At 43.3% G+C, this 144,179-nt stretch overlaps 1 protein-coding gene and 1 long non-coding RNA gene across 2 annotated transcripts in view; both read right to left on the bottom strand.

The window, feature by feature from the left end:
- Positions 1-1,926: 1,926 nt before the first annotated feature.
- On the bottom strand, positions 1,927-47,980 carry LOC115619063 (sphingomyelin phosphodiesterase 3-like). Its single transcript, XM_030511076.1, has 7 exons — positions 46,643-47,980; positions 23,381-23,456; positions 16,865-17,020; positions 9,859-9,948; positions 8,920-8,983; positions 3,440-3,602; positions 1,927-2,028 (listed from the first exon to the last, which is right to left on the bottom strand). Exons 1-7 carry the CDS (start codon positions 47,978-47,980, stop codon positions 1,927-1,929), a joined length of 1,989 nt encoding a protein of 662 aa, XP_030366936.1.
- An 81,145-nt stretch (positions 47,981-129,125) lies between these two features.
- Positions 129,126-144,179, bottom strand: part of LOC115619197 — a 19,080-nt gene continuing 4,026 nt past the window's right edge. The window contains exons 2-3 of the long non-coding RNA XR_003994949.1: positions 143,909-143,913; positions 129,126-129,140 (exon numbers count right to left, since the gene is read on the bottom strand). This is a non-coding gene — a long non-coding RNA (uncharacterized LOC115619197). The remainder of the gene's footprint in view (positions 129,141-143,908; positions 143,914-144,179) is intronic.

Below are 144,179 nucleotides of genomic sequence, written 5' to 3' on the forward strand. Positions count from 1 at the left end.
TGGCCTACTATCTACTTGGGATTAGGCAGTACTGTCAGTCCAGTACTCTCATGACTGTTAAAAAGTTTCTCTACTTGCAAAATCAGACTGACCTAAGTGAAAGTTCCACTGTTTACTGCAGCTAATTAAGCCAGTACCAGAGGCTGCACAGACTGTGATTTCTAATTTAAATCTGTTCTGATTTAGCTCAAGCTGATTCCTAGCAGGTGTAATCAAAACCAAAACAAGAGCATCTTCATGAGTTTGTGGCCAGCATAACTAGAACAGTTTATTTAATGGAGTAAGTCTAACTATTAGATTAACTCTTCTCTTTTTAACTCAGGGTATTTATAATGTAAGAGAAAATAACACTAAAACTGAACAGGAAGTAGGCAGAAGAAACTAAGTATCGGTGGAAACACAAGGGGTCTCCTTGTTCTCCCAGCAACACAAACCTTTCTGAATTTAAATCCCTAAAGAAACACCAAGTCTCGCCATGGACCTGATCCTCAGCTTTTCATTATTTTTGTTAAGGTTACAGAGGCTGGGTAGGCCAGATCATAGGGATAAGATGGCAGAGGGGAGCCCCACATTCAAAGAGCTGCAGGGGAAAGAACATACAAATTAGCTGGCAAAGACCCCTATTAAAGCCTGTGAGTGCATAACATACTGAAGAACTCCGTCTCACAGACAGAAACAAACCCTCTGCTCCTAGGCAGTAGTTACCTAAGGCTGAGAGTCACAGTTCTATTTACTCTCTAGTTAGTCATACTACATTTTCCTTTTAAGTGTCCTGATTGATTCCTTTTAAAAAACTGTTAGGTTATCCTGCCTTATCAGTCATACACTCTTCTACATTTTTCCAAAGAAATTTTTATTTTAACTCTATATCTAGCATGCATTTTACAAGCTATTTCCCACTTACTCTTTCTAGCTAAGGCAGAAGGTTGGCTCTGGTGTTACCAATGGTATTACAGGAATTTATTCACTCTACTGTAACATACATATCATCCCATACCATAATTCAAAACTGTCCCATGTATGGGAAAGAAAGAAAAGACATTACAAAGGAACTGTATCCCTTCTTAAGGGAATAACTTGCACTTAGAAGGCTAAAGGCCCAATTCTGGAGTCATTTTCCAGACAAAACACTTCAGAATTTCAGTGGGAACACAGCTGGAGTAAGGGTAGAACTGTGTTCTTAACGTCTTAATTGCAAATCTTTTAAGTATCCTTAAATAGGACAGGAAGATACTGGTCTGCAAACTGAATACAGGTTCTGTTTGCTTTAAGGTCTATCTGTAAGGACAGAAGGGTTTGCCGGTCCCAGAATGCCTTGCTTTGGCTGGTATCTGATTTTTGAACTCACTTCCATTCTGATATTCCCCATGGTATCTTACTGACTATTTTATCTCGGAGCAGCATGCAGCATGGGCGCATGCTACTGATGCAAGCACGCTACTGATGCAAGCACGCTACTGATGCAAGCACGCTACTACAACTTTTAACAGGCTAAAAAAAGAAAAAAAGCTTTAGCTTATTAGTTATACAAGGAAATGATGCAAAAAAACATTGAGCGGCACTAACTCACAGACTAATTATAAACTAAATTGTGCTATATATTAGTATAAAAACACGTTTTAGTAAGAATGGCACTGTTTCAGAAGGAATTAGGACTTCCATCTTGGTTCTGTTCGATCCACAGTGAAAGCATTGTAGTACAGGCCTGCCCTGTTGCCTGAGCAACTTGTGACAGTGGCTTTTGGCCACAACCCCTTCCATTTCTTCTCTTTTTATATCCGCCTTTGTTGGTACATTCTGGGAGTAGCCCAGGTCAGGTCTGCTCATCTTTCCTAACATGGCACCAGAACAGTTTGTTCTTATCCTCTGATATTTTCTTAATATCGTTAACATTTCCCTCTTCTGATCTCTCAAAGCTGGTCAGTTTTAAGGGTCATCATCTCCTGTAGAAACCATGAGACGCATTGCTACTGGTAGGTGGTCTGTCAAGCTTGCTAACTGGGTAATAAAGCTGAACTCTTCCACTTCCTGCAGAGGAAAAACAAAAGAAAGAAGGAATTGGAAAACTGATCTAGTATAGCACACACTGTACTTGGGGTTTATGCCTCTCTCTAGTTTACTTTGAACTTCCTTTCTGCATTAGTAGATGTATGGGACCAGCCTAGACTGGCTGGGCTCATGGTAAACTATCTGCCACACAGGGCATGTCAGTGTGGTGCAGTTGATGAGGTGAACCATTTATATGATACCAGTTAAGCTAGTCTGGATGGAATCTGTTGCACCTTTTCTTTCTGTTACAGCTGTGCTGTTGCAGACACTGATCTACAGTGCTGCAGTAGGTGATCCATGTGCATAAGGAGGGGCTAGCTGTACCGTACTAGCCATGGCATGCAGCTAAAAAGGAAGCTTGTCTTCTAGACTGAGGTGTTGAACTTCCTGGGGACTCAAGGCAATGAGGAACCCTGCTCCTCATGTCTCCAAATTCCAGACTTTGTTCTGGCAACATTGCATAGGACCAAATTGAAGTTCTGTAGGAAATACTGTGTGCTTCCCAGCTTCTGACAGCTGGATGGAGCCATCCTAATGCTCACCTGATGCAATGCAGCTGACCCCTTCCACCAGCCAGGTACTTACTTCGCCAGTACTTTGGGAATTGCTTGCAGGAAGCACATATATTTGTTATGCTGCCAGCATGAGCCTTATCAATGACTTAATCTGGGTCAAAACTATTCAAATACTGGCTTTATTGCTGTTTGTGCAAAATGTAAGATGGGTTTACCATACGGATGTACCATGGGCATTTTGTGCGTCTGAAAAGAATTTAACTGCTAAGCTGTCATGTCTACAGAGTGCACACAGAGCACAGGCAGATCGAGGTACTGTGCACTAAGCTATGCTGAACTGCTCTATTGCCTGCTCTTCTGCAGCAGCTACAGCAGGGTATGGTAGATAAATGTGAACTAGTGTCTCTTTTTCATCATGGAATTCTGTATAAGCTAAGGTCCTACACCAGGAAGCAGACAATGCACTGCAAGGTCTTGCTCTAGTTAGCTCATGTCAATGTCTGCCTGCATATCACGGGCTTGTAACTTAGGTAGGTTTTAATAAGCATAATAAAAGAACATCCAAATGCCTGAAAAGATGAAAAAACATTCAGATTGCTGGCATTACCAAAACACCTAGTCTGGCAAGACTTTGAAACAAGGTGTTTTGTTTGTTTGTTTTTGAGGAGCAGCATATCTACCAGTGCTACTACTCCTCTCGAATTTGTTTACATAATAGGTTTACAAACTCCATACTTGCTTGCAGAAGTAGAAAATAGCAAAGCAGTAGGTTCCCCTTGGAGTATGAATTTGAACCCAAGCAGAACAGGCTGCAATACCACCCAGACAAGTTTGTTGTGTGAGTTACAGCTCTTTTTGTCAGCTCTGAAACTCACCACTTTCCATTCCAGGTAGAGACCTTCTTCTGTATAGAGCATGTAGTCAATCCTCCTCCCGTTTCCTTTCAAGGATGCCTTCCTCCCCTTCTGACTGGAACTGTAGTTCTTGCTGGTGGGGTAGACCAAGTATCCTTTCCTTCCTTCTTCACTTTCCAGCACCCTATTTCATTAAAAAACAAAACAAGTGCATTAAATGGTTGCTTGTTCTATCCCTTCGTGTATTGCACTAGATTCTCTCCAAATCCCCAGTAAGGGTAATGCCTGTCCAAAAGGACTGTTAAACTTGTAGGGCACATCTTCCACATGTGTTTTCCAGTATGAGGCTGTGCTAACTGCTGATAGTGCTCTTAAAGCTTCATGGTGTGTTTGGCATCGGTGGTGGACCTATCCTTGTAGCCAGAAACACAGACACCTGTGAGGAGGACCCTGCCTGCCTGCCTGCTATCTGTAGTATATTGCAGTCCACAGCCCCTCTGTTGATTTCCAGCATTGCTGAGTCTAGGAGAGGAGGAAACTGTTTCATGGGTTACTTCAGAACAAACCTGAGTACTTCAATGCAAACCTCTCTATTCTGATCAGAGCAACTCTTTCTGAGATTTAGGCAACCAGCTTTACAGACAGGATGTGGATGAGGAATGGCTTTCTGGAGCATGCACCTGGGCAGGTGCTAGCTGGTTTTGAGCAAGCCTCAGCATCAGATTATTGTGTCTTGGACCCCAAGCTCTTACTTCACTAGTAATGGCAGCCTAATCTACTTGATTTCTGTATGTGACACTCTCCAAACTCCTCTACAGAGATGGACTTACTCAGTGGGTGTGTTAGTCCTGCCCCCATCTTGCAAGGAGATTGCCCAGCCCAAAACCGCATGCAGAAGCACTCAAAATTAAGAATCAGTTGTCTAGGTACCAGTTCTGTGTTCAGGCAAAGCTGCAGCTCTCCCATTAAAACTTTTATTTTGGGTGCTTAAACCTTAACAGTGGGTTTTATACAGAAGACTATTGAGGCCCTGAGCAACTTGATCTGACTTTTGAAGTTAGCCCTGCTTTGAACGTGCTACCACAACGGTCCCTGTCACTCTATTTTACGGTAAATTTATGTTGCTGTGCTGTTCTGTATTGTTTTGATGTTGTCTTGGATTTAAAAGGAAACTTGGTTTCCCTTCTTGTGTTCTGTTTAAAAGATCTGCCAACAACAGACACAACCGTGCGTGCAAAAGCAGGAGCTCCACACAATAACTGCCTGTGTAGGGTATTATGCAGACAATTGATATCAAGTACAGTTGCAGCTGGTTTGAGTGATAACTGTGCATGCAGAGAGGGACAGGTTAGGCTGTGGTTTTGCTCTCTGGCTCAAAACACAAACAAACTACTTTCCAAACCACCTCCTTGAAAATAATTTTCTTTTACTTACCTGCCAAAACCTGAGCTTAAGGTTCTGTGGTTTCCCTTGTAAGAGTTGATTACACCATTAAGCTACATCAACTATCACAGGAGAAACACTGAGCCATGAACTTGGGTCCTAGCAGGTACAAAGCCTTTAATTTCACCTTGGGGGAAAAATAAGATATTTTTGATCACCTGTTTTTTAAGACTTGACTTTGGGTGGGTTTTATGGGGTTGGGTTTAGGAGTTTTTTAATGCATGCATGTGAGAGTACAGAATGAAGGAAAAACAAGAGACAAACACCAGACTCTCATGATGTGTTTTAATGGTTGAGATTTAAATGGTTTCTTTGTCAAATTTTGTCTCTTTGGAGAAATCTGAATGGTGGCGCAGGGGGGACAGCACTTGCTGCAGTTGATTAGGTCTCAGTAGTGTTATAATCTGTACATTTGGGTCAGTTGAGACATACAAGAAATACTACATGTGTCCTCAAATATAACAATGACAAAATTCTGGTCATATACTTATTTAATCACAACTTTTAACCCCCTTTGGACTTGGTGAGGTATTGAAGGTTCTTGGAGTTTATTGTAACCAGTTTATGAAAGTAAGCTTCCTTTTATGTATTATTCTGTTTTAGCCTGTCATCTAATAACTCACATTAAATTAGCTTGCTGTCTGCACCCCATTTGCAAGCTGATCCTACAGAGAGCTACTGCAAATGATTCACTTACTGTAATTCTTTTTTCTAGGTTCAAGAAAGCAAGCTCTTTGATGGGACTGACCTCTTTCAAAAATTGTGCTTATATTTGGCAAAGCTAATTAAGTAACAAAGTAGAAGAAACTGCTGATTAGCGCTGCAGTGCTACTGCCAAAAATCTTATTTGCATTAATTTAAAAGATGAATTTGTTTTAGCTTCAATTATGTCCTTTCAAAAGTCTGTAAACGCTGGGTATTCACTCAACCTGCACAACTGCTCACAGAAGGGAAATGTTAATTTTAAATACATGACGAAACCAAACTGTAAATGTGCATGCATCTGCTTCTGCCTAAATTTCATAGCACTTCATACACAGTGGTTTGCTGTTTGTCTCTGCAGGAAGCAGACACCAGTACTGGACATCTGGCATGTGCTGTGAAACAGTTACATGCTAACAATTTAAGTGAACATAACTAATTATGACCGAGTTGCACAACTAAACCTGAATTTTGTCAGAGTAATTGGCTTAATTCATTGACACAAAGAAAGGGAGGATAGAAAGTAATTAGAACTTCATATTTTTTCTTGAAAGACTTTCAGTCTCAAATAAGCTTAAAGTTTAAGTATGAACATTCTATCGGGCAGCTTTCTGGCTGCTGGCTGGTTGGTAGTGCTGACTGTAGCTGCAGCGAACACAGGAGGAGCGTGAAGAGCAGTGTATGCAAGGGAGCCATAAAGCAAAACTCCCTCATCATAAAGCTTGAGGGACCATCCCTCATTCAGGCGAGAAGCACCTGAGTTAAGGAGGACTTTTCTTACTGGTGCTGCAGCCTGTCACCCAGAACTGTGAGCCACCGTCCAGCAGTGGAGACTGGAAAAATTATCATTTAAATCTTGTTTCTTAGCTGTGCTCTCCTGTACCAGACTCCCATCAGAGTTTGGAGATGAAAATGGCCTTACTCCAGTGCTTTGCTCAAAGGCCACAATCATCTATGATGTGAGATGAGATTGTGTGCCTTTTGTGAAGCCTTGCTGAGCAGAAGCTTGTGCAGCTTCCAGCACTGGGGCAGGGCCCAGACTGTGACAGCTAGCTTATTAATTGTAATAATTACAGCCACATACAATTATTGTTCCACAATTGTGACTGGCTTATTATTGTACCAAGTATGTTCTTCTAGTCTGATGTTGTACACATGCTGTACTTAACGTGAAAGCGATACTTAAGAACTAGTTGTTCTGCTGATTTTATGGCCTAATTAGTTTAGTAATGTGAAGTACTTAATTTTATTTATAAACTAGAGAAGAGTGCCAATGAAGAACTAATTCTCTAGATAGCTTATGCTGCCAATTTAAATGTCTGTTTGAACAGTCTGTAAAGCTTGATTAAGGCTTTTTATTGAAAAATTTGAGAACAGATCAATTTTAGGCTGTGCCCTGTTTTGCTGTGTAGATGAACGATGCTTGTTAGATGCACAGTGCTCCACAGCTTCTGTGCTATTTAGCATTTAAACATCTTTAAAGCTCAGATTCCATTAGTAGCTTTAAATTTTACTGAATTTATTGGCAATTTTTATGTTTACCAGTCCCTTGCAGAGATGGGAGGACAGGCTTGCCTGGCCTCTTGTGGAAGTGGTTTCTCTAATATTAAAGTACATCTACATAAGGTACACATGCAGATCCCTGCTTCCCTGCACATCTGCATAAGAAAAATAGTGGAAACTGAGGTCTAAGAGAGGGGGTTTTCATCTGATTAAGAGAATTATAACATATTGCAGAAAACAAAACCACACTGAGTAGGCAAAAGGTGTCATGTATATTCTGTTGCCAGTACTCAGGAATATTTTCCAGTTATCTCAAACTGAGGTGCTGTATGTACGCATAGCTAGTGAAGTAATACTCTTAAATCTTTGTTGATCATTTGATGGCTTTTATCTATCAGTCATGTATTTGTCAGTGGAACTTTATTGCTGAATACAAGGAACTCTTCAGGGAATAAAACAAAATATCCTAAAAGTAATTTGGTGACAGGTTGCCTGCTCCTGGAACCATAAAATAGATTGTTACACCCACATACAGATTTGCATTTGCAAACTTGATTGTGGGGCCAAATTACCTTACTTTTGCTTTCCAGAAATCTCTTTCACATGTACCAAATTCCTGTCTTCAACATGTGAATAGAAATGCCTGGAAATTTTGCAGGCTCTTGAATGTGCAAAGCATGACTTGCTGTAACAAATCCTTATTTTGAATATCAACTAAATCCAGACCTTATGTCTAGAATTCAATTTCTTTGTTCAAAACTGATACAAAGATGACTTCAAGGGGTAGCCTCACCTAAATACATTCAACTAAGTGTCCATCTATACCATGCCATGTTCTGTACTTGGTGAGTAAAAATGCCAACAGAAACTGTGCCTATGTAATGTACCGTTTCCCTTATGTGTGTTAACTGAAGCATCTGCACAGATGCATTAATTCAAATAACTTTACCTCTTCAGGATATTTTGGTAATGAACAGCTACAGCATCTTTACAGTTAAAATAATAATGTAGTTAGTCCATTAATCTAGCCTTCAAGATAGAGAAGGTGCAAAAAGGATCATCACATGTACAAAGCTTATTAATGTCTCTCCACTAGCATATTATTTGACAAGCAGCACAGGTATTCAAGAAATTTATCTGAAGACTTCTGCAAATTAAGGGGTTTTTGCATTTCTCATAAGTCTACTAGCTCAAACCAAAGATATCTGTTTCTCAATATCAAACACTCCTTAAAAGTAGTAATGCTGCACTAGTATCACCGATAGATATTAAGCTGTGGCTGATGTGCTATTTAATTCCTCTCTATTTGTGAGCTTGCTTTGTTAGATGTATCGAATTCTGCAAGCTTTCTAGAATAGGTAATTAGTTGTTGGGTTGGGGTGGTGTTTTAAACTTTACAGGGTTTTTTATTTGAGGAAAATGACATTTCCTTCTGTTGCTGCCCTTTACAGGGCCATGACCACAGAGCTGGCTGCCTGCAGAAGCACTTCCAGACAAGCTGTTCATGTACCCTTTTTGGTAGTGCTTGGAGTTTCTTGTCCTATGGGGCTGTCCAGGTAGGACCAACTTTAGAGACATAAAAACACTAACTGCAGTTGCTCTCATCTTCCCACCCACTGAAGCCAATTCTGTTAAGACTTAGAGAAGTAGCCCTTTTCCCTTTTCTCCCTCTTCCCCAAGTATCACTGAGTAAAAGTGATTGGTTTGTTGGATTTTGGTAGTAGGTGTTTATATTATTTTTTATTTTGCAGTCCATAAAACACCCCTCAATTTGTGAAATGTTAAATAGCAAGCAATGAACTGGCTTTTGAAGGAATTGTCTAAAGCATGTGGGAGAATTAGGAATTGCATACTTCTGTAGGTTATCTGGAGTGCACACTTCTTCATCATACAGTCCTTCAGGATCCAACAAGGTACCTGTGAAGAGAAAGGGAGATGTGACTGTCCCAGCACACCTCCTGTGACCTACCTCAGGAAGCTTCTGGGGGCAGAGGTGTGTGAAGACAGCATCTGTGGGGGGAGAGGGGACTGCGCTGAGAGCACGTTGTGTTCACCGTTCCTCTATCCAGACCTCCCTGCTGCCTGCTACCTTCCAAAACATTGCCTCTACCCTTCCAGCATTGGGGCAGTTTCTCAGCCCGTGTCTGATTTTTTTGTTTGTTTGTTTGTTTGCTTGTTTTTCTGCTACAACAGAGTAAAGCCATGTTATCAAACAGTTCCACATTCTTACCTTTAGTATCTTCACAGTTATAATTGCTCCTCTAGAGAAAGTCTAATTCCTGAACTAAAGATTCACCAAGTTCAACTGAGTTTCACCAGGTATGAATAGCTCACAGTTCCATGAAACATTTTATAAGATGAATCCTACAAGTTCGTAGTGTTGTTGAACTTTGTTCCATCCTTGCTTACAGTATTTATAGAACACCAAACGGAACATTCTGATCAAAAGCTGCAGGCTTTCACTGCATGCAGAAAGTACAGAAACAATAATTTGGCTCCTCCCCACGTAATCTAGAGATTATTTTTAAGTAGAATAGGTGTGGGAAGGCATTCAACGAGTTTGATGCTTAAGTTCTAGAATGTGGACTGAAGTTTGTGATCTCTGGTTCTTAATTATAATTCAACAAGACACTGTTAAGGCTTATAAAATACATGTTACAGAAAAACCCCTTGTAAATATTTGGTCTCCACCAAATTCTTACTCGCAGTTAGCTGAACTATCTGCTGCTTATAGATGTTGTGTGAGTGAGACAAAGAAATGTTCATACACTTATGGTTAGAGAAGGTCTTACCGATTGCCCATGGTTTATCCTCCCCAGGACCAATTCGGCATGGGTCTTTGTAGTGTATGAACAGAGAATGTTGTTGCTCCAGCTTGTCCTCTGCAGGGAAAGCACAAGCCCAAGAAAAGGCACATCAGCTATGTGTGGTGAACCTTGGACAACCATGTGTCCTGCCACAACGAAGGCAAGTCCTCCTTCCTGCTCGATACACATACACACGGTTGATTTGAACCAGTTCAGTAGCAGCTGTACTGCACAGCACTATCTTGTCTTGATCAGAAATCCCAGCAAATGCTTGATAGTAACAGTGCTTTCCTACAAAGTCTTTCATAGAAAGACATTTTCAGTAGTGTCTAGCAGTAAACTGAAGTGAGTTTTCCAGTGCATTTCCTCTCCCTGCCATTGACACTGCATGGCTTACACTGGGACAAAACTTTAGTTGAGATGGATCATCCCATGGAGGATTGGACTGACTCCACAGTGGCAATGTGAATGGCTGTTGTGGGTGTATATACACATCTTGGTAAGTTCGAAGATAAAAGTTTGTGCTTTACTCACTTCAGAAAAATTCACTGAATGTTTTCCAAGCTATAACAGATAAGAGAAAGGGCAGACAATTGATAATTCACTCGGGATATTATCTATAGCATTAAAGTCATTCTAAACATAATCAGCATGACCTATCAACTTTAAATGAATTTCTTCCTAATTGCTGCTATACTCCTTGCATTTAGCACATCAAGCTCCTAGGATTATTTAGTAAGAGATCCTACAAAAATGTATATAGCAGAATTTCAGACACTGAACAAATAAGCAAGTTCTAGTTCTATGCATGCTGTTTGACATACTTGGGAAACAAGCACAACCAGAACTGGAACACACCAGCTGCTACAATTCCATTTGTGTTAAATGGCAAAGAAACTGGCAACAGCTCCTGTTAACTTTCTTGCAGCACTTTTACACCTTTTACAAGGTTAAAACTTCTTAGCAACACTTGAAGGTTTTCTCTTGGGCCCAACAGAATATTCACCTGTGTTTGGAGCTGCTGCTGTAACATACTTGTTGCTGTCTATTGCCAAGACAACATGTAAGTACACATGAAAATGGACTCCTCTGAAGTGGGAAACAAAACTTTAAACTGTGGGCTGTGTATCTTAGCCAGAATGCAGCTCACACACTGCAGGAATCGCATTAGATCTCCTTGTGTGAAATGCTGTTCTTGACAAGGGAAGAAGCTCTTGACCTCTCCCTGTTAAGAAGGAAGCAGAGCACAAATGTGGAGTGCAGTAGTACTGCATCCATAGCTGTAGGCATGTTTGCCATTTTCTTACTAGTAGTTATTAATAGAGCTGACTGTCCTTCAGCTACTGCATCCACACCAGCCGATCTATCTCACTACATGCTTCTAGCCTCCCCCCACCTCCCCTAATTATCTCGTGACCTTGAGAACATCCTCATAATTGCAGGCAGATTGAAAAATTAACTTGGCAGGGTACCCTGGAGTTGTGGCAGTGGATGGGAGGACTGACCTCTCTAAGATTTGACAGGGATGCAATGCAGAGAATTGCTTGTTCTGCCTGAACAGCCAAGTGGTTTGTTTAATATTTATGGAAAAGTAGATGATGAAACCTGGGCAATTGTTCATTTCTCCAGGTTTTCCCTTGTTATATGTCTACAAAATTTTCCTCAAAACCAAGATGATAGATTAAAATTTTGTTATGACTGATTTGCAACTGTGGCACTGACAGCAACAAGTCACAGCTGATGAGACAAACTTAACCCATCTGACTGGAAGGCTTTTTATCTTATGCTAAAAGGTTTAAAAACATTAATAGATTTCTACATATGATGTCAGTCAAAATCAACCTGACCTTTCCAATAACGTTCCCACTAAGTGTATGAGTGTTTTCATAATGTTCTGTAAAGCTGGAGGGGAAAAGTGAGTTGCAGAAAATTTGTCATAAGCAAAAAAAAGCTGTTCTGTCAATACAGCTAAGAATAGAAACTTGATATTCACTGGAACATTAATTACTTGCCATGTCAGTCTGTGGAGTGGGAAAGAATACAGAAAATCATACACAGAACCACAGAAAGCTGACAATTGCTTAAAAAAAATAAATGTTCAGTTCCCTGTAATGCTAACAAATGTCCTTAAAACAATGAGTAATGTAAAAATGGAGGAGAAAAAAACATTGCGTTACTCTTGCTTAGAGCATAAGGAAAGAAAGCAATCTAGAAATAAAAGATAAAGTAGCCAGCTTAATTTCAGTTTCCAGGCTGAGTGAATTTTAAAGGGGAGGGGGGTAAATAAGCAGCAGAGATAGCAAAGATAAAATGGATTTTTATAACCTACTTTTCAGTCCTTAGTAGTAGTAGTTGCAATGTTTACAACTATTATTTGCAAAAGCAAATAGTTGCAGGTCACAACAGCATTAATTATACCCTGTGCTTCTTGTGCAAGATCTAGGTTAGAGGGCCAGAACTTCCTGGGTGGAGAACACTGACCATACGTTCTGCCTCTCTGCTTCACTCCCATCTCTCTCCTCATGCTGCACAGCCCTATTCATTTTCCATTTGCCATCTGGCTAGGTAGTCTCCCGTTGCTATGCAGCAGGCTGTTTATTTCCTTGATGGACACCTTTGCCTCCAGGCCACTCCATCCACCCAACAGTACTGCAAGCGAAACAGCCGCATCACAGATTTGACAGCAGATATGGCCATTTGTATCCATCCCCCGGCTTCTGTCTCCCTTCACCAGCACTGCTCCAGTTGCCTCCTCAGCCTGTCTGTATAGCAGCTTGGCTAGCTGAAGGCCTCTTACTGAGCACATTTCTTCCCTCCTTCCCTAAAAAAACTCACTATCACAGTGTAGGAGAGGATGGAAACTATTTGATTGTTGCCAAAGAGAAGTAACTGCTTGGCTGGAGAAGAAAGAGTTAAAGAAGAAGCAAAGTACACTGTGTGATTAAGCAGAGCAACCCAGGTGGACAGGAGCAGGAGAACAGAAAGATAAGGAACTGGTTATTTTGGGACTGTTTGTGAAACAACGAAGAATGTTGGAAAAAACAAAACTGTAAACCAGGAACTAAACATGATGTGCTAAAACTCGCTTGGTATAAAAGGTAGAGCAATAGGCTAAAAATATCTTTTGCTAGAATGGTATAAAAGCTAGAGCAATAGGCAATAAAGTGATTTGCTGCATGAAGATGCTCTGAGTCCGTGCCTTTCATACGCCACAAATGGCTGCCTGAACTGGGACATGAATAGGAGGCTCACGGAGCCCAAACCGGTGGCATAGCCTGACTGAACCAGGAGCCGCGGGAACTTTGATATTGTGCACCCATCACCGTTAAGCAGGTGAGTGGTCGGGAACCGAGGGAGGGAAGTTATCCCGAGATCAGCAGCGCAGTCTGGAAGTAATGCACTGTCTGCTTGAAGCTCAGCATCGGCCCATATCGGGTCCGTAACTTGTGACTTTGTTAGAATGGATCCATGATAAAGTGCCTGACTTTCTAGCTGGCGGCACTTTCCAAATCCCCACTTGGCAAATTGTTGGTAAACGGCTGCATGATGCTGCTTCAAACAGGGACCCCACAGCAGGGAAGCATTTGGCAACCTGGTGGCAGATCGTGGCCACTCTTCACCAGGTACAGACCAGCGCTGCCGCTGATGCTGTCACGTCTAAGGAAGCTACTGATGCTTGTGAGGGGGTAAAATCTCCTGAAGCCTCATCACCAGCTGCCCTCCCGTACCCCCTTCTGTCTCCCCGTCTGCGCCTCCTTTGTCGTCGCAGTCCTCACCGCTGATCACGACGATCCTCGCGGCGCAAGCGCCTCTGTCAGGAGCGGCTGAGTCGGGTGATGACCCTGATAACCCTGATAATCCTAACGACCCTACAGACCCCTTTGATTCTGGTTTTGTTGATCCGGAGAAGGAGCCGGACTTGTTTCCTCCTCCTGCTGAGGTGCAGACATTTACAGGGAAGCAGGGGTGGGGTCCGGAGGACCGATGGCAGGACTGCAGGCGGGAAGCTCTTAACCGAGGGGACATGGGAGTAGTGGTGGTGTGCCCAGTTGTCTATCGGCCACACCAGGCTCCCTCAAAGACACGTTAACAAAAAAAAAAAAAAAAATAAAGGGGAACTGGGATCGAGACTCCCCACAAGATAGACTATGGAAAGCCACATTCGTCTCGAACTTTTTAAATCATAATGGCTAGCTCAGTCGGTAGAGCAGTTGGGGGGCCTTGCACATTTGGTAGGCTCTTTCTTTCACCCCAAAAACTCAGCCATAACAGCATGGAAGTTACGCCACATCTTTATATGCACCTTTGTGTTAAAATAATTAAAAACTTATTAAAATTAATTGTTCCATATGCTATATGGAAATACAATTATTAAATTGCTATATGAATAGACACAGAGTAAGGGCTGTGCACACGTGTGCGTGTGTGTGAGCACTTGCACATGCATCTGTGTGGTGTAACAAACATACATTGTGCATAATGCATAATGGATATTAACCACAGACCTTTATAACAGTAAAATATGTAATTATAGACACATGAATATAAACCGAGATTATTAAAGCCTGTATGAATATATATTTATATTATTTATAGCTGTATATGCAACAGTATATAGACATCTAGATACACAGAGTGTGCAGGCATATGGATGTATTATGACAAATTGTGTGCATAATACACAGCATTTATCGTAAAAAACTCCTTTAAAACAATAAAAGCTTTAAAAAATATATGTTTTAAAGCCATATTCAATTAGTAAATTCTAATGATATGGGGTGTGGTGTGTATTATAGCAAATATAGTGTGTGTGTATAAAAAAAAATAGTCATAGTAAATGCTGCTAAATACATGCTATGACAGTGTAATTACCCAATTTAAACCAATATGGATCTACAGCTATGTAGAGAGCTCTATGTTCATCTTTGTGTCTGTGTGCATCTGTTAGAACAAATACGCTTTGTGTCTCACTAAAGCTGGCATTTATATTGATAAAATCTACTATATGTATTGATAAATATAAAGCTAACCTTTAACAATAAATACTGCTAAATATGGTTTATGAAAATAGAATTTTAAAATGTTTTTCAATAGCCACTTTTTTTTAATGTTGGCACATAAGTAAGTGTGTTAAAATATATCAATTCACTTTTACATATTATATAGACAAAACTAATGAGCAGGTGCACACATGCTGAGCAAGAGCGTGATTGTGTCTGTGTTATTTAAACATGGGTGTGAGGATTTTAATGGAATGTGTTACATGAATCTAAGCGACCACTCAGAATCAATTCATAAGAGTATCCAGAAATTGAAAGATTCAAACAAAGACTTGCAGCTAAATCAGGGGTGGGATGCTTTTGGTCTGTTTTCACAGCTCGGGAATTTTGGACCATGGGTCAAAAATATCGCAGGGTTTATTTTAATAGCTCTAATTGCAGTATTAATGATTGCCTTATGTCTTCCTTGTCTTTTTTCTTGTGTTCAATGATCAATCGAACGAAGTATGAATCGGGTTATGGTCACGCAGTTATATGCGAACCTTGCCCTTTCGCAGATAAATAAAGAAGGGGGAGATGTAGGAGAGGATGGAAACTATTTGATTGTTGCCAAAGAGAAGTAACTGCTTGGCTGGAGAAGAAAGAGTTAAAGAAGAAGCAAAGTACACTGTGTGATTAAGCAGAGCAACCCAGATGGACAGGAGCAGGAGAACAGAAAGATAAGGAACTGGTTATTTTGGGACTGTTTGTGAAACAACGAAGAATGTTGGAAAAAACAAAACTGTAAACCAGGAACTAAACATGATGTGCTAAAACTCGCTTGGTATAAAAGGTAGAGCAATAGGCTAAAAATATCTTTTGCTAGAATGGTATAAAAGCTAGAGCAATAGGCAATAAAGTGATTTGCTGCATGAAGATGCTCTGAGTCCGTGCCTTTCATACGCCACATCACAGCTGCCTTCCTATTTTGTCCTAATACATGTTAGTTTAACTACAGTATTCTGTAGCCATTACCACTTACTGTTCACCTCCACAGTGCATAATGGGTTCTTCTACCCGTCAGAGCACTTGCCAGCACCTTCTCAGACCATTCTGAGTTTACTTTGGATCATACAGTTGTGACCCATTTAATTTTTGGTACATTGTCCTGGGTTCAGCTATAGCAGTCATTTTTCTCCTTCTTAGTAGCTGGTGCAGTGCTGTGTTTTTTAACTTTCAGCCTGGGAACAACGCTGATAATACTGGTGTTTTTAGTTGTTGCTAAGTAATGTTTACTCCGACCAAGGACTTTCTCAGTCTCATGCTTTGCTAGAAATGAACACCAGAAGGGCTGTGTTTTGGGTTGATGATATTTTCTACCCTCTTAAATGTTTCTCCAACTTTGCTAAAGTCTTCTGTTACAAGTGTCCAACAGCTCCAAGCCATTGTGCAAGGCCAGCAAGGAGCTCTGCTGGCTGCCTGAGCTGTACTGAGCAGGAAGGCAGAAGGGATACACAAACACAATGATCTGCACCCTATGTTGGCAATTCAACTGTTAGCAAAATGTAACATCTATGTTTGGAAAAGGCTACCATCTCTGTGAACTCACCAGCCATTAATTATGGCTTTGTGGAGTTCTTTTTTTCTAGTACCCTCAGTATCCAAATATAGAAGAAAAAAATATTAAAAACTCCCAGAAGTACACAGCATAAGTTAATTTTTTCCAAGACTGATTCAGCAATGTTTAGTTCTCTCTGCAGCATTAATCTCCTGTCTGTGTATTTGCACTATCAAATTATTTTTAACTGCATGAATTTACTTTTTTCTTCACAAAAATCCCATAACATCCATGTCTCAGACTCAAGGCTAGTACCTATTTTAGAAGCATATGTAGCAATTAAGTCTTTCCTTGCAAAAGCCAGTCACAAGTTCAGATACTGCTATAGCCCACAGGAACTTTCCTGTTTCTTTTTGGAATAGGCAGACACCAGGAAAACAAAACCTTGTCTTACCAGAGGAGCAGTTATCGAAGTTGAGATCTCCACAGATGACATCAAAAGCCACCAGCTCCTCTGGATTGCCTGTACTGGAGGAGGAGGTAGATTTTCTGAATTCAGACAGCCAATCTTGAAGCATATCCAGTTGCTCACATTGAACAGTAGTATCTCCTGTAGCAAACAAATAAACAACCAAATAACTAAACGAAGAAGCAAGACCTCCTGTTAGCAGGTTACTCAGCCACATGTTAGTTGCTAAGCTATTGCTAGACATCTTGAGAGAAATGGTGCAAGATAAAAATTGGCGTGGTTAATAGTATACTTAGCACATGGTGCATAGCCCGTTACAGAGTTCATTAGGAACTATTGGGAATCCGAGGAGGAGATTGACTGGTGGACCTGCACTCTACCATCCCTGAGAGTAGCAAGTCAGCCACCCAAAAGAAAAGAACTTCAGGATCCCCTACCTTCTTGCCATCGGGCAGATGGAAGGAACCTAGGAGACAAGGGAGGTTGGAAATGGGTTACTCCTCAGACTAGACGGTCTGTGGGTGAAGATCAGGGGGAAGGCCGAACAAACTGATATCCTGGTAAGAGTCTGTTCTAGACCACCCATCCTGGCTGGATGAAGCTACAGACAAAGTGTTCTTCAAACAACTGGTAGAAGTTTCACGATCACTTGCCCTTGTTCTCGTGGGGGGCTTCAACCTACCAGATGTCTGCTGGAAGTACAACACAGCAGAGAAGAAACAGTCCAGGAGGTTCTTGGAGGGTGTGGAAGATAACTTCCTAACCCAGCTGGTTAGTGAGCCAACTAGGGGAGATGCCTGGCTAGATGATAGAATTTTCAGTCCTTGGAGAAGTCAGGAAGAAAGTCAGCAACACCTCTACCTTAGACTTCTGGAGGGCTGACTTTGGCCTGTTTAGGAGACTGGTTGGCAGAATTCCTTGGGAAACATTACGGAAGGACAAAGGAGTCCAGGAAGGCTGGACATTCTTCAAGAATAAAAACCTTAAGGCACAGGAGGAGGCAGTCCCCATGTGCCAAAAATCAAACCGGTTGCGAACAGACCAGCCTGGCTGAAAAGGGAGATAGTGCTAGAACTCAGGAAAAAAAAAAAGAGAATTTATTGCCTGTGGAAGAAGGGAGTTACCCCATAAAAAGTACAAGGATGTTGTTAGGTTATGTAGAGAGAAAGTTGGAAAGGCGAAGGCACAGATGGAACCAGAATCGTAGAATCCTAGAATAGTTAGGGTTGGAAAGGACCTTAAGATCATCTAGTTCCAACCCCCGTCATGAGCAGGGACACCTCGCACTAGATCATGTCACCCAAGACTCCATCGACCTGGCCTTGAACACTGCCAGGGATGGAGCATTCACAATTTCCTTGGGCAACCCATTCCAGTGCCTCACCACCCTCACTGTAAAGAACTTCTTATATTTAACCTAAACTTCCCCTGTTTAAGTTTGAACCCGTTACTCCTTGTCCTACCACTACAGTCCCTAAGGAAGAGTCCCTCCCCAGCATCCTTACAGGCCCCCTTCAGATACTGGAAGGCTGCTAGGAGGTCTCCACGCAGCCATCTCTTCTCCAGGCTGAACAGCCCCAACTTTCTCAGCCTGTCTTCATACGGGAGGTGCTACAGCCCCCTTATCATCCTCATGGCCCTCCTCTGGACTTGCTCCAACAGCTCCATGTCCTTCTTATGTTGAGGACACCAGAACTGTACACAATACTCCAAGTGAGGTCTCACGAGGACCTTACACTTGGCTTGGTTGAACTTCATGAGGTTGGCATCAGCCCACCTCACAAGCGTGTCCAGGTCCCTCTGGATGGCATCCCTTCCGTCCAGCATATCAACCCAAACACACAGCTTGGTGTTGCCAGCAAACTTGCTGAGGGTGCACTCAATCCCACTGTCCATGTTGCCAACAAAGATGTTGAACAAGATCAGTCCCAACACCGATCCCTGAGGGACACCACTCATTACTGGTTTCCAACTGGACATTGAGCCGTTGACCACAACTCTTTGCGTGCAGCCATCCAGCCAATTCTTCATCTACCGAGTGGTCTATCCAACAAATAGATGTCTCTCCAGTTTAGAGACAAGGATGTCATGCGAGACAGTGTTGAAGGCTTAGCACAAGTCCAGGTAGATGATGTCAACTGCTATGCCCCTGTCCATCAGTTCTGTAACCCCATCATAGAAGGCTGCCAAATTGGTCAGGCAGGATTTCCCCTTAGTGAAGCCATGCTGGCTGTCACCAAGCACCTGATAGTTTTTCATGTGCCTTAGTAGGCTTTCCAGGAGAAACTGCTCCAAGATTTTGCCAGGCACAGAGGTGAGGCTGACTGGTCTGTAGTTCCCTGGGTCTTCCACCTTCCCCTTCTTGAAAATGGGGGTTATATTGCCCTTCTTCCAGTCATCGGGAACTTCACCTGACTGCCAGGATTTTTCAAATATGATGGACAGTGGTTTAGCAACTTCATCCGCCAGCTCCTTCAGGACCCAGGGATGGATTTCATCAGGTCCCATGGACTTGTGCTCGTTCAGGTTCTTAAGATGGTCTCGAACCTGATCCTCTCCTACAGTGGGCCTAAGGTCTTCATTTTCACAGTCCATGCATCTGCCTTCCAAGACTTGGGTGGTATGGTCAGAGCATTTGCTAGTGAAGACTGAGGCAAAGAAGTCATTGAGAACCTCAGCCTTCTCCAAACCCAGGGTAGCCAGTTCTCCTGATAGCTTCTGGAGAGGGCCCACGTTGTCCCTAGTCTGTCTTTTATTTCCTATGTACCTATAGAATCCCTTCCTGTTATCTTTCACATCCCTTGCCAGATTTTATTCTATCTATCTGGGCCTTAGCTTTCCTAACCTGGTCCCTAGCTTCCCGGACTATATCCCTGTATTCTTCTCAGGCTGCCTGTCCTTGCTTCCACCTTTTATAAGCTTAATTTTATAAGCTTAATTATTACGAAATCTGGCCACTGCCATAAAAGATAATAAAAAGCACTTTTCCAAATATATTAGCAATAAAAGGAGGGCCAGGGAGAACCTCCATCCTCTGCTGGATGCTATCATCTATCAGCAGTCCTGGTCTGGTGGTCAGGTCCCAGAGGATTGGAGGTTGGCCAATGTGATGCCTCTCTACGAAAAGGACAGGAAGGAAGACCCTGGGAACTACAGGCCTGTCAGCCTGTTCTCAGTGCCAGGGAAGGTCGTGGAGCAGATGATCCTATGTGAGATCATAAAGCACGTGCGGGAAAACGGAGGGATCAGGCCCAGTCAGCATGGGTTCATGAAGGGCAGGTCCTTCTTGACCAACCTGATCTCCTTCTATGATAAGGTGACTCACCTGGTTGATGAGGAAAGGCTGTGGACATTGTCTATTTGGACTTAAGTAAAGCATTTGACACTGTCTCCCACAGCGTTCTCATGGACAAATTGGCTGCTCGTGGCCTGGATAGGTGGATTCTTCGCTGGGTTGGAAACTGGCTGGATGGCCGAGCTCAAAGAGTGGTGGTAAATGGCATCACATCTAGTTGGCGACCAGTCACTAGTGGTGTCCCTCAAGGGTCAGTGTTAGGGCCAGCGTTGTTTAATATCTACATTGATTTGGATGAGGGGATTGAGTGCATCCTCAGTAAATGTGCAGACGACACCAAGTCGTCAATTTGATGGATGAACCACTGGGTGGATAAAAAATTGGCTGGATGGCTGCACGCAGAGAATTGCAGTCAATGGCTCAATGTCCAACTGGAGATGGGTAACAAGTGGTGTCCCTCAGGGTTTGGTGTTGGGACTGATCCTGTTCAATATCTTCGTTGGCGACATGAAGAGTGGGATTGAGTTGTTGCTAAGTAATGCTTACTCTGATCAAGGACTTTTCAGTCTCTCATGCTCTGCCAGTGAGGATGGGCATAAGAAGCTGGGAGGAAGCAGAGACAGGATGCCAGACCCAAACTAGCCAAAGGGGTATTCCATACCACAGCACGTCATGCCCAGTATATAAACTGGGGCGAGTCTCCCAGAAGGGGAAAATCTCTGCTTGGGTCGGGCTGGGTATCAGTCGGTGGGTAGTGAGCAATTGTATTGTGCATCACTTGTGTTTATTTTTTTCCTTTTCCCCTTTGTTGTGGTTTGAGCCCAGGTGGTAACTTGGAACCACGCAGCCGCTCACTCACTCCCCCCCTTCTTCCTCCCCCTGCTCCTGGAGGGATGGCGAGGAGAATCAAAAAAATGTAAGTCCCACGGGTTGAGATAAGAGCAGTCCCGTAACTAAGGTATGATACAAAACCACTACTGCTACCACCAATGATAATAATGATTAGTGAAATAACAAGGGGAGAGGACACAATTGCTCACCACCCGCCGACCGATACCCAGCCCGACCCGAGCAGTGATCAGGGTCTTCCGGGTAACTCCCCCCAGTTTATATACTGGGCATGACGTGCCGTGGTATGGAATACCCCTTTGGCTAGTTTGGGTCAGGTGTCCTGTCTCTGCTTCCTCCCGGCTTCCCCTCCTCCCTGGCAGAGCATGAGACTGAGAAAGTCCTTGGTCGGAGTAAACGTTGCTTAGCAGGTCAAAGGAGGTGATCCTGCCCCTCTACTCTGCTCTCGTGAGACCTCACTTGGAATACTGTGTACAGTTCTGGTGTCCTCAACACAAGAAGGACATGGAGCTGTTGGAGCGAGTCCAGAGGAGGGCCATGAGGATGATAAGAGGGCTGGAGCACCTCCCGTATGAAGACAGGCTGAGGAAGTTGGGGCTGTTCAGCCTGGAGAAGAGATGGCTGCGTGGAGACCTCATAGCAGCCTTCTGGTATCTGAAGGGGGCCTATAAGGATGCTGGGGAGGGACTCTTCCTTAGGGTCTGTAGTGATAGGACAAGGGGTAATGGCTTCAAACTTAAACAGGGGAAGTTTAGATTAGATATAAGGAAGAAGTTCTTTACAGTGAGGGTGGTGAGGTACTGGAATGGGTTGCCCAAGGAAGTTGTGAATGCTCCATCCCTGGCGGTGTTCAAGGCCAGGTTGGACAGATCCTTGGGCGTCATGGTTTAGTGTGAGGTGTCCCTGCCCATGGCAGGGGGGTTGGAACTAGATGATCTTAAGGTCTTTTCCAACCCTAACTTTTCTATGATTCTATGTTACATTGTTAAAATGTAGCTGAAAAATTCATGAATCTTCTTTACCACTACCCAGTACTTCAGGGACTGGTGGGTTTGTTCCTAAGTCTGTCTGCAGCTGAAGCACTGATGAAGTGGAAAGGATGCTGGCTGCCTGACCGGGTTAACCTTGACATGCTGTGGCACATCGGTTCAACCTTATGCCACGTGTAACAGGTTGCTGATTGGCCTCGGCCTGCAGCATACCTGCTGTCTAGGCAGTCCAGGAGGGCTGTGTTGTGCTCTCCAGCATTCAGGAACACAAGAATCACAGTTGCATCAAGGAAAACTTCAGGATATTCACCACCCCTCTGGCTAAATTAAATTGTAGTCTTACACAAAGTAAAGGTTTGGAGATCTGGCTTTTATTTTACTCCTATACCTACTCAGTATAGAACTGATAGTTTTGATGCAAAAGATAGGAGTGATACATGGAAAATTTTCCATAGGCATCTCCAAGATATTCAAGTATTTGTCAGTTTTAATTGGTGAGTGTCCAGGTGAACAGCTAAAATGAGTAAGAATATTTCGAAATGTATACATCAGAACACTAAAAATGGAATAAAACAACCCTAAGTATCTTTAAACATTATTAACTTTTCTTCCCCTTGCTTTCTGGGCTGGGGTTGTAAAATGGAGATGAGGCCGCCCATCTACCTCAGCCCTGCTCTGAATATTTAGATTAAAAGGAGAGCTGAGTGTTGAGGTACTATCATAAAAAAAGGTTGTGAAAGGTCATAAAAGATGGTTGATGAGGAACGGTCTCCACCACAACCTTATTTTATGACCTTAGAAGATACTGTTTCATGAAACAAAGGGGATACAGCATGCTGTGGCGTGCTGTAGTAAATATTACAGTGGGATTGCTTTTAAACATGACCAGGAGAATTTTTCAATGAGTGTATTAACTTGCTCACCATTTATGTATGAAATTTACAGGTCAAAACCCAGAGAATGTGGGCTTATTCCAGCTCCTGATTTCTGCTGTCCCAACTTGTATTTTCTGATAATTCCCTAGTTACATACAAATAAATGTTTATATATTGATACTCACAGTATGGGCTGTTAAATGCTATTGAGTAAGGATGATAGTAGTGTATATGCTAAAATAACAGTATTTGGTTAAGAGGGAGCAAAGAGAAGGAAACCTCTCAAGGGATATTTTTTGTTTGTGTCCTATAATACTTAACTACTCCAGGAGTGGAAAGGGGAAGGTTTGGGGATGTACTTGTCTACCCTTCTTCACTATTTCACTGCTATTTGCAATGCAGACTGCACTGTGTCAGAAATACTGGAGGAGCAAGAACACCACCACAGACCTCGGAATAGTGAACAAGTAGGATATGCAATTTAGGACAGTACCTGCAATAGCTTGCAAGTGAGTGCAGGAAATGTATCCCACAATTCTTTGGTCCTGAGGTGTACTTCCCACTTGCACCTGGGAGGGAAGGAAGAAATAAAAAGGTGATTAATGGAAGAGCTCATACAACTCCACTTCCACCCCAGCTGTGCAGCCTCTGTACATGGTATTGTCCTTTTTCCCCCAGTCTTTCCATCTTGGCTCCATTTTGAAAACACACACACATGAAATCCACTGGAGACACACACTGGGGCTTCCTGGGGTCCCACTGTGGCTAGCACACTGCCTCCCTCCTGATCACCACTACATCAACCTTTCCATTTTGATCTGTGACACATACAAAATGTGACAACTCTTTGCAATCCCACTGGTTCTCTGTCCCAGTTGCACTGCCACCCTTTTGCATCCCAGCTCTTGTTCACATGCAGGATTCAGGCCCACCACTGAAGTGTCATGCAATACTGATATTATCAGCAGTCTAATTCTTGCTCACTGTGTAAGATGAGAATGCAGAAGGAAAAAATGCCAGGGGAGGCTGGGGAAAAGGATGAAACATGAAATAAATACTGGTTTTGACCATGTTTTCTCCATTCTACAGCAAGATTTGGATTTTGATGGATTTTTTTCCATTCTTCGACAAAGGTGTTAGGGATTTTTGCTATGTCTCAGCAAAGTGTTTACATTCTTCAGCACCCAGCAGCAGCCCCCATGTCTGTCAACCAGATGAAAAAAAAGTGTGCTGCTGCTCTTACTCACAGAAGAGGCAGGGCTTCGACAGAAGCTGGAACATAGTATTATTAGAATCATAGAATAGAATCATAGAATAGTAAGGGTTGGAAAGGACATTAAGATCATCTAGTTCCAACCCCCCTGCCATGGGCAGGGACACCTCGCACTAATCCATGTGGCTCAAGGCTCTGTCCAACCTGGCCTTGAACACCGCCAGGGATGGAGCATCCACAACCTCCCTGGGCAACCCATTCCAGTGCTTCACCACCCTCACTGTAAAGAACTTCTTCCTTATATCTAATCTAAACTTCCCCTGTTTAAGTTTGAAGCCATTACCCCTTGTCCTACCACTACAGTCCCTAAGGAAGAGTCCCTCCCCAGCATCCCTATAGACCCCCTTCAGATACTGGAAGGCTGCTAGGAGGTCTCCACACAGCCTTCTCTTCTCCAGGCTGAACAGCCCCAACTTCCTCAGCCTGTCTTCAAACGGGAGGTGCTCCAGCCCCCTTATCATCCTCGTGGCCCTCCTCTGGACTTGCTCCAACAGCTCCATGTCCTTTTTATGTTGAGGACACCAGAACTGTACACAGTACTCCAAGTGAGGTCTCACGAGAGCAGAGTAGAGGGGCAGGATCACCTCCTTCGACCTGCTGGTCACGCTTCTTTTGATGCAGCCCAGGATACGGTTCTCTGAATCTCTTCTCTGCCCAACCTGTAGCAGTGCCTGGGATTGCCCTGACCCAGGGGTAGGACCTTGCACTTGGCTTGGTTAATCTTCATAAGTTTGGCATTGGCCCACCTCTCAAGCGTGTCAAGGTCCCTCTGGATGGCATCCCTTCCCTCCAGCATATCAACCGAACCACACAGCTTGGTGTCGTCAGCAAACTTGCTGAGGGCGCACTCAATCCCACTGCCCATGTCGCCGACAAAGATGTTGAACAGGACCGGTCCCAACACCGATCCCTGAGGGACACCACTCATTACACTTTTCCAACTGGACATAGAGCCATTTACCACAACTCTTTGCGTGCGGCCATCGAGCCAGTTCTTTATCCACCAAGTGGTCCATCTATCAAATTGATGTCTCTCCAATTTAGAGACAAGGATGTCATGCGGGACAGTGTCGAATGCTTTGCACAAGTCCAGGTAGATGACATCAACTGCTCTGCCCCTGTCCATCAGTTCTGTGGCTCCATCATAGAAGGCCACCAAATTGGTCAGGCAGGATTTCCCCTTAGTGAAGCCATGTTGGCTGTCACCAACCACCTCGTCGTTTTTCATGTGCCTTAGCATGCTTTCCAGGAGAATCTGCTCCAAGATTTTGCCAGGCACAGAGGTGAGGCTGACTGGTCTGTAGTTCCCCGGGTCTTCCACCTTCCCCTTCTTGAAAATGGGGGTTATATTGCCCTTCTTCCAGTCATCGGGAACTTCACCTGACTGCCAGGATTTTTCAAATATGATGGACAGTGGTTTAGCAACTTCATCCGCCAGCTCCTTCAGGACCCGTGGATGGATTTCATCAGGTCCCATGGACTTGTGCACGTTCAGGTTCTTAAGATGGTCTCGAACCCAATCTTCTCCTACAGTGGGCCTAAGGTCTTCATTCTCACAGTCCCTGCATCTGCTTTCCAAAACTTTCGTGGTGTGGTTAGAGCATTTTCTAGTGAAGACTGAGGCAAAGAAGTCATTAAGAACCTCAGCCTTCTCCAAATCCATGGTAGCCAGTTCTCCCGATATCTTCTGGAGAGGGCCCATGTTGTCCCTAGTAGAGGGCCTATGTTGTCCCTAGTAGAGGGCCCACCTTGTCCCTATTGGGCCTAATTCCTCATCTATATCATGTGCTACAGTCTTTTAAAAATGTATTTGCTGGTGGACACACAACCAAATCAGAATGAAGTTCTGGTTTAGGTTTTTAACTCTATTGAAGGGTTTGGCAGTTCAGGACTTGACTTACGCAGTTGCAAATCAGAATTCCCGGTGATTTGAGGATCAAGATTTGGTTTGCGGCAAGAAACTAGTTTGAGCATATGGTTTTCCTGCTGACAGTTAACATGGCAACACTGCATGGACTACTAAAGGAAATGCCCATGGAGGAAAGTTGTACCCAGGGCTCAGAAAACAAAACCACAGATGATTCTCCTTCACAAGGCTTGGTACAGATTTCATCTGACACCTTTAAATAACAAGCAGAGCTCCATTTCCTACAGACACAGTTTTGTCATCTTCGTTGGTTTTCTTGTTTTTCAGCTATCCAAGAACCATGCAATTCATTTTATAACTGGAAAGTCAGCTCTGCAGTGAGTGAATTTGGAAGTCATTTGTACTCAACAATACCTTGTTAACTTTCAGATTTTTTTCCAGCTAGGAGAGTATGTAATAAACAACTTGCAGTATTCTGTCCTCAGCCTGTTCAGTCCTTGTTTAGACAGCTTTCCAAATGGATATTGATGGTGTTCTTATTTGCTGTGCCCATACAGTTCACCTGCTTTGGGGAGGGTGAAGGCAGAGGAAGACAAGGAAAATACATGCAGTCGCTAGTGGATCTACCCCTAAGCCAGAGGATTCTCCTGAACCCACAAGACTGTAGCAGAGTTGCAGAGGACATCCTGATCTGCTGGATGGCTGCTAATGACTACTGCAGATGCTTCACTATGCAGACCTCTTTCTTCCGCCCTCGGGCTGCCTCGGTCTGAATATATCACTGTCACAGGTGAATTGAAAGAGGTGTTCTCTCCAACTTTTTCTGCACCATATGCCATTCCAATATAAAAGTGGGAAACCACTAGTTTATATCCTCTACTATCTAGGGGAGGCAGGTGTATCAATTATATTTTCCAAACTTAATAACTCAGAATCAGATTTTCTCTTCAACACTGAAAACTACATATTGTAATGTCTCTGCTAGTTTACAAATGTGCAGTGTCTCCTGCTGCAGAGAAAAGTGTGCATTGTACGTCTTTCCATGCCACCTACTGTAACCACACTGAAAAGAAAATACTGCACATAGTTTCCTGCCTTATAGCAAGAATGTGCTGCTTGTAATCCTCTTATTAACCACAGCAGATGGAATAATTTTCAGTGTCTCTATCCAAAAAGCATAAAATATTTAAGTCTAAAAGCTGAATATCCGAACATAGGTTATAGTCAGTTGAGAAAAGGAAGTTAACTCAAATTGGCTTTAGAATTTCCTGTGCAGCCTTAATGGAGTGCCTGACAAGGCCTCATATTCATCAACTAATTAATGCATAGGATCATTCTCATTTGCATTAAGCATAAATAAATACATAGCGTGCGGTGTCCCTGTGTGCACAGATCTATACTGAAATGGTCTTGGGATCTTTCACTCTCAAAGAATGACAAGAAATGGCCTAGAAGAAAAGACTGAATGCAGCTACAGGCAGCTGGGTGACTGCAACAAATGCCCCTTGGGGTTACCACCACCAAGGAACAGTGCCCCAGGTCTCTGCACTTGCTGAGAACGAGGGCTGCTTCACACGCCCCCTGTGGGGGAAAAGGAGAGGGCCTTTCCTAAGGACTCTGCTAATTAAAAAAACCCTAGACAACTCAAAAGCAAGAGCTGAAGACATTAACATAATTAGAATTTCCTTGGAAATGACAATATGGAAGTACATCCAAAGCAGCTTGACTCCCAGATTTCACATTTCCTCCAATGTTTTTGACTTTTGGTTTGAGGTTGGTTTTTATTGTTTATTTTGAGTGGCACTATTGATGTAAACCACCAAGCAGAGTCCGAGTATAATCACAATGGAGGCAAATATTTGTGACAACTACTAGGAGAGAAAAAAAAATATCCTCGCAGCCTCTTAGTCAATTCCCACCTACAGCAGAAGTACTAGTGTATTAAATATAGTCTGAAATAAAATAGTAAGGAAAATGTGATTATTCAGCCTAATTTGGTATTTCACAGATGGACTACTCTTCATTAGGGTCTGGAGTGATAGGACAAGGGGTAATGGGTTCAAACTTAAACAGGGGAAGTTCAGGTTAGATATAAGGAAGAAGTTCTTTACTGTGAGGGTGGTGAGGCACTGGAATGGGTTGCCCAAGGAAGTTGTGAATGCTCCATCCCTGGCAGTGTTCAAGGCCAGGTTGGATGGAGTCTTGGGTGACATGGATTAGTGCGAGGTGTCCCTGCCCATGGCATGGGGGTTGGAACTAGATGATCTTAAGGTCCTTTCCAACCCTAACTATTCTATGATTCTATGACAAGGACTATGGGATGTGCAGTCAGGAAAATCACTTGACCTCTGGAATATTACAAGCCCTGTAATTCTGCATAAAACCATTCCTTTGTGTGGCCAAAGAGTGTAGCTACTTTTAGACTGTTCCATTTTCTAGGGTATATTATATTGTGGCAGCTACATGGCAGTCTTGCAGGAAGGCAACACTGAGCGTTCACTTCAGCCTGCAATGGAGATTTGGCAGAAAGGGTCCACTTCCATCAACCCAGGTCAGCACTTCACAAATATAATTTTTGCTGCTTAATACAGAAAAAACTTCTAAATTCACATCTGCAAAGAAAATATATGTAAGCAAATAAGCCAGAGTGGCTCCTTCCCCATAAGCTTGACTTAAGTTCACCTCAACTGTTTGACATGTAGCAGCAATGTGTCAATAATACATTCACTGAATTACCCTTCTGCAGGGAACTACTTCAGATACAACTTTCTAAAAATCATTGTATAATCTTAGTTGTGTCATGAAGCACTCTTCTATTCCTATGGAAATTTACAGAAAGGTAATATCTAAATATATTTATAACTTGCCTATGTTTTAAACCAGGATAATTACTATAAGAGGAAAAAGTTGTATGTGATATCCTGTTAAACTCTGATGTTACCAAGAGGTAAAATTAAATCAGAGAGAACATATTTGTGGTTTAACAAAGTGTCTAATTATATAACTTTGACAGAAACAAATGAACATTTATCCATATTATGCTGAAATATGGAAAATCTACATTTTCAAAAGTTAAGTAATAAAACTAGTCAAACATTTGGAAGCTAGGAGTGGATTTGGATCCCTGGTACACCACTGAACATTACATTTTGTTCACTGTTGGGGGGGGAATAAAAAGCTCCTTACAGAAAGAAGCTATTTTCTGTAAAGGGGAAAGCCTGCTAAGGTTGTGTTTGGAATTCAAAACACCAGTTTCTACTGCTACATATTTACATTTGACCCCTGCCTTTTATATATGATATCAAGTACTTTTTATTAAAAGATTTCATCTTTGTGCTATAGCACCTTAGTACAAGCTTTTGGGAGAGACCATGATGATACTGTGCTGTACTATACAAAATGGTGTATATTCCTATAGTTGTGTATCAAAAACTTGTCCTGTGTGGACTAAGGAGGAGACTGGTATCAAGTAATACGCCATGCTCACGAAAGACAGCAAGCCCTCAGGGCTACAGCACGAAGAATCTTGTTGACATGGAAAAAAAGTGCAATGAGTAGCAACAGTTGAAATTTTAGAGCTACAGTGAAAGAAATAAATAACTTGAAATTCAATCACATTACTTGCTATCATGGGAATTTTCTGAGTTAAAAGGAAAATCATGCACATCTCATGTTTACCATGCTCTAGTATAATAAGTATACAAAGCTGCAAACATAACAGATATCTTGTCTTTAACAGGTTATATTTACACACATCTGTCCCAGCACTGCAAAACAGTAGTATTGCACCTGTATGTCAAGAAAAGCATCAAGAAAGAAATGGAGAACATAGTTTCTCTTTCTTTCCAGTACACCTTTTCTGTAATCTCCCAAATTGTATCAACCCCTCCTGGATATTTGTTTCTATTTCAGCAATTTTCCAAGACAAACAGGAGAGTCAGCACCAAGCAACTGACTAGAAGAGCCAGGCCAACTGCAGGACAAAATTCCTTGCTCCTGTTAGTGTTAAGATGCCAATGAAAAATTGCAAGTGCTCACAGTCACAATTCAAACCTTCCTGTCCCACAGGGATGAATAAGACTAGTGGTAGCATCCAAGAAAAAGATATTTTATTCCTGTAATTTGTGTTCTTTGTAATAGTTCTGGTTAGCTTAGACATAGAGTAAAAGATCAATCTTATTTTTGGTACTTTGACAGCTCTGCCTTTTCCCTTCAGGGATATGTAGCAGCTTCTAAAGTAGATGCATTAGTTAGATTACTAATTAGTTATTATACCTATGCATCATGGTTTAAGCCCAGCTGGTAACTCGGAACCACGCAGCCGCTCGCTCACTCCCCCCCTTCTTCCTCCCCCCACTCCCGGAGGGATGGGGAGGAGAAACAAAGGAATGTAACTCCCATGGGTTGAGAAAAGAACAGTCCAGTAACTAAGGTATAATACAAAACCACTACTGCTACCACCAATGATAATAATGATAAGGGAAATAACAAGGGGAGAGGATACAATTGATCACCACCCGCCGACCGATACCCAGCCCGACCAGAGCAGCGATATGGGCCTTCCGGGTAACTCCCCCAGGTTTATATACTGGGCATGACGTGCTGTGGTATGGAATACCCCTTTGGCTAGTTTGGGTCAGGTGTCCTGTCTCATACTCCTCCCGGCTTCCCCTCCTCCCTGGCAGAGCATGAGACTGAGAAAGTCCTTGGTCGGAATAAACATTACTTAGCAACAACTGAAAACATCGGTGTTATCAGCATTGTTCCCAGGCTGAAAGTCAAAAAAACAGCACTGCACCAGCTACTAGGAAGGAGAAAATATGACTGCTACAGCTGAACCCAGGACAGTATCCACCCCTTATTCCATACCATTCATGTCATGCTCAGACTTTTCAATATACCATCGCTTTTGTCTTTTTTATATATATATACACCCACGCCCACACGCAAAGAGAGAGATATCATTCCCTAGTCCATGGGACAATCCCTATAAAGTTGCTGAATTCATCCAGTCCATGATGTCAGGCTCCATCTCTTCTAATAGTCTTTCAGGGCAGGAGGGACGGTGTGTAGTGTTGGGTTGTTGCCTGCTGATGATACCGCCAAACTCATCTGGTCACTGCTGAGCTCGTCTGGCTCGTCAAAACTCATTTTCGTTGGGGTGATGATTGGACGGAAGTCAGGGTCAGTTGCTGGTGACCTGAAGATATCTAGCTGGAGGGCTATAAAAGTGTTATAGAGCAGGCAACAGCATACAATTGAGTTCATTGGCTGTTTTCCCCCAAAATTAAATCCCCTTGAGGTACACATCGGACTTCCCCATCTTCCCGCGTTACCCACCAAGTATATCCAGGTCCCTGAGCAAAAGCAACCCCACGAGTGGGTTTGCCTTTACCTGAAGCAGGAATAACCCAGACTGTCTTCCCCAACAAATTCTTTATGTGCACCACAGGAACTTTCTCCCCTCTACAGTACGTAAAATTTCTGATGGGCTGGGCCAGCCCTGTTGGCAGATCCCCTACTGTTGACCAACCAGGTGGCTTTTGGTAAATGTGTATCCCAGTGTTTGAAAGTCCCACCACTCATTGCTCTCAGGGTAGTTTTTACCAGCCCATTGTACTGTTCGGTTTTCCCAGAGGCTGGTGCACGTTAGGGGATGTGATATACCCACTCAATGCCATGCTCTTTGGCCCAAGTGTCTATAAGGTTGTTCCGGAAATGAGTCCCATTATCTGACTCAATTCTCTCTGGGGTGCCGCGTCGCCACAAGACTTGTTTCTCAAGGCCCAGGATAGCGTTTGGGGCAGTGGCGTGGGGCACAGCGTATGTTTATAGCCATCCAGTGGTTGCTTCCACCATGGTAAGCACATGGCACTTGCCTTGGTGGGTCGGTGGGAGTGTGGTATGGTCAATCTGCCAGGCCTCCCCATACTTGTACTTCAGCCATCGTCCTCCATACCAGAGAGGCTTTAACTGCTTGGCTCGCTTAATTGCAATACATTTCACATTCATGAATAAGCTGGTCAATAGTGTCCATTGTTAAGTCCACTCCTCGATCACGAGCCCATCTATAAGTTGCATCTCCGCCTTGATGGTCTGAGGTGTCATGGGCCCACCAGGCTAAAAATAATTCACCCTTATGTTGCCAATCTAAGTCCATCTGAGCCACTTCAACCTTGGCAGCTTGATCCACTTGCTGGTTGTTCTGGTGTTCCTCAGTGGCCCAACTCTTGGGTACATAGAATCATAGAATAGTAAGGGTTGGAAAGGACATTAAGATCATCTAGTTCCAACCCCCCTGCCATGGGCAGGGACACCTCACACTAAACCATGACGCCCAAGGATCTGTCCAACTTGGCCTTGAACACCGCAGGGATGGAGCACCCACAACCTCCCTGGGCAACCCATTCCAATGCCTCACCACCCTCACTGTAAAGAACTTCTTCCTTATATCTAGTCTAAACTTCCCCTGTTTAAGTTTGAAGCCATTACCCCTTGTCCTACCACTACAGTCCCTAAGGAAGAGTCCCTCCCCAGCATCCCTATAGACCCCCTTCAGATATTGAAGGCTGCTAGGAGGTGTCCACGCAGCCTTCTCTTCTCCAGGCTGAACAGCCCCAACTTTCTCAGCCTGTCTTCATACGGGAGGTGCTCCAGCCCTCTTATCATCCTCGTGGCCCTCCTCTGGACTTGCTCCAACAGCTCCATGTCCTTTTTATGTTGAGGACACCAGAACTGTACGCAGTACTCCAAGTGAGGTCTCACAAGAGCAGAGTAGAGGGGCAGGATGACCTCCTTCGACCTGCTGGTCACGCTTCTTTTGATGCAGCCCAGGATACGGTTGGCTTTCTGGGCTGCAAGTGCACACTGCCAGCTCATGTTAAGCTTCTCATCAACCAACGCCCCCAAGTCCTTCTCTGCAGGGCTGCTCTGAATCTCTTTACCCAACCTGTAGCAGTGCCTGGGATTGCCCTGACCCAGGTGTAGGACCTTACACTTGGCTTGGTTAAACTTCATAAGGTTGGCATTAGCCCACCTCACAGGCATGTCAAGGTCCCTCTGGATGGCATCCCTTCCTTGCAGCGTATCAACCGAACCACAAACAAAATTGCTGAGGGCGCACTCAATCCCACTGTCCATGTCGCCGACAAAGATGTTGAACAGGACCGGTCCCAACACCGATCCCTGAGGGACACCACTCGTTACAGGTTTCCAACTAGACATCGAGCCATTTACCACAACTCTTTGCATGTGGCCATCGAGCAACTTTTTTATCCACTGAGTGGTCCATCTATCAAATTGTTGTCTCTCCAATTTAGAGACAAGGATGTCATGCGGGACAGTGTTGAAGGCTTTGCACAAGTCCAGGTAGATGACGTCAACTGCTCTGCCCCTGTCCATCAGTTCCGTGGCTCCATCATAGAAGGCCACCAAATCGGTCAGGCAGGATTTCCCCTTAGTGAAGCCATGTTGGCTGTCACCAACCACCTCGTTATTTTTCATGTGCCTTAGCATGCTTTCCAGGAGAATCTGCTCCAAGATTTTGCCAGGCACAGAGGTGAGGCTGACTGGTCTGTAGTTCCCCGGGTCTTCCACCTTCCCCTTTTTGAAAATGGGGGTTATATTGCCCTTTTTCCAGTCATCGGGAACTTCACCTGACTGCCAGGATTTTTCAAATATGATGGACAGTGGTTTAGCAACTTCATTCGCCAGCTCCTTCAGGACCCGTGGATGGATTTCATCAGGTCCCATGGACTTGTGCACGTTCAGGTTCTTAAGATGGTCTCGAACCTGATCCTCTCCTACAGTGGGCCTAAGGTCTTCATTCTCACAGTCCCTGCATCTGCTTTCCAAGACTTGGGTGGTGTGGTTAGAGCATTTGCTAGTGAAGACTGAGGCAAAGAAGTCATTAAGAAACTCAGCCTCCTTCAAACCCAGGGTAGCCAGTTCTCCCGATAGGTAGGCAGTTCTCCCGATAAACATGAGCATCTCTGTGGCGTACCTTCACCACCAGGTTCTGCACCCGGGCAACGATATCTTGCCACAATGCAGCAGCCCAGATGGGTTTACTTCTGCGTTGCCGGTTGCTCTGCTTCCATTGCTGCAATCACCCCCACAGGGCATTTGCCACCCTCCGTGAGTCACTATAAAGTGCTGGCCATTTTTCTCTTTCAGCAGTGTCCAAGGCCAGCTAGATGGCTTTCACCTCTGCGAAGTGACTCAATTCACCCTTGATTCACTCAGTTTCTGCAGCTTGTCACAGGGGACTCCACACGGCTGCCTTCCATCTCCAATGCTTTCACACAATATGGCAGGACCCATCAGTAAACAAGGCATATTGCTTTTCACTCTCTGCCAGTTCATTATATGGTGGGGCATCTTCAGCACGCATCACCTCCTCTTCTGGTCATATCCAAAAATCTTTGCCCTCTGGCCAGTCCATGATGACTTCCAGAATTCCTGGATGACTGGGATTTCCTATTCGAGCTCGTTGTGCAATTAGTGCGGCCCACTTACTCCATGTAGCATCGGTTGCATGATGTGTAGAGGAGACCCTGCCTTTGAACATCCAGCCCAGCACAGGCAACCGGGGTGCCAGGAGGAGGTGTGCTTCAATTCCAATCACTTCTGAGGCAGCTCGAACCCCTTCATAGGCTGCCAGTAACACTTTTTCAGTTGGAGAGTAGCTGGCTTCCGACCCCCTGTACCCCTGACTCCAAAAGCCGAGGGGTCGACCTCGGGTCTCCCCTGGAGCTTTCTGCCAGAGGCTCCAGGTAGGACCATTCTCCCCAGCTGCAGTGTAAAGCACATTTATCACATCTGGCCTGGCCCACACTGGTCCAAGGGCTGCTGCATGAACTATTTCTCGTTTAATTTGTTCAAAGGCTTGTTGTTGCTCAGGGCCCCATTTGAAATCATTCTTCTTCCGGGTCACGTGGTAGAGAGGGCTTACAATCAGACTGTAATTTGGGATGTGCATTCTCCAGAACCCCACAACACCTAAGAAAGCTTGTGTTTCTTTCTTGTTACTTGGTGGAGACATTGCTGTTATCTTGTTGATCACGTCTGTGGGGATCTGGCGACGTCCATCTTGCCATTTTATTCCCAAAAATTGAATCTCCTGTGCAGGTCCCTTGACCTTACTCCGTTTTATGGCAAAACTGGCCTTCAGCAGGATTTGGATTACTTTCCTCCCTTTCTCAGAAACTTCTTCTGCTGTCTGGCCCCACACAATAATGTCATCAATGTATTGCAGGTGTTCTGGAGCTTGCCCCTGTTCCAGTGCAGTCTGGATCAATCCATGGCAGATGGTAGGGCTGTGTTTCCACCCCTGGGGCAGTCGGTTCCAAGTGTACTGGATGCCCCTCCAAGTGAAAGCAAACTGTGGCCTTCATTCTGCTGCCAAACTGATTGAAAAAATGCATTGGCAATATTACTTGTGGCATACCACTTGGCTGCCTTTGACTCCAGTTCATATTGAAGTTCTAGCATGTCCGGTATGGCAGCACTCAATGGTGGTATGACTTCATTCAGGCCACGATAGTCTACTGTTAGTCTCCTCTCTCCATTAGACTTTTGCACTGGCCATATGGGGCTATTAAAGGGTGAGCGGGTCCTGCTGATCACTCCTTGGCTCTCCAGTCTATGGATCAGCTTATGGATGGGAATCAGGGAGTCTCGGTTGTTGCGATATTGCTGCCAGTGCACTGTTATGGTTGCGATTGGCGCTTGTTCTTCGACTTTCAGCAACCCCACCACAGAAGGATCCTCTGAGAGACCGGGCAAGGTGGACAGCTGCTTCATTCCCTTTGTCTCCAAGGCAGCGATACCAAAAGCCCATCTATACCCTTTTGGGTCTTTGAAGTACCCTCTCCTGAGATAGTCTATGCCAAGGATGCATGGAGCCCCTGGACCAGTCACAATGGGGTGCTTTTGCCACTTCCTCCCAGTCAGGCTGATTTCAGCCTCCAGTACAGTCAACTCTTGGGATCCTCCTGTCACTCCAGAAATATAAATGGGTTCCACCCCTTGATACCTTGATGGCATCAGGGTACACTGTACACCAGTATTTACTAGAGCCTTATACTTCTGTGGGACTGATGTGCCAGGCCATCTGATCCACACAGTATAGTAAACCTGATTGTGCCTGTCCTCCACCTGGCTGGAGGCAGGGCCCCTCTAATAGTGATCATAGCATTCTCCACTTCTGTCTTGTAGAAAGGGATTAGTATTCCTTATCACAGGAGCTGGAGTAAAATCAGCTCTTTCACTCCATCTGGGAAACTGCTCACCAGAGACTGGAGCAGCAGCTTTCCTGGAAGGATCGTCCTTGACCATTGTTCTCCTCTTCAGTTCATGCACCTGTTGCTCCAGAACTGAGGTAGGTTTTCCATCCCACTTTCTCATGTCTTCTCCGTGATCTTGCAGATAAAACCATAGGGTGGCCCGTGGCATGTACTTCCTATATTTTCTCTCTTGAGCAGTAGAGCGCCTTTTGTTAATAGTTGAGACATGGGTTGGTACATGTGGGGAGCTGGATAGATCGGATAAATCGTCTCTCAATTGCTTGAACTCTTGGGACAATTTTTCCACAGCTGAAATGATGGAAGGGGTGAGATTGTCTTCGAACTCTCGGAGTTGACGACTTACTTCATCCACTGTTTGTGGTGCTGCCTCACTCCAGGTCATTGATGCCAATGTGCGGGCATATAATGATGGCGCACCCCGTGTAAGTTTCCGCCACATGGGTCGTGTACATTCAGCTTCATCTGGATCTACAGATGCATTCCCAGCATCCGGCCTATGATAGATCATCTCTAGAATGGCTGATTCCCTCAGGGACTGGATGCCTCTCTCTATCGTGGTCCAGTTGGCTGAGCGACTCGTAATATCGTCTTTGTAGGGAAACCTTTCCTTCGCAGCTGCCAAGAGCCGCCTCCAAAGGCTGAGGGCTCTCTTCTCTTTTGCAATCGCTTTGTCAATTCCTCCTTCCCTAGCAAGTGATCCCATCTGCTTGGCTTCCTTACCTTCTAGTTCATGACTGTCAGCCCCATTGTCCCAGCATCGGAGCAACCAGGTGACGATGTGCTCCCCTGGAAGACAGGTGAAATCTTTTTGCATATTCCACAGTTCGGTCGAGGTCCGCGGTCGAGAAGTCACCTCTTCTTCTTCTTCCTCTTCCTCTGATTCACAGCACGTATTGGCCATTTGGTTTAACTACAGTGTCTATCATCACTGTGGTTGCACTGGCTGCAGTGTCTGTTGCTGGGGTTGGTGCAGCTGCTATGCTTGGGGGTTGAGTAACTCCAATAGCTGCATTGTCTGTTGCTGTCGGGGTTTGAGTAGCTGCTGTGCTTGTCACTGGGGTTGGTGTAGCTGCTGTGCTTGGAGTTGGAGTAGCTGCGTTGTCTGTTGCTTTGACATCAGATCCAGAGACATTTTTTTCCCTTTGAAGGTGCTGGATAGTGTTGAGCAGGGCTCTGTAGGCATAGGCGAAGCCACAGCACATTGCCATGATTTGTCCCTCTCTGGTATAACCAGGACGACAGCACACCTCGTTTAAGTGTTTTACTAGTTTTTCCAGATGTTGCCCTTGTTCAGGGGTGAAGTTCCAAAGCACTGGAGGGGCCCACTGGCCTAGATACTTGCCCATACTATCCCACACAGCCTGCCACTCATGACTGTCCAGCCTTGGGGAAAATCTCTTGGTGGTCCTCCTATATCGTTGTCTAACCCTAGACCAGACTTGAACCTGATACTGCTTAACTTTTGAGATCAGACGAAATAGGGTGTTGTCATGGTTTAAGCCCAGCCAGTAACTCGGAATCACGCAGCCATTTGCTCACTCCCCCCCTTCTTCCTCCCCCCGCTCCCGGAGGGATGGGGAGGAGAATCGGAAGAATCTAACTCCCACGGGCTGAGATAAGAGCAGTACAGTAACTAAGCCTAAGGTGTAATACAAAACCACTACTACTACCACTAATAATAATAATGATAAGGGAAATAACAAGGAGAGAGGATACAATTGCTCACCACCCAGCCCAATCCGAGCAGTGATCTGAGCCTTGCGGGCAACTCCCCCCAGTTTATATAGTGGGCATGATGTGCCATGGTTTGGAATACCCCTTTGGCTAGTTTGGGTCAGGTGTCCTGTCTCTGCTTCCTCCCGGCTTCCCCTCCTGACCGGCCGAGCATGAGACTGAGAAAGTCCTTGGTCAGAGTAAACATTACTTAGCAACAACTAAAAACATTGGTGTTATCAGCATTGTTCCCAGGCTGAAAGTCAAAAACACAGCACTGCACCAGCTACTAAGAAGGAGAAAAAATGACTGCTGTAGCTGAACCCAGGTCACTATGTTATTTAAGCATGTTAAATAAATTAAAGAACTTTAAAATGTTATAGAGGTCAGCTTAAAATTTGGTTTGGTGCTCTGAAATGCTTTCTAGCCACATTTGCATTTGATTATTTCAGAATCCTGTTTTTCCCCATCTTCCACATGACAAAAATCACTGTTCCGTGAACTCAGAGAATCACTTATTTGGCTAAGCTTCATTAAGCTTATATGTGAGGAAAAGTGGCTGGAAATTTGTGCCATGAATTAAGGGCTCTTCCTTTTCTGAAGAGGATGAAGCCCACAGCTCATATTCTCTTAAACCTGTATTTCATTCTGCATAGCAGTTTTAATTTGTCCCCGTTAATGAAGGAGAAAAAGACTGTGATTAATAACATTAACCACATTGAGTGAAGGAACATGGTACAGTGCCATGGTAGGGTCTTTTTCCTTTTTTATAAAGAGTCTCAGGCAGTTCATTGGACTCTATCCAATTCCTGCATTAACATTTTATAGCATAAACTGAAGATGTGGAAAATGTTTAGGTTACCCTCCTGACTTAAATGGCACAGCTTTAAAGTTATCTAAACAAATTCATGAACAGCACTAAACATTTCTTTTATGCATCTTGGGATAACTGTAGATACTGGACAACTGATCAAGGACAAGAAAATCTAACCACCGGAATCTCTGAATGATCTTATACTGAGGTCAGGAAACAGCCATTCCCCTCTTCTGTGTAATCCTTAGGTAAAACATCTTCCCCTTGTCGTAGTTTAAGCCTAGCCGGTAACTCAGAACCATTCAGCCGCTCACTCACTCCCCCACTTCTTCCTTCCCCCGCTCCCGGAGGGATGGGGAGGAGAATCAAAAGAATGTAAATCCCATGGGTTGAGATAAGAACTGTCCATTAACTAAGGTACAATACAAAACCACTACTACTACCACCAATAATAATAATAATAAGGGAGATAACAAGGGGAAAGAATATAAAACTAAAAGGGGAAAAGGAAAATAAAACAATAAACACAAGTGATGCACATTACAATTGCTCACCACCTGCCGACCGATACCCAGCCCGACCCGAGCAGCAATCAGGCCCTTCCAGGTAACTCTCCCCAGTTTATATAGTGGGCATGACGTGCTGTGGTATGGAATACCCCTTTGGCTAGTTTGGGTCTGGCATCCTGTCTCTGCTTCCTCCCGGCTTCCCATGCCCCTCCTCCCTGGCAGAGCATGAGACTGAAAAGTCCTTGATCAGGGTAAACATTACTTAGCAACAACTAAAAACATCAGTGTGTGAGACAAAGAAGTACAAAATGAAATATAATCCTTCGTAATTAAGAAAATTCAGTTTTAAGTAACTTTAAGCTTGGTGGCTTTGTACATAACAACAAAACTTTCCAAACCTAAAATGCCCAACCAAAAGAACATAATAAGGATCCTTGTATAAGATAAATCGTTGTAGCTGACATAGTTTTAGAACCTTATGAGCTTCGCACAAAATTTATTGTAAGCAAAACAGGACTGTAGATAAAGAGTGTCTGAAACTAGCAGATGTTCAGGATGTGCTGTAGCTAAGTTAACTGATAAGTAGAAGGACGAGAAGAAATCACTCACTTATGTCAGCACTGTTACCGAACTAATTAAACTGGCGTAAGCACTTATCTACTGCGCAGACCTCAAAGACTACCAGAACAAGAATTCAAGGAAAAGATAAGGTGATGAAGAGGAAGATGATGAAGAAATGACCACTAAAGGTCCCAAAGACCACTACCATAATAAAGTGAGCATGCAGGAAGAATGTTCTAGGAATGTGATGTCATGTATAAACAACTTCATGAATATGTATACAATATAATGAATATGTATGACTAACGACAATATAATCATGGTTTGATTGATGCTCGGACAGAACATGCTAGGAGGAGCTATCTCCCATGTTCTCCGGCACCGCAATAAAGAATACCTGCTTGTCAACTTAAAACTTTGTTGGCGAGTTCTTAACAAGTTCTATGAATCAGTGTGTTATCACCATTGTTCTCAGGCTAAAGTTGAAAACACAGCACTGCACCAGCTACTAAGAAGGAGAAAAATGACTGCTACAGCTGAACCCGGGACACCCTCCATATCTTGTGCAACTGCAGAGCAGATGTTGCCCTTTCACTTGCAGCCACAATACACACAAGCTGGCATGGGACAGTAAAGGCAGCTTAATTACCCAAGCAACCTGCATCTGCATCAGTAACATCAAAAAGGAGAATCACAGAGGGTGGTTCAGAGAACCCTCACTTTACCTTTCAGAGCAGGTGCCTCAAGAGCAGCAAACAGTAAAACCAGTGCTTCAAAGCAGCTTTCCAGTCAGAGCTCCTGCTCCTTCTCCCATCTGCTACCACCAGACCAGCTCTTTTGAAAACAAAGTTGAGTTTTGCACATAAAGCAAAGCATTAATTTTCAGAGAATTTGAAAAGTAAATCTGTTAATAAAATTAAGAATTAATATCAAACACAAGCTCTTTCAGAAATTTAGCAAACCCACAAGACATTTTTTCCTTTTGATTCCTTTTGATTTTGTTAGAATACTACTAGCTGTTCAAACGACCCACATCAGACTGTGGTTTTGGTCTATGTTCACATAACTGTTTTAAGCAAGAGTTTTTATTTTTGCTAAAATTCTCTCTTGGCATATGCCAAAACCCAGAATAATTTCCTACTAAGAATGGTAGGAAGAACAGCCTTCTATGCAACATATTTCCATATCTCCCAGTCTCATTCCAAAACCATTTTGGGAATGATACCTCTTTCATTCACCTCCCCACCCCAAGGACACATTTACATGTTGTATAGCTCAGGTTTACATTACAGCTACAGCTATTTCAATTTAAGCATAAGAGAGAAGCAGAATTTGTCAGCACAAGTGACAGTTTTTATTCATAGAATTACAGAATCCCAGGTTGGAAGGGACCTTGAGGATCATCTGGTCCAAGCTTTCTAGGCAAAGCATGACCTAGACTAGATGTCCCAGCACCCTGTGCAGCTGAATCTTTAAAGTATCATTAGATGTATCAATCTCTTATTAGCTCTCCAGTAACTCACCAGGTCAAGTTAAGGATGTTTTCTAGTTTTATTGCACTACTGCTCAAAACTTATACAGCATCCCTGAAAGTGTAACTAAGGCTCCATACTAATCCCTCTATCTAAAGATGAATATTGACATTTTGAAACCTTCTAGTAAATTACAAACAGGTGGTGCATCACATAATTTCTGCTCAGCACTCATTGATACCTTTTAAACTTGATTTGACTGCAAAATCATCATCCAGTTTCTGAAAGGGACATGTATTTTAAAACTCCCTTTAAATTCATCAAACCACTGTGTATTAAAATCATGAGCGTGTCAAAGCAACAGCTGCAGAGTAACCAAGAACACTGCAATCTGCATTGTGTTACGTACAGACACATACAAGCCGTCTTTTTAGTTAGCATCACCAGCACAGGATAGCACGTCAGTCCCACTTCCCTCCTCTCTCTTACTGTAGCAGAGCAGCAGTAAGAGACAGTTGGAGTTGGAGTTATAAAACCTACAAAGCAGAGTCAAGGGTTCTTTTTGTAGGCATTTTAAATTAACGTGACATGCAGTGCTAGAATAGAGTCACACCAGAGCCTCCCAAGGGCCCTGGCTGTCAAAGTATGAAAACGGATTGGCTGATTTATGTATTTGCTAACTCCTCTGAGTCTTCAACAGCAACTGGGAACAGTGGTTTAAAACTTCAGACATGTAACTGTCACTTAGGTGCAAGTGACATTTCCCACCTTCTTACAAGCTATTTTTTCTGTGACTGTGTCCCTCTAAGTCTGAATGAGACCCTCAGATTGGTGACAGAAACATTGCTGGAGTCTGAAGAGATCAAAATGCTGAACGTAGCTTAGTCCTCCAGTTATGCAGAAAATGGCCTTTACACAATAGCTACTCACAACTATGTCATCCTCGTGCCTTCATCCTGACCTGGAAAGCGTCAGTCTATACAGATGGAAAAACCCATCTCTGACTGTGATCTCTGTCAGGAATTGCCAGCATCAGTACCTTTTGTGGCAGACATCTTTAGGAAGAGAACAGACCAAGGCTAGCAGAATCCCTTTGCACGGGTATCATGAAACAATGTTAAAAGCCTCTGTAATTTACTTCCAACTTCTTTCCTTGGTTGTCACACTCCAGGTGTTAAGCCACAATCAAATCACTTTACCTTCTTGTGCTTTAGTTTCTCCTATTAAGCAGATACTGACCTTTATTATGCACTCTGAGACATGCAGAAGAAAAGCAGTACATAAGAGCTTATTGTTATTACAGCTACTAATCGTAACCCTTGAGCTCTGGAAGTCTCTTGGGTAAAATAACTCTGTATGACTAAGCAAATCTCTCAAATACTTCCAAATCTCCACCTGAACTTTACAATCTAGATGATGAAGGCAGGGCAGGGAAGAGGGTGGGTAATGGAAAATCATTTCTTCTTCACTGGAAACAGAACCTATTCTGAAAGGAAAACATGTGAAACCCTTGTACCTTGGCAGTAGGGATCTGTTCTGTGACACAACTCCCTCAAAATAGTTTTGCCTTTTTCTTCAAAATAATTCAATTTTCATTAGATGTTTAGTTCTGAGACCTTCAATTTATCTCCTTTTCAGTTACATTTGTAGTAAGGAGACAAGCTGTACTCTTTAATGAGTACCAGTTTCTTTCTCTGAACAATTCTTCTGAATCTGGATGTTGGGTCTTTCCTGATGTCCTGGGTTCAGCTATAAAAGTTATTTTTCTCCTTCTTAGTAGCTGGTGCAGTGCTGTGTTTTGGCTTTAGTCTGAGAACAATGCTGATAACTCACCAATGTTTTAGTTGTCGCTAAGTAATGCTTACTCTGATCAAGGACTTTTCAATCTCTCATGCTCTGCCAGTGAGGAGGGGCACAGGAAGCCGGGAGGAAGCAGAGACAGGACACCTGACCCAAACTAACCAAAGGGGTATTCCATACCACAGCACGTCATGTCCAGTATATAAACTGGGGCGAGTCACCCAGAAGGGCTTGATCGCTGCTCGGGTCAGGCTGGGTATTGGTCTTCGGGTGGTGAGCAATTGTATTGTGCGTCGCTTGTGTTTATTTTTTTCCTTTCCCCTTTTAATTTTATATTCTCTCCCCTTGTTATTTCCTTTATCATTATTATTATTGCTGGTAGTAGTAGTAGTTTTGCATTATACTTTAGTTATTGGACTGTTCTTATCTCAACTCGTGGGATTTACATTCTTTTGATTCTCCTCCCCATCCCTCCAGGAGCAGGGGGAGGAAGAAGGGGGGGAGTGAGCAAGCAGCTGTGTGGTTCTGAGTTACCAGCTGGGCTTAAACCACGACACCTGAGGTTCAGAAAGATTTGAATACAGGCTTCATCCTCCCAATGAGTGGAAACATTAAGTGATTTTATCCATATTTTCAAAATATGCAAGTCTTCTTCCCTCACTCTTATTTTTTTAAACAACATAAAGAGCAATTGATCCTTTACCCAGAGATGGAACCTGTGCAAGGAGAGCAGCTTTGTAAGCACACTTCCAAAACAAAGCTCAACTGATGTCTTTGCTACTTCAGGAAAGGGAACACTCTGCTTTCCACAGGAGTCAGGAACTTACACAGAGTTTGCACAGGACAGAGGCCTAACTCCACACCACTACTGCATGGAAAACAATTAGGAAACTCCTGCTCTGCAAGTCTGTCTTACTATCTTTGAAACCACACTGAGATGAACTCAGACGTAGGACTGGATTGCATGAAATACATAACAAAATCTTGTAAGAGCCAGTAAAAGAAGTGTCTAAAAGCAGTGATAGAAGCTGTCCATTTGGAAGGGTGGAGGAATGGCTAGAATAACACCTTCAGCCACAGTTAGGATACGCTTTGCTGGCTCGCTGTTATCCCAGTGTAAGACCTGGAGACTTCTGAAGTTAATGGATTGATTCTCACTGACTTAAAAAACAAACCTGGCTTTTACTTATTGTAGCATTTGTCTCTGGAGTCCACACATCCTCAGTTGCTCATTAAGCACTACATCAAGAAAACCTTCAAACCTACTTTGTTTCAAAGCTAAAATTTAATAGGTAATTCCTACTTTGTGTGTGTGTGAAAGAAATGACCAATGATCACTTACTGTACAATCAAGACAGAAAGAAAGTCATTTCATATCAGGACAGACTTAACTCAGAAAGAAAAATATTTTAGGTATAAAGTACAGAATGCCAGAATGACACAGACATGTGGAAAAATGGACTTTCAGCAGGGCCAAAATTCTGTCATATTTAAAAGAATGTAGTGATCTTCAAATCTTCATAATAATTGGTCCCTATTCCCTGATCAACGGTAACATTATTTAACTACTTGAATCCCTAATTAAGTTCATCATCCCAGTAGAATTTTGAAAAGAGGCTTAATTTTCTACAAGACAAATGGAGACACTGCAGTCTGCCTGGCAGGGTAGCAAAACAGTGACTCAGTAACGGGCATCTGAAAGCAGATTGGTTTTAATCTCTTAATCCCTAATATATGTTGAAGGGCAGTCCATGTGACCCTGGTAATATTTAGAGTGCACAACATGTATGCTCAGATTTTGCATGCAGTACTTTAATGATGGAAACAATAAACTTTAGCTGTTTATAAACAACATGTAAGAATACAGTATAGAAAGCTTAGACCCAATTTTTGGAAACCTGTATTCAGATATGGATAGGCTTTTGTTTATGTCAAATGTATATGAAATACTAAACTATCATCAGACTGCTGATTCTAATATTTGCTTTCTTTATGCAAGCCACAATACCAACAGTTTTTGTTTTCTTTACACATTGAAAACAGTAGGTACAACCCCTGTCCTGATCCCTATTAATAATCCATATTCTCAGTAGCTGTTGATGGCTTTTGTTGAGGATTCATCGGCATATACACTAGAAAGTATGCATAATGTGAGCACCTGATGTATTTTGCTAGCAGTAGGAAAAAAGTTCAGGTTTTACTTAGTGAAACCCATTCCAAACTGTGACAAAATCACAAAATCCAAAATCCAGTATTCTAGGAGATTGTCACATCTTTTTTCTTATTTACTCTTCTTTGTATGTCTCCTTAACAATTCTTTTGCAACCAAGAGAGAGGGATAGCCATACATTTCATTGCAATTCTTCCAGTTTTATCCTATTGGCATTTAGACTTTTGATTGTCTGTCCCGGGTTCAGCTGTAACAGTTATTTTTTTCCTTCCTAGTAGCTGGTGCAGTGCTGTGTTTCATCTTCAGTCTGGGAACAATGCTGATAACACGCTGATGTTTTTAGTTGTTGCTAAGTAATGCTTACCCCAATCAAAGACTTTTCAGTCTCTCATGCTCTGCCACTGAGGAGGGGCATGAGAAGCCAGGAAGAAGCAGAGACAGGACACCTGACCCAAACTAGCCAAACGGGTATTTCATACCACAGCACGTCATGCCCAGCATGTAAACTGGGGGGAGTCACCCAGAAGGGGCAAATCTCTGCTTGGGTTGGGCTGGGTATCGGTCGGCAGGTGATGAGTAATTGTATTGTGCATCGCTTGTGTTTATTGGGGTTTTTTTCCCTTCCCTTTTTAGCTTTATATTCTCTCCCCTTGTTTTTATATTATACTTTAGTTATTGGACTGTTCTTATCTCAACCTGTGGGGTTTACATTCTTTTGATTCTCCTTATCCTGCCCGGAGGGGGGGGAAAGGGGGGACATATTGTCTTTTAATTCACACATAAACACACAACATAGGATCATAGAATCATAGAACAGTTAGGGTTGGAAAGGACCTTAAGATCATCTAGTTCTAACCCCCCTGCCATAGGCAGGGACACCTCACACTAAATCATGTCACCCATGCATAAGCTGGTTTCCAACAGTAATACCCATTGTACTATACTGGTGTTACAAGGCTTAGAATTTGTGCAATTATGAAAGAGGTTTCTGTAGAAAAAGAAACTAAAATTACATGAAAACTGCTTCAATATTTTGACACCTGAAATGATACTCAATTTCTATCTCCAAAAGTCACTCATTATTTCATGCACGTCCATCACTTTAGCACAGTATCTAGGCCACAAAACCTATATATAGGTTATATCAGGTAATCTAGATCTGATAGCACCTCTTTGAACTCTAACAGAAATGACTGAGAGAAAACAATGTAACTTTATAACTTGTCCAATACACATAGTCAATATTTATGGCTTCAAAAAGGCTCTTACCTTGAGAAACAAGGCTCCCTTGGAAGCCAAGGAGTCTGTCCCTCTTCCATTGGGGTAACAGTGATAGGCAGCATCCATAACAGGATAGCGGCTGGCAAAAAGTAGACCACTGTTCACAAACTTAAAGCTACAGCAGCTGTGGCAACTGTAGACCCCGACATCATAGACAATGTATTCAAAATAGTGATGAAGCTGCTCTTTCAATTTCTCTGCAGCTCTTTTGTCAAACACTTCCTGCAAACACAGAAAGTCCAAGTTGGCAGGGAAGAAAGCAGAGATCTCATGATCAAAGGTCTCATCTGTATGTTTATTTTTCCGCACTGAAGTTTTCTTCATGATTGAAGCTTTGTAGAGGAGCTTGTTTTTGACAGTGCTTTGGTCCACTGTACCATCTCCAACATGAACTTTAACTAAGGATTCTTGTGACGCAGAGCAGCTGTCTAAACTCCCAGAATCTCCTTCCTTCTGTTTGTGGTTAGGTGTTTTTGAGATCTCTGCATCACCTTCCAGTGAGGGCTCTGCTGGGCTGCTGGCATGAGCCTGGCTATTGATGGCATCTGTTTCTGTATCTGACATGTGGCCATTATCCTCTCCGTTTATGCGGACAATGCAAGAGTTTTCTTCTCCCTCATTTGGCTCTCTGGTTCTACCCTTATCTTCTCTACTATCTTCACCTTTGTTTGAGCCAGAATTGTCTCCTTTATACTCCATCAATGTTGTCCTTTTGATGCCAGAATTAACAGTATGATTAGTGCTATCTCCACCCTGGGGGGAGACCAAGCTGCTAAAACTTGCTGCACTGATGGAAGTGTTGGTAGGAGAATCTATGTATATTTTGATCTGTGGTCTGCTCGCCCCATTTCGGATCCTCCGGCCAATCTCTTTAGCCCTAGCCTGTGTATTGAAAACATTATTAAATCTTGCCAGAGAATCTGGCAGCAGGCAAACATTGGCACTGCCGAAGCAGAAGCTCTTCCCATTCCCTGCAGCCTTCCATTCAGTGAGCAGTGTGGCTCCATTGGCATGGTTCTTGTCTTCTAGTCTGGAGTAGATATATGGCCTTCTGGCTGACTGGAGCGGGGACCATAACAAGAAGCCAATCAGAGCAAAAGGAAGAGAGGCTACCAACAGTGCCAAGTAGATGGGAGTGGTAATAATGATGCAGAGGGCATGAAAATAGCATGGATCATCCGCTCTTTGACGTTTTTCATAGGTGGTTGGAACAAAAGAGGCCACAAGCCTATCTGCTAACCAGTAACATGGGAAAATCAGGCCCCAGGAAAAAGAATGCAGAACTGACAGAAAGCTGTTGGGAAATGGGGAAGTGTATAAAACCATTGCAACTTTATTATGACAACACTTCAGGGCCTACTACATGATGTCACTGAGTCAAGCATCCATAAGAACACTGGGAGAGCGCTGGGGGAAAAAGGTCCAGTCAGGAGTTTGTTTTTTTCCAGTGAGTCAGTAACAAAACTTTAAGAGCACCATTTCACTGTGTTGAAGTAAAAATGAAACAAAGCCACTGTTTCTGTCTGGCTTTTTGGCATCTAGATTTGTCAGAGGATGTCATTGTTCACTGGAGGCTGCCATAACGGAACACTCCAGAGGCAAAAAGGAAATCTGTAAGAATAAAAGAGGCAAAATATATGTAACAGTTATTGGAAGCTTAAAGCAGTTTTTCTCACATTGATTTTGCTTTACAGTCCAAATTATAATCCTTTTTTTTTTTTTATTTTAGCGTTTTTGATAGTCTGTTAAAGACTATGGATCTAGGGCAAGTCTAATGACAGGGGACTGGTATTTCTGCAAAAAGTGATGTGATGGAGATGCAAGGGCACCTTGTATTTAAGAACAAAAAACATTTGCTTACTATAAAATATTATTTGCTTTGCTGTGCTTTAAAACAAAATGGGCTGATCGAAATCACTTAAAATAGTCTTTGTATGATTGAATATGGTTTCAAATTTTTAATTTTCAGTTAAAACCAGTAAGTCAAACTGCTTTGTGTTAATATTTAGGTATTTAATACTCATTATTTATTTCAAGCTGCAGTTCAATTTCATTCAGCTACAGTCCACAAAACCTCCTGATATGATCTCCTATTACAGGCTTCTTACGTATAGTGAATACTTAAGCAAAATATAAATTAATCATAATTAACATTGTTGGTTTTAAATTCCATTTTTCAGCTTTGGAGGAAACAATACTAATTGAATATATCAAATCAGAAAAACAGTTTCACATCTTTCCTCTGAAGACAGATGATGCCTTTCAGAAATTGTCTTACCAGTTGAGAAATTATGACCTGAGGTATTTAGCAATTGTCATGATTAACCATTCACCAAAGAAGCAAAAGAGGGGATGTACACTGGACCATGCTTCAAAACCCATCTTTAGTTTTGACATCTTGGAGAGATGAAAATCACATATGAATATTTATTGGCACAAGTTCAATTAAAGTTTGGGGTGCTCAAAGAGACAAACATAAGGAAATAGTAGTTTGATATGTACTTTAAAACATTCTGCAGGGCACCCAGAGATAGAAGGGCATTTCTGTTTCTATCTAACAGAAAATATACAATGATACGGGACACAGAAAAGAGAAATAGTTTTACAAAGCAATGCCGCCCGAGAATAAAAATTCTTCAGTTTTCTCTCACCTTTGAGATTTCTGCTTCTTCAAACCCAGCTATTGCAACTGATTTATGTCCCTACTGTCATATTTAATATTATGGTACACATGCAATACCAGGCTGCGACACAGAGAATGTTGTACAGGTCAGAAGCAGTAAATAAGGCATTAGAATACATGGCTTAACCAGATCTCTCCTTACCACTTCTTTGTCTTCTATTTTTTGTTTATCAATGCTAAGAAAATTCTTCCCTCAGTCTAGATTCCCGATCAGCGGGACTAAGAGTAGTCACAGCACATCAGATTTGCAGCCATACATTTTTGGTAGGCAGATGGCAAAGAAGAATTTTAATACAGGAACAGATGAGGATGAGAGAGTTTTGCAGATATTTCTTCCCAGAAGTGAAAAGCAACCTCAGGGCAAGCAAGTATTAGTCTGAAAAATCTAGTAAGATGGTGAAAGGGGCTCATAACAAAACCTGACTGGAGATAGGAATCAAATTCTAAAACAGAATGAGAAAAATCAGGTTGGGTGGGGGCAAGATTAAGAAGACCTTCAAAAGCAAAACCAAGTAGTTGGTACCAAATACTACAGAGAAGGAAAGTCAGTAAGCAGATGCATCAGAAAGGATGTCAGTTCCACAACAGAAATTTGCTTTTAACTGCTGTGTCCTGAGCGTGCAAGGAAAGCTGTATCTCAGAGATCTGATGTAGCATTTTTCACGACAGCAAATGATGCATAATAAATATGCATGTCCTGATATCAGGGAAAAGATCACCAAAACCTGACCGCCAAGCTGCTACTGCAGCCACACACACCAAGCCTTCGAGTGTAAGGATAACACCCCTGCAACTGCTCAGAGCCCACTGCACCCTCTGCCAACACCAGGCAGGCAATTCCGTTTAATGGGATATAAGGTCCTGTGTATTTTTGCCCTGATGGTAATATTTAGATGGAAATTGGAAAGGTTGGATCAAGGGAGGGTGGTTTTTTTGTTGTTTTTAATTATTAGCTTAGCATAACTTTCACAACCTTTTGCAACATGTTTGAGTTTAAAGAAATGAGTGACTCATCAAGTGCCAAATAACAAATGCTTGGCATTTACTCATTGCCAAAGGCATTTTGGGATGCTGATAATAGAGGGAAGCCTAGTAGATTTGTTTTATTTTTTTTCTTGAATGATTTTTATGACTCTTTAGTAAGAATGCTCAAAAGAGACTTTGGCATCTACATATCAGAAGAAAAAAACCCCTTAAAACCTGTCCAATTATGTAATTACCATTAGAAAAGAAAAAACTATAAAGAAATTATTCTGTTCTTTCGGATGCTTAAAATGTTTTATAAAAGCCCTGTCTATTTATGTAATTGATCAGCTGACCAGAACAGTTCCTGGGTGCCAACGGTGCCAATGGTGCCAACAGAACAATGTGGTTTGGGTATGATGTGAAGACAGACTACAAACCTTGTATTCCAACTTTCAGGCTAACTACCTTTCTGGTGAAAGCTGCACTTATGTTGCAGACTATAAGATCGATTTGATTTTTACTTTTTTAAGATAATACACCAGAAAAAAATGCAGATCTATGGATCTATGGAATCATAGAATCAAGTAGGTTGGAAAAGACCTTTAGGATAATCAAGTCAAGTCCAACCATTACCTCAGGACTGCCAAGACCACCACTAAACCATGTCACTGAGGGCCTCATCTACATGGGTTTTGAACACTTCTGGGGAAGGCGATTCCACCACTTCCCTGGGCAGCCTGTTCCAATACTTGATCACCCTCTCGGTGAAGAAATGTTTCCTAATATCCAGTCTAAACCTCCCCTGGTGCAGCTTGAGGCCATTACCTCTTGTCCTATTGCTTGTTACTTGGGAGAAAAGACTGATCCGCACCTCACTACAACCTCCATTCAGGTAGTTGTAGAGAGCACTAAGGTCCCCCTGAGCCTTCTCTTCTCCAGACTAAACCCCCCCCCCCAGTTCCCTCTGCCGTTCCTCATAAGACTTATTCTCCAGACCCTTCACCAGCTTTGTTGCCCTTCTCTGGACCTGCTCCAGCATCTCAATGTCTCTCTTGTAGTGAGGGGCCCAGGACTGAACACAATACTCGAGGTGCAGCCTCACAAGTGCCAAACACAGGGGGATAATCGCTGCCCTGGCCCTGCTGGCTTCACTATTTCTGATACAGGCCAGGATGCTGTTGGCCTTCTTGGCTGCCTGGGCACACTGCAGGCTCATGTTCAGCTCCATCAATCAGCACCCCCAGGTCCTTTTCCGTCAAGTAGCTTTACAGCCACTCTTCCTCAAGCATGGAGTGTTCCATGGGGTTCTTGTGGCCCAAATACAGAACCCAGCACTTTGCCTTGTTGAACCTCATACCATTGGCCACAGCCCATCAAGCCAGCCTGTCCAGATCCCTCTGCAGAGCCTTCCTATCCTTCACCTGATCAACACTCCCAGCCAACTTGGTGTTGTCCACAAATTTACTGAGGGTGTACTCAATCCTCTCATCCAGATGATCAATGAAGATATTAAACAACACTGGCCCTAACACTGAGCCCTGAGGGACACCACTAGTGAATGGTTGCCAACTAGATGTGATGCCATTTTCTACCACTCTTTGGGCTCGGCCATCCAGCCAGTTTAAAGAAAGATCTTTATGATTATAATTATGCCCAGAAGTATGCTAGAGACATCATAGATCAAAAGAGATGTTCCTAGCTCCATCATAGCTTGCAAAATAAATAAAGAACAATACAAGTCAACAAATGATAGAGAAACAAAAGAAAAACAACACATGTTGCAATATTAAGTTTACACAGACAGTCTAGAAATGGTCAGAGAACATTTAATTTCCTTTTTTTTAGAAAATGAAAACATTTTCAAATTCAGGCAATGCAAATTTCTTCAAATTTGCTATTAATATCTCAACTGATTTTTAAAATACATGTAAATCACTGTAAGAACAGTTATTTTAAGAACAGAATAAAACTGCTGAAGTGACTGATTTGGAAAGTTACTTTATGGGTAACTTCACATAATAATTCACATATATCCATTAAGACTAGTTTTCCTTGAATCCCGACCATTGCTAGCTCTTCAGTGAAAGTCATAGCAGCATGTATCTAAACCTGGATTCTGGAAAAGCAGATTATTTAGACTACGTTGACCTCCTGTTAGCTTCATTTCATTATTGCCATTGAAATTTGAAGCAGAGAAGTACAGCTTACAAGAATGCTACCACTGCACCATGCAAACCAGCAAAAAGTAGCACTTTTAACTGGTGAAATGAAGATCTGAAGGAACTGAGAGAAATCTCACCCAAGCTGTCCTGGGTTCAGCTGATCAGTCATTTTTCTCCTTCTTAGAGGCTGGTGCAGTGCTGTGTTTTCGACTTTAGTCTGGGAACAGTGCTGATAACACACCGATGTTTTTAGTTATTGCTAAGTAATGTTTACTCTGATCAAGGACTTTCTCAGTCTCATGCTCTGCCAGGGAGGAGGGGAAGCTGGGAGGAAGCAGAGACAGGACACCTGACCCAAACTAGCCAAAGGGGTATTCCATACCACAGCACATCATGCCCAGTATATAAAATGACGGGAGTTACCTGGAAGGCCCAGATCGCTGCTTGGGTTGGGCTAGGTATCGGTCGGCAGGTGGTGAGCAATTGTATCCTCTCCCCTTCTTATTTCCCTTATCATTTTTATTATTGGTGGTAGTAGTAGTAGTTTTGTATTATACCTTAGTTACTGAATTGTTCTTATCTGAACGTGTGGGATTTACATTCTTTTGTTTCTCCTCCCCATCCCTCAGGGAGCAGGGGGAGGAAGAAGGGGGGGAGTGAGTGAGCAGCTGCGTGATTCTGAGTTACTGGCTGGGCTTAAAACATGACATAACACACTGACGTTTTTAGTTGTTGCTAAGTAATGTTTACTCTGATCAAGGGCTTTTTCAGTCTCATGCTCTGCCAGTGAGGAGGGGCACAGGAAGCCATGAGGAAGCAGAGACAGGACACATGACTCAAACTAGCCAAAGGGGTATTCCATACCACAGCACATCATGCCCAGTATAAAAACTGGGGGGAGTTACCCAGAAGGCCCAGATCGCTGCTTGGTCGGGCTGGGTATCAGTTGGTGGGTGGTAAGTAATTGCATTGTGCATCATTTGTGTTTCTTTTCCTTTTCCCCTTTTAGTTTTATATTCTTTCCCCTTGTTATTTCCCTTATCATTATTATTATTGGTGGTAGCAGTAGAAGTTTTGTATTATACCTTAGTTAATGGACAGTTCTTATCTCAACCAGTGGGATTTACATTCTTTTGATTCTCCTCCCCATACCTCCGGGAGCGAGGGGAAGGAAGAAGGGGGGGAGTGAGCAAGCGGCTGCATGGTTCTCTGAGTTATCGGCTGGGCTTAAACCACGACAGTCCTTTTTGGCGCTCAACGTGGGGCACGAATGGTTGAGACAACAACAGGATCTGACCAGAGTGTGCATAATCGTATTTGTGATAAGCATTCATTGTTTCAGATTAATAGTCACTCGTCACAATGTTTGTTTATTTGCTCTCAGAGTCGTTGCATTTGGTCTTGGAGTTTCAGCATGTCATACCTTACAGGCAGTATTTGCTGTTTTAGTGTTTATCAGCTGGGGGGCCTGGGCTAAGGTTATTTTCTCGCTGTACTTCATGGTAATGACATGTAATACAATAGAATCATTGATCATGAAACTGGTCTGGCATGCATTCCCAGCGTGGTCATCACCTCTATACTTTGGGAGGCATATAATGGAATTTTTTAGTGATTACACATCTTTTTTTCCTCCTCAGTGGGTTAAACTATGAAGGAGACATTCCCTCATACCCCTCGCCCCCCCACAAGGCTATTTACAGCAGCATTTGAGAATTCTAAAGGTTTTGGATGGCCTTTGGAAACCCTTGAAACCTGTCTGCTGCTTTTGCTGGGGATCAGCATGTTGCCACACACACAGCATGTATTTTACCTATGGCCATACCTCCCCGAGAACGCCCTATTTCATCTGATCTCAAAAGTTAAGCAGGGTCAGGCTCGGGTCTTTTCTAGGGTTAAACGACGATATAGGAGGACCACCAAGAGATTTTCCCCGATGCTGGACAGTCATGTGTGGCAGGGTGTGTGGAATCATATGGGGAAGTACCTGGGCCAGTGGGTCCCTCCAGTGCTTTGGAACTTCACCCCCGAACAAGTGTGAAATCTGGAAGAACTAATAAAGCACTTAAATGAGGTGTGCTATCGTTCTGGCAATACCGAAGAGGGAGAACTCGCTGCAACATGCTGGGACTTGGCCTACACCTAGAGAGTGTCTCTGGAAAAAGATGTCCCTGGATCTCATGGCAAAGCAACAGACAATGCAGCTACTCAGCCCCCAAGCACAGCAGCTACATCAACCCCGACGACAGACACTGCAGACACTCCAACCCTGGTGAAACATACTGCAGCTGCTCCAACCATAGTAACACACGCTGCAGCTGCTCCAACCCTAGTAATACACACTGCAGCCACTCTGACCACAGAGATAGACACTGCAGCTAAACCAAATGACCAATTTGTGACAATATCTGTTGCCCCTGTAAGCAAGGGGAAAAGCAAACAAAGGGCACAAAGAGCAACTCATGCAGTGAAGAAAGATGAAGACCCAATGCACGTACTAGAGGGGACGCCAAGTGAACGACACTTATTACTATAGGAAGCAGAGGAAGAGGTAACTTCTGAATCCCAGACCTAGACCGAGCTGCGGAATATGCGAAAAGATTTCACCTGTCTTCCAGGGGAGCACATCGTCACCTGGTTGCTCCAATGCTGGGACAATGGGGCTAATGGTCACAGACTAGAAGGTAGGGAAGCCAAGCAGCTGGGATCACTTGCTAAGGAAGGAGGAATTGAAAAAGAGATTGCAAAAGAGAAATGAGCCCTCAGCCTTTGGAGGCGGCTCTTGGCAGCTGCGAAGGAAAGGTTTCCCTTACAAGGACGATGTTATCTGTCGCTCAGCCAAGTGGACCACGATAGAGAAAGGCATCCAGTCCCTGAGGGAATCAGCCATTCTAGAGATGATCTATCACAGGCCGGATGCGAGGAACACATCCGTAGATCCAGATGAAGTCGAATGTACACGACCGACGTGGCGGAAACTTACACGGGGTGCGCTATCATCATACGCCTGTTCAGTGGCATCAATGACCTGGAGTGAGGCAGCACCACAAACAGTGGATGAAGTAAGTCATCAACTCCGAGAGTTTGAAGACAATCTCACCCCTTCCATCATTCCAGCTGTGAAAAACTGTCCCAGGAGTTCAAACAATTGAGAGACGATTTATCCGATCTATCCAGCTCCCCACGCGTACCAACCTGTGCCTCAGCTATTAACAGAAGGCGCCCTACTGCTCGAGAGAGAAAATATAGGAAGTACATGCCACGGGCCACCCTATGGTTTTATCTGCAAGATCACGGAGAAGACATGAGAAAGCGGGATGGAAAACCTACCTCAGTTCTGGAGCAACGGGTGTGTGAACTGAAGAGGAGAACAATGGTCAAGGATGATCCTCCCAGGAAAGCTGCTGCTCCAGTCTTTGGTGAGCAGTTTCCCAGATGGAGTGGAAGAGCTGATTTTACTCCAGCTCCTGTGATAAGGGATACTAATCCCTTTCTACAAGACATAAATGGAGAATGCTATGATCACTATTAGAGGGGCCCTGCCTCCAGCCAGGTGGAGGACAGGCACAATCAGGTTTACTATACTGTGTGGATCAGATGGCCTGGCACATCAGTCCCACAGAAGTATAAGGCTCTAGTAAATACTGGTGTACAGTGTACCCTGATGCCATCAAGGTATCAAGGGGTGGAACCCATTTATATTTCTGGAGTGACAGGAGGATCCCAAGAGTTGACTGTACTGGAGGCTGAAATCAGCCTGACTGGGAGGAAGTGGCAAAAGCACCCCATTGTGACTGGTCCAGGGGCTCCATGCATCCTTGGCATGGATTATCTCAGAAGAGGGTACTTCAAAGACCCAAAAGGGTACCAATGGGCTTTTGGTATAGCTGCCTTGGAGACAGAGGAAATTAAGCAGCTGTCCACCTTGCCCGGTCTCTCAGAGGATCCTTCTGTTGTGGGGTTGCTGAAAGTCGAAGAACAAGTGTCAATCGTGACCACAACAGTGCACCGGTGGCAATATCACAACAACCGAGACTCCCTGATTCCCATCCATAAGCTGATCCGTAGATTGGAGAGCCAAGGAGTGATCAGCAGGACCCGCTCACCCTTTAATAGCCCCATATGGCCAGTGCAAAAGTCTAATGGAGAGTGGAGACTAACAGTAGACTATCGTGGCCTAAACGAAGTCACACCACCATTGAGTGCTGCCATACCGGACATGCTAGAACTTCAATATGAACTGGAGTCAAAGGCAGCCAAGGGGGATGCTACAATTGATACTGCTAATGCATTTTTCTCAATCCCTTTGACAGCAGAGTGCAGGCCACAGTTCGCTTTCACTTGGAGGGGCGTCCAGTACACTTGGAACTGACTGCCCCAGGGGTGGAAACACAGCCGTACCATCTGCCATGGATTGATCCAGACTGCACTGGAACAGGGGCAAGCTCCAGAACACCTGCAATACATTGATGACATTATTGTGTGGGGCCAGACAGCAGAAGAAGTTTCTGAGAAAGGGAGGAAAATAATCCAAATCCTTCTGAAGGCCAGTTTTGCCAGAAAACGGAATAAGGTCAAGGGACCTGCACAGGAGATTCAATTTTTGGGAGTAAAATGGCAAGATGGAGGTCACCAGATGCCCACAGATGTGATCAACAAGATAACAGCAATGTCTCCACCAAGTAACAAGAAAGAAACACAAGCTTTCTTAGGTGTTGTGGGGTTCTGGAGAATGCACATCCCAAATTACAGTCTGATTGTAAGCCCTCTCTACCACGTGACCTGGAAGAAGAATTATTTCAAATGGGGCCCTGAGCAACAACAAGCCTTTGAACAAAGTAAACGAGAGATAGTCCATGCAGCAGCCCTTGGACCAGTCTGGACCAGGCCAGATGTGATAAATGTGCTCTATACCGCAGCTGGGGAGAATGGTCCTACCTGGAGCCTCTGGCAGAAAGCTCCAGGGGAGACTTGAGGTCAACCCCTTGGCTTTTGGTGTCGGGGATACAGAGGATCCGAGGCCAGCTACACTCCCGCTGAAGAAGAGATACTGGCAGCCTATGAAGGGGTTCGAGCTGCTTCAGAAGTGATTGGAACTGAAGCACAGCTCCTCCTGGCACCCCACTTGCCCGTGCTGGGCTGAATGTTCAAAAGCAGGGTCTCCTCTACGCATCATGCAACCAATGCTACATGAAGTGGGCTGCACTAATTACACAGTGATCTCGAATAGGAAATCCCAGTCATCCAGGAATTCTAGAAGTCATCATGGACTGGCCAGAGGGCAAAGAGTTTGGAATGTCACCAGAGGAGGAGGTGATTTTTGCTGAAGAGGCCCCACCATATAATCAACTGTCATAAAGTGAGAAGCAATATCCCTTTTTTACTGATGTGTCCTGCCGTATTGTGGGAAAGCATCAGAGATGGAAGGCAGCTGTATGGAGTCCCCTACGACAAGGTGCAGAAACTGCTGAACAAGCCACAACTTCATCTCTGCTTTCCACCATGGTCTCATCTGGTTTTGCTCCCACATGCACTTCATACATTCTTCCTTTCTTCATTCAGTCTCTTTCTCCTGTTTATTCTTATACATGCTTTTAAGTATAGGCTAGTTCAACAACTAACTAACCAACCTTCTGGAAAACAAAATACTCCAAAATACATGTGAACTCTTCTATGCTTGAGAGATGCAGCCATCTCAAGCTGTCAGTGGCTGTAATGGAGATGCTTTCTTGTTCCCTTGTGATTGCTTCACAGCCAGATGTTTAAATGAATTCCTGTCATCTTGTACAGTACTTATTCCATGAAGCAGTTCAAGATGTAGGGTAAGGGATTTTTAAGCAACACTTACTGGCTCACCTTAACTTCCAGTTCAGTCAATAACAATTTATAGCTTACAAAAATCTTAGTAAAACTTATAAAAAATGTGGATCCACTATTATAGGAGAAGTTGAGTTCAATGTATTACTGAGTGGTGAATAAAGCGGTACCCATTCAAACTAAAGGTTTGTCAGAAAGAGAAAGGAAGGAGGAAAGTGTTTTTGCAGACTTGCCATTGACATGTTCATTTACCAGTTTCTCCCTAAACTTTCTTCCTTCTTTCTAAAGAAGGTAGTCAAACATTGCCTGGCTACTCTGCAGCTTGTCTCTTATGTCCACAGGCTGCCATCAGGCAGGAAGCCATAATAAACAAGATGTCTAGCTTAACTGAACTAACCTGTAAAAAAAAAAATTAAGAAGTGTGAATTTACAAGTCTCACTGAATACCAGTGATGTCAGCAGTTAAGTACATATCTACAGGGGAAAAAACCAAAACCAAACACAAACCCACCCCCACAAGTTCACAGAGCCTGCTCAAGCCTCCGATGTATTTAGTAAGGCGCAGAGTTATGATGATGAAATCTCCTGTTCAAAATAAAGAGGTACCAAGCACTTGGGCTAAATTTTCATAAGGAGTCTTTGATATCAGTTATGGCTCTCACTGAATTTCTGTGAAAGCTGTACATTTAAGCAGATATGGTGCTGTTATTAACCACAGCCTTGGTGGCTTAACAGACCTGAAACAGGGCTACGAAGTCCATTCCCTCTCAGAGCAGATCAGCCCTGCTGTAATGGAGCCCACTCTACTGGAGCTGGATCCATAGTGACAAAGGTAGCTGTGTCCCTGTATGACAGCCTGCCCACAGTGAATGGGAGGTAGTAAACCTGCTCACATGACAGATTAGCTGTAGCTGGTCTCCTGCTTAGCCACCTATAGCAGAGGAACTAAGCTTCATGCTGGTATGGTATCCCATGTACCTCCTCACCCCAAATGGGAGTTTTTCTATCACAGAGCTGAAAATTTGCTTATGGTTGGACTGTAAAACTTGCTCTGTGCTTTATAGTTAAGTCAAGTCTGGCATGGTAACAGATTCTCATTTCCAAAAGCAAATAATCTCAATTTGGTAGTCCAAGATCATATTCTTAGGCCAAAACCCATACCCATACACCTTCTGCTACCTAAATTAAATCAGATTAAGTTTTAAACTTAATATTAAAATATAAATCCAATTATGTTAATGTATGGAAACACATCAAAAATATATCTAAACCATTATAACTAATTGAAAACCACAAGAAGCCTGACAGTTTTGTCCCTTTTTTCTTTCAAAATGGATGGAAAATTGAAGATGAATTCATTATTGCAGAAAACAACCAGTCTACACTGAGATACACACTGACCGTGCTAATGGCTCCCAGCAGGCCCAACCCAAACCCAGAAACTCCACCACCAATCCAACTCCAAATCCTAAAATATACCTCCAAAACTTTTGACATTGTTATTTGCATCAAGTGCAGGTTGGATGGAGTCTTGGGTGACATGGTTTAGTGTGTGGTGTCCCTGCCCATGGCAGGGGGGGTTGGAACTAGATGATCTTAAGGTCCTTTCCAACCCTAACTATTTTATGATTCTATGATACCAGCCTGCAAACATAAGCTGACTAGTCAGATACATACTATGTGGGAACTTGGAGACACAATCACGTATTGCCAAATTATCAATTCATATTTATGGCCTTAGGAATGGTAACAAATAGAATCAACAGCATATCCTCTAATGGGTGAAAATAACAGCAAATACTTCATACAGCTTTAAGTTTTCAGAAAAAGCTTTGCTATCAGGCAAGATTTAAACAAACAAAAAATAATAAAAAAAAAAATCATCTGACCACTTGGTGATCTCACTCAGTACCTGGAAAGCTAAACGCTCTCTGTTTTGAGACCTTATTTGGTGTACTTCAGTAGTGAGACAACTGCAGCACACAAATGCATGAATCTCTGACACTGAGCTCTGTTTATACAATAGAAATAGAATGAGCTCTATTTAAAAAATCACCTTTTAGTGGGCTTTAGCCTCATATTTACAGGAGCTGGAGTAATTCAATGATGGCTAAATAAATCTGATCTTTGTAGATGGTTTGTTTAACAAATATTAGTGAGATGGAATAACATAAGCTTTGGGTGCCCAAGACAGAATTGGAGATAAAACTTTTCCTACTCACCTTTCACCATGTGAAACCTCAAGAGGCCTGACTACAGCCATGCCTAGGCCATAAATCATCAGGGGGCACGGGCTCCCTGTAAAATGAAAAGCTGTGCTTTCTGAAGCAGCACTTTAAGTCTTCAGGCTTCTGGTTGGTTCAGTATGGCTTGATAGAATTATAAATTAATCAATTTCCCCCAGAGTGGGTATTTTTATACTGCTGAAGTTGTTCTGAACAGCTGTCAAGGAAAAGTTATCTTAGCCTACAGTAAATCCAAAACAAATCCCTGCCAATAAATATCTGTTCTTCTATAAAAAAAAAGCTCACCTACAGTTCTCAAAATAAAGAAAATTAAAATACAACACAACTGAATTAATACACAGCTACCCCTATAAAGAAAATTACAGTTATTCATGTTCTACATATGGAAAATTGGAAAACCAGAGCCTTTGTAACTTAAGTTTTCATGGAAGCCCTTATATTAGGCTCCTTAACTCACGATTTCCTGCTCTACTGACAAAGGTGCATTTCCTCAGGATTCAGAGATCCAATTGTGTGGTGGAGAGTCATAAAAGAATCAGCATTCCTCAAAACTCACTGATTCTTTTCCCCAAAACATGTTACCATATCAGCCTCTCTGACAAACATACAAGAATTCAAATTCAAGATGCTTTTAAGGTTAAATTGTTCTGAGATTGGCTGAGTATTTTTGTCACGTAGTTTTGAAACAGTTAAATATACATCTATTAAAATTCTGGGGTTAAAAAAAAAAAAAAGAAGAAAAAAAAAATACAACCAACCCAGAGCACTCTACACTTTCAACTTTTCAAATGTGGTAACAAATTCAAGCAAATATAGTTTGATTACTTATTTGTAAATCCATTTCACTGTAATGCACTGGTAGACTGAAGCACACCAATCCTCTCATATTTGCATTTCTTCTTAGAGTAAGACATAAAAAAAAGACAGTTAGCAATATACGATTTTTTTAAACATACCATCCAATCAGTTTGTGCTCTAAGAAAGCGTTTGTTGCCATCTTTACATAAAGTATGGCTAAATTTAGCTCAGATATTACAAAGCTACTTATCTCAAATACTCATGAATGAAATGTTTAAACCCAAAAATCTGTTTGGTGATTTGTCTCAAAACCACTCCTAAGGAAGCAGAGAGAAGATTTTGTGCAGGTTTATTCTAGGAAGCCTTATGCCATGTTGTAACTATAAAACTCTTAACTGTTTGGAGTAATATGCTCCTCTTTGTTCCACTGTGTACCTCTGGAAGAACAGTACGTTATACCTAATAAGACCCATGCCAAGGATCTACTTAACTATCTACTTACTTACTGTACTAACTACATAACTCTGCTTCTCCATGTTTGTAGACACCCTGCAGCATTTTTTTTAAATGTGTTTGCCACCAAAATAGCATTCTTGAAGAAAAATCTTGTAGACTCACAAGAATGCATATCAAAAGGACTGCAATATGTTTCCCACTCATCCTAAAACTCATTTCACTTTTTATTAAGCGTTGGGTTATACAGAAAATGCTGATCCTTCCTCTTTCCCTTCCAAGCCATCCTGACAAACTGGGAAACACACTGGACGCCTTCCTGGAACAGCGCAGGAAGCGATGTTCAGTCCCAAAGCATCCTTTGAAGTCTGCTAACAGGGCCTGGTAAGAACCAGGTTTCTGTCACTCTCCACTAAATTGCCCAAGAATATCCCACATTTTCTGCTTGCAGAACAGAGAACAGATCCTGGCTCACATGTGGATGCTTCCAACTCTTCAGGTCCCATGTTTCAGAGATTCCTACTCCACATATATCACTGTGGTTTTGTGCATAAGTTGGGGGGGGATTGGTAGAACAAAGTGAACACAAAATTTGAGGGGGGGTAGGGAAAGAGGAATCTTATTTCTGAGACAAAAGATTTTATATCTCTGTGGACAAACAAGAATAAAGGGAAATCTCATTTTATAGTCTGAACAAAATATGTTTAATCCATAAAACACCCTGAAATATCAAAATTGTGGTGGTGTTACTGAAAGTGGTCCATGTTTAGAAAAGAAACAAGAAGCTATGCTAAATACGGAACATTCTAACACTTGTACCACTAAATCAGAGAGCACCATAAGCCAGAAAAGAATCTGTCAGGAATTTAAAAAGAAAAAAGGAGGAAGCGAAGGAGTGAAAATGAGCAGCTACTTTATGCATATGTGCATACAAAGCTCACTTTACTATTCTGTGGACTTTAATTTTCCTTAAAAATACTGCATTCATTTGGGTTTTTTGTTATTAAATGCACTTGTAAAGATCAGAATAATCTACACATGTCATTTCATATCCCTGACCCCCATTTTTTAATTACTCTTGCAACTACAATGAAATCAGGAGGTATTTTACACCCAGGAGCAGGAGGTACAGAGTAGTTTATTTACATATTTAAAAGGAATCCCTGCAGTGTTCTCGTGTGATCACCAGCAGATGATGCACACTCGATGATGCCTGTCTCAGCCATCAGCAGAAATAAATTTGTTTAAATATTGAATATGCTTTTAAAAATTTATACCAAGTCAAACTATTACCATTTTTCTTATTGTGACTGAAAGTAAAATGTTTAATTGAAACAGCTATTACTTAATAAATGAGTAGAAGCAGTGCGTACAAATGCATGGCATTTCCAGGTTAGATCTTGATCATGATACTTCATGCATGATATTTCCCATATACCAGAATGAAAGACAAGTCTAAATAAGATCTCAATCCAAATAACAAAATTTCAGAGAACCAGAAGTGTTGACTCCAAACCTCTCTCCAATATAGACAACTTGATCTCAGCATCACATTTTGGAGGCAAAGCAAGCATCCTACATTCTCACTGCTGCCTTTACTCAGTCAGGTAAGCTTTACTGCTGCAACTGTTTAGCAAGAAGACTAGATATTACAAATAAATACTGTCATTCCACAGGAAGAAAAAAAAAAAGAGTGCACCAAAATTTCATCAAAACGTGGTCAGAAAAACAAAATGTTGCACTAATTTTTTTTCCCACCAGATCTCAGATGCATATTCACAGTGCAAGCAACTTATTTTAGCTTCAGAAAGGTTGGTTTTAGTAGCCTCTACACAGCCAGTTCTACTATGGCAAGTTAAACAGGGTTTTGCTTTTACAAGACCTGCATCGATGTATTTGTCAAGCTTGTTCCATTCCCCAGACTGTGCAGTCCATTATTTTCAAAGAGCATTCTCAGACATGTACAATCCCTGTATAAATTATTAAGGTTATAAAAGTGCTAAGAAGCACAGCATTCCAAACAGCAGAATTGTTAACAGCGATGCCTAAAACTGGAAAGACTTTTCCTGCATCTTCCAAACCAACATAGTCTTGTCCTCAGTTCGCACCATGATTCACTTTAGAATTCAACTTTTAAGAGTCATTTTGTAGAGCAGAAATACATTCCTAAAAAATTCAATTGTCTTTACTAGAATAGCAGGCCTCTGTATGTTGAATGCTGTGATCTTGGAAGTGAAGCTCTTCAGCACTGAAATGAAATTCATACTCTAGTGTAAGTTTGCATTCTCTCCTGCATGTAACAGAACAGTTGTCAAAGAACAAGGGGTAAAGTGGAATGCTACATTTCTGATACTTTTAATCTCCTTGGCTTTGAGTTATCTGATCCCCACTACATACTTAAAGTTGTCACATACAAATATCTCAGAGCCTGTGTTACGAATGGGACAGCTTCAGTGATGACACAGCAAATGTCTGTCTGTTTTGGGTTGTTTTGTTGTTTTTTCAAGTGATCTTTATTAGCTATTAGTTGCATTTCTACTTCTGCTAACTGCCCCTTGCCTATGCTACACTTCACAGGACATCCATTTACTGGAGCATTGCAGGTAGAGATCCCATCTGCTGGTTGCCAACAGCTTGTACTCCTGTATTGCTTTTAACAGGACTACTCCCAGAGGTAAATTTGCATTAGTGGAGCAAATACACACTGGGAAGGAATCGGAACTGTTAGACCAAATCACATTATTTATATCATTCTGATTATTATGCACCCCAAATTTTGTAAGATTTGAAGTGATGTAGAGGGAACATACTGTTAGTATCTTACATAATTCATCCTGATCACTTAAATAGGTTCTTAAAATAGCATCCCCTGGATGCCTGCTTTTGAAGTGTTTAACGAGGTATACATAAGGAGGATAATAATTATAATGGGGGTGTAATGAGCTTCACTATCAATGGGAGTCAAAGTACAGTAGATTTTTATCTCAGATAATTATTGCTATATGCAGTAAGCACACCAGCAAGAAATAAAGCCTCTGGATTACCTCTAGTGAAGGGAATTCACAAAAAGAACATTAATTTTTATTCTGAATTCTGAACACTGACAGGTGTTCAGCTGATAAATCAAGAGACCAGAAACCTCGTGTATTGACATAGAGCTATACAGTGCAGCACACAAAGCAGAACTTCAAATTCCAGGGTGTCTTGGCTACAAGTAACAAGAAAATACATGTGTCTATGCAGTTAAACGTCACACTTTCCACGCTAAAAGGACAACTGATGGTAATATGATCAAGAGAGATAACTGCCTTAGCTACGAGTATCAGACTGCTATCACAGAGATACCCAGGGACCAGCATAATCCACAAGCTACACAGTTACTCTGAAATGAATGACCTTTTCCTAGGGAAGAGAAGGCATTTATTTACAAGCCATGTTCATTCACTCCTCAGCCCTACAGCCAAAACAACCATGAAGTTCCTGAATACTGCTGATGCATTTTGTACTAAGTGTTGTCAAGCTGGCCAGGGCCTGGGCTGAGATCACTGAACTCCCAGAGGATGCTGAAATCGGGTACCACCAACTGATTACACTATTCATTCTGCTTAAGAGGATTATTGATCTGTTTTGATGGGAAATACTACTGGGCAAAATTCATAAGGCCAGTACATGAAAGATCAAGCCATTTCATCCTTCCAAAGACAAAAACCTCTTGTACTCAAAAAAGTTTGTGTTCTGTTTTTTTTTTGTTCCATGTTCCATTTTTCCTAATGATTATTTTTCTGTTTGTATCTCAGACTGTATTATGCATTTTTGTCCTGTAACAGTTATTTTTCTCCTCTCGGTAGCTGGTGCAGTTCTGTGTTTTCGACTTTAGTCTGAGAACAGTGCTGATAACGCACTGATGTTTTTAGTTATTGCTAAGTAATGCTTACCCTGATCAAGGACTTTTCAGTCTCATGCTCTGCCAGGGAGGAGGGGCACAGGAAGCCAGGAGGAAGCAGAGACAGGATGCCAGACCCAAACTAGCCAAAGGGGTATTCCATACCACAGCACGTCATGCCCACTATATAAACTGGGGAGAGTTACCTGGAAGGGCCTGATTGCTGCTCGGGTTGGGCTGGGTATCGGTTGGCAGGTGGTGAGCAATTGTATTGTGCATCACTTGTGTTTATTGTCTTCTTTTCCTTTTCCCCTTTTAGTTTTATATTCTCTCCCCTTGTTATTTCTCTTATCATTATTATTATTGGTGGTAGCAGTAGTAGTTTTGTATTATACCTTAGTTACTGGACTGTTCTTATCTCAACTGGTGAGATTTACATTCTTTCGATTCTCCCCCCCATCCCTCTGGGAGTGGGGGGAGGAAGAAGGGGGGGAGTGAGTGAGCAGCTGCATGGTTCTGAGTTACCGGCTGGGCTTAAACCACATCAATTTTAAAAAATAATTTTGTAGCTGAGATCAAAATTACTCTCTGCAGTTAATATCCTGAAACTAATGGAGAATTATGACTGGATCCTCTAAGGCAGAGAGGCCCAATTGGTGAGTAGTGAAGACAGTAAGACTTTGCTGGTCGCTCAGCTGGTAAAACAACTTGATTTCCAGCATTATGAGAGTTTAAGTAAACAACTCATGTAGGTCGGTTTGAGAGCTCCACCCTAATCTTGTAAAACTATTGTTGGTAAACCACAAACCTGTCAAGGTTCCTTCATATGCTGTTTGTCATATTAATTATGTTATCATTATACTGTTTTTAAATACACAGCTGATACATATTATCAATGAAATAACAAGGAACTGACAGAAGAAAGGGAGGTATGAATACAAACTAAGTGAATTCAAAGAAAATTCATTTATGTTCCAAAAACACTCCTCCAGTATGAAAGCCATTCTTTGAAGTCAACTGTTATTTAAATACAGATTTACTGATTATTCTTTTTCTACATCCCAGGATTTTCTGTGCTGCAACATTATCTGAAAACAAACAAAACAGAACAACAACAAACAAAAGCTCTAATTCTATGTTTGTGACTATTTCTCAGAAACCAAATAGCTGCCTTGTTTTACCACTTTCATCCCTCTCTTTAATTGAGAGAACTCTGACAAACAATTATTGAGGAAACAACTGCTTTTGCAATCAACATCAATCTCTACAGGCAAATGCATATTGGCTGTTTCCTGTCTTAGGCCTCTAGCTATTTACATGCACCAGCTACTTGCTATAGTTATACAACACGTATTTATATATTACATTTATATAACAAGTATGCCCTGGAAACTGGGAAAAATTTGTTTTAAGTTAGGACCCACTTTTGAAAGTTCATCTCCGAGTCCACCTACAATAGCTCATACCCACAAATCTACACAGCTGATTTGCAATAAGTAATTCAGGCAGGTCTAAACCTTTTTCAGGCGGTGGCTGTGGCTTTTCAAGCATGCCATTCTAAACATGAACTCGCCAGTCAGTGTCCAAAGAAACATCATCTACTTGTGGCAACAGCCATGCAAAAAAAGTACTTTGAAGCTAAACTTAACTTGGTAGGGGAAGAAAGATCAGGAACCTCAAACTTGGCATTACTCTAACAGCACAGATTCCGATTATCTTATAGAAGATAGTTCAACCCAAAACATTTCTCTGCTGTGTTGCGCTCAGTAGAGTATTCGGACAGTTGAAATAACAGAAAGGTTTATGGGCTTTCTGGGAGGAAGCCTCCATAAAGAATTAAAAAAATAATTAAAAATCTTTTTTTTCTGACCTCCTACCCACACATGTACCTCCTAAGCAAGCTCCCACTGGGGCCCCAAACAAGACCTTCTTTTGAAATCTTGGAATATGCTTGAAACAGTATGTTTGAAAACACAGATTAATACTCAGTAGTACTGGTGGATTATTTTAAATAAATGTCAGAGTAAAGGACTTGAATAATACTGAATGCAAAATGCTCACTGTCCCTTTTATTACTACACACAAAAAGTGATGCCACCTGCAAATTAAGTTAATACCAAAACAGTAGCTGAATGCCAGTTTCTGCCACCAGGACACAAGGGACCCGGATATGGTGTCAGATGCCACAATCTCCTCCAAGGGAGATCTCTTATTACTGACCTTTTCTTCCTTAATTTGATAGCATTTAAAAAAAGGCATGTTAAAAACATTAGAAAGGCTAGCAGAGTAACATGCAGAGAAGTCAAATAGAATTAAGACAGCTTGTACATATCACCTGCAAGCCCAAACACAAGGAGGCATTGAGGTGAACAACTTGATTCTTACTCCACTGGGTTTTTGAAGTCTAAATGGATAGGGATAATTCATATTAAGAATTCACCTATAAAACCCTAGGCTTTAGTATGCAGTACCACAAATAGAAATAAGAAGTTGTTCTCAAAGTGTGTGGAAAGCCTTATAAATGAATTCCACTGTGTGGAATGACCCTTTCTTAAGCCACATCACTCCAGCAATAATCCACATGGACCCTTGCTGACACTAACAGATCTCAATGGTAGATTTTAAAGTATACTGATCCAAAGACTGGTGGTCATCCTGTTTACCATTATGGATGTACTCCTGACTGGAAATGGGACATTTGAAAACAAACTGATATCCTGGTTGCTTGGTGCTTGGTACTTGGTACTTCAGTGGACTAACTTCTTCTTTAATTGTCATCTCTCCAAGTCACAATGTAAAGAGAAGAGAGCTTTCGGTTAGTTCTCCTCTAATTACATCTTTGCTTGCTTTTACAAAATACACAATGCTTCATGTTAAAATACCATCAGCAGAAGAATCCAAACAGAACTTTATCACCATTAAGTAGTTGTTACTGTATGTAAAAATCGTAATCCCTTACAAGCTAACTCACAAACTACAGACTGCAGCATGTTTCCCAGACACTGAGTAGTCAAACCCTCACATATCAAACTATCACTGTCATCAGCATACACACTGATTCTTAAAAACAAAACACATTTGTATTCTGGATACCTTCAGTCTGAACTCTCCAGTTACCTATAAAAGAGCTAGTCTCTGTCTGCAGCAACACACTTGATGATACTTCCCAGAAAGCACAACATATGGTAGCAGTCATCAGCTGTAACTCTAGCAACAACAGAGAGGTTGAGGAACAGTTGAGGAAGATTATTTGATCTTGTGCCTCATATGAGGAGGCTGCAAGCTGATGAGGTTTAACTACTGTAATTTCAGTTTCACATGGTGAGGCTAGGACAGACTTTATGCTTTAATTCAATGAAAAAATTGATAATCTAGGCAATGTTCCCATCAAATACTCACAGTAACCACAATGCAGGATGTGTGACTTTCTGTTTTGCTTTATGATACAAATCTGTTAGCCCTAGTTTTTAGTGATTTACTAGCTATTGGACATATTTGTCCCCATTTCTTTTACCTACGGTCTGTGACCACATCCTTTTTTCCCTTAGAGAAATCCTTTGAATCACTTATATTTCTTATTTGAGGGAGTATAACTATATTTTTATTACTGTTGTTGTTATTACTATTATTAGTACTACTTTATGGAAATTCCCAAAACAGGAACAGGTTAGGTATACCTACACAAAAAAGATCATCATCAACAAAAGACTGTGCCATTTACATAGTAGGAAACATGAATCTTACAACATGCCTTGTTTTTTCCTCTGGCTAATATTTTCTCTTTCACAGGTTTCTTTCACTGCACACAGATGTGTAAGTACTGTTGATATATCTTGTTTGTACTCATTCCTAGTTATACAGCATAAAACTGCTTTCAAGTTAGCACTTTTACCTACTTTTAGATTTAAAATCTTACCTCCAAGACATGTTAAATTAAAGAGAAATGCTACAGGAATGAACCAGAGATGTGTCCATCTAGCTTTCATCTCAAAGAGACAGTGGTAATGATGGAATTAAAAACTAACTGAACAGTCAGGCCAGGACTAAAGGGTGACCTCCACAGCAGCCTAACACTGTAACTCTAAATAACTCTTATTACTTATTTTTTTTATTGCATCAGGAGGATGAACTTAATGACCAGAGTAATTGTGAGAGACTGATCTGAAATCAGACTCCATTGTCCATTGTCTCAAAGATTGGTATGAGAAGCTGAGATGGAATTTCACCAATCCATTGTCTCAGAGATGGGTGGGAGGAGTTAAGACTCCAATATCCATTGCCTGAGGGATGAGTGGGAAAGAGCTAAGACTCTTCTGTCCATTACCTCGATGATTGGTGTGAGGAATTGTTGCCCATTATCCCAAGAACTGCTGCAGACACGTGCAGTTGAAGAGCTGGCTGCAAGACCAGGGAAACTGGTCCACCAGGAACATGTAATATGTGACATGAAGAACAGAGGTACTCCCCCCAACTCATTATAAAAGGGGGAAAAGGTAATCATGAAAAAGGAGCCATTGCCATGAGGAGCCATTGCCATGAGGATGACTCCAGGAGGACACCTCCATGAGGACACTCTCCACCGATGACTACTACAGACCCTGAGGGACACCCTCCACGAGACATAGCCATGAGGACAACTCCACGAGACACACTCCACAGGGTACCTTCAAGGGGACGACTCCAGAAGGACATCTCCATGAGGACACCCACCTCCGATGACTACTACGGACTCTTGGGGGACACTCTGCTCTGATACCGACTACATACCCTGGAGGACTCCCACCATCTCCAACAACGGATCCCCAGGACACCGCTGGATCCATGGTGGTGACTCTCTCTCTCTCCACCCCAAATCCTTGCTTCATTTTCTACCTTTTTTCCAATCTGTCCTATCGCTATCCCCTTTGTTACAATAATTTCCCTTTTTTGTAATAATCGTCTTTTTGTAATAAACCAACTGATCGATTACGGTACTTGACCTTGTTTGCGTCTTAATTTCACTCTTGGGATCACGAACTGAAACAGGGTCCAGCACTGGGGTTTTCTCCAATTGGACCCTGACAGTAATGACCAGGTTATGGCAGCCAATATAGGACAAAGTACTGATTCACAAACTTCATGCCTCACTGTTTCAAATATCTCTGTACCATCCATGGTCCCAGTTCAAAGACTGCCTCGCCTTTGCCTCCTTATCACTGCACAACATCAGCAGCTGAGACAAAGTGATCCAGAAACTGCTGAGCAGCAGGAGACACAAAGCAAAGCACATTCCTGCTCCTGCATCTGTCGCCTGCCCCTAGGCGAGCTCTTGGACCTCACTGTGCACCTCCTCATTCACTGCCCAGTTTCCCAGTCCAAGCTGACTTACCTGCTTGAATTCTGTGCTGTGTTAAACCTTGAATTTAGGCACAGCTTGTTAGGGAGGCACCTCGCTGATCAGGAGTCCAGTGTGAACTAGAGAACCTGCAGCCGGTCAGCTTATCAGAAGACAAGCTGACCTCTGAAAGTAGACAATTCTATTCTTTCAGGCAACAATCAGCTGTGTAATGCTAGTCAAGCAACTTTCCCCACTGAGATCACTTGCTTTCTTGCCCTGTGTCTCACCCCTTCACCCCATAAACTTTCAGGAGTGCCATAACTGTCTATCTTGGTGTCTTTGATGGATGAGTTATTATCATATAAGGTTTACCATCATATATCTAAAAAGCTATGTTTCATATTCATCACATTAAAAACTAACACATTTTCATCAACATAATTAATGTTTGTTGTATTATCATTCAAAGAGGTATATACAGTTATGGTTTGAGAACAACACTCAGCTCTGAAATAGCACTCTTCATCTGCAGATCAGTGTAAATGTCGCTGGTAATTCAGCTTTTGTGAACAGGTCATCAGCATGACTGGCATATTAACATCTCAGCCAAGGAGCAACACTTAGAGGCATTCTTTTAAAGGTTAATGAAATGCCTCAGTATGTACTTCAGCAGTGATTATTTACAAGAAACTAGTTAAAGGCAAATGGGCCTCACTTGAATTTCAATTCAAATTATAATTTTAATCTCAACAGTTAATATAGGTGTTGCCGGATTGTTATGAATATATACTTACTCCCTATTGTTACCCTATTGTAACCTGCTTAGATTTGTTCAAATTAATTGTGTATGGTATCACTGATTAAATTCCCTGGGAAAGGACACAATACTCATGTATAATGAATAATTCTCTCAGCTTATTGATTCCAACTTCAGAATCATCACCTCAGTACAAATATAGAATACATGAAAGACAGATGCTATACTTGGTTCACAGAGAAAGCCCATACCAAAAGTAGCTTGTAGTAGGCATAATTATTTAACATTAAAGTTGTATGCTCTTATCTACTTAATTTTACATTGTTTTGGCCATCCACCGAAATAATTTTCTGACAAAACAAATAAATAAATACATACACCCCAAACTTCCATTTGGAAGCATTCAGAATATTAACATATTATTCACTGTAAAGAAAGACCCACACTGAAGTCCTCCAACAAACTGTCATTACAAACAGATCAAAGAGCATCAGTTCCAAGACCTAAAGACTAAGGGAAATAACAGGTTCACCCAGGCAGCCTACCTGCTGCTATGAAACAGCTATAATTATCTTTGAGGGCTTCTTAGAAATGCATTCCCAGAAAGATCAGACCCTTGAGGTAGAATGGCATCATTCCTTGAATCATAGTGCCCCAGGCAGCTGAACCCTCATTCACTATGTTCTCAGCAAAACCAACCATCTAGCATTTCAGCTACAAGAAGAGCCCAGACCATCGTGTACATGCAGAGACCCAGAATGCCTCTTTCAAAATGAATACTGTCTAATTGCAAATGGGAATATAGCAAACAGAAGTGGGAAAAAAAAAAAGGAATTCTTCCTATATTGAGGAGAAACATAAATGTTAGGGCCAGCTTATTCTAGCCCTTATCTTCTAAGGAAAAGGGTTCTGTCTGCTGGAGAGTGCCTCAGTAATTTCTGAGGATCTTATTTTTAACCAAAGAAGGTTTGTTCAGTCTAAGTCTGATAAAACTCCTCAACTCATATCTGGTATCACACCCTGAGATACTGGAGATAAAAATCTCTGTTAGCACTCAGCACAGTCCACTAAATGTTGTCAAAGGGATTATTTAAAGCTACTCCTTCCTTGTCTCCTGCAGACATAAGATGTGAATTTAGCAAGAGATAACCTTTTGAATGCAAATAGCAAAGCAACCTGAAATGATAAACAATAAAGAGGCAAGCAATATTATTTTCATTAAAACAATGCAAGAAGCTCCCAACAAATAATACCGCTTGCTTCACCAGCACAATTGCTGCCCCTTTCATAAGAACAAAGCTGGTTTACAATATCACTCTGTACTAAATGCTGTTTAGCATTTTTAAAGTGCTCAGCAGTGTGCATTTTTTGTCAGATTGGTTGTTTTATGTACTTGCACTGGAAATGCTAAGCAGAATATTTCCCCCAACAGTACAGTTTTTAAAACAGATGTAGATAGTAACAGGCAAAAAAACCCTACCAGTATTGAGATTACACAGTGTATGAGAGGTGAAGCACTATCTGCTTCTATTTCTGTGGTGGTATATTTCTTTGCAAGGGTTAGGAAAGAACTGGCCTTGACAGAAATGTTCTGCGTAAAGAAGGGCTCCACAATCATTAGAGAAATACACAAGGGTTTGGGGGGCATTTTTGTTATTTATTCTGCTTTAGTTTTTAATTGCCACCCATTTTAACCTTCTGGAATTTATTATCTAGTGTTCTGTACTTCCTGTATTGTGTGCTGATTTTATGGAAGCATGAGGCAACCTAAATTATTTTAATTAAACTTGCTGTTTGCATCTACAAAGTTCTTAAATAACTTTTTATCCTACTGCTCTAACTGTATATTACTATAATTTAAAAAGACATTGTAAAAGACTTTAAATAATTTGTGTTATTATTGTAAATTAAATAAGTAGGGGTACTATATAAATTAAACATGACACTTGGAAACAAATCTTACAGTCTCTGCTAGGCAAAATTCCCAATTAAATTAATAAAGCTTTACCTGAGCTATACATAAATAACAGCCAGAGGAGATGGTCACAGTTGCCAACTCTTTATGATAATAAATATGTTTTTTAAATAATTCTAATGCATATACTTTTTCCAAGATCAATTAACTTCTCTAGGTATCACTCAAAAATCGTCTGACAGTAAGGCTTACAATCCTTTCAAGATACACCAAAGTGAGCTGAATAATCTGTACAGACAGCAAGAAATTTAATTACTTAAAATCCAAAAGCATGTGTACTTTAATAATATAGTTATGATAAACAACCTAACCTGACTTTTAGCTTTTCAATTTCTCAAGCACAATCTGCTCCTAAAACCTCAGCAGATCAGGCACCCTCAGTGGGAATACACAGTTGAACCCAACAGCAGACCAACAGCCACATTTTTAGTCTTTCCTTACATGTTTTACACTTTTAGTCCAGCTTTTATCCTTGCATTTCTGCAAGCAGCTCAAATCTGAGCAAGTGGGAGTTGTACAGATCCAAAGACAGAACGTGTCCAACCAGTCCTAACTGCGTTAAGTGTTTCACAGGAACAGATCATGACACTTAGCAACTTCGGCAGTAATGAAGCCAAAAGGCAGGAGCTAGGAGGCAGGAGCTAGGAGACATGTCAAGAAACAATTAGGAACACTGGAAAACTTGTCTTCGAGAGGGAACTTTGTACCATGCTAACTATGCTCATGACTTTTCTCACCCAAGACTTCAGTATGGACTGATGTGTGTCTAGGCATGCATGAATTTCATGTATGTATTTGCATATATTAACATAGACTAGCAGAACTGTTCAGCTATTTTATAGTCATAGAATCAACTAGGTTGGAAAAGACCTTTAGGATAATCAAGTCCAACCATTACCCCAGGACTGCCAAGACCACCCCTAAACCATGTCACTGAGGGCCTCATCTACATGGGTTTTGAACACTTCTGGGGAAGGCGATTCCACCACTTCCCTGGGCAGCCTGTTCCAATACTTGATCACCCTCTCGGTGAAGAAATGTTTCCTAATATCCAGTCTAAACCTCCCCTGGTGCAGCTTGAGGCCATTACCTCTTGTCCTATCGCTTGTTACTTGGAGAAGAGACTGACTCCTACCTTACTACAACCTCCATTCAGGTAGTTGTAGAGAGCACTAAGGCCCCCCTGAGCCTTCTTTTCTCCAGACTAAACCCCCCCCGGTTCCCTCAGCCGTTCCTCATAGGACTTGTTCTCCAGACCCTTCACCAGCTTTGTTGCCCTTCTCTGGACCTGCTCCAGCATCTCAATGTCTCTCTTGTAGTGAGGGGCCCAGGACTGAACACAATACTCGAGGTGCAGCCTCACAAGTGCCAAACACAGGGGGATAATCGCTGCCCTGGCCCTGCTGGCTTCACTATTTCTGATACAGGCCAGGATGCTGTTGGCCTTCTTGGCTGCCTGGGCACACTGCAGGCTCATGTTCAGCTCCATCAATCAGCACCCCCAGGTCCTTTTCCATCAAGTAGCTTTACAGCCACTCTTCCTCAAGCATGGAGTGTTCCATGGGGTTCTTGTGGCCCAAATACAGAACCCAGCACTTTGCCTTGTTGAACCTCATACCATTGGCCACAGCCCATCAAGCCAGCCTGTCCAGATCCCTCTGCAGAGCCTTCCTATCCTTCACCTGATCAACACTCCCAGCCAACTTGGTGTTGTCCACAAATTTACTGAGGGTGTACTCAATCCTCTCATCCAGATGATCAATGAAGATATTAAACAACGCTGAGCCCTGAGGGACACCACTAGTGACTGGTCGCCAACTAGATGTGATGCCATTTACTACCACTCTTTGGGCTTGGCCATCCAGCCAGTTTCCAACCCAGTGAAGAATCCACCTATCCAGGCCATGAGCAGCCAATTTGTCCAGGAGAACTGTAGGAGAGGATGGAAACTATTTCATTATTGCCAAAGAGAGGTAGCTGCTTGGCTGGAGAAGAAAGAGTTAAAGAAGCAGCAAAGCACACTGTGTGATTAAGCAGAGCAACCCAGATGGACAGGAGCAGGAGAACAGAAAGATAAGGAACTGGTTACCTGGGGACTGTTTGTGAAACGACGAAGAATGTTGAAAAAAAACAAAACTGTAAACCAGGAACTAAACATGATGTGATAAAATAGTTTGGCATAAGAGTTAGAGCAATAGGCTAAAGATAGCTTTGCTAGAATGGTATAAAAGCTAGAGCAATAGGCAATAAAGTGATTCGCTGCATGAAGATGCTCTGAGTCCGTGCCGTTAATCGCCACAAATGGCGCCCGAATAGGGACCCGAACGCGGCAATTAGAGCGACCGGTGGAGACCCCAGCCAATCGAGAGACAGGAGCAGCGGGACCAGAGAGCTGCAACTCCGGTTAAACAATCACCGTTACAGAAGGTGAGAGGCTGGGGCATAACAACAGGTGCGAGTATGTCGTCAGAAGAAAAATCTATTGTCTGCATTTTCAAAAAGATTCTGGAGAGAAGAGGTATCGCTTACGATGAGAACACGCTCCACTTGTTACTCGCCTGGCTTAAAAACAAAGGCGTAGCAGTGGATGCACAAACTACTTTTCATGTAGAAACATGGTCGTGAGCTGGGGAAGTACTGTGGGACGCTACTACTAAAGGCGACAATGCCGCCACAAGATTATTGACTACATGGCAGTTGGTAATTGACTCATTGAAACAACTTAAAGCAGACCGTGCCACTGATGCCGTCACATCTGAGGAAGCTACCAACGCTCGTAAGGGGGTAAATTCTCCTGAAGCCTCATCACCAGCTGTCTTCCCGTCTGCACCTCCTTTGTTGTCACAGTCCTTGCCGCCGACCTCGACGATCTTCATGGCACAAGTGCCTCTGTCAGGAGCAGCTGAGTTGAATGATGACCCTGATGACCCTACAGACCCCTTTGATCCTGGTTTTATAGATCTGGAGAAGGAGCCGGACTTGTTTCCTCCCCCTGCTGAGTTGCAGACATTTACAGGGAAGCAGAGGTGGGGTCCGGAGGACCGATGGCAGGACTGCAGGCGGGAAGCTCTTAAGCAGGGGGACATGGGGGTAGCGGTGGCATGCCCGGTTGTCTATCGGCCACATCAGACTCCCAAATGGCAACCGTTGCCTTATGAGGCTGTTAAAGAGTTGCATACGGCTGTTCAGGAAGGAGGAATTCATAGTACATTTGCCATGTCCCTTCTTGAAGCGACAGCAGAATCTTATGTATTTACACCTCATGACTAGAAATCATTGCTTCTTATGGTGCTCGCCCCAATTCAGTATACGATGTGGATGTCCGACTTTCGCGAGCAGTGTGTGGTGACCTCGATAGACAATCTTAATCGGGCACTTGCTATTTCCTATGAGCAATTAGCTGGGGAGAATAATTATGCAGCTCCTATTGTGCAAGCTGGGTATCCTAGGGAGGCTTATTTACAGATTAAGGAGGCTGTGCTTAAAGCGGTCCGGAAAATACCTGAGTCCGGACGCGCCTGTAGTGAATCTTTTGCCAAGGTTTTGCAGGGTCCGAAGGAGCTGTATCCTGTCTTTGTCGATCGCCTTCAAAATGTTTTACAACGACAGGTCGAGCATGAGGAGGCTCGAGAGTTATTACTAAAGCAATTAGCATATGATAATGTCAGTGACGACTGCAAGCGAGCATTACAGCCTCTTCGCAGTCATAACCCTACCTTGGCAGATATGGTTCGAGCATGTCAGAATATAGGAACCACAGGACACCATGCAGCAGCTTTAGCCTCTGCATTGGCCGCCCAGATAAAACATGGGGTCGGGGCTATGCTTGTGTCTCCACAGGTAATCAGTCCCAATGAGTTCCTGCGCGCTGTATTCGGCCTTCTTATCATCTTCACTTGTGGTTAAGGAGGACGCTCCTATAAACCACCTGTGTTGCCTGACACCAACGTTTGGCTCACACTTGCCAATGTGACTAACCAGTCCACAACGTGGTTTATTTTAGTAGCTCTAATTGCCGTATTAATGATTGCCTTATGTCTTCCTTGTCTTTTTTCTTGTGTTCAATGATCAATCGAACGAAGTATGAATCAGGTTATGGTCACACAGTTATATGCGAACCTTGCCCTTTCGCAGATAAATAAAGAAGGGGGAGATGTAGGAGAGGATGGAAACTATTTCATTATTGCCAAAGAGAGGTAGCTGCTTGGCTGGAGAAGAAAGAGTTAAAGAAGCAGCAAAGCACACTGTGTGATCAAGCAGAGCAACCCAGCTGGACAGGAGTAGGAGAACAGAAAGATAAGGAACTGGTTATTTTGGGACTGTTTGTGAAACGACGAAGAATGTTGAAAAAACCAAAACTGTAAACCAGGAACAAAACATGATGTGATAAAATAGTTTGGCATAAGAGTTAGAGCAATAGGCTAAAGATAGCTTTGCTAGAATGGTATAAAAGCTAGAGCAATAGGCAATAAAGTGATTCGCTGCATGAAGATGCACTGAGTCCGTGCCGTTAATCTCCACAGAGAACGCTGTGGGAGACAGTGTCAAATGCTTTACTTAAGTCCAAAGACACAAAGCCTACAGCCTTTCCTTCATTAACCAGGCGGGTCACCTTATCACAGAAGGAGATCAGGTTGGTAAAGCAGGACCTGCCCTTCATGAACCCATGCTGACTGGGCCTGATCCCTCCCTGCACGTGCTTTATGATCTCACTTAGGATCATCTGCTCCATGACCTTCCCTGGCACTGAGAATAGGCTGAGAGGCCTGTAGTTCCCAGGGTCTTCCTTCCTGTCCTTTTCGTGGAGAGGCATCACATTGGCCAACCTCCAATCCTCTGGGACCTGCCCGCTAGACTAGGACTGCTGATAGATGATGGACAGTGGCTTAGTGAGCTCCTCTGCCAGCTCCTTCAGCACTCTTAGGTGCTTCATATCTGGCTCCCACAGTGTTTGGTTTTGATTCCGTGTCCTGGGTTCGGCTGTAACAGTTATTTTTCCCCTTCCTAGTAGCTGGTGAAGAGCTGTGTTTTCAACTTTAGTCTAAAAACAATGCTGATAACAAACCGATGTTTTAGTTGTTGCTTAGTAATGCTTACCCCGATCAAGGACTTTCTCAGTCTCATGCTCTGCCAGGGAGGAGGGGCACAAGAGGCCGAGAGGAAGCAGAGACAGGACACCTGACCCAAACTAGCCAAAGGGGTATTCCACACCACAGCACATCATGCCAATTATATAAACTGGGAAGAGATACCTGGAAGGCATAGATGGCTGCTTGGGTCGAGCTGGGTGGTGAGCACTCATCGGGTGGTGAGCAACTGTTTTGTGCATCACTTGTGCTTACTGTTTTTTTTCCCTTTCCCCTTTTAGTTTTATATTCTCTCCCCTTGTTATTTCCCTTATCATTATTATTGCTGGTGGTAGCAGCAGTAGCTTTGTATTATACCTTAGTTTAGTTACTGGACTGTTCTTATCTCAACCCATGGGATTTACATTCTTTTGATTCTCCTCCCCATACCTCCAGGAGCAGGGGGGGAAGAAGATGGGGAAGAAGTGAGAAGCTGTGTGGTTCTGAGTTACCAGCTGGGCTTGAACCACGACAGTTCTTTTTGGTGCCCAACTTGAGGCTCAAAGGGCTGAGATAACGACAGATCTGACCAGAGTGTGTCTAATTGTATTTGTGATAAGCATTCACTGTTTTGGATTAATAGTCACTCATCACAATGTTTATTTATTTGCTCTCAGAGTCGTTGCATTTGGTCTTGGAGTTTCAGCACATCATACCTTACTTACAGCCAGTATTTGCTGTTTTAGTATTTATCAGCTGGGGGGCCTGGGCTAAGGTCATTGTTTCACTGTACTTCATGGTAATGACTGGTAATACAACAGAATCATTGATCATGAAACTGGTCTGGCATGCATTCTCAGCATGGTCATCACCTCCATACTTTGGGAGGCATATAATGGAATTTTTTAGCAATTACACATCTTTTTTTTCCTCCTCGGTGCGTCAACCTATGAAAGAGACATTCCCTCATACCCCCCGCTCCCCCACAAGGCTATTTACAGCAGCATTTGAGAATTCTAAAGGTTTTGGATGGCCTTTGGATACCCTTGGAACCTGTCTGCTGCTTTTGCTGTATGGAGTTCCATATGAGAAGTTGAAGAAACTGCTCAAGGAGAGGGTGAATTGAGTCAGTTTGCAGAGGTGAAAGCCATCCAGCTAGCCTTGGACATTGCTGAACAAGAAAAATGGCCAGTAATTTATACTGACTCATGGATGGTGGCAAATGCCCCGTGGGGGTGGTTGCAGTAATGGAAGCAGAGCAACTGGCAACGTAGATGTAAACCCATCTGGGCTGCTGCACTGTGGCAAGATATTGCTGCCCGGGTGCAGAACCTGGTGGTGAAGGTATGCCACATAGATGCTCATGTACCCAAGAGTCGGGCCACTGAGGAACACCAGAACAACCAACAGGTGGATAAAGCTGCTAAGATTGAAGTTCTCAGATGGACTTAGACTGGCAACATAAGGGTGAATTATGTTTAGCCCGGTGGGCCCATGACACCTCAGGCCATCAAGGCAGAGATGCAACATATAGATGGGCTCGTGATCGAGGGGCGGACTTAACAATGGACACTATTGCCCAGGTTATTCACAAATGTGAAACATGTGCTGCAATTAAGCAAGCCAAGCAGTTAAAGCCTCTCTGGGATGGAGGACAATGGCTGAAGCACAAGTATGGGGAGGCCTGGCAGATTGACTATATCACACTCCCACCGACCCGCCAAGGCAAGCGCTATGTGCTTACCATGGTGGAAGCAACCACCGGCTGGCTGGAAACATATGCTGAGCCCCACTCCACTGCCCGGAACACTGTCCTGGGCCTTGAGAAACAAGTTTTGTGGCAACACAGCACCCTAGAGAGAATTGAGTCAGACAATGGGACTCATTTGCAGAACAACCTTATAGACACTTGGGCCAAAGAGCATGGCATCGAGTGGTTATATCATATCCCCCAGCATGCCCCTGCCTCTGGGAAAATCGAACAGTACAATGGGCTGTTAAAAACTACCCTGAGAGCAATGGGTGGTGGGACTTTCAAACATTGGGATATACATTTACCAAAAGCCACCTGGTTAGTAAACTCTAGGCGATCTGCCAACAGGGCTGGCCCAGCCCAATCTTTGACATACTGTAGAGGGGGATAAAGTTCCTGTGTTGCACATAAAGAATTTGTTGGGGAAGACAGTCTGGGTTATTCCTGCTTCAGGTAAAGGTAAACCCACTCATGGGATTGCTTTCGCTTAAGAATCTGGATATACTTGGTGGGTAATGTAGGAAGATGGGAAAGTCCGATGTGTACCTCAAAGGGATTTAATTTTGGAGGAAAACAGCCAATTAACTCAATTATATGTCGTTCCCTGCTATATAGCACTTCTATAGCCCATCAGCTAGATGCCCATCTCTGCCACTCCGGGCTTTGAAAAGAAGATATGTGCTGTTATGTGGAGGACCACTTGGAACAAAATGGACACATGAGCGATCCAGGACTCATGTCAATAGCAAGAGTTTGAGTTAGGTCTCACGGCCTGGCATCAAGGTCATCTAAAGAACACTCACGGGGGCGGAATGAGAAAGTTGGCTCAACAAGAACAACTCCCGGATGTGGAATGCAAAACTTGGCAAACTTAAGGACTTGTAAGGCCTTCGCGTGAACTGAAAGCTTTAGCCAATCATAAGCTGTATCTATGCGTGTGTCTCGTTAAGCTCAACCAATTAGGATTGTATAAGGTCCGCGTGGACACTCAGAGAGAATATATAAACAGCTATCTGGGCTTAATAAAGTGTCAGCATTTAATCATATTGGTTGTCATGCTGTCCGTTTATCTCCTGCAAATGGCGCCCGAACAGGGACCCTCTCGCTGTTGCTTTAACTGAGCGGTGAAGACAGCTGAATAGGAGGGTGAGTGGGAATGCCGACCGGAGTAGTTGCTGTCCCGGCAACTGTTTAAAGGAGTGCACTCAATGATCCGCGATCCGAAGGATGCAAAGCTGCTCGAGGAGCGAAACCGCCAGGGGGGCGAAGCTGTGACTGCGTCGTGAATACTACAGAGGAAATCTCGCCTGAAGCAGGTGAGCGGTCGGGGAGGAGATGGGAGTCTCACTGCCTAAAGAAGAGGCAGCAGTAGTAAAGCTCCTCCAACATATACTCTCTAAGAGAGGAATTAAACACGACGAGCTTGTGCTCCGAAACTTATTAATATGGTGCCGAGAGAACGGGTTCCCCCCAGATCCACAGGCTGCTTTTAAGGTCGAAACTTGGGAAAACGTTGGGGAACGGATAACCGACAGCAACAAAGAAGCTAAGGGACTAGCAAAAACTTGGAAGCTGATTCTAATGACCCTTCAAGCGATGAGGGCAGTGCAATCAGCTGCTGCTGGAGCTTTTATAGCTTTACAGCCCCCATCGTCTAAGATCAAAGCTTTCGATTGGCTCCCTGTCCCTTCCCCTGCTGCCCCGTCGGCATCTCTGACAGAGGACGAGGTGGATCCCCGGAAAAATGAGGGGATGGAAGTGAATGAATCCTGGTCCGTACCGCTGCCTCCCGACCCCTGCGTAGAAAAGCCACCCAGGGGAGAGCCGCCGCCCGTCCCGCCCGACCCATCTCACTCCAAGAGCCAGCCATCGCTTTTTCCACCTCTCCCTCCGTCCATGCCTCCCCCACCAACGTCTCTGCGAAAATCATCCATGCTCGAGCCCCACAGGGAACCGGACTGGGCGCAGAAACTACTTTGAAAGTTGGAGGACTTGGAAATTGATAAGATCGCTTGAGAAGAACACGGGGGGAGGAGGAGGGCGTGATAGGAAGCTGCAGGAAACTCCAGGGGGTGGGGGGAGGCGAGAGGCGAAGCTGCGGGAAGCTCCAGGGGGTGGGGGGAGGCGAGAGATGAAACTGCTAAAACTGACCGGGACCTGACATGATGATGGAGAGGGATTATTCAGAATGCATTAGTGGGAGGGGAAAAAAAAAAAAAAAAAAAAAATTGCAAAAGAATTTGCAAAAGGATAGAAATAAAAAGGGGATTTGAGACAAGGAAGTACAAAATGCAATATAATATTTTGTAATTAAGAAAATTTAGTTCTAAGTAACTTTAAGCTTGGTGGCTTTGTATATAAAACCAAAACTTTCCAAACCTAAAAAAGGCCCGACCAAAAGAACACAATAAGGGTCCTTGTCTAAGATGAATCGTTGTAGCTGACATAGTTTTGGAATCTTATGACCTTCGCATAAAATTTATTGTAGCCAAAACAGGATTGTAGCTAAGGAGTAGCTGAAACTAAGCAGATGTTCAGGAGGTGATGTAGCGAAGTCAACTGATAAGTAGAAGGACAAGGAGAAATCACTCATTTATGCCAGCAGTGTTACCGAACTAATTAAGTTGGCAAGTTCTTAATGAGTTCTACGAATCAGTTTGGCACCCCAGATGGGACCCTCTCCGCTCGGCTGCAGGACCCGCTGAGAACAGGGCTCCCTAGGGCCCCCAGGGAATTTTCCCGGAGGGACCCCTCGACTCACTCGGATCACTGCAGGAGCAGACAAGTACCATCTTTAAGAAGGTATTCTTTTGTAAATATTATTTTGTTTTGGTTAACATTCCGTAAGTCGTAGGAGACGTCCTGCACGGGAGTCTGTTTGAAGTTTGGATTTTGGTGGGTTAACCTTTCGTTTGGAGCCTTCCGTAAATCGAGATATAGAAATCTCATAGGTAAAAGCGTATACCCAGCTGCTAACATTCGATTGGTATACATTTGGATTTGTTTCTGTTTGTGACTTGCTGGTATTTGACCTAGCTTTGTGGATTATCACGGTAACGATTTTGGTGTTGACGATATAATATGGTTAAGGCTGCACTGTATGTTGTGATTGTGTCATTAATAGCTGTTTGTCTAATTGGATTTTGTTCGTGTTTTAGGTATTGTAGTTGTGTGGAGTGTGTTTGTGGGATCCCTTGTGTGTGTGTGTAAAATTAATAATGGAATATCAACAGAGCGAAGTAATGTATGCAGATATGTTTTTCACATTAAGAAACCAGCAGGAGTGGCAGAAGGAATGTGGAATTAAGAGAGCTCTGCCAGATCCCTTAATTTTAGCTTTGGAAAGGGACAGGAGCAATTAGAGAAAGGTTACATTAAACCGACCACAAGCCCTTGGAATACCCCAATTTTTACAATTCCAAAGAGAAGTGGCAAATGGCGCCTATTGCATGATCTGAGGAAAATTAATGAGGTCATGGAGGATATGGTGGCGTTACAGCCTGGATTACCCTCCCCAAATATGATTCCGAAAAATTGGGACATTTTAATTATCGATTTAAAAGATTTCTTTTTTACCCTTCCCCTGCATCCAGAAGATTATCAGAAATTCGCTTTTTCTGTACCGAGCGTAAACAAAAGTGAACCTATGAAAAGGTACCACTGGGTAGTATTACCACAGGGCACGAAAAATTCACCAACCATGTGCCAGGTTTACGTGGCCTAGGCACTTACTCCAGTACGTGAAGCGCATCACATGCGTTCGGCTATAGTGGCCCTTGGCGTGCCACAAGAAATCAAAACTGACAATGGCCTTGGCTATGTAGCTCATTCCACACAAGTGTTTTTCCAGCTCTGGGGCATTGCTCACGTGACGGGTACGCCCCATTCACCTACCGGTCAGACTATGGTCAAACGTATGAATCAGATATTGAAGCTTTTGCTTCAAAAACAAAAAGGGGGAGAAAGTGCTATATCACCAACAGATAGATTAAACAAAGTCCTATATGTGTTAAATTTCTTATGATTAAGGTTATCAGTCACAATGGTTCAAGGGATATGTGTCAAATGACATATTGTTTAAGTTAGAGCTCAATATTACTTGTCAACAAGGATACAACTGAGGCCCGATTGTAATGATCAGGTACAATTTCAGGATGTGCCGTCTCGAGTTATCGTCTCCTTGTTTGCACCTGGAGTAGCTGCAGCAAAAGCATTAGGAGACGTGACTGAGTTAGGGCGTTGGGCCGCAAAGCAGATAAATTTAACTTCAGAAGTACTTACACAAGTGCTTAATGATGTAGATAGCACAAGACACGCTGTTTTGCAAAATAGAGCTACAATTGATTTTTGCTTTTAGCACAGGGTCACGGGTGTGAGGATTCTGAAGGGTTGGTTGATCTCCTCAACGAAAGATGGCCTGATGATGTTTACAGTCATTCTAACGATCTTAATACTGTTGCCCTGCCTTTTTCACTGTATCCAACGTATGGTAACCAGTGCTATGAAACGTGTCTGGATCGCTCAAAGAAAAGAAGGGGCATATGTGGAGGACCACTTGGAACAAAATGGACACATGAGCGATCCAGGACTCATGTCAATAGCAAGAGTCTGAGTTAGGTCTCACGGCCTGGCATCAAGGTCATCTAAAGAACACTCGTGGGGGCAGAATGAGAAAGTTGGCTCAAGAAGAACAACTCCCGGATGTGGAATGCAAAACTTGGCGAACTTAAGGACTTGTAAGGCCTTCGCGTGAACTGAAAGCTTTAGCCAATCATAAGCTGTATCTGTGCGTGTGTCTCGTTAAGCTCAACCAATTAGGATTGTATAAGGTCCGCGTGGACACTCAGAGAGAATATATAAACAGCTATCTGGGCTTAATAAAGTGTCAGCATTTAATCATATTGGTTGTCATGCTGTCCGTTTATCTCCCCACTGTTATGATAATTAGCGGAGAGTAAAGTCATGGGAAAAGCCAGTGGCAGCAGCTGGAGTCTGCCGGAACTGTCCTCAGGTCACCATCAACTGAACCCGACTTCCCTCGATCATCATCCCAACAAAGAATGAACTTTGATGAAGCCAGATGAGCTCAGCAGTGACCAGATGAGTTTGGCGATGTTGTCAGCAGGCAACAATCCAACACTACACACTGTCTCTCCTGCCCTGAAAGACTGTTACAAGAGATGGAGCCTGACATCATGGACTGAATGAATTCAGCAAACTTTATAGGGATGGTCCATGGACTAAGGAATGATATCTATCTGTGTGTGTATGTGTATATATATATTTGAAACAAAAAGCAATGGTATATTGAAAAATGTGGGATCCGAGCATGACGCGGATGGTATGGAATAAGGGGTGGATATTCTCCTGGGTTCAGCTGTAACAGTTATTTTTCTCCTTCTTAGCAGCTGGTGCAGTGCTGTGTTTTTGACTTTAGTCTGAGAACAGTGCTGATAACACACTGATGTTTTAGTTGTTGCTAAGTAATGCTTACCCCAATCAAGGACTTAGAACTTCTTTCGATTCTTCTCCCCATCCCTCCAGGAGCAGGGGGCAAAGAAGTGGGGGAGTGATGGAGCAGCTGCTTGGTTCTGAGTTACCAGCTGGGCTTAAACCATGACACTCCAGAAAACTGATTTAGTAGTAAGACACTAACTAAGCTGAGCTGGTTTCATTTTCAACTCTGCATTTTATGTTTTCATTTTTGTTTATTTAAAAGAGAGACACTCGAAAGTCTCTAACCCCTCTATATTGTACTTGTTAGTTCTTGGCCTCCACATGCTGCTATAGCCATTCGAAAGATTTTCTGCTGGCTTGAGCGTCCAGTCATTTCTATAAGTCGACATTAAGCTTATTTAACAGATGGTTCAAACTAGGTGTTTTACCCATCATCACAGAGCAAAGCAGTGAATGGAAGAAAATGATTTTATAAATCCTGCAAGTACATCCACAGAATTTAACACACCTTTGCAGTTCTCAGTTAAGTTTAAGAGCAGGTGGGCAACCAAGTATGCAAGTCTCTGAACTGAAATGGGTAACACTGATATCAGCTTAGTGATGTCACATCAAACTTTTCTTTTCCTTAAAGTTAACAAAATCTACATATATTTCTATTATCTTCTGATATAAACTTGAGATATAATTAACAAATTGACAGCTTTAATTAAAGGAATTCACCTTGATATCCTGCAACATCCCTCTAGTTGTACTTGTCTCCTCCATTGCTGGGGAAGAATGAATCATAACAGCAGTTCTGAAACTATGATTAGAATCATAGAATCATAGAATAGTTAGGGTTGGAAAGGACATTAAGATCATCTCGTTCCAACCCCCCTGCCATGGGCAGGGACACCTTGCACTAAACCATGTGGTCCAAGGCGCTGTCCAACCTGGCCTTGAACACTGCCAGGGATGGAGCATCCACAATGTCCCTGGGCAACCCATTCCAGTGCCTCACCACCCTCACTGTAAAGAACTTCTTCCTTATATCTAATCTAAACTTCCTCTGTTTAAGTTTGAAGCCATTACCCCTTGTCCTACCACTACAGTCCCTAAGGAAGAGTCCCTCCCCAGCATCCTTATAGGCCCCCTTCAGATGCTGGAAGGCTGCTAGGAGGACTCCACACAGCCTTCTCTTCTCCAGGCTGAACAGCCCCAACTCTCTCAGCCTGTCTTCATACGGGAGGTGCTCCAGCCCCCTTATCATCCTCGTGGCCCTCCTCTGGACTCACTCCAACAGCTCCATATCCTTTTTATGTTGAGGACACCAGAACTGTACACAGTACTCCAAGTAAGGTCTCACAAGAGCAGAGTAGAGGGGCAGGATGACCTCCTTTGACCTGCTGGTCACGCTTCTTTTGATGCAGCCCAGGATATGGTTGGCTTTCTGGGCTGCAAGCGCACACTGCTGGCTCATGTTAAGCTTCTCGTCAACCAACACCCCCAAGTCCTTCTCTGCAGGGCTGCTCTGAATCTCTTCTCTGCCCAACCTGTAGCAGTGCCTGGGATTGCCTTGACCCAGGGGTAGGACCTTAGACTTGGCTTGGTTAAACTTGATAAGGCTGGCATCAGCCCACCTCACAAGCATGTCAAGGTCCCTCTGGATGGCATCCCTTCCCTCCAGCGTATCAACCGAACCACACAGCTTGGTGTCATCAGCAAACTTGCTGAGGGCACACTCAATCCCACTGTCCATATCATCGACAAAGATGTTGAACAGGACCAGTCCCAACACCGATCCATGAGGGACACCACTCGTTACCGGTTTCCAACTGGATATCGAGCCATTTACCACAACTCTTGGCGTGCGGCCATCGAGCCAGTTCTTTATCCACCAAGTGGTCCATCTATCTAATTGATGTCTCTCCAATTTAGAGACAAGGATGTCATGCGGGACAGTGTTGAAGGCTTAGCACAAGACCAGGTAGATGACGTCAGCTGCTCTGCCCTGTCCATCAGTTCTGTAGCCCCATCATAGAAGGCCACCAAATTGGTCAGGCAGGATTTCCCCTTAGTGAAGCCATGCTGGCTGTCACCAAGCACCTGATAGTTTTTCATGTGCCTTAGCATGTTTTCCAGGAGAATCTGCTCCAAGATTTTGCCAGGCACAGAGGTGAGGCTGACTGGTCTGTAGTTCCCTGGGTCTTCCACCTTCCCCTTCTTGAAAATGGAGGTTATATTACCCTTCTTCCAGTCATCAGGAACTTCACCTGACTGCCAGGATTTTTCAAATATGATGGACAGTGGTTTAGCAACTTCATTCGCCAGCTCCTTCAGGACCCAGGGATGGATTTCATCAGGTCCCATGGACTTGTGCACGTTCAGGTTCTTAAGATGGTCTCGAACCTGATCCTCTCCTACAGTGGGCCTATGGTCTTCATTCTCACAGTCCCTGCATCTGCCTTCCAAGACTTGGGTGGTGTGGTCAGAGCATTTGCTGGTGAAGACTGAGGCAAAGAAGTCATTAAGAACCTCAGCCTTCTCCAAATCCATGGTAGCCAGTTCTCCTGATAGCTTCCGGAGAGGGCCCACATTGTCCCTAGTCTGTCTTTTATTTGCTACGTATCTATAGAATCCTTTCCTGTTATCTTTCACATCCCTTGCCAAACTTAATTCTAGCTGGGCCTTAGCTTTCCTAACCTGGTCCCTAGCTTCCCAGGCAATGCTCCTATATTCTTCCCAGGCCACCTGTCCTCACTTCCACCTTCTATAAGCTTCTTTTTTCCCCTCTAAGTTTCCTCAGCAGCTCCTTGTCCATCCATGGAGGTCTCCTGGCCCTCCTGCTGCACTTTCTTCTAGTCGGGATGCAACACTCTTGAGCACGTAGCAGGTGATCCTTGAATATCAACCAGCAGTCTTGGCCCCCTGTGCCCTCTAGGGCTTTATCCCATGGAACCTTGCTAAGCAGGTTCCTGAAGAGGCCAAAGTCTGCTATCTTGAAGTCCAGGGCAGTGAGCTTGCTGCATGCTCTTCTCACTGTCCTGAGGATCTCAAACTCAACCATCTCGTGATCACTAGAGCCAAGGCTGCCCTGGAGCGTCACATTTCCAACCAGTCCCTCCCTGTTGGTGAGCACAAGGTCCTGTGTTCTAAATAGCCAAACCCCTGACTATGGCACCACCATTCTAACCATTTATTAACCTGCCAAATGCGCCTAGCTTTTTTAAGGTCCTCTCCTTTGTCCTGGAGAATCGATGAAAAAACTATCTGAGCACCAGAGCCCCTAACCACCTCTCCCAGGGCTCTGTAGTCCTTCTTAATGTTCTCCAGGCTACTACTATCTATATCTCTAGCACCCACATGGACCACTAGAAGGGGGTAATAGTCAGCAGGACTTACTAGAGCAGGCAGCCTCTTAGCAACATCACTGATCCCAGACCCTGGCAGGCAACACACCTCCCTCAAGACTGGATCAGGCCAACAGATGGGTGCCTCTGTGCCTTTCAAAGTAGAGTCACCTACTACTATGACCTGCTGCTTCTTCCTGGAGGCACCAGTAGTGATCCTCTTTACTGGTGCATCAGCAGGATGCTCATTAGGTGTGGTGGGTGCTTTCTCATTAGCCCCCTGCAGAACTGCAAAGCGGTTCTGGGTGGGGACATCACATTTAGGAGAAAGTCCCTTGTCCTTAATTGTCCTCTTCCTCCTTTTTTTGTTAGTTTTTCTCATAACTAATTCCCAGCTTCCTGGGTTGCTGCCCTCCTTCTTTCCTATATGAGCAATGCTGGACATTTGCGGCCCCTGTACAGTTTGGGCCTGGAGCAAGCGGCCCAGCTTCCTCTCAGCTTCCCTGGCATCTTTTAGCTCATCAACAGCCTCCCATAGCTCAGCCACCTGCTGCAGGAGGACCTCCACTAGGGCACACCGAGTGCAGCCCTGTCCATTGTGCGCCCTCACCTCAAGAGACCAGTCGAGGAACTTCCTACACTCCGAGGTCTGCGCCGCAGCCTCCCCTCTCATCGGCTCTGTCTGGGTGCCTATGCTGGCCACCGCCAGGGCAGAGCTCCCAAAGCGGGCCCTGGTCCTGAGGCGAGTGCTCACCATCCCGCTCGCTGCCCGCTCGCCCTGCCTGCGCAAACTGCCGCGCCGCACTCCTGATCGCTCGCGCTCCCTGGGATGGGTTTTTACCCACTGAGGGCTGATGCCACCGTCCTTCCTGGCACCGCCCCCTGTGAGTCAGCTGCTCGCGTCAGCTGAGCTGCCGGCTCCTGGGCAAGTCCTGTCGAGGACTTGAGGCTCCCTCGGTCGCTCTTGCCGCTCCGAACTGAGGCTCCTGGACGCTGTGCTTCCCCCCGCTCCGGTGTTAAAGGCGTCCTCTCTGGAGATACCTCGGCAATTGTTCTGTATCCTGTTAGCATTCTAGTTTATTAATTCTGTCAGTGAGAAACAGATGCTGTTTGGGGTTATTTTCCTGACAGCAGTTTAATTGGGGAAGGTAACAAGCTTGAAGACAGCTCAAGAATGTTTAATTGCTTTACAAAATGGGACACTACAGGAGTCACCCTGAGTGCAAATTAGCAGACAGATAGACAAAATGCCCACCAATTTCAGTAAGTTTAGGACTGTTCCCTGGATCACATTCCTATTACACTGCACGATGACAATACTTTATGGGAAGAGATCAGCATGTTTACTGAACAAATGACATACAACAGATGTTAGGAGCATTACTGCCACTGTGCCCACCTCCTAAAGATTAGCTATAAAATCAGCAAGGTACCTACTGAGTTATCCAGTAGGTGTAGATGCTGTTTTCTAGCATGAACAAGTCTACAGAAGATAGCATTCTAGTAAAGCTGAAAGGCAAAGCAAAAGGAAAGAACGTAAAAAGAGGACACTCTTAGAAAAACAAAGTCGTTTTTCTGCCAGAAGTTAACAATTGTTTTCTGTTTGGATCAGTATATATTAGATATAAATATTAAAGGTCTTCGACGACAATATTTAACATTTTATTCATGTTTCAATCTGATGAGAAAACATTATGCCATATTTTCTTTACTTATAGTGACCTATGTATGGAGCATTTTTAGCTAGTAAAGCATTTTAAGAATTCAATTTATTTTCTATTTCTTCTTCCATCCCAACCCTTTAAAGGGCTTTAAACAGCTTCCAGAAGTCATTAAAAACTTATGATTTGCCTTCAACCTGACTGCAACATGCCCACATTCACCAATACCATTCATAATGAATCTACATCTAGGTGGATTTCCTATTACTCCCAGGTTTCAGGAGCATGGCTTTTCCCCCACTGCTAGTTGCTAGATATAATAGGCTTATACAGATTAGCTGCATTAGTGTGCGTCCCTGAAAAGCTGTGATGCTAGGCAGCTAATCATCTTCTGGCTCCATTCCATCCCATGCAAGTTGTTCTTGTCTTTTTGTGACTGCCCCACTCCCTGACCTTACAGACCTCCTAACATTTCAGGATGTCCTGGGTTCAGCTATAGCAGTCATCTCTCTCCTGCTTAGTAGCTGGTGCAGTGCTGTGTTTTTTAACTTTCAGCCTGGGAACAACGCTGATAACACTGATGTTTTTAGTTGTTGCTAAGTAATGTTTATTCCAACCAAGGACTTTCTCAGTCTCATGCTTTGCCAGGGAGGAGGGGAAGCCGGGAGGAAGCAGAGACAGGACACCTGACCCAAACTAGCCAAAGGGGTATTCCATACCACAGCACGTCATGCCCAGTATATAAACCGGGGGGAGTTACCCGGAAGGCCCAGATCACTGCTCGGGTCGGGGTGGTTGTCGGTCGGCGGGTGGTGAGCAATTGTATCCTCTCCTCTTGTTATTTCACTAATCATTATTATCATTGGTGGTAGCAGTAGTGGTTTGTATTATACCTTAGTTGTGGGACTGCTCTTATCTCAACCCGTGGGAGTTACATTCTTTTGATTCTCCTCCCCATCCCTCCGGGAGCGGGGGGAGGAAGGGGGGGAGTGAGCGAGCGGCTGTGTGGTTCTGAGTTACCGGCTGGGCTCAAACCACGACGGTTCTTTTTGGTGCCCAACGTGGGGCTCGAAAGGTTGAGATAACGACAGATCTGACCAGAGTGTGTTTAATCATATTTGTGATAAGCATTCATTGTTACTACTCGTCACAATGGTGATTATTTGGCTCTCAGACTTGTTGCGCTTGATCTCAGAGTTTCAGCATGTTGTACCTTACTTACAGCCACTATTTGCTGTTTTAGTGTTTATCGGCTGGGGGGCCTGGGCTAAGGTTCTTGTTTCACTGTACTTCATGGTAATGACTTGTAATACAATAGACTCATTGATCATGAAACTGGTCTGGTTTGTGCTTCCAGCGTGGCCATCACCTCTATACATTGGGAGGTATATAATGAAATATTTTAGCAATTGCATATCTTTTTTTTTCTCCTCGGGGGGTAAACTTATGAAGGAAGCATTCTCTTTCACCCCCCGTTCCCCCACCAGCCTATTTGCAACAGCATTTGAGAGTTCTGAAGGTTTTAGATGGCCTTTGAGTACCCTTGAAACCTGCCTGCTGATTGTGCTGGGGATCAGCATGTTGGCAAACATACGGAGTGTGTTTTACCCACGGCCATCCCGTCGTAGGAACATCCTATTTTGTTTAATCTCAAAATTCAGCAGTATCAGGTTCGAATCTGGTCTAGGGTTAGACGACGGTATAGGAGGACTACCAGGAGATTTTCCCTGAGGTTGGACAGTCATGAGTGGCAGGGTGTGTGGGATAGTATGGGCAAGTATCTAGGCCAGTGGGCCCCTCCAGTGCTTTGGAACTTCACCACTGAACAAGTGCAACATCCGGAAAAACTAGTAAAACACTTAAACGAGGTGTGCTGTCGTCCTGGTTATACCAGAGAGGGACAAATCTTGGCAACGTGCTGGGGCTTGGCCTATGCCTACAGAGCCCTGCTCAACACTATGCAGCACCTTCAAAGGGAAAAAAATGTCTCTGGATCTGATGGCAAAGCAACAGACAACGCAGCTATGCCAACTACAAGCACAGCAGCTACTCAGACCCTGACCACAACAGACAACACAGCTACACCAAGTACAGCAGCTACATCAACCCCAGTGACAAGCACAACAGCTACTCAAACCCTGACCACAACAGACAACGCAACTACTCCAACTTCAAATACAGCAGTTACACCAACCCCAGTGACAAGCACAACAGCTACTCAAACCCCGACAGCAACAGACAATGTGGCTACTCCAAGCACCGCAGCCACACCAACCCCAGTGACAAGCACAGTAGCTACTCAAACCCCGATAGTAACAGACAATATAGCTACTCCAAGCACCGCAGCTACACCAACCCCAGTGACATGCACAGTAGCTATTCAAACCCCGACAGCAACAGACAATGCAGCTGTTGGTGTTACTCAACTCCCAAGCACAACAGCTGCACCAACCCCAGCAATAGACATTGCAACCACTCCAATCCTAGTGGCAGGCACTGCAGCCACTCCAACCACAGTGGCAAACACTGCAGCTAAACCAAATGGCCAGTTTGTGACAATGTCTGTTGCCCCTGTAAGCAAAAGCAGACGAGAGGCACAAAGAGCAACCCGCGAAGTGAAGAAAGATGAAGACCCAATGCCATTACTACATGCAACAGCATCTGAACAAGAGTTACTACTGCGTGGGTCAGAGGAAGAGGAAGAAGAAGAAGAGGTCACTTCTCGACCCCGGACCTCAACCGAACTGTGGAATATGCGAAAAGATTTCACCCATCTTCCAGGGGAGCACATTGTCACCTGGTTGATCCGATGCTGGGACAATGGGGCCGACGGTCACGAACTAGAAGGTAGGGAAGCCAAGCAGCTGGGATCACTTGCTAGGGAAGGAGGAATTGACAAAGCGATTGCAAGAGAGAAGCGAGCCCTCAGCCTTTGGAGGTGGCTCCTGGCAGCTGTGAAGGAAAGGTTTCCCTACAAAGACGATATTAGGAGTCGCTCAGCCAACTGGACCACAATAGAGAAAGGCATCCAGTCCCTGAGGGAATCAGCCATTATAGAGATGATCTATCGTAGGCCGGATGCCAGGAACACATCCGTAGATCCAGATGAAGTCGAATGTACACGACCCATGTGGCGGAAACTTACACGGAGTGCGCCATCATCATATGCCCACACATTGGCATCAATGACCTGGAATGACGGAATATCACCAACAGTGGATTGCCTGATTCGTCAACTCCGAGAGTTCAAAGACAATCTCACCCCTTCCATCATTTCAGGTGTGGAAAAACTGTCCCAGGAGTTCAAACAATTGAGAGACGATTTATCCGATCTATCCAGCTCCCCACGCGTACCAACCCATGTCTCAGCTATTAACAGAAGGAGCCCTACTGCTCGAGAAAGAAAATATAGGAGGTACACGCCACGGGCCACCCTATGGTTTTACCTGCGGGATCACGGAGAAGACATGAGAAAGTGGGATGGAAAACCTACCTCAGCTCTGGAGCAACGGGTGCGTGAACTGAAGAGGAGAACAATGGTCAAGGATGATCCTCCCAGGAAAGCTGCTGCTCCAGTCTCTGGTGAGCAGTTTCCCAGATGGAGCGAAAGAGCTGATTTTACTCCAGCTCCTGTGATAAGGAATACTAATCCCTTTCTACAAGACAGAAGTGGAGAATTTTATGATCACTATTAGAGGGGCCCTGCCTCCAGCCAGGTGGAGGAGAGGGATAATCGGGTTTACTGGACTGTGTGGATCAGATGGCCTGGCACATCAGTCCCACAGAAGTATAAGGCTCTAGTAGATACCGGTGCACAGTGTACTCTGATGCCATCAAGGTATCAAGGGGTGAAACCCATTTATATTTCTGGAGTGACAGGAGGATCCCAAGTGTTAACTATGCTGGAAGCTGAAATCAGCCTGACTGGGAGGAAGTGGCAAAAGCACCCCATTGTAACTGGTCCAGGGGCTCCATGCATCCTTGGCATAGACTATCTCAGGAGAGGGTACTTCAAAGACCCAAAAGGGTATAGATGGGCTTTTGGTATCGCTGCCTTGGAGACAGAGGAAATTAAGCAGCTGTCCACCTTACCCGGTCTCTCAGAGGATCCTTCTGTTGTGGGGTTGCTGAAGGTCGAAGAACAACAAGTGCCAATTGCGACCACAACAGTGCGCCGGCGGCAATATCGCACCAACCGAGACTCCTTGATTCCTATCCATAAGCTGATCCGTAGACTGGAGAGCCAAGAAGTGATCAGCAGGACCCGCTCACCCTTTAATAGCCCCATATGGCCAGTGCAAAAGTCTAATGGAGAGTGGAGATTAGCAGTAGACTATCGTGGCCTGAATGAAGTCACACCACCATTGAGTGCTGCCATACCGGACATGTTAGAACTTCAATATGAACTGGAGTCAAAGGCAGCCAAGTGGGATGCCACAATTGACATTGCCAATGCATTTTTCTCAATCCCTTTGGCAGCAGAATGCAGGCCACAGTTTGCTTTCACTTGGAGGGGCGTCCAGTACACTTGGAACCGACTGCCCCAGGGGTGGAAACACAGCCCTACCATCTGCCATGGATTGATCCAGACTGCACTGGAACAGGGGCAAGCTCCAGAACACCTGCAATACATTGATGACATCATCGTGTGGGGTGATACAGCGGAAGAAGTTTTTGAGAAAGGGAGGAAGATAATCCAAATCCTGCTGAAGGCCGGTTTTGCCATAAAACGGAATAAGGTCAAGGGACCTGCACAGGAGATTCAATTCTTCGGAATAAAATGGCAAGATGGACGCTGCCAGATCCCCACAGACGTGATCAACAAGATAACAGCAATGTCTCCACCAACTAACAAGAAAGAAACACAAGCTTTCTTAGGTGTTGTGGGGTTTTGGAGAATGCACATCCCAAATTACAGTCTGATTGTAAGCCCTCTCTACCACGTGACCCGGAAGAAGAATGATTTCAAACGGGGCCCTGAGCAACAACGAGCCTTTGAACAAATTAAACGAGAAATAGTTCATGCAGTAGCCCTTGGACCAGTCCGGGCCAGGCCAGATGTGAAAAATGTGCTCTATATCGCAGCTGGGGAGAATGGTCCTACCTGGAGCCTCTGGCAGAAAGCTCCAGGGGAGACTCGAGGTTGACCCCTTGGCTTTTGGAGTCGGGGATATAAAGGATCTGAGGCCAGCTATACTCCCACTGAAAAAGAGATACTGGCAGCCTATGAAGGGGTTCGAGCTGCCTCAGAAGTGATCGGAACTGAAGCGCAGCTCCTCCTGGCACCCCAGTTGCCTGTGCTAGGCTGGATGTTCAAAGGCAGGGTCTCCTCTACACATCATGCAACTGATGCTACATGGAGTAAGTGGGCCGCACTAATTACACAATGAGCTCGAATAGGAAATCCCAGTCGTCCAGGAATTCTAGAAGTCATCATGGACTGGCCAGAGGGCAAAGATTTTGGGATGTCACCAGAAGAGGAGGTGACGCGTGCTGAAGAGGCCCCACCATATAATGAACTGTCAGAGAGTGAAAAGCAATATGCCTTGTTTACTGATGGGTCCTGCTGTATTGTGGGAAAGCATTGGAGATGGAAGGCAGCTGTGTGGAGTCCCCTGGGACAAGGTGCAGAAACTGCTGAGGGAGCGGGTGAATAGAGTCAGTTTGCAGAGGTGAAAGCCATCCAGCTGGCCTTGGACATTGCTGAACAAGAAAAATGGCCAGTACTTGATCTTTATACTGACTCATGGATGGTGGCAAATGCCCTGTGGGGGTGGTTGCAGCAATGGAAGCAGAGCAACTGGCAACGCAGAAGTAAACCCATCTGGGCTGCTGCATTGTGGCAAGATATCGCTGCTCGGGTGCAGAACCTGGTGGTGAAGGTACGCCACGTAGATGCTCATGTACCCAAGAGTCGGGCCACTGAGGAACACCAGAATAACCAGCAAGTGGATAAAGCTGCTAAGATTGAAGTGGCTCAGATGGACTTGGATTGGCAACATAAGGGTGAATTATTTTTAGCCTGGTGGGCCCATGACACCTCAGGCCATCAAGGCAGAGATGCAACATATAGATGGTCTTATGATCGAGGGGTGGACTTAATGATGGACACTATTGCCCAGGTTATTCACGAATGTGAAACATGTGCTGCACTTAAGCAAGCCAAGCGGTTAAAGCGTCTGGTATGGAGGACGATGGCTGAAGTACAAGTATGGGGAGGCCTGGCAGACTGATTATATCACACTCCCACTGACCCGCCAAGGCAAGCGCTATGTGCTTACCATGGTGGAAGCAACCACCACATGGCTGGAAACATATGCTGTGTCCCACGCCACTGCCCGGAACACTATCCTGGGCCTTGAGAAACAAGTCTTGTGGCGACATGGCACCCCAGAGAGAATTGAGTCAGACAATGGGACTCATTTCCGGAACAACCTCATAGACACTTGGGCCAAAGAGCATGGCATTGAGTGGGTATATCACATCCCCTACCATGCACCAGCCTCTGGGAAAATCAAACGGTACAATGGGCTGTTAAAAACTACACTGAGAGCAATGGGTGGTGGGACTTTCAAACACTGGGATACACATTTACCAAAAGCCACCTGGTTGGTCAACAGTAGGGGATCTGCCAACAGGGCTGGCCCAGCCCAATCAGAACTTTTATGTACTGTAGAGGGGGATAAAGTTCCTGTGGTGCACATAAAGAATTTGTTGGGGAAGACAGTCTGGGTTATTCCTGCTTCAGGTAAAGGCAAACCCACTCGTGGGGTTGCTTTTGCTCAGGGACCTGGATATACTTGGTGGGTAATGCGGGAAGATGGGGAAGTCCGATGTGTACCTCAAGGGGATTTGATTTTGGGGGAAAACAGCCAATGAACTCAATTGTACGCTGTTGCCTGCTCTATAACACTTTTATAGCCCACCAGCTAGATATCTTCAGGTCGCCAGCAATTGACCCTGACTTCCCTCCGATCATCACCTCAACAAAGAATGAATTTTGAGAAAACCAGACAAGCTCAGCAGTGACCAGACGAGTTTGGCGGTATCATCAGCAGGCAGCAACCCAACACTACACACCGTCCCTCCTGCCCTGAAAGACTATTACAAGAGATGGAGCCTGACATCATGGACTGGATGAGTTCAGCAATTTTACAGGGATTGGTCCATGGACTAGGGAATAATATCTTTCTCTGTGTGTGGGTGTGGTTGTATATATATGTGTATATATGGGACAGGGGTGATGGTGTGCTGAGAGATGTGGGATCTGAGCATGACGTGAATGGTATGGAATAAGGGGTGGATACTGTCCTGGGTTCAGCTATAGCAGTCATTTTTCTCCTTCTTAGTAGCTGGTGCAGTGCTGTGTTTTTTAACTTTCAGCCTGGGAACAACGCTGATAACACTGATGTTTTTAGTTGTTGCTAAGTAATGTTTACTCTGACCAAGGACTTTCTCAGTCTCATGCTTTGCCAGGGAGGAGGGGAAGCCGGGAGGAAGCAGAGACAGGACACCTGACCCAAACTAGCCAAAGGGGTATTCCATACCACAGCACGTCATGCCCAGTATATAAACTGGGGGGAGTTACCCGGAAGGCCCAGATCGCTGCTCAGGTTGGGCTGGGTATCGGTCAGCAGGTGATGAGCAATTGTATTCTCTCCCCTTGTTATTTCCCTTATCATTATTATTATTGGGGGTAGCAGTAGTAGTTTTGTATTATACCTTAGTTACTGTAGTGTTCTTATCTCAACCCATGGGATTTACATTCTTTTGATTCTCCTCCCCATACCTCCAGGAGCAGGGGGGGAAGAAGGGAGGGAGGGAGTGAGCAGATAGATACATGGTTCTGAGTTACTGGCTAGCTTAAAAAATGACAGTTCTTATTGGTGCCCAACTTGGGGCTCAAAGGGCTGAGATAACGACAGATCTGACCAGAGTGTGTCTAATTGTATTTGTGATAAGCATTCACTGTTTTGGATTAATAGTCACTCATCACAATGTTTATTTATTTGCTCTCAGAGTCGTTGCATTTGGTCTTGGAGTTTCTGCACATCATACCTTACTTACAGCCAGTATTTGCTTTTTTAGTATTTATCAGCTGGGGGGGCCTGGGCTAAGGTCATTGTTTCACTGTACTTCATGGTACTGACTGGTAATACAACAGAATCATTGATCATGAAACTGGTCTGGCATGCATTCTCAGCATGGTCATCACCTCCATACTTTGGGAGGCATATAATGGAATTTTTTAGCAATTACACATCTTTTTTTTCCTCCTCGGTGCGTCAACCTATGAAGGAGACATTCCCTCATACCCCCCGCTCCCCCACAAGGCTATTTACAGCAGCATTTGAGAATTCTAAAGGTTTTGGATGGCCTTTGGATACCCTTGGAACCTGTCTGCTGCTTTTGCTGGGGATCAGCATGTTGCCACACACACAGCGTGTGTTTTACCCATGGCCATCCCACCCTGAGAACACCCTATTTCATCTGATCTTGAAAGTTAAGCAGGGTCGGTCTTGGGTCTTGTCTAGGGTTAGACAACGATATAGGAGGACCACCAAGAGATTTTCCCCGATGCTGGACAGTCATGAGTGGCAGGGGGCGTGGGATAGTATGGGCAAGTATCTAGGCCAGTGGGCCCATCCAGTGCTTTGGAACTTCACCCCCGAACAAGTGCGAAATCTGGAAGAACTAATAAAGCACTTAAATGAGGTGTGCTATCGTTCTGGCAATACCGAAGAGAGAAATGAGCCCTCAGCCTTTGGAGGCGGCTCCTGGCAGCTGTGAAGGAAAGGTTTCCTTACAAGGATGATGTTATGTGTCACTCAGCCAAGTGGACCGCAATACAGAGAGGCATGCAGTCCCTGAGGGAATCAGCCATTCTAGAGATGATCTATCGTAGGACGGATGTCGGGAATGCACCCCTAGATCCAGATGAACTCAAATGTACACAACCCATGTGGCAGAAACTTACACGGAGTGCACCATCATCATATGCCCACTCATTGGCATCAATGACCTGGAGTGAGGCAGCACCACCAACAGTGGATGAAGTAAGTCATCAACTCCAAGAGTTCAAAGACAATCTCACCCCTTCCATCATTTCAGCTGTGGAAAAACTCCTGTCCCAAGAGTTCAAACAATTGAGAGATGATGTATCCAATCTATCCAGCTCCCCAAGTGTACCAACCTGCATCTCAACTATTAACAGAAGGCGCCCTACTGCTTGAGAGAGAAGATATAGGAGGTACACACTATGGGCCACCCTATGGTTTTCCTTGCGGGATCACGGAGAAGACATGAGAAAGTGGGATGGAAAACCTACCCCAGTTCTGGAGGAACGGGTATGTGAATTGGAGAACAATGGTCAAGGAGTTACCCGGAAGGCCCAGATCGCTGCTTGGGTCGGGCTGGGTATTGGTCGGCGGCTCGTGAGCAATTGCATTCTCTCCCCTTGTTATTTCCCTTATCATTATCATTACTGGTGGTAGCAGTAGTAGTTTTGTATTATACCTTATTTACTGGACTCTTATCTTACCTGGTGGGATTTACATTCTTTCGAATCTCCTCCCCATCCCTCCAGGAGCAGGGGGGGAAGAAGAAGGGGAGTGAGCGAGTGGCTGCGTGGTTCTGAGTTACCAGCTGGGCTTAAACCACGACAACTGTAATCAATTTGAGGGAATGAACAGATGGCAATACAACCTTCCCACCATTCTTAACTGCAAGTTACTAGGAAAAACAGTATTGACCTGTGGAGTAATCATCTATTATACCAGATCATGCTTGTGAATCTGTATCTTTCTCAAAATAAATTTTGAAGAGGGCAAGAGCAGGACAGAAAGCAGAACCAAGCAGACATAGCACTATTCTTTCAATCTTGAAAGTAATTTTTAAGGAGCGGAATACAAAGAACCAACAACAGGTATTTAAAGGAGCTATCCCACTATTATGAACCACAGTGAAAGAACCATATAGTGTAAAGAACATACATTTCACTGCAGAGATAAAACTGTTCCGTATGGTTGTTGGTAGGGTTAAGTATCATCTAGGACATAATGAGCACTCTGTTCTTGCTGAATATCATTTTGTACAGAGTAGCACTGGAAAGAATTTTCCTCATTAATGAACCATGATGGGGAGAAGAATGAAACTTAAGACAGCTCATTTTTCCAGGATGATAATGTTCTTCAGTTTTACGTCATTTAAGTTCTATATTAATTATAGAGAAATGGAGGCTTTACAGTCCCCCTGCTCCCTCTCTCATTACATATGTAATTGTAAAAGCTACCTTGCTGTAATATAACATTAATCTCTGTACTTCTTATGGGATTGCAGACTTGTAGTAATGGATGACCATGTCTCAGAGCACATTTTCACAGTACACTGTAATATTACTGAGTCACGACTTTGGAATGTGAAAGCACAAGTCCAGAATCTTAGCTAGACTACTCCCATAATCTATAAATACATCTGGAAGATACATGTACCTATTTACAATAGCTACTTACAGCTTTTCTAGATTGAAAAAAAACGCAAAACAAACCAACCAAACAAAAAACCCCCAAACAAAAGTACCCCCAAAACCCCAAAATCATACCAGACTGAAAAAGTGTGTCAACCAGCAGCTTTCACTAAAAAGTAGTAAGTAAAAGGAAGCAAGCAAACACTTCATTCCCAAGTTCTCAGAAGCCTGGACTGGAAGCTATAGAAAAGTCTACGTTCAGAATGACTGCATTTTCTCAACCTACGATTCCTAAATCTTTAACTAAGAACAACTCATTTTAATTTTTGGAGAAAGACAAAATAAACACTGGGTCTTTGATTCTTTTATCTGAAGGAAAACTGGGGCCTAACTCTAGTGCAACTGACAGCAATTTTTACAAGATGACTACACATAAATATCCAAATAAGAATCGTACAATATAACCAATGCACTGGCATATATACATATGTACACACACAGAGGTACATATATTCTCATGCAACTTACATGAACAGGTATTTTGGAAGGGGGGGGGAACAACAAACCTACACGTCAAACTAACCAAACAAAAATTTCATGTCTTATGTATCTAATTGCAAATGCATAATCCATATAAGTATGCATAAATCAGTCTCTCACACACACTACTTATACAGAATGTGCAAATCTTCCACACCTCTAAAATGAGAAAACAAAATGCAAAACCATACAATCTTACTTCTCGATTCTTACAAAAAAAGATTTACAGTGGGAAATCCTAGTCTTTGGATCAAAACAGTCAAAATCAGCATCACATTAGTATCAATGGGATGGCGCTGCTTTGCCAATCTATGTACTTCTCTGTAACTCAAATTATACATGTATACCCTTTACAGAATATTTTCCCTTCATCCTATCCAACACAAAATGTTGAATTTCACTTACCCTTCAGTGTATCCTCTCTTAGGCCACACTAATGTTAGTTAAGGTTTCACTATCTCTGGATATTCTTTACATAACAGGCTTAAAACTACTTGTGGAGGAGTGTCTGTAACAAATAAAGGGTGCCCATGGTCATTCATCTACTGCAAAAGCAAATGTGCTTTGTTGTGGGACAACAGCCATCTGAGAGCCCTCTAAGTAGTACTTTTGGAATAAGGCTAAAGAAATCCATGGAAAGACATTTACTGCAGACGTATAAGCAGGACACAGGAATGGCAAACTGATTATTTCTTGCCATCATTCCATAAAACTTCAATATTCATAACCTAGCAGCTATCAGTCTTTAAGGATTAAAACCCACTGATTTCTTTAGGTTTTTATACTTCCTATCACAGTTCACTTGAGCAAACAAGACAAGAATAACTGTTTGGAAACTGCAACTTTTCTCATTATTTATATGAGAAATTATATGTCTGCTTTAGTTTTTAAGTAACACTACAATGCTCTCTTTCCCTAGACATATTGTTTCTTCATATTTTTTAGTTCCGATTTACTTTAATTGTCGCCTTTACCACAAGACTTAGAATTAACCGTACAACACATCAACATCCACCTGATGTCAAGAATACAGTCAATAACCATATGTTCCACTTTTAAAACTGAAAGAATTGTGCACACTTTATAGAATAAGCATGTCTTGCTGGCACCACAACTCTTTGTGAAGAGGTGACAGTCATTTAGCTGTGCTATATGCTAGTAACTGCAATCTGTTACGAGTGATTAGGTTTTGGACAAAACCTATTCAAAGCAAATCTGTTCTATGTTTAAACAGTCTCGGGATAGACATATGTAGTTTAAAAATTAGCTGAAGTGATATAAGACACAGCCAAATGCGTTGTGCTCTTCTTCCCCTACAAATATCTCCAAGGAATTTTACAGGTGTAACAGGGCAGATTGCTCTGATCTCTGTAAAGCAGCTATTTTCACTCAGATTTACAAAGCTGAAATGAACTGCACACTGAAGTGCTTATGTCTTCCCACCGACAACAAAGGTTGTGCAGATGATTAGCTCAGATGCTGTGAAGACAGTGTTTATACTGTAGTGCACAAAGTTAGACAAGTTGAATACCCCTTGCAGAAGTGTAACCTGTGTGTTTTCCTTGGCCTTTGAAAATACTTTGAACTATTATGTTTTGAACTTTCTGCTAGAATACCTGTTTCTTTGTCTTTGTTCTCTTGAAGATACTAGCAGAAGAGGTCACTTGTACTAATAAATCCATGCCAGTTTTAAAATTTTAACTATAATTAAACTGTAGAAAAACACTATCATGAACAGAGAAACACCTGAGTATTTAAAGAATGGCTTTATATTTACAGAAAGTACTGGTAGCTAAGAATATTCAAAGTTTTCATACAAGGGGACAGCATAAGGCCTCATACAACTCTCTCAGGAAAAGAGAATAGCTGAGTACAATCCTTGGAAAAACGCAGACATTGCTACAGCATTTTCTAATAGCAAACAAAAAATATATTGCAGAATGCAATTAGTGCTTTTTACTTGAGTTCCTCAACCCCTCATTGTTGCAAGTGCTATGGACTCCTGAATGACTCAAATTTTACAAGTTTATTTCCAATGAAAAACTCTGAGGAAAACAAAATCTATTATGCACAATGCAATGAGGTCACAGTAATGCCCAAGGGGAAATGAAACTACTTGTTGCCAATATTTTCCAGAACCACAGAAAACAACCTGTGGCAACAGGACACAGGCAATACGTTCATTTATTAGGACCCAAATCCCACTATAATTTGTCATAAGTTATTCAGGCAACACCACTGGAACACAAAGACAAGACAATGGGATGACATTTCTATTTGCAAAATAGGCTGGATGGCTACTTCTACTGAAGTCCTAATGGAACAAAACAGATTCTTCCACGGTCAGTTCTTCCTGTTTTAGTCTCAGTTGTACTTCCCTGTAGCATATAGCATCCTTCACATGTATTATATAGGCTACTTGTTAGGGATTGATGAAACCAAAAAAAAAACCCCAAACACTTAAGTGCAGGTTATCATTTATTCCTGCTTTACCAATCAAAGTATTAGAGTAGCTTTTTGTAACAGCAGAATTTGAAAAAATAATACAAACACTAAAATATTTCCCTGGTTTGAAAAATCTGTGCACAAAACACATCTTGTACATACACTTCTGAGATTTCCAATAAATGTCAACATTTTGTTTCAATCGTATGTAGCAGAGGAACGTCAGCACAGCTTCATTTTTATGATGGTGAACTTTGTGGGCAGAGTTTGGGGATGGCTATGGCATAAGATGGACAAGCAAAACAGGCATCAATTTCCCATGCAATACAGCAGAAAAAGGTCCAACATTCTTTTTAATTTCACACTGATGTAATACACTTAACACCTAACACACTTTTTTCTTCTAAGGTTTCAGCAAATTATATGAATCTTAATTCTCTTAAAATAAAAAAATACACAGAAAGTCTACACCACAAGGCTGAAGAGATGAGCTGGAAATCTGTGCTGTATAGCTCCTGAGAGCAACGGATGATGCAGAGAAAAAAGAGAGAACATTTAAAAAACTAAGCTACTCATTTGCAGCTGTAAAGTATGACTTAGGCCCACTGTAGGAGAGGATCAGGTTTAAGACAATCTTAAAAACCTGAACATGCACAAGTCTATGGGACCTGATGAAATCCATCCACGGGTCCTGAAGGAGCTGGCGAATGAAGTTGCTAAGCCACTGTCCATCATATTTGAAAAATCATGGCAGTCAGGTAAAGTTCCCAACGACTGGAAAAAGGGTAATATAATCCCCATTTTCAAGAAGGGGAAGGTGGAAGACCCCAGGAACTACAGACCAGTCAGTCTCACCTCTGTGCCTGGCAAAATCTTGGAGCAGATTCTCCTGGAAAGCATGCTAAGGCACATGAAAAATAACGAGGTGGTTGGTGACAGCCAACATGGCTTCACTAAGGGGAAATCCTGCCTGACCAATTTGGTGGCCTTCTATGATGGGGCTACAGAACTGATGGACAGCAGCAGAGCAGTTGACATCATCTACCTGGACTTGTGCTAAGCGTTCGACACTGTCCCACACGACACCCTTGTCTCTAAATTGGAGAGACATCAACTTTATGGATGGACCACTCAGTAGATAAAGAACTGGCTGGATGGCTGCACGCAAAGAGTTGTGGTCAACGGCTCAATGTCCAATTGGAAACCAGTAACGAGAGATGCCCCTCAGGGATCGGTGATGGGACCGGTCCTGTTCAACATCTTTGTCGGTGATGTGGACAGCAGGATGGAGTGCGCCCTCAGCAAGTTTGCTGACAACACCAAGCTGCGTGGTTCGGTTGATACGCTGGAGGGAAGGGATACCATCCAGAGGGATCTGGACACGCTTGAGACGTGGGCCAATGCCAACCTCATGAAGTTCAACCGAGCCAAGTGCAAGGTCCTACACTTGGGTTGGGGCAATCCCAGGCACAGCTACAGGTTGGGCAGAGAAGAAATTTGGAGCATCCCTGCAGAGAAGGACTTGGGGGTGTTGGTTAGTGAGAAACTTAACATGAGCCGGCAGTGTGCGCTTGCAGCCCAGAAAGCCAACCGTATCCTGAGCTGCATCAAAAGAAGCATGACCAGCAGGTCGAAGGAGGTGATCCTGCCCCTCTACTCTGCTCTCGTGAGACCTCACTTGGAGTACTGTGTACAGTTCTGGTGTCCTCAACATAAAAAGACCAGGGAGCTGTTGGAGCGAGTCCAGAGGAGAGCCACGAGGATGATAAGGGGGCTGGAGCACCTCCCGTATGAAGACAGGCTGAGAAAGTTGGGGCTGTTCAGCCTGGAGAAGAGAAAACTGCATGGAGACCTCCTAGCAGCCTTCCAGTATCTGAAGGGGGCCTATAAGGATGCTGGGGAGGGACTCTTCATTAGGGACTGTAGTGATAGGACAAAGGGTCACAGGTTCAAACTTAGAAGTGTGAGGGTGGTGAGGCACTGGAACAGGTTGCCCAAGTTGTGAATGCTCCCTCCCTGGCAGTGTTCAAGGCCAGGTTGGATGTAGTCTGGGGTGACATGGTTTAGTGTGAGGCGTCCCTGCCCAGGGAGGTTGGAACTAGATGATCTTAAGGTCCTTTCCAACCATTACTATTCTATGATCCTATGATTCTAAGACTTTGGTTTTAAGAATTTAGTCAGGTCAACAATACTGGTAAATTATGTATTTGTTACAAATTGTAATCTACACACCTGTACATACTTAGATCTGAGACCAGTAGGAATTGTTCTCTGCTGATCATGGCTTACGGATGGCATCCATTAGCAACTTAAGCTTTTGAAGTTAGGTCCTGGGTTCAGCAGTAGCAGTCATTTTTCTCCTCCTTAATAGCTGGTGAAAAGCTGTGTTTTTTGACTTTAGCCTGAGAACAGTGCTGATAACACACCGATGTTTTTAGTTGTTGCTAAGTAATGCTTACACTGATCAAGGACTTCTTCAGTCTCATGCTCTGCCAGGGAGGAGGAGAAGCCGGAAGGAAGCAGAGACAGGACACCTGACCCAAACTAGCCAAAGGGGTATTCCACACCATGGCACGTCATGCCCAGGATATAAACTGGGGGCAGTTACCCAGAAGGCCCAGATTGCTGCTCGGGTTGGGCTGGGTATCGGTCAGCAGGTGGTGAGCAATTATATTCTCTCCTCTTGTTATTTCCCTTATCATTATTATTATTGGTGGTAGCAGTAGTAGTTTTGTATTATACCTTAGTAACTGGACTGTTCTTATCTCAACCCCTGGGATTTACCTTCTTTTGATTCTCCCCCCCATCCTTCCGGGAGCGGGGGAAGTGAGCAAGCGGCTGCATGGTTATGAGTTACCGGCTGGGCTTAAACCACGACAAGTTATGAACAATATTTCTGTAGAGTCTTAAAGACCTAATAGTACTCTTTGATGCCAAAGGATTATTTAATATTTTATAAGGAACATAATACAAATTAAAATAAATAATACCTTTCATGTCTTGAATCACTAAAAGCTACAGGGATTCACATGGTCTTTTTCATAGAATCATAGAATAGTTAGGGTTGGAAAGGACCTTGTCGTGGTTTAAGCCCAGCCAGTAACTCAGAACCACGCAGCCGCTCGCTCACTCCCCGCCTTCTTCCTCCCCCTGCTCCCAGAGGGATGGGGAGGAGAATCAAAGGAATGTAAATCCCACAGGTTGAGATAAGAACCCTCCAGTAACTAAGGTATAATACAAAACTACTACTGCTACCATTAATAATGATAATGATAAGGCAAATAACAAGGGGAGAGAATACAATTGCTCACCACCTGCCGACTGATACCCAGCCTGACGTAAGCAGTGATCTCGGCCTTCTGGGTAACTCCCCTCAGTTTACATACTGGGCATGATGTGCTGTGGTATGGAATACCCCTTTGGCTAGTTTGGGTCAGGTGTCCTGTCTCTGCTTCCTCACAGCTTCCCCTCCTCCCTGGCAGAGCATGAGACTGAGAAAGTCCTTGATTGGAGTAAACATTACTTAGCAACAACTAAAAACATCGGTGTTATCAGCATGGTTCCCAGGCTTAAAGTCAAAAACACAGCACTGCACCAGCTACTAAGAAGGAGAAAAAATTACTGCTGTAGCTGAACCCAGGACTGTATCCACCCCTTATTCCATACCATTCACATCATGCTCAGATCCCACATTTTTCAGTATACCATCGCTTTTGCCTCATTCATATATATATACACCCACACACAAAAAGAGAGATATCATTCCTTAGTCCATGGACCAATCCCTATAACGTTGCTGAATTCATCCAGTCCATGATGTCTGGCTCCATCTCTTGTAATAGTCTTTCAGGGCAGGAGGGACCGTGTGTAGTGTTGGATTGTTGCCTGCTATATAGCACTTTTATAGCCCACCAGCTACATGGCTTCAGGTCACCAGCAATTGACCCTGACTTCCCTTGGATAATCACCCCAACAAAGAATGAACTTTGATGAAACAGACGAGCTCAGCAGTGACCAGACGAGTTCGGCGGTGTCATCCTGATGTTTTCAAGACAGCACTGATGTGATGTGTTTACTTTGCAATTCTTGAAAGGAACATAAGCTTGTTCTTAATGTTCTTTCTTACCTGATTCTGTATTTTAACTGCATCTTACCTTAGGATCTCATATAATTTAGATTTTTCTGTACTCTTCTGCTTTGCTTGAGTTAAATTCACCATACCCGAGGCTGAGTAATGCCATGGACAGGGACACGTCACACTAAACCCTGACCACAACAGAGAACTCAGCTACTCCAACTCCCAGCACAGCAGCTACTCAAACCCTGAGCTCCATGTGTAACCTGGAAGCAAAGATCTGGCTTGACTTGAACGCAAGTTCTTCAAGGAGTAAGTTTAGCTACCTGGTGAGGTGATAGTAGAGATTAGGACTGGACATCTACTGTATCTGATTTTTTTAGGTCTTCTAAGGGATTGCTTGTGAACCAAGCAAGCAGAGCAGTTGACTTCTGGCCTCCTGTGCTCAGAATAGAGGATTAACTCTTCATGTTAGTGTACATGTGAGACTGTGTTTTCCCAGCCTTTCTGGCAAAAATGTTGCCAAATTCTATATCCTCATAAAATGAAAGTCTCAATCTGTTCATGAATACTTTGTGAGCAACAAAAAGCAGAATTAATCAAGTCAATTACCTGCTTTGTGGTTTTTCACTCGACAGTAGGGAATGTAACAGCATTTGGCCCTCTAAATTCTGGTAGTAACACAAACTTGATTTTCAGTTCTTTTCAATATGTTCATTTCTTACAACTTCTACTGGAGCATAGGTTTTTCTACCTCTGTGGGTTATAAGGTACAAACACTTGGGCAGTGTTTGTGTTGGAAAAAGCAGCCTGACCAGTCAGTCAGAAGTTGTATTTCCCTGCTCCTTCTGAATGCAACAAAGCCTGGCTCTGTAGCATGTGTCCTGCCCATAATTCATGCTGAGGTTGTCTGAGCTAAAATGTGATGGTTCTGTTTCAGATACCTTCTATCTTGGAATAATATGTTGGTATACTGCAAAACTTTTCAGGAAGCTTTTACTCTTTATGTCTGTTTCCCCATGAGATTTTGGATGACAACATATTTCAGCTTTGGAGATGGACTTAAATCAGTGTAGTTTCATTGATTGCTTTGTTTTTTTGAAAGGATCAGATTTCCATGAAATGTGGTTCAAAACAAATAGCCAGCTTTGCATCTACCCTAACTTAACATAGAAAGCCTTGTGGCACTTGATAAAGGAGAACTTGAATAGCCCTGTAAACATTTTGAAAACATAGCTGATGAAAACTAAGCCATCACCATCTCTTAAGTAAACTCCAGTTGTCAAAGAATCCTTTTACTCTGTGAATTTTCCCCTTCCATACAAATTGAACCAATTGTGTAACTCTTTTCCACCTCAAAACACAGTGATGTGTTTCAAGACAGCACTGCACCAGCTACTAAGAAGGAGAAAAAATGACTGCTACAGCTGAACCCAGGACAGACCTTAAGATCATCTAGTTCCAACCCCCCTGCCATGGGCAGGGACACCACACACTAAACCATGTCACCCAAGACTCCATCCAACCTTGCCTTGAACACTGCCAGGGATGGAGCATTCACAACTTCCTTGGGCAACCCATTCCAGTGCCTCACCACCCTCACAGTAAAGTTCTTCCTTATATCTAACCTAAACTTCCCCTGTTTAAGTTTGAACCCATTACCCCTTGTCCTATCACTACAGTCCCTAATGAAGAGTCCCTCCCCAGCATCCTTGTAGGCCCCTCTTCTGAAAAGAGACTCTGGGGAGATTACACTTTCCTTGGTTAGCATTGTTGTAGCTGACAGAACGCATAAAAGGCAAACCGCTTTTTCTCCAGCTTTCAGTCTGAGCCAACCAAATGCAGAAATTCTCAGACTCTTCTAATCTTGAATCCTGGTTTTTGAAGATTACAGAATAATTGTAGCTTTTGAGCACAGAATCGTTTTGTCACATAGTCCATTCTAGTTCACGTAAACGCTACTGGTGCCCTAAATACCATTAATAAAAAAAATTTGTTCTTTGCATTGTAGACGTCAGCCTGATTAAAAATGATTGCATATTGTTAGCATTAATGCACATTTCATTATGAAGAAATGATCCCTGAAGGCACCTTACACTTACCTTCTCATCAAAAAATAATTTATACCTGGAAACGTATTTTTTTCTTCCCTCTTGAGCTGTTATTATAGACCCCTGCAAGGATTCCTGGGCCCTGCTGCATTAAACACTTGTACAAAAAGACAATCTCTGCACTGAAGAGCTTACAGAATCTTTCATTTTATTTTTAGACAACAGCACAGAGTGACTCGAAAGCACAAGTAACAAGGTGATTTTGATCATGATAAGCACCATTTAATCACTGTAAAGGCTTTATAGATATCACAGCTAATGAGAGTTTCAAAAGGATGGACTTGAGAGGAAGAAAGGTGACCTCAAGGGATATTTAGAGGCAGCTTCTTCTTAATGCAAGGGAAGGTAAAACAAAAGAGGCTTGTTAGAAAGCTTAAGAAATAAACAACCAAGACACTTTGACTGCTCATTTGTAGTTCAGAATAAAAACTAACAGAAAGTGAGGCAATAGATAAGGCAGAGCAGACCACAACTGAACAGCTTTGTTTGGAAGTAGCTGTAAAGATCCTGTCACAAGTATACTTAAAGAGGAGTACAGGGAAACCATGCAGGGTGGCTAACTCAAGAATCAAGCGAATGACCTTAGCAGCAGAGTTCTGTACTGCTGTTAACTGCAAAAAATTGGATTCAAGGTTCATAGAGGAGGGTTTTTTTCTCAGCGTGAGGGAGAAGTCCAGGATTTGAAAGCTTTTTTGGTGATTCTGTTTCTGGTTTTGCTCCAGCTCAGTGCAAGATACTGTGACAAGCTATTAGAGGCAAGAGCATTTAACATTGCCCAAGAGTTCAATGCTTAAGAAAAACCAAGCATTTATTTCATTAACAGTGGCACTCAAGCTACACCTATACTATCCTTCAACCCTGGCTCCTCAGTTCTTATAAAACCCCCTGACTTTAAAAGTCACCTAGAAAATAAAGGTCTATAAAGGTCAGGACCACCCAAGTACCAAAAAGATACTTCACATACTGGGACAGAAGAAAAGCCAGAGTTGGACATGCAGTGTAATCTGGCCCAAGTCCACAAATAATACAGACACCTGAGCTGGCATCAATTGAAGCTAAAGCAGCCATATGGTGTGGCTCAGCCCTGTGTGGACACAATAGGACACAACGAAATTGCATTTCATTAACACAGCACTGGGGGTAAGCTAACCACCTCTGCCTCCCCCATGTTCTGGTACCTTCCTAACAGTCCACCACATCCACTGCTAGCTCAGTAATTCTGTACCGCACTCCATGGCTCTATGTTATGCACCAACAAGCAATCGTGTTCAACAGTAACTGCAGCCATCTGTTTCCCTTTTCCAGACCCCCAATGAAAACATTTCTGACATCAGCACTGTCTCCATAGCACCTAGAACACTTAAGTGATTTTTTTCTGGTTTTAAAGCAAACCAGAGCAGAAAATTTGACAGATTTAAATGCAAGTTGACATTTAATAATTCAATAAACTAATCCAAACAGCAAGGAGTAACTGAACTATGTGCAAGTCCATTTTTCATATGTTCACAGAAATTTTGACTCAGCCAGTGTGAACCTCTGCAGCCACCAGAAAAGATTGTTTTGCTCTTCTTCCTTCCTGCTATATGCATTTTCACACTGACACAGGCACCTCAAGCAGCCCTGTACAGTCAACTAAACCAAGGAATCGACGCAGCTAAAAACTGTGTGTAGCAGCACTGCTTTACATCATCTTGAAACTGAGCATGCATCTGCATCACCAAAGTACTATATTGTATCACAGCATGTCACACCACAGCTGACAACTTTGAAATCTTTATATGACTATTTGCAGATAAACTGGTAAAGAGGGCAAAAAGAGTAGCTAAATGAAACTCGTTATTACTTGCAATTCTATCAGTCAGCAGCCTTACTATTCGTACTGTACTGGATCCCTTCCTCTGTCAGAAGTACCTTAAGTTTGATACACCTCCTCTGAAATAAAGTGCAGCTTTTGCTTCTGTCATTTTTCTTAGATTTCATTCTTTACTGAACTAACAAAAGTTACTTCCTTGCTGCTCAGGTTGATTACATTTTCTCTGGCCACCAGTCCTCTGTGGGGCTGTTTTTTCTTCAAAATGGAAATACACCTACTTTGAAGCAGTATTAAATCATTTGATAATATATATGTAATTTTTATGGACTCTGCCCCCTATTGACAGTTATTATCCCTCTGCTTCCTCTAATCCTTTTAGTTTAGTGTGGAAAATTCAGAACAGCCTCACTGAAGTGTTCCTACAGCAGGCAGGAGTTTCTCTAACAAAGGTATCCTGTAAGATCCTGTAACAGTCAGTCTCACAAAATTCTACTCACAAGAGAAAGGACATTTTGGAAAGGCACACAAAGTTAGTTTCTAATATCTTAAATGACAGAAGATGGTTACATTGATTTTATACCTATGCTAGTAAATATTTGTTTTCTGGAGCACAAATAAGTCATTTGATACTAAGTATTTGATTTTCAAAACTGAAAGCACATTAAACACTAAAGCAGAAAATACACTTCCATGTTAGATATTTTTAAGTGTAGCTTAGATGTTATTCTCACAAATTAAACAAACATCCTCATACCAAACGGCTTGACCTTGTTTCAGTACAAGTGTTATGCAGTACATAGAACTACAGAAATTGCAGATCTCTGCATCTGAGAAAAATTCCAGTCTGTAGCCTGGATAAGCAGATGATGGCACAGTAACATTTAGCACTAACACTTCCTGGGGACTCTTTCAAAGTAGCCATTTATGAAAAATGGCCTTTCAATAGATATCAGTGTAGTAGATAATTTTGTCTTCCTTTTGCCTCATTTAAAATTTTTGCTACACTGCTCTGGGTGTGTACCCTTCATTACTAGGCCATTTCTTACCTTCATGCCTCTAATTGAAGAGTAATAATGCCATAATGGGCTCAATATGTCAGCGAGATGCGAGCCGAATCAGATTCACTGCATTAGCCTCACCAAATTAAATATTCATTTGCAGAAGGACATACAAGGGATACACATGTAAAACAGAGCTAAGTGATCCCCCCCCAAAAGCATGACAAAGGAAGCTGAATCTCATTATAAGCACATGATATATTCTTTGTCCAAAATGAGGCTTGTGACTGCTGTGAGATTTCTCTAGCCTTCTGTGATAGGTTTTTGGTTGGTTGTTTTTTTTTTTAAATTTTGAGCATCTTCAGCCTTTGTCATGAAAAAAGAAAGATTTATAAACATACCCCTTCTCAACCTTATGTATTTATCACTGTGACAACTGTGTACATAGCATAAAAGACAGAAATATAGTGAACTAATGGTGTGTCTGGAAAAATAGCTTTCCCTGATCTACAGAGTCCATACAGGCTATGCGTTGCAATTTTAGTGTTCAAGTTCTGCGTTAAATTAAAACAAAACCAAAACCAAGATGAAACCTTAGCAACTGCTACATGAAATTGATATCAACAATTTTAGAAACTATGTCACTCTGACTTCAAAGCCCATATTACATGGGCTTTTTAGCATGTATGTATATAACACTAGAAGGATAACTGAAACTCCAGAAGTCTGTGTCCACACTAACGAGAATATTTCTCAAAGCCCAATCAAAATCTTTTACATTAAACTTGCTTGCATTTGACACCAACAAAACAGAATAATGTCCTATCATCACAGCTACATTGCAAGTAAAATACTGTCTCCATTCAACCACATAGTCTCTGAAGCAAAACGGAAGGACCTGTACCTGGAGCTCACAGAGTGGTGACAGTGCTTATGGGCAGTTCTACTCATGCAAGTTCTTTCCATCTGTACAATCACCACACTCTCCTAACTTACTAAGTTTTATAAAGCCTAGAATTTGTTCCAGCTAACACTGAAAACAGCATGATGTCCTAAGTTTCCAGTTCAATTTTATGAAAGGTCAGTAAAGCAGTTAACAACAATTCATCTCTTTTCCCTTATCACCTTTATTTGAATGTTTCTGAATCTTACTGCTCTGAAAGTTATTGACTTAAATTTAGCCATTTTGAGTTTATTTTCATTTGTTTATGAGGCTTACACAGCTATTCTATAAGTGCAACACTAGCATATAGACAGGTATCCCATGCTTCCTATGCAAGAATTAAAGTATTAGAGGCTGCTTAATCTGGATTAAAGTTCATATTTAATCTGTGCAAGCACAGCACAAAAGTACAATGCATGTAAAAAATACAGCTCTGTTTTGATTTGTTTTGTCTTTTACTTTTTCACTCAAAAGTTCACAGAAAATTACTGGTTTGTTTCTTCAGATGCAACAATTAATAATTCATTTCCCCTGGGTTTATGGTGGCATCAAGTGATAGAGATTGTGTATAAGAAGTTTTGTCCAAAGGCATACTAAATTATTATAAAACGGCCATGTTAGTATCTCCTGCATTTAAAACAGATGATTTACTTTGCCCTTAACAAACCATTTTCTATCAAATAAAGTTGATCAATATTTGTTTTTCAGCTTCTATGGAAGCAGGACTAGTAAAATTTTCTGAGGAATCTTGCACTACGTTCCCACTTGGCAAAACAGGCACAACATGCACAGGTTCTAATCACCAACAAGACATCACAAAGTTTGTGGGACTGCAAACTAAGAAAGAAAAAAAATATACCTAAGATGAAGGAAACTAGCAGCACAGAAATTACCACCAAATCTATTTACAAAAACTTTGCATATTCATAATTATAATTTGTGTCCTGATGAGAATATAAGAAATCCTTATACAAAAGTCACATAACTATAGTAAGTACTTCTCATAAGTGCAAACTAATGTCCAACCATGTAAAATGTATTTAAATATTCAATATCATAGTGATGTTTAAAGGACCAATGACAAGGCCAAAACGTTACACAAATGGACAACTAAATTAATTTAAAATTAAATAAACTATTCAAAAACAACTAAAAATCTTCTACAGTGCCTGAATCTGCAATATCATCACATAACTAGCCAGAAAGACTACTTGAAAAAAATATTACTACCCTGTAATAGTTCTGCCAGTAAAGAAATGGACAATTGAAACAAGTTTTTTTAATACAAAACATTAATTTTGTTTGTACTGCAACTATTTTAGTGCAGGACTCAGCACTGCTAATTCAAACTGTCCTGGGTTCAGCTATATCAGTTATTTTTCTCCTTCCTAGCAGCTGGTGCAGTGCTGTGTTTTCGACTTTAGTCTGAGAACAGTGCTGATAACACACCAATGTTTTAGTTGTTGCTAAGTAATGCTTACTCCGATCAAGGACTTCTTCAGTCTCATGCTCTGCCAGTGAGGAGGGGCACAGGAAGCTGGAAAGAAGCAGAGACAGGACACCTGACCCAAACTAGCCAAATGGGTATTCCATACCACAGCACGTCATGCCCAGTATAAAAACTGACGGGAGTTACCTGGAAGGGCCAGATCGCTCCTCAGGTCAGGCTGGGTATCGGTCAGCAAGTGGTGATCAACAGGTGGTGCCACAATGCAGGAGCCCAGATGGGTTTACCCCTGCGTTGCCAGTTGCTCTGCTTCCATTGGTACAACCACCCCCACAGGGCATTAGCCACCATCCATGAGTCAGTATAGAGATCAAGTACTGGCCATTTTTCTCGTTCAGCAATGACCCAGGCCGGCTGGATGGCTTTCACCTCTGCAAAGTGACTCAATTCACCCTCTCCTTCAGCAGTTTCTGCACCTTGTCCCAGGAGACTCCACACAGCTGCCTTCCATCTCCAATGCTTTCCCACAATATGGCAGGACCCATCAGTAAACAAGGCATATTCCTTTTCACTTTCTGACAGTGCACTATATGGTGGGGCCTCTTCAGCATGCATCACCTCCTCTTCTGGTGACATTCCAAAATCTTTGCCCTCTGTCCAGTCCATGATGACTTCTAGAATTCCTGGATGACTGGGACTTCCTATTCGAGATTACTGTGTAATTAGTGCAGCCCACTTACTCCATGTAGCATCGGTCACATGATGTATAGAGGAGACCCTGCCTTTGAACATTCAGTCCAGCACGGGCAATTGGGGTGCCAGGAGAAGCTGTGCTTCAGTTCCAATCTCTTCTGAAGCAGCTCGAACCCCTTCATAGGCTGCCAGTATCTCTTTTTCAGTGGGAGTATAGCTGGCCTTGGATCCTCTGTAATCCCGACTCCAAAAGTCTCCCCTGGAGCTTTCTGCCAGAGGCTCCAGGTAGGACCATTCTCCCCAGCTGCGGTGTAAAGCACATTTTTCACATCTGGCCTGGTCTGGACTGGTCCAAGGGCTACTGCATGAACTATCTCTCATTTAATTTGTTCAAAGGCTTGTTGTTGCTTAGGGCCCCATTTGAAATCATTCTTTTTCCGGGTCACGTGGTAGAGAGGGCTTACAATCAGACTGTAATTTGGGATGTGCATTCTCCAGAACCCCACAACACCTAAGAAAGCTTGTGTTTCTTTCTTGTTACTTGGTGGAGACATTGCTGTTATCTTGTTGATCACATCTATGGGGATCTGGCGACGTCCATCTTGCCATTTAATTCCCAAAAATCGAATCTCCTGTGCAGGTCCCTTGACCTTACTCCGTTTTCTGGCAAAACCGGCCTTCAGCAGGATTTGGATTACTCTCCTCCCTTTCTCAAAAACTTCTTCCACTGTATCACCCCACACGATGATGTCATCAATGTATTGCAGGTGTTCTGGAGCTTGCCCCTGTTCCAGTGCAGTCTGGATCAATCCATGGCAGATGGTAGGGCTGTGTTTCCACCCCTGGGGCAGTCGGTTCCAAGTGTACAGGATGCCCCTCCAGGTGAAAGCGAACCATGGCCTGCACTCTGCTGCCAAAGGGATTGAGAAAAATGCATTAGCAGTATCACTTGTGGCATCCCACTTGGCTGCCTTTGACTCCAGTTCATATTGAAGTTCTAGCACGTCCGGTATGGCAGCACTCAATGGTGGTGTGACTTCATTCAGGCCATGATAGTCTACTGTTAGTCTCCTCTCTCCATTAGACATTTGCACTGGCCATATGGGGCTATTAAAGGGTGAGCGGGTCCTGCTGATCACTCCTTGGCTCTCCAGTCTACGGATCAGCTTATGGATGGGAATCAGGGAGTCTCGGTTGGTGCGATATTGCTGCCAGTGCACTGCTGCGGTTGCGATTGGCACTTGTTCTTCGATCCTCAGCAACCCCACAACAGAAGGATCCTCTGAGAGACCGGGCAAGCTGGACAGCTGCTTCATTTCCTCTTTCTCCAAGGCAGCGATACCAAAAGCCCATTGGTACCCTTTTGGGTCTTTCAAGTACCCTCTCATGAGACAGTCTACGCCAAGGATGCATGGAGCCCCTGGACCAGTCACAATGGGGTGCTTTTGCCACTTCCTCCCAGTCAGGCTGATTTCAGCCTCCAGTACAGTTAACTCTTGGGATCCTCCTGTCACTCCAGAAATATCAATGGGTTCCACCCATTGATACTTCGTATGCATCAGGGTACTCTGTGCACTGATATCTACTAGAGCCTTATACTTCTGCGGGATTGATGTGCCAGGCCACCTGATCCACACAGTCCAGTAAACCCGATTGTCCCCCTCTTCCACCTGGCTGGAGGTAGCGCCCCTCTAATAGTGATCATAACATTCTCCATTTATGTCTTGTAGAAAGGGATTAGTATTCGTTATCAAAGGAAGTGGAGTAAAATCAGCTCTTCCACTCCATCTGGGAAACTGCTCACCAGAGACTGGAGCAACAACTTTCTTTAGGAGGATCATCCTTGAACTTTATTTCCCTTTTCAATTCTTGCACCCATTTCTCCAGAACTGAGGCAGGTTTTCCATCCCACTTTCTCATGTCTTCTCCATGATCCGGCAGGTAAAACCATAGGGTGGCCCGTGGCGTACACCTTCTATATCTTCTCTCTCAGGCAGTAGCATGCCTTCTATTAATAGTGGAGACATGGGTTGGTACATGTGGGGAGCAGGATAGATTAGATAGATCATCTTTCAATTCTTTGAACTCCTGGGACAGTTTTTCCACAGCTGAAATGATGGAAGGGGTGAGGTTGTCTTCAAACTCTTGGAGTTGATGACTTACTTCATCCACTGTTGGTGGTGCTGCCTCGCTCCAGGTCACTGATGGCAATGAGTGGGCCTATGATGATGGCGCACTCCGTTAAAGTTTCTGCCACATGGGTCATGTACGTTCGACTTCATCTGGATCTACAGGTCCATTCCCGACATCCAGCCTATGATAGATTATCTCTAGAATGGTTGATTCCCTCAGGGACTGGATGCCTCTCTATCGTGGTCCACTTGCCTGAGCAACACACAACATCATCCTTGTAGGGAAACCTTTCCTTCACAGCTGCCAAGAGCCGCCTCTAAAGGCTGAGGGCTCATTTCTATTTTACAATCGCTTTGTCAATTCCCCCTTCCCCAGCAAGTGATCCCAGCTGCTTGGCTTCCCTACCTTCTAGTTCCTGACCATCGGCCCCATTGTCCTAACATTAGAGCAACCAGGTGACGATGTGCTCCCCTGGAAGAGGGGTGAACTCTTTTTGCATATTCCGCAGCTCGGTCGAGGTCCAGGATCTAGAAGTTACCTCTTCCTCTCATTTCTGTAGTAACAATTCTCGTTCAGATGGTGTCCCCTCTAGTGCGCACACCGGGCCTTCCATTTTCTTCACTTCCTGGCTAGCTCAGTCAGTAGAGCATGAGACTCTTAATCTTAGGGTCGTGGGTTCGTGCCCCATGTTGGGCACCAAAAAGAACAGTGGTGGTTTAAGTCCAGCTAGCAACTCAGAACCACACAGTCGCTCACTCACTCCCCTTCTTCACCCCCCATTCCCAGAGGGATGGAGAGGAGAATCAAAAGAATGTAAATCCCATGGGTTGAGATAAGAACAGTCCAGTAACTAAGGTATATTACAAAACCACTACTACTACCACCAATATTAATAATGATAAGGGAAATAACAAGGGGAGAGAATACAATTGCTCACTACCTGCCGACTGATACCCAGCCTGACCCAAGCAGCGATCTGGCCCTTCCAGGTAACTCCCCCCAGTTTATATCCTGGGCATGATGTGCTGTGGTATGGAATACCCATTTGGCCGGTTTGGGTCAGGTGTCCTGTCTCTGCTTCCTCCCGGCTTATTGTGCCCCTCCTCCCTGGCAGAGCATGAGACTAAAAAAGTCCTTGGTCGGAGTAAACATTACTTAGCAATAACTAAAAACATTGGTGTGTTATCAGCGTTGTTCTCAGACTAAAGTTGAAAACAGCTCTTCACCAGCTACTAAGAAGGAGAAAAATGACTGCTATAGCTGAACCCAGGGCAGCTGCATATACCATAGAACTCAACCCTGTCTTACTCTGTGCTGGGTAGCAGCTTTGAGGTACTGAGCTTAGTGGGGGCTGCTGTATAGCTTTTTGGGGGTTTGTATGTGTTATTACCTCCCTCACGGCTTTCTAAGAATGTCATGCTTAGCAAGAGGGAGTAGATTTTCAACAGATCAGTTCAGTTAGGCACAAAATCAAAAAGGACAAATCTTCACAAGAGCTCAGAACAGACAGTGCTAAACTCTTTTGAAAATCTTTCCCCAATTATAGATGCCAAGTACTTGGAAACCTGGCTCTGAGGTTTTAAAAATCTGTTTTCATATGCTCAAAACCAACATTGCAGCCAGTAAAGGTTTTGGAACTCCCGATACTGTATTTTTACCAGAGAAGGAGCAAAGGAAGAGGCAATCTAAAACTGACTGAGTAAATCTACCAAATAAATCTACTTTAAATGACAAAGCTTACTACTACTACTACATTTACTGGCACTGTCCATGGGCCAGTTTTGGGTTTAGCCCCTCTTATTTATATACTAGCCTTTCTGAGCCAGAACCAAGTACCTCTTCCTTTTTTCGGTTCCTCACTGATGTCAGCCTACAGTGTTGCTAGTGACAGTAGAGGCAGAACTATGAGCTGGCCTAAAAGAAAATGCAGCAATCCCTCACACCTTTCTCTTCCTGTAACCAAAACAGGTTGAATCTATGTAAATGAATTGAGTTTACATGACATGGGCAAAAAAAAAAAAAAAGACAACAATAGAATACTAATCCAACTGATAATTAATATTGCAAAATTGCAATTGCAAAAGAGAACATAGCCTTTGCTATTTAAGTGCACTAGGATGGTATCACTTAGCTTTAATGCACACTCCAGGAATCACTTCCTAAAAAAAACTTCTGTGCAAAATGATATTGAATTATACATTTTGAAGCTTTCACAACTTTGAACTTTAATATGGAATACCAAGGCCAGAATTCTGCCTTCAGCACAATTCTTTGCCCCAACGACATGAGTAAAAGTTGTTTTGTTAATGGAGTTTTGTGGGGTTGTATTTGGAGGACAGTGGACATGTGATGAGCCAGCCATATGAGGGCCTCTTCTAAGCATGCAGCCGCATACCAAGAAGAAGATAAGAGGATGTGAACCAGCCATCAGAGAGCTTCTTCTAAACACATAGCCACATACCAAGAAGAAGATAAGAGGAAGAAAACATCTGCAGTCAGATACATGGGAAGAACACCAGGAATTAGGTGATCCAATAAGGACACTTACCGAGCTGCGTGATTGCCTCGTGCAAGAGGGCTTTTACCAATCAAAAGGTGCGTGACCGCATGTAGAGATAGAAAACTCTGTATATAAAGGGATCATGGGAACAATAAAGTGGCTTCTGCTTAATTCACATTGGATCGTGTAGGGTCCATTGTCGTCTCTCCTCAGTTGGTGACCCCGACGTGATCGTCATACGATAGTACCGGGAGCAACCCTGAAGGAGAGGACCGGCTGGAGAGCCGAGCCAGCGGGACTGGAGTCGGGACGGATCGGAGGACAGTCCGTGAAGAAAAAGAATGTACGTTGCAACGGGACACCCTTGGAGGTGAGCAGCCGGTAATAAGAGATGGGGCAGAGTGTAACAAAGGAAGAAAGTGCGATTGTGAAACTGCTCCTACATATACTCTCTAAGAGAGGAATTAAACACGATGAGCTTGTGCTCCGAAAATTACTAATATGGTGCCGAGAGAACGGGTTCCCCCCAGATCCACAGGCTGCTTTTAAGGTCGAAACTTGGGAAAACGTTGGGGAACGGTTATGGGATGCCGTAAGCGACGGCAACAAAGAAGCTAAGGGACTAGCAAAAACTTGGAAGCTGATTCTAATGACCCTTCAAGCGATGAGGGCAGTGCGATCAGTTGCTGCTGGAGCTTTTATAGCTTTACAGTCCCCATCGTCTAAGATCAAAGTTTTCAATCGGCTCCCTGTCCCTTCCCCCGCTGCCCCGTCGGCATCTCTGACAGAGGACGAGGTGGATCCCCGGAAAAATGAGGGGATGGAAGTGAATGAATCCTGGTCCGTACCGCTGCCTCCCGACCCCTGCGTAGAAAAGCCACCCAGGGGAGAGCCGCCGCCTGTCCCGCCTGACCCATCTCACTCCAAGAGCCAGCCATCGCTTTTTCCACCTCTCCCTCCGTCCATGCCTCCCCCACCAACGTCTCTGCGAAAATCATCCATGCTCGAGCCCCACAGGGAACCGGACTGGGCGCAGAAACTACTTTGAAAGTTGGAGGACTTGGAAATTGATAAGATCGCTTGAGAAGAACACAGGGGGGAGGAGGAGGGCGTGATAGCAAGCTGCGGGAAACTCCAGGGGGTGGGCGGAGGCGAGAGGCGAAGCTGCGGGAAGCTCCAGGGGGTGGGGGGAGGCGAGAGATGAAACTGCTAAAACTGACCGGGACCTGACATGATGATGGAGAGGGATTATTCAGAATGCATTAGTGGGAGGGGGAAAAAAAAAAAAAAAAAAAAATTGCAAAAGAATTTGCAAAAGGATAGAAAAAAGGGGGATTTGAGACAAGGAAGTACAAAATGCAATATAATATTTTGTAATTAAGAAAATTTAGTTCTAAGTAACTTTAAGCTTGGTGGCTTTGTATATAAAACCAAAACTTTCCAAACCTAAAAAAGGCCCGACCAAAAGAACACAATAAGGGTCCTTGTCTAAGATGAATCGTTGTAGCTGACATAGTTTTGGAATCTTATGACCTTCGCACAAAATTTATTGTAACCAAAACAGGATTGTAGCTAAGGAGTAGCTGAAACTAAGCAGATGTTCAGGAGGTGATGTAGCGAAGTCAACTGATAAGTAGAAGGACAAGGAGAAATCACTCATTTATGCCAGCAGTGTTACCGAACTAATTAAGTTGGCAAGTTCTTAATGAGTTCTACGAATCAGTTTGGCACCCCAGATGGGACCCTCTCTGCTCGGCTGCAGAACCCGCTGAGAACAGGGCTCCCTAGGGCCCCCGGGGAATTTTCCCGGAGGGACCCCTCGACTCACTCGGATCACTGCAGGAGCAGACAAGGACCATCTTTAAGAAGGTATTCTTTTGTAAATATTGTTTTGTTTTGGTTAACATTCCGTAAGTCGCAGGAGACGTCCTGCACGGGAGTCTGTTTGAAGTTTGGATTTTGGTGGGTTAACCTTTTGTTTGGAGCCTTCCGTAAATCGTGATATAGAAATCTCGTAAGTAAAGGCGTATACCCAGCTGCTAACATTCGATTGGTATACATTTGGATTTGTTTCTGTTTGTGACTTGCTGGTATTTGACCTAGTTTTGTGGATTATCACGGTAACGATTTTGGTGTTGACGATATAATATGGTTAAGGCTGCACTGTATGTTGTGATTGTGTCATTAATAGTTGTTTGTCTAATTGGATTTTTTTTGTGTTTTAGGTCTTGTAGTTGTGTGGAGTGTGTTTGTGGGATCCCTTGTGTGTGTGTGTAAAATTAATAATGGGATATCAACAGAGCGAAGTAATGTATGCAGATATGTTTTTCATGTTAAGAAACCAGCAGGAGTGGCAGAAGGAATGTGGAATTAAGAGAGCTCTGCCAGATCCCTTAATTTTAGCTTTGGAAAGGGACAGGAGCAATTAGAGAAAGGTCACATTAAACCGACCACAAGCCCTTGGAATACCCCAATTTTTACAATTCCAAAGAGAAGTGGCAAATGGCGCCTATCGCATGATCTGAGGAAAATTAATGAGGTCATGGAGGATATGGGGGCGTTACAGCCTGGATTACCCTCCCCAAATATGATTTTGAAGAATTGGGACATTTTAATTATCGATTTAAAAGATTGCTTTTTTACCATTCCTCTGCATCCAGAAGATTATCAGAAATTCGCTTTTTCTGTACCAAGCGCAAACAAAAGTGAACCTATGAAAAGGTACCACTGGGTAGTGTTACTGCAAGGCATGAAAAATTCACCAACCATGTGCCAGGTTTACGTGGCCTGGGCACTTACTCCGGTACGTGAAGCGCATCCAGACTTGCTTATTTATCATTACATGGATGACATTTTGATAGCCGGAAAACAGCTGAATGGAGACCAATTGATTGTTGAATTACAAAATGTTTTGCAGTCAAACAGGCTACAATTGGCCCCTGAAAAAATACAAAAAACAGAAGTATGGAAGTATCTTGGCTGGGAAATCGACAAAGCAGTTGTTCGACCTCAAAAGGTGGAACTCCGGACAGAGATCCACACCTTGAATGATGTACAAAAATTGTTAGGAGATTTAAACTGGGTGAGGACCTATGTGGTATTACCAATGAGGAGTGGGCACCTCTGATGAGGTTACTCAGGGGAGGAGGTGGAGCAAACGCACCCCGGATGTTGACAAATGAGGCCAAAGAGGCTTTACAGCAGATTAGCGTAAAAGTTAATAAAGCCTACACCCATCGCTGGAACCCTGATTATGGGATAGGTTTAGCAATAATCAATAGTGAGCAGCACCATTTTGCTGTAATACTGCAATGGATTCCTGGAAGAGATCCTTTGCGGTTATTAGAGTGGGTGTGTTTATCGGCACAGTCAAAGCGGACAGTTACAACACGAATGGAGGTGCTAGCACAATTAATCATGAGGGGGTGAAATCGAATTGTTGAAATAGCAGGGAAAGAACCTTTAGTGGCAGAATATTTAGCTTGGGCTTTGTGCCAGTGTATTTTATTGCAAGTGGTGTTGCTGGATTATTCAGGTGAAGTAAAGGTGCACTATCCACCACACAAGTTTTTTAGTGTACTACATTCCTGTCAAATAGAAGAGCGACCTAGATGCTCTGCACGTCCGGTAGACGGTGCTACAGTCTTTACGGATGCAGGAGGAAGATCTCAAAAGGCTGCCATCACGTGGCAGGCCAACGGGCAATGGCATGATGTAGTTTTAACAGACTGTCAAGGCTCCACACAACATTTGGAGTTGCGAGCCGTGGTAGAAGTGTTTGCTCGATGGAAGACAACACCAGTCAGTGTTGTTTGTGATTCACTGTATGTAGTAGGAGTTGTATCACGTATAGAACGAGCATTGCTGAAAGAGATAAACAATGAGGTATTGTACAAACTATTTCAGAGGTTGTGGCTATTGCTGTCAGAAAGACAATGTGAATATTTTATCACCCATATTCAGAGTCACAAAGGAATAATCGAAGGCTTAGCAGAAGGCGACCGGAGAGCTGACAAGCTGGTAGTGCCGCTATGGGCGGCTCCATCAACAGACCGGTTCGCGCAAGCCAGATGGTCTCATGACTTTTTCCACCAGTCAGCCAAAGTACCGCGCCGCCAATTCGGGCTGTCTGAATCAGATGCCCGGGGCATTGTCCAGTCGTGCCCCAATTGTCAACAGTATACCGGAGGCTTGGCTCCTGGAGTCAATCCTCGTGGTACTGGACCTTTAGAAATTTGGCAAATGGATGTTACGCATGTCCCAGCATTCGGTAAACAAAAATATGTGCATGTCTGCCTGGATTGTTTTTCTCTTGCAGTTTGGGCTACAGCTCAGACTGGCGAATCTAGCAAACATGTGCAGCGTCACATGCGTTCGGCTATAGCGGCCCTTGGTGTGCCACGAGAAATCAAAACTGACAACAGCCTTGGCTATGTAGCTCATTCCACGCAAGCATTTTTCCAGCTCTGGGGCATTACTCACATGACGGGTACGCCCCATTCACCTACCAGTCAGGCTATGGTCAAACGTATGAATCAGACATTGAAGCGTTTGCTTCAAAAACAAAAAGGGGGAGAAAGTGCTATATCTCCAACAGATAGATTAAACAAAGTCTATATGTGTTAAATTTCTTACGATTGCCGCAAGATAGCTTGGTGCCACCAATGGCAAAACACGAGGCTGGTCTACAAGGAGGGTTGGAAGAAGTTAAGAGCAGACAATGTAAGGTAATGATTAAAAACGGGATAACAGGGGCCTGGGAAGGACCATTTAAGTGAATCACATGGGGAAGAGGATATGCATGTGTTGTTACGGATACAGGAACCAGATGGATACCAGCCAAGTGGGTAAAGCCATGGCAAGAAAAGTTGCATGACCCACCCGAAAACACCCCAGCACCTAAGGACTCCGTGCCATAACTGTGGAACTTGGGAGCCTTGGAGTTTGTGTGTTTGCAAGTATTGCCGGCTCAGATGGTATTGTCGAAGTTCTAGAGCACACACGGGGTAGAAGGTTATCAGTCACAATGGTTCAAGGGATACGTGTCAAGTGACACACTGTTTAAGTTAGAGCTCAATATTACTTGTCAACAAGGATACAACTGAGGCCCGATTGTAATGATCAGGTACAATTTTGGGATGTGCCGTCTCGAGTTATCGCCTCCTTGTTTGCACCTGGAGTAGCTGCAGCAAAAGCATTAGGAGACATGACTGAATTAGGGTGTTGGGCCGCAAAGTAGATAAATTTAATGTCAGAAGTACTTACGCAAATGCTTAATGATGTAGATAGCACAAGACATGCTGTTTTGCAAAATAGAGCTGCAATTGATTTTTGCTTTTAGCACAGGGTCATGGGCTTGAGGATTTTGAAGGGATGTGTTGTATGAATCTCTCTGACCATTCGGAGTCAATTCATAAAAGTCTCAAGGAGATAAAAGACAACATGAACAAACTAACGGTGGTCAATTCAGGTTTAGATAAGTGGTTAAGGGGTTGGGGCATCATGGGATGGCTTTTAGATCTTTGTAAACAAGGCATTATAATTTTAAGTATAATTGTGATTGTATTGTTAATCGTTCCCTGTGTCTTAAAGGGAGTGTCTAACATGATTACTAATTCCTTGAAGAAAGTTTGGCTGGTTCAAAGAGAAAAAGGGGGAATTGTGGGGTTGTATTTGGAGGACAGTGGCCATGTGATGAGCCAGCCATATGAGGGCCTCTTCTAAGCATGCAGCCGCATACCAAGAAGAAGATATGAGGATGTGAACCAGCCATCAGAGAGCTTCTTCTAAACACGTAGCCGCATACCAAGAAGAAGATAAGAGGAAGAAAACATCTGCAGTCGGATACATGGGAAGAACACCAGGAATTAGGTGATCCAATAAGGACACTTACCAAGCTGCGTGATTGCCTCGTGCAAGAGGGCTTTTACCAATCAAAAGGTGCGTGACCGCATGTAGAGATAGAAAACTCTGTATATAAAGGGATCATGGGAACAATAAAGTGGCTTCTGCTTGATTCACATTGGATCGTGTAGGGTCCATTATCGTCTCTCCTCAGAGTTTCTTTGAGGATATTTGAATTTAGCAGTACAGTAGTTGCTTACACTTTTAGGTACAAACGTAAAATGAAAATGACAGCTTTGGCCAATTCATACAGTTATTACACTAGAAAGTCAGCTTCCCTCAGTTCCCTGAACTATCATACAGAAAAAATAGAATCATCAGACTTTTTTGCATGCTGTGATCAGGGCTGCAAGAAGTCTCCAAGCATCTGTTAAGGAACTCTTGCCTTTAAAATATATACATGACATCCAGTGTCGAAGTGTTTGGCTTTTTACTGCTAACACCTACCCTGATAATTTAAACATGTTATTTTCTTAACACAAACTCTCTTTATCCCAGTTACAAATATAGACCTTTTAAAGAGGCAATGTTAATTCTAGCTTCTCTAAACTTATTGTCTAACAATTCTTATAAGACAACAAAAACATCAGGGACTTAATGTAAAAACCTTCTAATACTCTAGCGTATAATTACATTATTCATTAGCAAATAACTTCAAGTGGGTGTAATTTAATGTTTCCTTCCTGCCCCTTGAACAAACACAACACAGAATAATCAACTTGATCCCAAGCTCCTAAATCCACTGCCTCAATAAAATCTGACACAGAGACTCATGGAAGAGCTCCACCCCAGCCTACCCTCAAGGATCAAGAGTGCTTACCCAACTTGGAGGTTCACCCATTTACAGGGGGGAGGATGGCAGATAGACTGCCCTTCCTTCATTTTTTCAATAAATTCAGCAGAAAGAAATTTCCCTGTAAGACCTGCTTGTCATCTGTTGTTTCTTTTGACTAACTCTATGTTTTGTGAAATGGACTGCTCTTTCATGAGGCACACTGCAAATGGGCACATCTACCCTGATTCTCACCTCAGACCTCCCCTTCCAACAAAAACAGTAACCAGGTTGCTTTGATCTCAGCTTGGTAGAGTCTGGGTAAGGATCTACATATGGACAAAAACCATGAAGCCTTAGTGTTTTAGACAATCCCTCTCTTAAAACATTGTTTATTTAGTAACAAATTATTTAATAACACAATTACTTAATAATGCTACTGCTACTGAAAAATCTTGGCTCCATGCTGCCTAGCAGGGTTAATTTCCAACAACTACACCAGAGAAACAGAACTAGGAAAGCTTTACAAACAACAATCCACACTCTGAGGAGCAGGGAGACTCTAGAAACACAGCAAGGACAGGCCCCACCCTCCCCCCACTGAACCTCCTCACCCTTCCCAGTCCTCCTCAGCCTCTCTCTCAGCTTCCCCTACTCCTGCACTTACCCAGGGTTCCCCCCCCCTTTTCTTTTTTTCTCCTTTTTCTTCAAGACTAACAAGATAAGGCCAAGGAAGAGATGAAGGAAGAAAGCTTGTTTTGGTTACTGCCTGCAGGCTTTCTTTCCCCGAGGAGATAGCACATTCACTAACTGGACCAACCCCCACCTGCCCTGAAGGAACTATAACAACACCTGCAACCTCCAACAGGTGTGGTAGTGGAGAAACTGCTTTCCCACCCCCCTTGCTCTGATTGGCTACTCAGCAGCAGAGGCAGAGACACAGCAGGAAAGCACCAACCAGAGGTGCTGTGTAATGGTTGAGAGCACAAAATGGTGGTTGTTGGCGTGATGAGGTGGTTTGGTGAAAGTTTTCTTATTTCTGGAAGTGAGAATTGGTGAGGAATGAAATATCAGTTGGTGTTCTCTAGGTGAAGTATGATCTGTATGTTATTTTCCTCAATGTTATATTTGTTTGGAGGTATCTAATATTAGCTTCAGAAGTGTCATTGCCCTCTCGAGGTATAGCCTTGTTTTACCTTACCTATATCTTTTCAATGCTATGTAACAAACTTCTTAAGACCACAGTCATTTTTTAAACCAGGGAAAAAGTGCCTTAACTGACTATGAGGAATAAGTTCTGCTATCTTTATTGATGCTGAACTGGCTGACTGGCTTGCTGACTATTAGCCCACTTCTAACATGTCCTAAAATGGGAAGTGACTTGGGTACAAAATCAGAGGATTGAGTATAAGCCTGGCAAAAGTTGACTGCAGTGAGTGCTGTGTGAGAGAGATGGTAACCTCTGGATGTTGAAGAGCTGTTTGTGTTACCTGTTTGGCCTTCTGGCATTTTTGTTACTTAGTCCCTCCTGGCATATTGTAGCAGCAACAGCTTTCCTACCCTTTCTCTATTGCTTCACATTGCTGCTGTCTTCTAGCTGAACTGGAATGCAAGAAAAAATTAGGAAAGGGAAACTTGAAATGGCCTGAAGGAGGGAAATATCACGAAAGGGCACTTTAATTTCTGATATATTTGTATAGATAGATAATAGGGTATGGAGTTTGGGGGATTGATTAGTAGTAGATTTAGGTAGTCTTGCTGCTGCTGACTTCTGTTTTTTCCTGAACCATAAACATTAATTAGTTTTTGTCAGTTGCACTGGCTTATTTTTGTGGTTCTGATTATTTTTATACCTGTTATTACATTAGGGGTTTGTTTAAATCTGTTTTATGTACCCAAAAGTCTGGGATGGGTACTTGATAATTATGTTGGCTTTTTGCATTAACATGTGATCTATAATGTTTTGGAGCCATCCCATACTATTTGCAGGTTGCTTAGCCTGTGTATTAAAAATCTTTTAGCATCTTGGAAACTAATCTAACTTTCTGAATATCAGAAGGATAATCTTATTCTGTAAGCAATTTGACAGGATTTTTAATATTCTACTTGGCCATGCCACAGCCATATTTCTTCTGCAATAGTGATAAAAGTCTCAGCACAGCTTAAAGAATTTTGGAAGAGCTGTCTTCAGCAATAAGCTTTTTTTTTTTTTTCTTGAACCATACAGCTTTTAATACAGTACATGTTTCATGAAAATGGCATGTACTGAAGCGTGTATCTATGTAGTAATGCAACCCTAAATACATAAGCACCATCACATTCCAACTCAAAGAAGGATGTGGTTTTCCTCTTGTTCTTGATGTCTGGCAGTAGTAAGGGGTTGGAAAAGCAGTAAAAGGAAAAAAAAGTAAATTGGCTAATCAGTAGTCAATGTAGAAACTATTTTTTATTTAGGTGCCCATTATGGGTATCATTACACTTTTTTTTTTTGTCTTTTTGTCAGAACTATAGTTTCTTGTGATGGTATCAAGCGCTAATAAAATTTGAGATCAATTCTAATGAGACCTCAGGACACCTCATGAATGCAAAACTGTTCAGTTCTCAAACTTGTTCTTTCTGCAAGCCCCATGCCTCTGTACATTGAAGTTGCTCTATTTTCAAGAACGTTATGGCCAAATTTTCCAGGTGTTCTGTGTTTCGGTTTTTTTAATGTGAAGAGAATTGTGTGGCTTGTACTAGAAGTATTCAAAAGCATGTGGAAACCTGACTGCAGATATTAAGTGGGTCTCAAGATACAGGTATTGCAGTTGACTGTTACAAATTCCTGGAATCTTACTGGTAGTAAATCTGTAACTAAGAAATGCAAGCTTTGTGAAAACTATTTTCTTCTTAGTAGATAGACTTAAAAACTGGGGGGAGAGGAGCCACAATTCTTAGCTTCTGACTTTTTTTTTTTTTTTTTTAGTTGAATACCAAGAGGTAGCTTTTTGCAGATGAATTCTAGGTGGTAGGTTTAACTTTTCAGTGCTTATGTCTATTGAGCGTTTTCTGTACTCACTTGTGAAATCACTTATGCATTTCTGAACTAATTGTTGTTGTTTTCAGGTGATGCATGACCTTTTAATAATTTCTTATTTTTTTTTCTGCACTGGTGGTGAACTGTCAGGCTTGGGGCCTTATACGTTGCCTGCAGTTCAGCATATCGTCCACATTTTTACAGAAACTGTTGAAATCGTGTGATTCCTTTCACTTATGTGCTTGGCAGCAGTTCCTTCATGGGCATAGCTGTTGTTTTTCCTCTCTACTGAATGTTCTAGCTCTTGCAGTGTCAGTTCCTTCATCAGTCATCTGTCTTCCTGGCTCACTCGCTATCTTAACAGCTCTTCTTCTCAGACTAGATGCAAGTCCTAGAGAGTACACCATCAGCTGTTAATTTTTTATTCAGAAGCTTTTAAAACAATTGTTGCTGCACACAAATGTCCTATATTTCAATCCTCTCTATTCAGTCCTCATCACTTGCCATTGCTTTCTTCAGCCTCCTCTTTTTTCTGGGTTCTTTTGCAAATTGTTTGCTTGCCTATCACTTCATTTCTCTCTGAAATTTTTAGAGTAATTTTCTTGAATTTGACAACCTAGCTTGCTTCTGAATTCTGTGTGGAAAGTCAATGTCTGAATGCAAGGAAAGTCTAATCCAGTTCTGTTGTTTCCCAGTAACTCTATTCTTTAAAATCACTGAATGAGAGGCATCTAAATACTTTCAAATATTACATAAGTTGGGTAATAACTCCTGAGAAACATAAGATTGATACCTTTTATTAAGAAGGTAGAGAACAACTTCTTTGTAGCAGTATCGGTATTACAGATAGGATAGATTGTTTTGTAGCTCAGGGGCTGGCATATTCATAAACATCGTAGCCATCTTTTTGATGAAAAGCTCTATTTGCTTGCAAGCTAGTCAGGCCTGGATGCAAAATTGCTTTATGAAGCCTCAAGTGTATAGTATCCCCTATTATAGTAGCAGTTTGGTTTATTTTTGTACACTGTACTTGGTTTATAATCTGCATTATAAACCACTACTTGGTGTTAATGTGATTTTCAGGGGTAGAAATTAATCTTTTAATAAAGATAGGAGCATACCAGACTTTATAACATATGTTGATAAGCCTTTCTTGGACCTTCTGCTCCTTTCCTGGACAAATTCAAATATTGCTTATTGCTAGTGCCAGTTAGTCAGCCAAGCATCTGTAGCTGGCAGCTGTCCTCATGAAGAAGGCCCCAGGAGATTAAAACTCCTGAGATGCTGATTTTCATGCTGGAGGTTACTGTTTGTCATCTTCTGAGTGTCTTTCATATATGTTGCTTCTTAATGATAAAGAAAACAGAGCATGCTTAGTAACTAATAATTAGTAAGCTGGATTTTATTTCCCCACTGTACTTATGACCTCCAGGGTAAATTTAGACTTGTCACTTAATACTTCCAGTGAGGGACTGTATATGTGAGGAAGGTTTGTTTCCAAATTAAACTGTTGCAACTGAAACAGGTCTTCTCCCATTGCGATGCTGCTACTTCGGTAAAGGTGTGTTCATAATAGATTGGTCTGTTCTGGGCTATAAAGTTAAAGCTGTATTACTAGATTGGTAAACAATTTATGCTAGTATAATAATTTCAGTGGTACAGAAAAGCTTGTAGTCTTACTAAAAGATACACAGTGTCTTTCTGGCATTGCCTAGGCCTTTTTTGTGCAATCTTTGTGCACAGAAAGTGAAAACAGTCAAGTAAGACAGCAGAAAGGAGGAGAGCGAGAGTGTAAATTGATTTCTCTTCTATTTTACAGCAAGTCAAGTTCCTGCCCCCAGGATGTGACTTCTAATAGAAAGGCGGCATAGTGCTAGTGTTTGAGGCTGCAAAGTTGACTCCAAAACCCTATTAAGTGAAGTTTGCAAGCGTAGTCATGACAAGCCTTATGATTACATACGACCATGAGAAGCAGAGGAATTTGAAAAAGTGTCCAGAGGTCTGCAACTGTGGACTAGTAACTAATAAACTTTTCTCATTAAGTGAAACTGCACATATGTTAAGCTAAAAAGAGCAACTAGTCAAACCCAAGAAAGCTGCGGACAGAAGCTGGTGAGATATAATTTATCTTCCCTCATTGTTACTAGGATGTAATCTGTAGCCTCAGCTCAAACTAAGCATTATGCCACTGATATTAAGGAATGTCGTCACTGTTAGGTGAACACACTGCCTATGTTAATTTACTGTGCTGGAAATAGCAAGTAATCTCTCTACAGAAGAATCATAGAGTAGTTAGGGTTGGAAAGGACATTAAGATCATCTAGTTCCAACCCCCCTGCCATAGGCAGGGACACCTTGCACTAAACCATGTGGTCCAAGGCTCTGTCCAACCTGGCCTTGAACACTGCCAGGGATGGAGGATTCACAACTTCCTTGGGCAACCCATTCCAGTGCCTCACCACCCTCACTGTAAAGAACTTCTTCCTTATATCTAGTCTAAACTTCCCCTGTTTAAGTTTGAACCCGTTGCCCTTTGACCTACCACTACAATCCCTGATGAGGAGTCCCTCCCCAGCATCCTTGTAGGCCCCCTTCAGATACTGGAAGGCTGCTATGAGGTCTCCACGCAGCCTTCTCTTCTCCAGGCTGAACAGCCCCAACTCTCTCAGCCTCTCTTCATACGGGAGGTGCTCGAGCCCTCTTATCATCCTCATGGCCCTCCTCTGGACTTGCTCCAACAGCTCCATGTCCTTCTTATGTTGAGGACACCAGAACTGTACACAGTACTCCAAGTGAGGTCTCACGAGAGCAGAGTAGAGGGGCAGGATCACCTCCTTCAACCTGCTGGTCACACTTCTTTTGATGCAGCCCAGGATATGGTTGGCTTTCTGGGCTGCGAGCACACACTGCTGGCTCATGTTCAGTTTCTCATCAACCAACACCCCCAAGTCCTTCTCCACAGGGCATAAAACTTTTCACCAGAAAGTGAGTGGAAGTATATTTTAAGAGCATTCAGTCCATGATGTCAGGCTTCATCTGTCATAACAGTCTTTCAGGGCAGGAGAGATGGTGTGTAGCGTTGGATTCTTGCCTGCTGATGACACCGCTGAACTTGTCTACTTATTGCTGAGCTTGTCTGGTTTCATCGAAGTTCATAGTTTGTTAGGATGACGATCAGAGGGAAGTCGAGTTGAGTTGATGGTGACTGAGGGCAGTTCTGGGAGATTGCAGCTGCTGCTGCCAGCTTTTCCCATGACTATTCTCTGCTGATGATCATGACAGCACATACCTTTTTTCCAAAGCCTGGAGTGGTGGAGATGGGCATCTATCTGATGGGCTATAGAAGTATTATACAGCAGGCAACAGCATACAGTTGAGTTAATTGGCTGTTTTCCCAAAAAATTAAATCCCCTTGAGGTACACACCAGATTTCCCTGTCTTCCTACATTACCCACCAAGTATATCCAGGTTCCCGAGTAAAAGCAACCCCACGAGTGGGTTTGCCTTTACCTGAAGCAGGAATAACCCAGACTGTCTTCCCTAACAAATTCTTTATGTGCACCACTGGAACTTTATTCCCCTCTACAGTATGTAAAACTTCTGATTGGGCTGGGCCAGCCCTGTTGGCAGATCTCCTAGTGTTGACCAACCAGGTGGCTTTTAGTAAATGTGCATCCCAGTGTTTGAAAGTCACACCACCCATTGCTCTCAGTGTAGTTTTTAACAGCCCATTGGACCATTTGATTTTCCCAGAGGCTGGTGCATGTTAGGGGACGTGATATACCCACTCAATGCCATGCTCTTTGGCCCAAGTGTCTATAAGGTTGTTCCGGAAATGAGTCCCATTGTCTGACTCAGTTCCTCCTGGGATGCCATGTTTCCCCAAGACTTGTTTCTCAAGGCCCAGGATAGCGTTCTGGGTAGTGGTGTGGGGCACAGCATATGTTTCCAGCCATCCGGTGGTTGCTTCCACCATGGTAAGCACATAGCGCTTGCCTTGGCGGGTCAGTGGGAGTGTGATATAATCAGTCTGCCAGGCCTCCCCATACTTGTACTTCAGCCATCGTCCTCCATACCAGACGCTTTAACCGCTTGGCTTGCTTAAGTGCAGTGTGTTTCACAGTGGTGAATAACCTGGGCAATAGTGTCCATTGTTAAGTCCACCCCTCGATCACGAGCCCATCTATATGTTGCATCTCTGCCTTGATGGCCTGAGGTGTCATGGGCCCACCGGGCTAAAAATAATTCACCCTTATGTTGCCAATCCAAGTCCATCTGAGCCACTTAAATCTTAGCAGCTTTATCCACTTGCTGGTTGTTCTGGTGTTCCTCAGTGGCCTGACTCTTGGGTATGTGAGCATCTACGTGGCATACCTTCACCACCAGGTTCTGCACCCAGGCAACGATATCTTGCCACAGTGCAGCAGCCCAGATGGGTTTACCTCTGCATTGCCAGTTGCTCTGCTTCCATTGCTGCAACCACCCCCACAGGGCATTTGCCACCATCCATGAGTCACTATAGTGATAAAGTACTGGCCGTTTTTCTCATTCAGCCATGTCCAAGGCCAGCTGGATGGCTTTCACCTCTGAAAAGGGACTCAATTCACTCTCTCCTTCAGCAGTTTCTGCAACTTGTCCCAGGGGACTCCACACAGCTGCCTTCCATCTCCAATGCTTTCCCACAATACAGCAGGACCCATCAGTAAACAAGGCATATTGCTTCTCACTCTCTGGCAGTTTGTTATATGGTGGGGCCTCTTCAGCACGCATCACCTCCTCTTCTGGTCATATCCCAAAATCTTTGCCCTCTGGCCAGTCCATGATGACTTCCAGAATTCCTGGATGACTGGGACTTCCTATTCGAGCTCGTTGTGTAATTAGTGTGGCCCACATAGTCCATGTAGCATCAGTTGCATGATATGTAGAGGAGACCCTGCCTTTGAACATCCAGCCCAGCACAGGCAACTGGGGTGCCAGGAGGAGCTGTGCTTCAGTTCCAGTCACTTCTGGAATAGCTCGAACCCCTTCATAGGCTACCAGTATCTCTTTTTGAGTGAGAATGTAGATGGCCTCCGATTCTCTGTATTCTCAACTCCAAAAGCTGAGGGATTGACTTTGAGTCTCCCCTGGAGCTTTCTGCCAGAGGCTCCAGGTAGGAACATTATCCCCTGCTGCAGTGTAGAGCACGTTTTTCACATCTGGCCCGGCCCGGACTGGTCCAAGGGCTACTGCAGGAACTATCTGTCGTTTAATTTGTTCCAAATCGTGTTGTTGCTTAGGGCCCCATTTGAAATCATTCTTCTTCTGGGTCACGTGATAGAGAGGGCTTACAATCAGACTGTAATTTGGGATGTGCATTCTGCAGAACCTCACAACACCTAAGAAAGCTTGTGTTTCTTTCTTGTTAGTTGGTGGAGACATTGCTGTTATCTTGTTGATAACATCTGTGGGGATTTGGTGACCTCCATCTTGCCATTTTATTCCCCAAAATTGAATCTCCTGTGCAGGTCCCTTGACCTTACTCTGTTTTCTGGCAAAACTGGCCTTCAGCAGGATTTGGATTATTTTCCTCCCTTTCTCATAAATTTCTTCCATTGTATCGCCCCCCACGATGATGTCATCAATGTATTGCAGGTGTTCTGGAGCTTGTCCCTGTTCCAGTGCAGTCTGGATCAATCCATGGCAGATGGTAGGGCTGTGTTTCCACCCCTGGGGCAGTCAGTTCCAAGTGTACTGGACGCCCCTCCAAGTAAAAGCAAAATGTGGCCTGCACTCTGCTGTCAAAGGAATTGAGGAAAATGCATTGGCAGTAACAGTTGTGGCATCCCACTTGGCTGCCTTTATCTCCAGTTCATATTGAAGTTCTAGCATGCCTAGTACGGCAGCACTCAATGGTGGTGTGACTTCGTTCAGGCCACGATAGTCTACTGTTAGTCTCCACTCTCCATGAGACTTTGGCACTGGCCATATGGGGTTATTAAAGGGTGAGCGGGTCCTGCTGACCACTCCTTGGCTCTCCAGTCTACGGATCAGCTTATGGATGGGAATCAGGGAGTCTCAGTTGTTGCGATATTGCCGCCCATGTACTGTTGTGGTCGCAATTGGCACTTGTTGTTCTTCGACCTTCAGCAACCCCACAACAGAAGGATCCTCTGAGAGACCAGGCAAGGTGGACAGCTGCTTCATTTCCTCTGTTTCCAAGGCAGCAATATCAAAAGCCCATAGGTACGTTTTTGAGTCTCTGAAGTAACTTCTCTTGTGTCAAGGATTCATGGAGCCCCTGGACCAGTCACAAGAGGGTGCTTTTGCCACTCCTTCGCAGTCAGGCTGATTTCAGCCTCCAGTACAGACAACTCTTGGGATCCTCCTGTCACTCCAGAAATATAAATGGGTTCCACCCCTTGATACCTTGATGGCATCAGGGTACACTCTGCACTGATATCTGCTAGAGCCTTATACTTCTGTGGGACTGATGTGCCAGGCCATCTGATCCACACAGTCCAGTAAACCCGATTATCCCTCTCCTCCACCTGGCTGGAGGCAGGGCCCCTCTAATAGTGATCATAAGATTTTCCACTTATGTCTTGTAGAAAGGGATTAGTATTCCTTGTCACAGGAGCTGGAGTAAAATCAGCTCTTCCACTCCATCTGGGAAACAGCTCACCAGAGACTGGAGCAACAACTTTCTTGGGAGGATCATCCTTGGCAGTTGTTCTCCTCTTCATACCCGTTCCTCCAAAACTGAGGTAGGTTTTCCATCCCACTTTCTCATGTCTTCTCCGTGATCCGGCAGGTAAAACCATAGGGTGGCCCGTGGCGTATACCTTCTGTATGTTCTCGCTCGAGCAGTAGGGCGCCTTCTGTTAATAGTTGAGATGTGGGTCGGTACACGTGGGGAGCTGCATAGATCGAATAAATCGTCTCTTAATTGTTTGAACTCCTGGGACAGTTTTTCCACAGCTGAAATGATGGAAGGCGTGAGATTGTCTTTGACCTCTCGGAGTTGACGAGTTATGTCATCCACTGTTGGTGGTGCTATGTCATTCTAGGTCATTGATGCCAATGAGTGGGCATATGATGATGGTGCACTCCGTGTAAGTTTCCACGACATGGGTCATGTACATTCGACTTCATCTGGATCTAGGGGTGCATTCCCGACATCCGGCCTATGATAGGTTATCTCTAGAATGGCTGATTCCCTCAGGGACTGGATGCCTCTCTCTATCGCGGTCCAGTTGGCTGAGCAACTCATAACATTGTCCTTGTAGGGAAACCTTTCCTTCACAGCTGCCAGGAGCCGCCTCCAAAGGCTGAGGGCTCATTTCTCTTCTGCAATCTCTTTGTCAATTCCTCCTTCCCTAGCAAGTGATCCCAGCTGATTGGCTTCCCTGCTTTCTAATTCATGACTGTCCGCCCCATTGTCCCAGCATCAGAGCAACCAGGTGACAATGTGCTCCCCTGGAAGACGGGTGAAATCTTTTCGCATATTCCGCAGCTCGGTCGAGGTCCGGGGTCAGGAAGTCACCTCTTCTTCTTCCTCTTCCTCTGATTTATGAAGTATTAACTCTTGTTCAGATGCTTTCCCCTGTAGTAAGTGCATTGGGTCTTTACTGCACGGCTTGCTCTTTGTCCATCTCTTTTGTTTTTCCCCTTGCTTACAGGGGCACCCCATATTGGCACGAATTGGTCATTTGGTTTAGCTGCAGTGTATATCACTGTAGTTGGAGTGGCCTTAGTGTCTGCCACTAGGGTTGGAGTGGCTGCAGTGTTTATTGTCGGGGTTGGTGCAGCTCTTGTGCTTCTGGGTTGTGTAGCACCAACACCTGTGTTGTCTATTGTTGTCAGGGTTTGAGCAGCTGCTGTGCTTTTTACTGGGGTTGGTGTAGCTACTGTGCTTGGAGTTGGAGTAGCTGCATTTTCTGTTGCTTTGCCATCAGATCTAGAGACATCTTTTTGTCTTTGAAGGTGCTGGATATTGTTGAGCAGGGCTCTGTAGGCCTAGGCCAAGCCCCAGCACGTTGCCATGATTTGTCCCTCTCTGGTATAACCAGGATGACAGCACACCTCATTTAAGTGTTTTACTAGGTTTTTCTGGATTTTGCACTTGTTCAGGGGTGAAGTTCCAAAGCACTGGAGGGGCCCACTGTCCTAGATACTTGCCCATACTATCCCATACACCCTGCCACTCATGACTGTCCAGCCTTGGGAAAAATCTCTTGGTGGTCCTCCTATATCTTCGTTTAACCCTAGACCAGACTCGAACTCGACACTGCTTAACTTTCAAGATCAGATGAAATAGAGTGTTCCCAGGGTGGGATGGCCATGGGTAAAACACACTCTGTATGTGTGACAACATGCTGATCCCCAGCACAATCAGCAGGCAGGTCTCAAGTGTATTCAAAGGCTATCCAAAACCTTTAGAATTCTCAAATGCTGTTGTAAATAGCCTGGTGGGGGAGCGGGAGGTGTAAGGGAATGTCTCCTTCTAGGTTGACCCCCCCAAGCAGGAACAAAGGGTATGTATTTGCTATAAAATTCCATTATATACCTCCCAAAGTATAGAGGTGATGACCAGGCTGGGACTGCAAGACAGACCAGTTTCATGACCAATGAGTCTATTGTATTACAAGTCCTTACCATGAAGTACAGTGAAACAATAACCTTAGCCCAGGCCCCCCAGCTGATAAACACTAAAACAGCAAATAGTGGCTGTAAGTAAGGTACAACATGCTGAAACTCTGAGACCAAGCGCAACAACTCTGAGAGCAGATATATCAACATTGTGATGAGTGACTATTAATCTGAAACAATGAATGCTTATCACAAGTACAGTTAGACACACTCTGATCAGATCTGTCCTTATCTCAACCTTTCATGCCCCACGTTGGGGGCCACAAAGAACTGTTGTGGTTTGAGCCCAGCTGGTAACTCAGAACCATGCAGCTCCTCGCTCACTCCCCCCCTTCCTCCTCCCCTCGCTCCCGGAGGGATGGGGAGGAGAATCAAAAGAATTTAACTCCCATGGGTTGAGATAAGAACAGTCCAGTAACTAAGGTATAATACAAATCCACTACTGCTTTCACCAATAACAATAATGATAAGGGAAATAACAAGGGGAGAGGATGCAATTGCTCACCACCCGCTGACTGATACCCAGCCTGACCCATGTAGTGATCTGGGCCTTCCGGGTAACTCCCCCCAGTTTATATACTTGGCATGATGTGCTGTGGTATGGAATACCCCTTTGGCTAGTTTGGGTCAGGTGTCCTGCCTCTGCTTCCTCCCAGCTTCCCCTCCTCCCTGGCAGAGCATGAGACTGAGAAAGTCCTTGGTTGGAGTAAACATTACTTAGCAACAACCTAAAACATTGGTGTTATCAACGTTGTTCCCAGGCTGAAAGTCAAAAACACAGCACTGCACCAGCTATGAAGAAGGAGAAAAATTACTACTACAGCTCAACCCAGGACACTATCTTAAACTGAAGCTAATGGAAATTCTGCCTGTCTCAGAATTTTTAAAGAATTTGGTCCTGCATGTTTCACATTGAACTCCAAAGATTCTGTATTTGCAAATTTTGTCAAGTTGTACTGAGGACAAGTAGCAAGAGGTTTAAAAAAAAACCCCAAAAATCAAAAAACCCAAAATAAACAAACAAAAACACTAAACCAAAACCAAACCAACAAACACAAAAACAGACACAACAAAAAAAACCCACTTTTTTATAGCAGCATAAGACAAGTTTCAAAAAAAATGCAAAAAATAAACCTGAAGAATGACAGAAGTTTTGTGCAGTTCTTGTGAACCGGTGCTAGTCCAAGTACATCATTTGTGCTAGCTGTAGAATAGCAGGTGAGTGAAGAATACCAACTACATAGTAGTTTTTAACCTGAAACCTAGTAAGCTGGCAGCCAGAGGGAATAATCTTCACACAGAATAGCACATATGCTGCCCAGGCATCCACTCCCATTGAGGAGACTGGGGTCAGCTCACACACAGAGTGCTTTCTTTCTGTTCTTTAAATATACTTTTTAAACCTCAGACTTGTAGAGCAAGATTCAAGACTGAGAGATTTCTGTCTCCCTTCACTGAGATTTTCTATAATCGTCAAGTTGCTTGCTCCTGCTTTGGCTTAAGGGGACACTTGCTGCTCACTTCATTAAGGTATGGCACCACTCTGCCTGCTTTTGGAGTAAAAGCTGGGTGACCCTGACAGTGTAGCCATCAAAGGGCAGTATTTGCATGACTAAGTCAGGAATTGCCAAAAATCTGGTGACTTCCCAGTGGATAAATGCAACCTTATGTGCAGGGCTTGCCCTCTATTCCATCTTCTTCCTCTTCTTACCCCCAGCCCAAGCATTAGAAACAAAGTTGAGCAGAACTTAGTCAAGAAGGAAAATGTTGTATTCATTGCATTTCTACGTAGATACTGTCCTCAAACTACATGTTTCTTTAACTACTTCTTCAAGACAAAATAAAATGGAAGTGAACACTTCTGCACAAATCTTTGTCAGCATTGTATTGTCAGCCCAAATTATGGACTGTTCCTTTTTACAACAATGGCACAATCCAACTGTAGTTTAACATTTTCCCAGAATTTACAGTGAGTTTGACCTGTGATACATAAAAGTACATGATTATATCAATTATGCTTGGAGAGCAGTAACAATTTTCTTCTGTTTACTCTTGAGTGTGGTGGAGAACTGAATACAAATGCTTAAAATCTATAGTTAAAGATTCACAAGTTAGGAGCTATACCTTCAAAAAATTACTGAGACTATTACTTGCTACTTGGAGCAAGTCACTGGGGTTGCTCCTTTTAAGTTAGCAGGCCTTCTCTTGTAGGAGGAAGCCGTTCAGTAACCACTTATTGCATTGTGTGTTTAAATATCTTCTGGAAGGGTAGATTTGGGAGTATCATACTAATGATTTAAAGACATTTATGGGGATAAGTAAAATCTAGTTATATTTAATGCCAAGTATTGCTAGAATTCAGGTGGATAACCAGTACTATACAATACATAAATTTTATTTTTTCTCCTTTTAGGATTGTAGAAAATACATAGGCCATCTCAACCACAATCCAGGGAACAGAACACCATATTAAAAGAATTTTTTGGTAACATAGGGTACTTTGGTGGTTCTTCATAAAGGTGTGTGTCTTGTCACTCTCCCTCATACAGATAGTGGTAAAAAAGCACTAGTCTCTGCTTTTCAATAGCACACATTGATTTTTAACTGTGTTTTTGTACAGATTGTGCTTATAAGGATTTTTTTGATCTTTAAAATAAAAATATCCTTGCTGCATTGCTGTGTAGTGGGATCATTACAGTGGCTCTAATTTTAAAAATATTTCCAGGTCAGTGTTTTTTGTGCAAGTCTTTTTGAAAAATAGACTTTTACTTAAGTGTAATGGAAACATTTCCATGACTTCAACAGTCTACTATAGAAGTTAAAATAAACATTTCCACAAAGAGATTGCAACTTGAGATTTACTGTGCTGAATGCATGATAACTGGACAGGGAAAGTTGCAGTGGATCCTACATCAGAAAAATATTGATTGTTTATTGCCTGACCTGACATGTAAGTAGTTAACATAAATGTTCTATTTGCAGTAGCCTTTAGCATAAACAATGTCAGGGTAACAGAAGTGTCCTTTTAAAAATAGTTTGGGAAGACCAGATTATTGGCTCTATTAAAAACATGCCACACTAGCTTCATTAGCACAAAGCAGCTTTGTCCTAACTGACCAGGTAAAAATATGAATGTGGCAGCAGGCATAGAGTCTCAGTTTATGAATTATGGCAATGCAGGGATGTGGTCAGAGCTTAGCTTTTCTGGTATTTTAGTGGCTTCTCAAGGGCTGTTGCAGGCAGCAGCAACTGAAGATATACAACTGAAATGTCTACAGTGCTCTTCTGGTATTAATCTTTTTCATTCCTACTCAAAAATTAGAACCTATTTATGGTTTAACAGTGTCCTTTTAAATTAGAAGCAAACTGCTGCTGTGAGATACTCAGGCTGGGTTAGGCAGTGTATGCTATGGTTACCATCACTAAACAGAGCTAGGTCAAAATTGTTGACTTGTCACTCTATAGTAATTGTTCTCCGGGAAAAAAATTCAATAGCATAGCTTAAATCACGCACAGCTTAAATCACACATAGATGATCACGTGCTCTGAGGCTTCTATGGTGCTGAGACTAAGAGGTAGGGAGGAGCTCTGTCAGGAAATCTTTTAATTCTACTGGCAGGGGGGAAGCTTGCCTTGCATGCAGTCACGCACAAATTGATTTTAACTTTATAGTAATGCACTATTAACTCAGTTCCTAAAAGGCTACTTGCGAGAGCCTGATGTTATGCCCCTGCATGTCCAAGGTGCCCATTGGAAGGAGAGATTTTGGATGTGCAATGACTGTGGGATGGTACCCAATCTGTTTGACTACTTCTTTTTATTACAATAAAGCACAAAAACTGTTAAACTGCAGCCTGTATAAGACAAATTTATATCCTGGTAATGTATTGCATACATAACTCTTAAAATCATTATACAAAAAGAAGTCAAGTCAATGAAATATGAGCAGTACTAAGCTTCTATCCAGACTGGAGAATCTTTAATAACATGGGAACTGATGTGACTCCTATCAACTTGCTTTTAAACACCTGCCTTACTGATTCCAGCAATTGCCCTTCTGGCTCTCTTCCTGCTTTAATACATGATATAGCAACATAAGGAGTGGGTGATGCCTTATACACAAAGAAATTATTTCTTGATACAGCGCAGAAGTGTTACAAGTCTGCTAAATAGACTGCATTTGGTTTTCTAAAGAAAGCAAATTTTTAATCTTAGTTTGGTTCTTCAGTTTCTTGTCAAAATCAGTATAGAAGCTGTGCAAGTTCCTGATCTGACTGCAAGTGGTCTCCTAGGCTAAACTTTTCTTACTGTCTACACCCAAGAAGAGTGCTGAGTTTGTTTTGCCAGCCTCCCCCTTCCCATGCTGCTCTGAGAAATTGTAAGTCAACCTGTATTACCAATACAAAAAAAAGGAAGTACAGCTGCAGCCTACTCTAGGGTAAAACACAGTCTTTTGATAGCTAAGGAATGCTTACCAATCCTTTGACAACAAGCTACTACATATAGAAGCACTTAAGAACGCTTGCTGCTTGATTATGCATGTTTAATACACTTGCTCAATTCCCTGTTCATCACCCAGCACTGAGGGGAAGCCTGAAGCATCAGGCACAGCAGCACAATGCTGGGCTGTAAATGACTTCATGTAGGATGGAACTTGTCATTTGGCCTTAAACAGTGGAATTTTGTCTTCCCTTTTGACACCTATTCACAGAAACA

This window comes from Strigops habroptila, chromosome W, assembly GCF_004027225.2.
Source record: "Strigops habroptila isolate Jane chromosome W, bStrHab1.2.pri, whole genome shotgun sequence".
NCBI classification, from domain to species: Eukaryota; Metazoa; Chordata; class Aves; order Psittaciformes; family Psittacidae; genus Strigops; species Strigops habroptila.

Bases quoted from the DNA above. Each gene is read 5' to 3' on its own strand.
- LOC115619063 (XM_030511076.1), bottom strand. From the start codon at position 47,980: ATGGTTTTATACACTTCCCCATTTCCCAACAGCTTTCTGTCAGTTCTG. The intron at 8,984-9,858 runs GTAAGACCTTCT...TTCTCTTCACAG, and splicing joins GGATAAACCATGGGCAATCG to GTACCTTGTTGGATCCTGAA. The intron at 3,603-8,919 runs GTATGCAATTCC...TTAATGAAATAG, and splicing joins ACTCCAGATAACCTACAGAA to GGTGCTGGAAAGTGAAGAAG.